This window comes from Triticum aestivum, chromosome 5D, assembly GCF_018294505.1.
Source record: "Triticum aestivum cultivar Chinese Spring chromosome 5D, IWGSC CS RefSeq v2.1, whole genome shotgun sequence".
NCBI lineage: Eukaryota > Viridiplantae > Streptophyta > Magnoliopsida > Poales > Poaceae > Triticum > Triticum aestivum.
The window spans coordinates 132072911-132217089 of NC_057808.1; positions in this window are offsets into that span (position 1 = coordinate 132072911).

Below are 144179 nucleotides of genomic sequence, written 5' to 3' on the forward strand. Positions count from 1 at the left end.
CTTGAGCAAGAGTAGTTGCGTCAAGATGATGCCACGCTCCTTGAGGATGATCATCTCTGGGCTGTTGTACGCGCTGCATGTTACCAGCAAGCTTTGCGCTGCTACCACAACCGCAGAGTTCATGCCTGGAGCCTTGAGGAAGGCAACCTTGTTCTTCGGTGAGTTTAGTCCACTAAGAATTCAAACAAGTTGACGTTGAAGTGGGAAGTACCTTACCGGGTGATACGAGTCACTAGGCATGGAGTGGTCCGCCTCGAGACCGAAGATGGCACTCAAGTGCACAACTCATGGAATATTAAGCATCTTCCCAAGTTTTTTCCATAAGGCGCGGGTTGCCGGGCCGCCCGGCAACCACCATTTGTACAAGTTTGCTGGCAAAGCATGTAATCCTTTGTACAAAGCTAGGTGCAGACCCTGTGCATAGTGAAATAAAGCAAAGTATTTCACAACTCTGGTCGATTCACATATTTAATTATATGTGTATTCCTGTGATGTTGTGATATGCTTGCGTTGTATGGATGATTAACGAACCGTCAAGGCTCCATATCATTATTTTCTCTTCTTTCTTCTTCTCAATGAATAGAAGGTTGCCTCGCGTGCAAGTTTTGCCGAGAGGAGTGATGGTATGGGCACCAACAAGTGACATTCAAGTTAATATTCTACGACAAGAAGTACACCACTGAAGAGCTAAGTTGAAAAACTTTCAAACAAGATTCTTTGTTACAGAGCTATTCTCCCTTGAACATTTTTGGCTTTTGTATGGAAAACCTGCATGCAAAGGAACCTTGTCATAATCAGATTGCGCTCTTGTCTTGTCTCGAGTACGCTCGGAAAGATTAGTAGATGCAGTGTGACCACCAAGTTACCTTGCCGATAGTGGCACTTCCAGCAGGCTGCAAAGGACCTGAACCTCAAGCGCTCGCGACAAGTGTGCGCACTGGCAAGTTTACAAACAGCATAGGGAACACTTCATGCAAAAACAGAAATGGACAAGGGCAAACAACACACATTCATAAAAAAAATAAACAGTGGATATTTAGTCAAAAGTACCCGACAACATTTTGCTTGCATCCCCGCAAGAGGTTACATTGGGCGTGATACAAGAACAAAAGAAAAGAACCTAGATAGGGCGCGACTCGTCTTCAAGATTCAACTAGAGTACCATTTGTACTTAGTCAGAATCACCACCCTCGCTCTTGATGCTAGGGGAGCTATCATCATCGTCACTCTCGCTGGAGGAGTCAAAGTCACTGTTGCTCGAGCTTTCAACGCAACACTCCATACGGTAGCCGGAAGCCCCGAAGAACTTCATAGGAAGCATGGCGGATTCGTCAAACCTGAATTGGGGGAGATGCCCCGAACCCAGGCCACGGGAACAGGCGAATGACTTCCACCCCTGTGTCAAATACATGGCGCCGGCGGGGGAGAACTCGACCACCACCCAGGCGGGGCCATTGCAGCAGCCGTCCACCTGTATCCACAGGCCTAATGGCATGTTGTCCTCCATTACCCTTGCAAAGGGATTTGGAAGCCGCAGCCAGCTGCGTGGCTGACGGCGTAGCGCCACAACAAACTCATGCGCCATCTCCCCTGCGTGGACTTCCACCCGGGGTGAAAGAAGAGGTGTGCCGCCATGGCCGCCCCGGCTCGGAGCGCCTCACCTTCCGCGGCCCCGAGACACTGTGACACCCCTGACTCGATCGTGCATTGATCATACGCGCAAATGTGCATGATCAAGATCAGAGACTCATGAGAAGTTATCACAACACAACTGTAGACACAAATAGAAGTCATACAAGCTTTATATTACAAGCCAGGGGCCTCGAGGGCTCGAATACAAATGAGTCAGTTGAAGCAACAAATACGTCTAAGGCTCAACTCTTGTAAAACTCATATTCATCGATATCAAGCAAGCAGGAAGTAGGGTATTACCTCCATAGAGAGGGCCCGAACCTGGGTAAAGATTTTGTCCCCCGTCTCCTGTTACCATTGACCTTAGACGTACAGTTCGGAACCCCCTACCCGAGATCCTCCTGTTTTGACACTGATATTGGTGCTTTCATTGAGTGTTCCACTGTGACGTCGAAAGATAGGATCGATGGCTCGCCTTGTTCTCCAGGACAATGTCACCTCCGGAGGAGCACTGTCCCCAGGCCAAACCTCTGACTGGGCGGCTTTATCATGACCACCCGTTCGGCCGTTGAGCCGACGATGACTTCTCGGATCATCGAAAATCCCCTCCATGTTGACTCCAAACACTCCAAGCAGATGCATCCGGCGGAGTTGTCGTGTTTAAATGAGCTCCTAGATCGCATCGCCACCCTAGGTGTCACCACAAACTATGATCGGATTGGGCTTAAACCTGACCAGAGAGACATTAAAACTCCACCGATCACCCATCAGATAGCGGTAGTAGAGGAGCAAGACGACAACACTTCCTCTGTACTGATGACGAACTATGTCCGGATCTCCGAGCTTGAAGAGCCGGACACCTGCCTGCCAAAAAACATATCTTGTCCTCCGAGCATAGAATCGGACGACAAACCTAAAAAATCAGTTGATATCCCGAAGCCTGAACTATTAAGTTCGGAAGTTCTTCTGACCCCAGATCCCAAGTTGGGTCAGGATTCACATCCACCCACCCACCCAGATATAATCGCTCTCATGGGCATACGACAGTAGTCTCAGGAAATGGTCCATCACTTCTGGGCCAGATTCCTCCTTGTCAAAGACAACATTAAAGATTGCCGCGACGGAGGCGCGATCTCAGTGTTCCGCAACAATTGCACGGATGAAGGAATTCTCAACGCCATCAACCGCCATCGCGCAGACTTGGCAACCGTTGTACACAAGTACTGCGCAATGGAAAGCACCTGGGAAACTCAGGCAGCCCACTGGGAACCACCGGTTTCCACCCAACCCCTCGTTCAGGTGAAAAGGACGCACCCTCGTGGCACGCCCGGCCCAATAGTAAAGAAATATCATCCTGTTATGGGGCATGGAACCGTTCTGGAGGGATGGTTCGATGGGCCATGCAAAATACACGCAACACCGGATACCATATCAACCCACAGCCTTAGAGCATGTTGGATACTCCGGCAAGTGTCCAAGAGCGGTGAGGATATCCTCACCAAAAACACCCCAGAGCAACACCACCAGAAGACGACGACCTCAGAATATTGACGATCTTCGAGTCCTTTGCTTCAAACAACAAGCAAAAAAGGGCACTCCGCGACCTTGCCAAAGTCTGCCAAATCGCAGCAATAAACCCTTGGAATGACACAACTATAACCTTCAATGCCAGTGACGAACCAAAATTCAGGACAGTCCAGGCACCAGCCGCCTTGGTCCTCAGTCTGATCGTGGACGGCTTTCGGCTCACCAAGGTTCTCATGGACGACGGTAGCGGACTAAACCTCATTTACAAGGATACGCTCAGTAAAATGGAAATAGACAGGAGCCGCATCGAGCAAAGTAGCACGACCTTCCGAGGAATTATTCCCATTCGGGAGGCGCGATGCGCGGGAAAATCACGCTCGACGTGGTATTCGGCACACTAGAGAACTATCGGTCCGAAGAAGTAACCTTCCAAGTTGCCCCTTTCAATAGTGGATATCACGCCCTATTGGGGCGAGATGCGTTTACACGCTTCCAAGCTATACCTCACTACGGGTATATGAAGCTCAAGATGCCTGGATCCAACGGCATAATCACTCTCGCCAGTGATCCAGACATATCACTCCGCGCCGAAAATAAAACCGCATCCCTGGCCCTTGAGGCATTATCTGAAGCCCTCGTAGCCAAAGAATTAACCGCACTATGCTCCACGGTGGACAGGGACGATGTAATCCTGGACAAACGCCCCAAATCCACCTCCTTCAAACCAGCAAAAGAAATAGTCAAATTCCAAGTCCATCCTACGGACCCCAAGAAGACAGCATCCATAGGGGCGCAACTAGACCCAACGGTCGATGCCGCACTACGAGAGTTCCTACGCGAGAACTGGGATATATTCGCCTGGCACCCTTCTGATATGCCAGGAATCCTACGCAGGCTGGCCGAACACAGCCTCAATATATTGAAGGGATATAAATCGGTCAAGCAAACACTGCGGCGCTTTTCCGAACCCAAACGTCAAGCTATGGGGATGAGCTAGCCAAGCTAATTGAGGCCGGATTCATTTGAGAAATAAAACATCCGGACTGGCTAGCAAACCTGGTGATGGTGCCATAGAAGGATAAATCCTCGCGCCTGTGTGTCGATTTCAAAGACCTCAATAAGGCCTGCCCTAAGGATCCCTTCCCCCTCCCCCGCATCGACCAGATCATTGATGCTACCGCAGGACATGACTCACTGTGTTTCCTTGACGCATATTACGGATACCATCAAATCAAAATGAAGGAGTCCGATCAAGCCGCAACGGCATTCATTAACCCATATGGGCCATTCTGCTTCAACACCATGCCCTTCGGGCTCAAAAACGCCGGGGCAACCTACCAACGCATGATTCAAACATGCGTGGAGAAACAGATCAGCAAGACAGTTGAAGCATACGTGGATGACGTCGTCATCAAAACTAGGCACGTTGAGTCACTAATAGACGATTTACGTCTCACATTCGACAACCTCCGTGCATACGACATCAAGCTCAATCCGGAAAAGTGTGTTTTCGGCGTCCCCGCTAGAAAACTGCTGGGCTTCATCGTTTCCAATAAAGGAATTGAAGCAAATCCAGCCAAAATCCGAGCTTTGTCACAATTGGCTACGCCAATTGACCATAAACAGGTCCAAAAACTTGCCGGAGGCATGACAGCTTTAGCCGCTTTAGCTCCAGATTGGGAGAAAAGGCATTGCCACTCTATCGCCTTCTCCGACGCACCGATCACTTCAAATGGACGGATGCGGCAATGGCCGGACTGGAAGAAATAAAAGCCCTTCTAGCGAGCAACCCAATCCTGGCCGTGCCGAACATCGGCGAACCCATGTTATTATACATATCGGCAACACACCAGGTGGTGAGCGTCGTGCTCATCGTTGAGCGAGAGCAGGACGGACACAAATTCCTGCTTCAGAAGCCGGTATACTACGTATCCACTATCCTCACACCATGCAAATCCCGGTACCGTCATTATCAAAATATAGCATACGCGGTCTTCATGGCATCCCGGAAGCTACGACACTACTTCCAGGAGTGTTCGATCACGGTGGCTTCCGAAGTACCACTCATTGACATAATAAACAACCGCGATGCTACGGGCCGGATTGCCAAATGGGCCATTGAGCTCCTTCCATTCGACATAACATACAAACCGCGTCGAGCCATTAAATCCCAAGTACTGGCGGACTTCGTCGCCGAATGGATAGAGGCCGAACTCCCTAAAGAGAACGACACATACTCCAACTGGGTTATGTATTTTGATGGTTCCAAAATCCTGGCAGGGTTAGGAGCGGGCATCGTTTTAACGTCCCCCACTGGCGACGTTGTCCAGTACGTACTCCAAATATTATACACAGACTCCAATAATGCAGGCAAATACGAGGCCTTATTGCATGGTCTTCGAATGGCTGTCTCCATGGGCATACAACGCCTGGAAGTGCGCGGGGACTCAAACCTTGCAATATCTCAAATTAAAGGAGATTTCGACGCCAAAGATCCAAAGATGGAAGCTTACCACAACGCCGTCCTCAAAATGTCAGCTCGATTCGAGGGGCTCGAGTTCCATCATGTGGCTCGAGAAAGTAATCAAGCGGCGGATGTCCTTGCTCGCATCGGCGCCAAGCGCGACCCCGTACCACCTAATATCTTTCTGGAGAGGCTTTTTAAACCTTCCGTGGTGTGGCAAGGGAAGAGCGGCAACATTAGCCCAGATCCGATCACATCCCCAGATTCCGAACTCACTGACACCATCGGGGGCTCAGCCACCGAAATAACACCGTCGGCCCATCTCATCATGGCAGTCACTGCCCCATGGACCGAACCCTTCTTGGCCTACCTTAATAGGCGAGAACTCCCCGAGGATCAGAATGAGGCTCACCGCATTGTCCGGCGTTCGAAAGCCTACAAGGCTCACGACGGAGAACTCTACAAGAAAAGCGCTACCGGAGTACTTCAAAGATGTATCCCTGAGGAAGAAGGGCGGCAGCTTTTGGCTGAAATTCATGCCGGTTTCGGTGGTCACCACGCCGCGGCTCGGGCCCTCGTAAGCAAGGCCTTCCGTATAGGTTTCTATTGGCCAATGGTCCGAGGAGATGCACAGGACCTTGTCCAACGTTGCATCGGATGTCAGCTTTTCGCTAACCAAAGCCATATGCCACCCACTGGCCTACAAACGATCCCCGTCACTTGGCCTTTCGTGTTCTGGGGGCTCGATATGGTCGGACCCCTTAAAGGAGGAAGCCATAAGAAAAAGTATCTGCTGGTCATGGTGGATGAATTCACTAAGTGGATAGAGGCCAAACCAGTTAAAACGGCCTAGGCCGGGCCAGTGATAGAATTCATATCCGGCGTTGTGCACTATTATGGTGTTCCACACAGCATCATCACCGATAACGGCTCCAATTTCACAGCCAATGAGGTGAAAACCTGGTGTGCTAATCTGGGCATTAAGCTCGATTGCGCCTCTGTCTATCACCCGCAAACAAACGGTCAAGTCAAACGGGACAATGGTCTTATTATGAGCGGCATTAAACCCAGACTAGTGCGGTCTTTGAAAGAATCAGACAAGCACTAGGTTGAGGAGCTCGACTCCGTACTTTGGGGGCTGCGGACCACGCCCAACCGCACTACTGGATATACACCTTTTTTCATGGCGTACGGTGCGGAGGCGGTGTAACCCTGCGATATTATTCATGACTCACCTCGAGTGTGCATGTACGAAGAGAGAGAGGCCAAGCTTGATCGGCAGGACAGCCTAGATGCCCTGGAGGAGGTGCGCGATGTTGCAAAAGCTTGTTCCGCATTTTATCAACAACAGGCCCACAAATATCAAAGCAGAGAAGTATGGGCCAAGACTTATAATGTTGGCGAACTCGTTCTACTCTTGCCAGATAAGAAAAAGGACAAACTCAAGCCCAAATGGGAGGGTCCCGTCATCATTGACGAAGTTCTCACTGGAGGAGCGTACCGCCTGCGTGATGCATCAGACAATTGCCTAGAGCCGAACCCCTGGAACGTGGCCAGACTCCGAAGATTCTATGCCTAGCACCGAACTATTTGTTCGTCTCCTTCTCCCTGTTGTTTCCATTATTTTTTCCTCTCTCTTCGTCTTTTCCTTTTTTTCTAGCCTTAAAGCTTTCGCACGGCTAAACCGTGCACCTGTGACGTACACATCCTCGAACATGTACGTCCCCTATACCTGGGGGCTTCCCGGACAGAAGCTTATTATTGTTATTTTCCGAGCATCAAGCTCATCACATATGCGTTTTTCCATATGTACCTTTTTCGCCATTATATGCATCGATATGACTTAAGTTTTGGCCAAGCTGGGTTGCCTGGCTCTTGTGCTTATGCCCTACGTTCCTGTTAGTTCGGCTAGGGCATAAAGGGAGCACCTCTGCGGTTGCTACTGCCGGGTCATCCGGATGTGTACCTCAGACTGGGTGAAGCTGAAAGCTAGCGTTCTTAAGGGAATATTCGGTCGGTGGATTAAAGATGTTTTGCATTCACTCCATTGTGAACCCCCAGATGTTACGTATACTGCGATTTTTTCCAATCACAGTTCGGACATGCGTTTTATCGCATGCACACCCAGGGAAAGGAACCCTTAACGGAACTATTCTCTCTAGAAGATGTTTCTTACAATCTTAATGTAATATAACATAACTAGTTGGATACAACTTGTCTGTTCAAGCAACTATGACACCTACGCCTGGTTTCCACGCATACCCCGGTCTATTTTACCGCTCAGGTATTCGGAAACACTCCGTACCTTCGGGTCCAGAGACTCAAGCGAAAAGGTCTGCCATGACAATCGTTTTACAATTCAGCTAGAGTTACATATGTCAAGGAAAGTACATAGTCACTTGGACTCAAAAATTTCCTCCTTTATACCGTCCAGCAGGCTGTCTAACTTACAATCCTGCTGGGAATACTTGGCGGCTACTTCTACTTGGTCATATACTAAATTAACGAGAACTTCTTTCCCATCTGACCCTAGAGGTCTGACCCGGGCCATATGATTCGGATCAAGCTTGGTATACCATGTTTTCACCATGGCCCAGGCTTCTCGTGCACCTTCCCGGCAGGCCGATATCTTCCACAATCGAAAGCACCGCCGCGCTCCCTTGAATAGCTGTATAAGCTCCTCCATCTTTCCCGAAGGGGAGGCGGATGGCCACAAGGCCTTGGCAACACTTCGCATCGCCTGCCGAGCTTGCTCGTGCATTTGCGACAGCTCTTGTAGCAGATCACCCGAGAATCCGGACATCTCCTGTTCGGGACGACTGGTCAGCATACCTGCAGACATAACTCTGTGAGTCCCCTTTATCCCCGAATTACTCGAAGGTAAGTTTGACCACATACTAAATATGCCGCCTCGCAGCCTTTTATTTTCCTTCACGGAGTCAGCCAGCTGGGCCCACACATCTTTCAGTTCTTTGCCCAGCTGGGTGTTGGAATCCTGGAGCTTGTTTTTCTCCTCCCTGGCTCGGGTCAGCACACGTTCGCCCACGGCGACTAGCCTTTTGGACTCCTTCTCTCCCGCTTGAGCGGCTTTGAGTTGCTCCTCCAGTTGATCTGACGATCCTGTCATGAGATAAGCAACAGTACTAACATAGCTGGCATATAATTATCATTCCTCGATGGAGGGGACTATTACCAGGTGACTCCTTCTTGGATTTCTCCAGTTCGGCGGTTACAGCAGTTAGCTGTGTCCGACACCTTCCTAGCTCTTGAGACAACAGGTTGTTCTTCTCCGTAAGCATCTGGTTGTACAATGATCCTTAAATCAGTTGTATCAACCGATTCAAGTCTCGGGGGTTACTGGTATATGATTATCATATTGGGACAATGTAAACTTACCTGCACATCTTTTAAATGTTGATTTGTGGCTCTGGTAAGCACATCTCGAGCAGCTCGGATGTATGCATCAGCCGAGCTGAAGGCATTAAATGCCTCTTCTGAAAAGTTGGGGTCTCGCAAAACGGCCCTCCGGCGCCGATGATTCATGGCGCTCTCTGCATCCGAGTTCGTGACAGATACATCATCCGAATCCTCTGCCGAGGGATAATCCAGCCTCTCCCCCGTATCAGCCCCTGTCTTTGCAGCAGGATCTGGATCCTGGCTGTTGGGAGTATGACCGGCCGGACCCCCGGACATAGTCCAGTGAACTCTTTTCGTGATATAGGACAAACGAAAAAGTCACAGTTGGATGTGACTGCCAAGTGGCATATTTAAAAATCCATACCTCTTCGATGAAGGCTCGGCCGTGCCTTTGTTCGCCTTCCTCTTTGAAGGCTTGACTGGCGTGGGGGGCGCTCTCTTTGGAGTTGCCTCTTGGGTAGCATGGTGCGCTGAACGCCTCTCCTTTTGAGCACGAGACAGTGCGGTGGGTGAGGCAGAGCAATGGAACTCTTTCGGAGGAGATGTCTCCTGATTACTTACGTGTGAAGCAGGGAGAAGACCGGGATAATCAGCGGTGATGGCCACTTCCATGCCGTCATAGCTCGCCTAGTAAAACACCCCGTCCTCGAGCACCACGAATATAACCGGATCCTCTTCAAACCGGGGTCAAGGTCCCGATTGTGGCCCTCTGGCTGTGGGGCAGGGCTGTGAAGCCCCTCGGAGATCTTTCGCCAGTGCTGTCATAAATGGACGGATTAATATTCATTGAAAGTGGCTCAGGGAGTGGAGTGAGTAGAGCAGAGGGGTTGGGACTTACCCAACTAGGAGGATTGTACATGGAAAATCCATCTCTGCATTTGATATGAAGAAATTCCACTTCCTCCCCTTTGAACAGTTCGGCCAATATTTTGGCCAGAGCGGCGGGGGTGTCCGGACCCTTCCGACCGCAGCGGGAGGCGTCATCCTCCCCATTGTAGTGCCACATGCGAAGCCCTCTGTATTGGAGTGGCTGAACCCCCCACACTATGGAAGTCGCCATTACCTCGGCAATTGATAATCCGGACTGGGCGAGCGTTTTTATATTGCTCATGAGTTGACGAACTTCTGCACTATCTTCCTCTTCGAGGCTCCGAGGGCGCCAGCTATGGCGTTTCTTCAGAGGCACTCTCGTAAACTCGGGAAGACCCCTCCGAACTGGGTCAGGAAGTGCGACGTCCTCGATATAGAACCATTCGGAAGGTCATTCTTCGGATGCTTTCTTTGGTGTGCCGGACAGGTATCCGGTCTCGGCGATGCGCCATACCTCGGCTCCGCACACTTCAACTATGGATCCCTCGTGGTAACGCAGGACGAGACAGAATAGGTTTCTCCACAATTCAAAATGGGCCTCACTGTCGGTGTCAAAACCGACGGATCTCGGGTAGGGGGTCCTGAACTGTGCGTCTAAGGCGGATGGTAACAGGAGGCGGGGGATACAATGTTTACCCAGGTTCGGGCCCTCTCGATGGAGGTAATACCCTACTTCCTGCTTGATTGATCTTGATGATATGAGTATTACAAGAGTTGATCTACCACGAGATCGTAGAGGCTAAACCCTAGAAGCTAGCCTATGATTATGATTGTTGTTGGTCCTATGGATTAAACCTCCGGTTTATATATACACCGGAGGGGGCTAGAGTTACACAGAGTCAGTTACAAGGGAGGAGATCTACATATCCGAATTGCCAAGCTTGCCTTCCACGCAAAGGAGAGTCCCACCCGGACACGGGACGAAGTCTTCAATCTTGTATCTTCATCGTCCAACACTCCGGCCAAAGGATATAGTCCGGCTGTCCGAGGACCCCCTAATCCAGGACTCCCTCAGTAGCCCCTGAACCAGGCTTCAATGATGATGAGTCCGGCGTGCAGATTGTCTTCGACATTGCGAGGCGGGTTCTTCCTCCGAATACTCCATAGAAGATTTTGAACACAAGAATCGTGTCCGGATCTGCAAAAAAAATTCCACGTACCACCGTAGAGAGTATAATATCCCACAAATCTAATCTGCTGACACATTTCATAGCGTGACATCACGCCATGGCCCGGTCATTATTCAAACCGTTTTTCTCAACCAGCTACTGCACATATTGCGAGGCTGTTTTCTTGGCATGTCTTGTCGAAGCAGAGATCGTGTCCCCTTATCACGGGATTCTCATCAATACGGGTGTGGGTAACCCAACCGTGCCATCAATTACGGCGCTTGGGGAATAAGCGAGTTTACCAGGCAAGTGGGGAGGCGCAGAATCCCTGCTGTCTTTATAAAGGGATAAGGACTCCCTTTCGTCCCCACGCTTTCTTCCTCCCGATCCATTCCCCTTCGCTCGACCTCCAGTGCCCAAGCGTTCATCTTCTCCGCCCACAAAGGCCTTCCGAAAATGTCCGGATCCGGAGCAGGAGGCAAGTGGATGGCCTCTACCATCCGGGAGAAGGATATCAAAAAGCTTCGGGAGGCCGGGTACCTGGCCAAGAAAATCAGCCACCGTCTCCCGACGGCGGGATAGATCGTCCCTACTCCGGAACCCCAAGAGAGGGTTGTATTCCTCCCTCACTTTGTCCGCGGGCTAGGGTTTCCCCTCCACCCGTTCGTTCCCGGCATCATGTATTATTATGGGATCGATCTTCACGATCTGTCTCGCAATTCCTTCCTCAACATCTCGACATTGATCATCGTGTGCGAGTCTTTTCTCCGCATCTCGCCACATTTCGGCTTATGGCTGAAGATTTTTAATGTGAAGCCCAAGGTAGTGGGCGGCGAGCACGCCGAGTGCGGGGGTGCTATGGTGAGCAAGATGCCCAACGTCACGTGGCCAACAGGCACCTTTAATGATTCCATCAAGGAGTGGCAACAGCAATGGTTTTATATCACCGAGCCGCGCGGCACGGAATGGGCCGCTACTCCCGAGTTTCGATCTGGAGCCCCCCTGCGGCTTACATCCTGGGTCAAGAAGGGCCTGAACTGGTCTTCGTCCGACGAACTGTCGGTGCTCCAGACGCGCGTTAAAGATATGGAAGACAAGAACATCGAACTTGTCAATGTAGTCTAGGTGATATTAGTTCGCCGGATCCTGCCTTGTCAACACTGGACTTGTAATCTATGGGAATTCGATCCGGCCAAGCACCAAACCCTGCGAGAGCTCTTTGGCTCCTCACACAAAGACATCTGGAAGGTGCTTTTCAAGTCCGGCAAATCATGGCCGGACTCAGCCGAGGACCGCGGGTACCAACTGTCCCGCCCTGCAAGCTTGGTAAGTTATCATACATTTTATCCGCATAACCCAAAGGAAATGCTTAATGTGTTTTCCACAACTCTCCTAGGGAAGGACGAAGAAGGCGGAGTGGATCCACTGTCCAGCCCCGCTGCCCGAAGAACCGGCCGTCCCACTTCTGACGAAGATGCTGGTCCCGGTGCCTTACAAGGTGCCGAAGAAGACGGCCGAGAAGGAGGCCAAAAAGACCCGTGGCGGCCTTCGTCGCCGCGGCACTTCGGACACAATATCCGAAGGCTCCAATGCCTGTTCCGCCTCCGGAGAGGACGACGAGGAGGAAGAAGATGAATCCCCCGCGGGGGGGAGAATGAAAAGGACGGCCTCCACAGACTTGGAGGCCGAGTCGCCTAAAAGGGGAAAAGCTCCTCTTCCGGAAGAGTCCACTACCGCTGCCGACAGCGGCCCGGCGTGGGATTCCAGGGCCCAGCCCCTGGTGAACTCGTGAGTATATAAAGTCTGAATACGTTTATGCGTCCAGACTCATCATGGCATAATATTTTAACTTGAGCCATATTTTTTGTAGTCCGGCGAGGTCCCGTACCGAACAATCCTCATCAGAGGACTCGCTGAGCTCGGATGCTATGGAGAGCGGGATGCCCCCGAAGGCCCCTTCCCCCAAACAGGTGAATAACACCGAGGCTTCGTCCCAGAAGGTCCCCGACCAAGGGGGGAGGAAAAGACCATCTGGAATTCGGCTCCTAGCAGGATGTAATTCCGGAGACCAATACAACTCCAAGGTCAAGCAGGCGACCTCCTTCAGCTGGAGGGGGCATACCTGTTCCACCGGCAACCTCTGTCCAACCAGAGGTGTCGGATGCTTTGTTGGCGGCGCTGACGAGCGCCTCCATCGTCGATGAACACCATGCCATTATGGGTGCGGTGGGAGAAGATTCAGTCTGCTGAGAGTGGACTGAATGAAGCCTGTATCAGCCTTATAAAAGGTTTTGAGGTATGTTTTATGAGGGTTCGAAGAGTGCCATTGTATGGATAGTAGCCCCTGATGCACTGTTCGGTGAAGGAAAGAACCGGACAGAGGATCAAATTTATGTTCGCAGGAAGACTCACTTGATGACATGTATCTCTCTTTTTATAAGCAGGCGTCTGTAGCGGCTGCTGCCTGTCATACTGCGGAGGTCTCCGGACAGAATCAAAGTCTGGAGCGGTCCAAAGAGGAACTTGGCCAGTTGAAAATGCAGTTGGAAGATAAGCAAGGTAGGCGCAAGCCTTGTTCGCGTTTGGTGCGAACGAATTTCCAGGATGATAAAATATGTTACCTGATTTTCTCTAGGGACAGTGACCGAAGTCGAGGCTCTTAAGAAGGCTGTGGCCGAGGCCGAGGAAAAGGCAGCCGCAGAGCAGGCTCTTCGTGAGAAGCATGAGGCCAGGGTTATTGAAGCTGAGCAGAAGCTTCAAGAGGCCGTTAAGAAATGCGAGACCTTGGAGCAGAGTTTAACGGAGAAAGAATCTGAACTCACCAAGGCTCATCAGGCCAAGCGTGATGCCCAGGGGGAAACCCAAGGTGCCCTGCAGGAGATCCAAGAGGTGAGGAAGATCACAGCGGGTAAGGCTCTTTTCCATGTAAATCAAGTATTTCAGGAGAAAATCATGTTTCTAATTTTGAGTTCGGATTTCTCCAGGGGTGTTTGCGGAACTGCCCCGCAGCATATCGGACGCCGCCCAATTCTACCAAGCCGAAGAAAGAAACACTGCGGATAAGCTCTTCTCATCGCAGTATTTGGCACCGAATTATTCGGTGCCCTTTGTCGATCAACTGAAATAGCTGATTGAACTGCATAAGGCGGTGGAACTAGCCATGAAGGATTTCATTATCCGGCTATGGCCCGCCGAGCCGATCCCAACCAGCTGCTTCGGGCTCGTGAAGCGGCTTGTGAGTGCCTGCCCTCAACTTGACGTCATCAAGCGGTCGGTCTGCATAGAGGGTGCGCAAATGGCCTTCGCCCGCGCAAAGTTGCACTGGGGGAAGATGGATGTTGAAAAGCTGATGTCTAAAGGACCGCCAGAGGGGAAGGAGCACCGCAAGCCCGAATTATATTATAAGAGTGTCCTGAAAGGATCCTACCTTGCAGCGGAGCTATGCGCCAAGGACATTATATTTCCATGAATGCAAATCATGTTGTCCTTTGTAATGTTTGAACAAGGTCATTTATATTATTTATTGCCGGTTATATAAAAGTTTACCCTCCTGCGTGGCCATTTTATATATTAATCCTGAGAGTTGGCCAGTCGTCGGCTTCTGCCCCCACGTAAGAAGTACGAGGGTGTTCGGGATAAACCTGATCACTCTTTATCCCAGTTTTGGGTCCTTCGAAGGAGGTGTTCAGCACAACGAACCAGGCAATCGGACTATAGGGCTTTATCACTCTCACTTAGCCATAGGAGCTTTAGGAAGGTGGGCGTAGCCCCAGGTGTTCGGAAGACCGCACGAGGGGCTCTATAAGCACCTGATCGGAAGAAAAACTGATCCATCACACGCTGCATAGGTTATTGCATTATGCGGGAGAAATCCTTAAAGATTTTACAACCTCTCGAACAGCTAACCAGCTCTCGCCGTATTATGACAGTCAGTTTTCGGCTTTCTCTACTGAGGTGCTCGTCCAGAAGAACCGGGACACAATCGCAGTAGTTCTCCCAGTGCTACCTTAGCCGATATAGCGGAACGTAAGGTACCAAAACATGGGAGCCGGGCAAACCAAACTATTGACCCTAGACATGATTCAGAGCTGATGCATATAATGCTATAGGTTCGGGGTGCCGAACTTCCGTGACGGTGTACGGACTTTATTGCCGTACTATGGGTAATGATGCCCTGGCATGTTTTAAGGCAAAACGTGGTGTACGGATGCCACTTGACAAAAAGAATTTTAATAAGAAATAACAGTAGACAAGCGCCATATAAATTCGCATGTTGTATTTGAATAGTATGTCGATGCGTATGAGTACAGGTAATGTGATAAAAAAAGAAATATGACTGTGGAACCTACTGAGACCAGGGGGGAAGAAGTTGTGTGTGGATCCGGAGTATAGTCGGATGGTCATCGCGGGGAATATCTATGGATTCCCTTGCGCGTTCGAGCTGCCTCCATATCGCCCATCCTGGTCGGCGCAAAGGTGAACCTGCAAAGGAAATGTAAGAAATGTTTGTGTGCCGGAGAGCGGTTGAGCCGCTATGTGCGTCCTGTCCTGGCCTTCGCCGGAGTGTTTAATTGAGCTCTGGACAAGCCGGGTTATCCTGCCGGGAAGTAGTTCGGAGTCCTTTGGCGGTGCCCGGGAGCCTGGCCGTTGACTTGAGGTTCGGCTGCAAGGTGCTGCTCGTTGCTTCTGTTGTTAAGGCAGCGGTGTACTCGTTGGCGCCGAAGGAAAGTTCGGCCTTGCCCTTTACCATGATGACGCCGCGTGGACCGGGCATCTTGAGCTTATGGTAGGCGTAATGTGGCACCGCGTTGAATCGAGTGAACGCGGTTCGTCCGAGCAGTGCCTGATAATCACTGCGGAAAGGGACGATTTCGAAGATTAACTCTTCGGTACGGTAATTGTTTGGTGATCCGAAGACTACCTCAAGGGCGATGGAGCCTATACAGCTGGCTTCCACACCTGGTATAATGCCTCTGAAAGTGGCTTTAGTGGGTTTGATCACCAAATGATCGGTACCCATCTTGCGCACTGTGTCCTGGTAAAGCAGGTTTAGACTACTGCCTCCGTCTATAAGGACTCATGTGAGGTGGAACCCGTCAATTATTGGGACGAGGACTAGTGCGGCTGGATTGCCTTGATTTGCGTTGACCGGACGATCCGTGCGGTTGAAGGTGACCGGCCCTAGTTTATATTGTGGGACGACTAGTTCCGTTAAGTCGGCATCCCTAAGGGTGCGCATCCGGTCCAGGTTGGGAATGTGGGTGTTGTTTACCACGTTCACCGTTTGGATTTGCGGGGGAAATTTCTTTTGCCCTCCTGTACTTGGTGATCTCGGCTCTTCGTCGCCATCATCGCTTTGGGACCCCCCATCTTTGTTTTTGGCGCCTGCCCTGCCGGCTTGTTTGAAGACCCAGCATTCTCTGTTGGTATGGGTGGCTGGCGTTCCTGGGGTGCCATGAATTTGGCATTGGCGGTCGAGTATGCGGTCCAGACTAGACGGACCCGAATTGTTATTTTTGAGTGGTCCTTTCCGCTGACCAGACTTAGAGCCACTAAATCCGGCATTAACTGCTGTATCTTCGGCGTTTTCACCATATTTGCGGCGCTTGTGTTTTTTGCGTCGGGGTTTGCCGTTGCTATCTCTGGCTTCTGATGTGCCATGTTTGCTTGCTGTGTTGTTGCTACGGGCCAACCAGCTATCTTCGCCCGCGCAAAAGCGGGCCATGAGTGTCGTGAGGGCTGCCATGGATTTTGGCTTCTCTTGGCCGAGATGTCGGGCGAGCCACTCGTCACGAATGTTGTGTTTAAAGGCCGCTAGGGCTTCGGCATCCGGATAGTCGAAAATTTGGTTCTTTTTGGTTAGGAACCGAGTCCAGAATTTCTTGGTTGACTCTCCGGGCTATTGTGTTATGTGACTTAAATCGTCAGCATCCGGTGGCCGCACATAAGTGCCCTGGAAGTTGTCCAGGAATGCGTCTGCCAGGTTCTCCCAACTTCCAATGGAGTTTGCCGGCAAGCTATTCAGCCAATGCCGAGCCGGCCCTTTGAGTTTTAGCGGGAGGTACTTGATGGCGTGTAGATCATCTCCGCGGGCCATGTGAATGTGGAGGAAGAAATCCTCTATCCATACCGAGGGGTCCGTAGTGCTGTCATATGATTCAATGTTCACGGGTTTAAAACCCTCTGGGAACTCATGATCAATTACTTCATCAGTGAAGCATAGGAGGTGTGCGACGCCTCTGTGCCGGGCTATATCATGACGCAGTTCATACGAGTCTTGTCTGTTGTGTTCGGCCCAGCCGGATTTGCATTTAGTATATCCAGCATGATGGTTGTCATGACGCGTTGAGGCGCGTCCCCGTGATCCGTAGATCGATCTTGCATGTCCTGCTTTGTTTTCCAATACGTCTCGCAGGTCCTGCGTGTTACCCCGGGCCTTGGTATTTTTATTTGACTGGCGGCGGGGTGTGGGCTGGACTTTGGCCTGATATGCCGCTTTGTCTTGGCCATGAGGTGGCCGGTCACCCGCATCATACGTTGGAAGCATAGGCTTTAATGCTTCCTCCTCGAGTTGGGGTAGCAACCTGCGCTTTGGGTAACTTTTGGTTGGGTGCTCGAGTTCGTATTCCTCGGCTGCTAGGACCTCAGTCCATCTATCCGCTAGCAGATCCTGATCAACAATAAGCTGTTGTTGTTTTTTCTTCAGGCTTTTTGCTGTGGCTATAAGCCGGCGCTAAAAGCGCTCCTGTTCAACGGGATCCTCAGGCACGATAAATTCTTCGTCGCCGAGGCTCACCTCATCTTCGGAGAGAGGCATGTAATTGTCATCCTCTGATTCTCCATCTGCTACCTTTTCCTTAGGGCTAGCTTGCCCGTCCTCCTGCTCGAAGCCTAGCTGGAGGGGATTGTCTTCGTCTTCAGCATTATTTGCAGCGTTATTGTCTCTTGTGCCGGTATCGCTGCTTTTGCTATGGCGGGGCTTGGAGCGGCGCCGCTGATGCCGGTGCTTGGGTTGCTTCTCGGAGGGATTATCCTCCGTTGCCTTATCGCCATCGCCTTGTTTGGGGGTGTCCACCATGTATATATCATATGATGAGGTGGCAGTCCAGCGCCCTGTCGGCAGTGGTTCCTGTTCGTCTCCTGCATCGTCGTCCGTACCGTCAATGTCTTCGGAGCCGAAATAGAGCATGTCGGTTAAGTCGTCAACAGTGGCTATTAAGTGGGTCGTGGGTGGGGAACGAATTTCTTCATTGTCCGCTTCCCACTCCAGCCGGACATAGTTCGGCCAAGGGTCTCCTGACAAGGAGAGAGACCTTAATGAATTTAGCACGTCGCCCAGGTGTGAGTGCTGAAAGATATCCGCGGAGGAAAACTCCATGATCGGTGCCCAATTAGATTCGATAGGCACGGACGCAGGCAGTTCAGAGCCCGCCGCCGGGGACGAATCCAAGTATCCGGCAGCACAGGTCTCATAGGGGGTAAAGTCAGCCTTCGGCTCTATCGCCGCTGAGTGTGCGGCCTCCGTGGAAAGTGGTTGCTACCATATTGTTTGTAGTGATTACATCATAATCCTCATCTTCAAAGCGGGCACATAGAGATGTGGGTAGAGGAAGTCTCAAAAAGCGAAGGCCGAGCTGTAGGTCACGTGACCTGCACCGAAAAGGTGGCTGACTGGGCCGCCTGAGCTTTCTCTTTGTTTAGAATTGAGTGGCGGGGTCTATCCACCCTTCCTCAGACAGCACGATCTGCTCCGGATTGAGGGCCGGAGTAGCCGCAGGTGTGATCTCCCGAACACTGTCCGATGGCAGAGCTAAGTCATGCTCGTCGTGACTGTGCGGTGCACCTGACATGGGCTCGAATCCATCGAAGATCAAGTCTGCGCGGATGTCGGCAGTATAGTTCAAGCTTCCTGTAACGCCCCGGGTCCGATGCGCCAGGTGTCTGCCAGTTATTCGCTGCCGTTGCCATGACTTTTGCTTGCGTGTTGCATTTTGTCATGTCATCATGTGCTTTGCATTTGCATACGTGTTCGTCTCATGCATCCGAGCATTTTCCCAGTTGTCCGTTTTGCAATCCGGCACTCCTATGTCACCCGGTGCCCCTTTTGTCTCTTTTCGCATGCGGGTTTTAAACGTTCTCGGAATGGGTCGGTATTTGCCGAGTGGCCTTGGTATAGCACTGTCAGTCCGCCCGTCAAATTTCGTTGCATTCGGAGTCCGTTTGATAGCCCAACCGTTGAACTCATAGCGGTATCGTTGACGGTTCCCTCGTCAGACGTTTCGGTCTCCGTAACCGTCGCCGGGTCTCTCCCTCTCCTCTCCCACAGTCCAAGTCCAGTCCTCTAGACCCAACCTACCCCTCTTCGCGTCCGGAACCGTTCGATTGCGATCGGAGAGCTCCGAAACCCCTCCTAACCCTAATCCTAACCCCCCCTTTCTCTATATATACACCCTCACATGCCATTTTTGGCCTCTACCAACCTCCCCCTCGTTTTCCGCGCCTCCAGCCGCCTCCCTCCTCGAAATCCGGCGCCGGCCACCTCCCCGCCGCCAAGTGGCGCGCCCCCACTGGCCTCCTCCGCCACAGCCAGCGCCCCGGGCCAATGGGAGCCGGCCACTTCGCCTCCCCCGCAGCCTCCCAGCCGCGCCGAGCCCGTCGGGGCCCGGATCTGGCCCGCCCCGGCCGAACCGGGCCCGAAGGAGCCCGCCGCCGTGCCCCGCAACCCTGGCGCCTCCCGTGCCCCGCGCCATGGAGCCGCCGCTGCTAGCCTCCTCCGCCGCCGCCGTGCTCGTCCGTCGTGCCGGCGTTCTTCCTCGTCGGCCGGAGCCCCGTCGGATCCCAGGTCACCGCCCCCCCCGCCATTCTCCTCTTTCCTCCCCGTCGCACCCTCTCCCTCTCACCCGCGGCCAGGCCGCCGCCGTTTTCTCGCAGGAACCCCGGCGGGAGCCCCTCGTCACCGGGAACCGTGTCCCCGACGGCAGCCGTTCGCCGGATCCGGCGACCCCGCCCCGGATCTGCATCCGCCGCCGCCTCCCGCACCGATTCCCGGCCCCCCTTCGGCCCCGCCTCGACCCGCGCTCGCCGGAACGGCGCCGGGATCCACCGCCGCCGGAGCGCCTTCGTCGTCCGTGTGCGTGCGGGCACACGCAGTCGCCGCGTGGGCCATGTGGGCCCCGCAAGCCGCATCAGCCCCGGCCCGTGTCGCCTCTCCTCCGGCCCAACCGCCTCCTCTGCACCAACTGGCCCAAGTGGCCCAAGGTGAGCGAGCCCGCCTAAATCCCGCCCGTGCGTAGAATAGCTAAGTCGCGCTCACCTGTTTTTTTCCTGAGTTTGGCTGTCCTTAAATGCTTGCATTATGATGCCATTATCTCTGCATTATAACTTTGTGCATGCATGTCCGTTTTGTGCGTGTAATATGTCAAATTGTTCGTCTCGTGATGCTCTACATTTTATTCAATTGCACCATGTTCATTAGAGGTCATCTTGATGCCCAAATCTCTGTTGGAAGAGGGCTAGTTGCTGTTATTCTCTGGTTCTTATCAGAACTTGGTGATTTGTCATTTTTGTATCATTTAATCTGTGCATCTTTTGGGCATGAGCTCTACATGTGTTTTGAAGTATGCCATGCCATTTTTCCAGTGGTGTAGTCCATGTATTTTTGTGATCTCTGTGGTGACTAGCACAAGCATGCAAAGTAGGTCCCGTAATGTTTCTGATTTCAGGGACTTAGTGATTTCTCTAAGTCCTTGTCTGCTGTAATTTTGTTGCCATGTAAACTTGATGCTACAGAGATATCCATGCATATTTTGGAGATGTTCAGTAAGGATGTTTTGTAGCTATAGTTGTAATGGATCCGTTCCTGCAATTGTTTGCAATTTTAGAGTGCCATAGCATGACTCAATCTTGCTCTACTTTTGCTATAATATATATCTGGCAGATTCTTAACATGATATGCATTTTCGCCAAGCTTATTGTAGTTGATCCATACATGCTATGCTATTGTTCTTGCCATGGATAGCTTCATAAACATGCCATCTTGCTGTAGGTATGCTTGGTTTGTCATGCATTGCTCTGTAGTGAGTGCATCAAGCTCACAAAGAGGCCTTCATATTATTATTTCTGCCATGCTCTGTTTTCTGGTAAGTCTGAAACCTGATAACGAAACTTGCTATGTTTACATGCTTGCCATCATATCTTCTGGCCCTTTTTGGCTTAAGATCAGTAAGGGGCTTTTGCCATATGCTTTGAGTAGATTCATGCCATGCCATTGTTTGCTATGTTAAGTTCTTGTAGCATGTTGATTTCGTGCTCTGAACATTGCTACCTGATGGTATTTCTGTCATGTCCAGTAATTCTGCTAAGTCTGTGAATCTGTTATTATTTGCTATCTTGCCATGTCCTTTTGAGCATGTTCTAGTGATTCCTGGAGATAGCTCAGTGTTCATGTTTTGTCATGCTTTACCTGTACATCATGTCCATGCCTTTTGTTTTCATGTTGAGTTGATGTAGCATATTGTTTTGGTGCTTGCATTATGCCTAGTTGCTGTTTTGGACAGATTGTTGCTATGTATTGTTTGGAGTGTATGTGTTGCACCGTTGCTCCGTTTCGAGCATGCCCTATATGAAACTTGCTTAGTTTTGCATGTAGTTTCATATTATCATGTTGCATCCTTGTTTTGAGGTGTTTGCTTGATGTTTGTATGCATTTTGCATCAATGCCATGTTTAACTTGTTTTGCTCATATCTTTTAGACCGTAGCTCCGAATCTAATGAACTTTATATGTAACTTGACTAGAATTTCGTGTAGATCATCATGGTGCTCTTTAACTTGCTGTTTAACAACTTGAACATAAGGTTTAATCAGTTCTGGACCAATTTCGAAATATGCATATAAGGACTTACCGGAATTGGTATATGTTGATCCCGGCCTCATTTAAACTTGCCTTGATGTGTTGTTCTCGTATGCATCATCTCTTGTCATGAGTAGCTTCGTTTAGCCTTGTCATGCATCATTCTTGGTTGAGCATCATGTCTTGTTCATGTGTGGTGTGTTTACCTTGTTGTGTGCTTCTTCTCGATAGTTCCCGTGTCGTTGCGATCGTGAGGATTCGTTCGTCTTCGTGGCTTCATCTTCTTCATGGATTCGTTCTTCTTCCTAGCGGGATTTCAGGCAAGATGACCGTCACCTTGGATCTCATTACTATCATTGCTATGCTAGTTGCTTCGTTCTATCGCTTTGCTGCGCTACCTATTCATTTGCTCCTCAAGCCTCCCAAATTGCCATGAACCTCTAACCTTTGTCACCCTTCCTAGCAAACCGTTGTTTGGCTATGTTACCGCTTTGCTCAGCCCCTCTTATAGCGTTGCTAGTTGCAGGTGAAGATGAAGATTGCTCCAGGTTGGATTATGTTTATGTTGGGATATCACAATATCTCTTATATTATTAATGCATCTATATATTTGGTAAAGGGTGGAAGGCTCGGCCTTATGCCTGGTGTTTTGTTCCACTCTCGCCGCCCTAGTTACTGATATACCGGTGTTATGTTCCCGGATTTTGCGTTCCTTACACGGTTGGGTGATTTATGGGACCCCCTTGGCAGTTCGCCTTGAATAAAACTCTTCCAGCAAGGCCCAACCTTGGTTTTACCATTTGCTCAGCCTATTTCTTTTCCCTTGGGAGTCGCGCTCTCGAGGGTCATCTTTATTTACCCCCCGGGCCAGTGCTCCTCCGAGTGTTGGTCCAACCTGTCAGTCGCCGGTGGCCACCAGGGGCAACTCTGGGCTGGCCTATCGGAAGCTTGGACAATCCGGTGTGCCCTGAGAACGAGATATGTGCAGCTCCTATCAGGATTTGTCGGCACATTCGGGCGGCTTTGCTGGTTTTGTTTTACCATTGTCGAAATGTCTTGTAACCGGGATTCCGAGACTGATCGGGTCTTCCCGGGAGAAGGAATATCCTTCGTTGACCGTGAGAGCTTATCATGGGCTAAGTTGGGACACCCCTGCAGGGTATTATCTTTCGAAAGCCGTGCCCGCGGTTATGTGGCAGATGGGAATTTGTTAATATCCGGTTGTAGAGAACTTGACACTTGACCTTAATTAAAACGCATCAACCGCGTGTGTAGCCGTGATGGTCTCTTCTCGGCGGAGTCCGGGAAGTGAACACGGTTTCTGTGTTATGTTTGACGTAAGTAGGAGTTCAGGATCATTTCTTGATCATTGCTAGTTTCACGACCGTTCCTTTGCTTCTCTTCTCGCTCTTATTTGCGTAAGTTAGCCACCATACATGCTTAGTCGCTGCTGCAACCTCACCACCTTTACCCCTTCCTTTCCCATTAAGCTTTGCTAGTCTTGATACCCATGGTAATGGGATTGCTGAGTCCTCGTGGCTCACAGATTACTACACCACCAGTTGCAGGTACAGGTTTTGCGATGATCATGACGCGAGAGCGATGTTTCTTGTTTGGAGTTCTTCTTCTGCTTCTTCTTCGATCAGGGGATAGGTTCCAGGTCGGCAGCCTGGGCTAGCAGGGTGGATGTCGTTTGAGTTTCTGTTTATGTTTCATCCGTAGTCGGATGTTGAGCTTATGTATGATGTATTGATGTATTCTTGCGGCATTGGTATGCCTTGTATGTATCCCCAAATATTATGTAATGTTGATGTAATGATATCCACCTTGCAAAAGCGTCTTCAAGATGCGCTTCTATCCTTGGTGGGACCTTCGTGTTCCTTTAGGATAGGGTCGCATTTGGGCGTGACAAGTTGGTATCAGAGCCTCGACCGACCATAGGAGCCCCCCTTGTTTGATCGTGTAGTTTGGCCGTTGTTGAGTCTAGAAGAAAACTTTTTCTGAGTCTAGTTATATCGGAGAGTAGGAATTCTTTTTACTCCTCTGCCCCTTCGTCGCTCTGGTGAGAAATCTTGACGTAAGTGTTTTGAACTATTCCTCTTCCCCTTCAAATTTTTCTTCAGGATCACGTGGTTAGTTTTTGTTCGTTGTCCTTCCTCTTTTCAATCCGGTGCATTTCTCTTCGAGTGTTTTCGGTCCTCTTCATCTTTTGCGAGATCAGTCCTCAGTTATTTCTCTTCCGATGTCGTTTTCCCCATACGAAGTCGTCCTTGTTTTTCCCACCCGCCCTCCCTTCTTCTTCTTGGAACCGGAGTCTGTAATCGAGTATCCATTCTACTCGTGCGAAATCTTTGCATTCTCTCCTCAATTATTTCAACCGATGCTTTTCCCTTCAAAGCTATTCGTCGATTTTCCCTTCCAAGTTGCCGTTGTTTTTCCCGCCCTCCCACCCCTTTTATTCCCGGAGTCTGAGTCTCTTTCGAGCAGCAATTTCATTCGTGCGGAGCATCTTCAGTCTTCCGTCAGTTATTTCAACCGGTGAATTCTTGTCAAGTTCATCTTTGATTCGTCTTGTTTTCTTCTCCGGCGGTTTCAGTTCCTATTTTCGATAGTAACCATATTTTTTTCCTCGGCTCAAATGTTTCCCGTTGCTCGTTCTCCTCTCGTCATTTTATCGTTCCGGAGTGATGAAGACATCTCAGGAGATTCGTCTGTGTTCGATTTAATTCGAGGTTGTCACCTCATTCAAATATTTCAATTGTTCCGGTGCATCATCTATCGGGTCAACAATCCTTTCTCAACGGTGACTTCTCTTCAGTGGGCCCTAACCCACAGGTTTTTCCCAGGATCTTACCTGACTCTTCTAATTTTCCCGGAGCTATTCTCAAATTCTTGTCGAAGTTTGACGTAAGTATGACGAAGTAGATTTTTTCTCAAATCTTGTCCGTTCTCCCGGAGATTCGCGGTGCTAGCTCGATGTTAGCCTATCCAACTGTTTCTAGCCGTGCTTTTTTTTCCGTCTCAGTTATCCGGAGGTCATCTTTTCGAAATATTTCGTCGTTCTAAGTTTTCTAATCCATTCTCCGACCATTCTATATTCGTGCCCTTCGCTCGTCTCCATATTCTTCCGGTGTTTCGTTCAAATATGCTCCAATCAGCTCGCGATCTTTCCTTTCAATTGCATCTTGATTCCCCTCATGTATATTTGTACTTTTCCTATTTTCCCGGTGAGTCATTCTCCTTCGCCAGTCAGTTTTGAATTCTAACGGTGGTTCGTTCAAGATTCTTTCTGTGGTTATCATATCAATTAATTCGTTCCTTCCAATCATACCGGTGGTTCACGAAGATTTTCTCAAGTTTTGGCGCTATATCCCCCCTAATCTTCCCAACGCGAATAAGTGGTATGCAAATCCATTGCTTCTCATCGATTTAATCGGTGGAGGATAAGCATAACGTAATCCTTATTCTTCTTTCTTCATGTGTATTAATCTTTTCTTTTCGGAGATTGATCATCTCAGCACATTCTCGGTTCAAAGTGTTATCATCTTGTCTTCCGGAGTTCTAAGTTTCCTCGGCCATCATCGTCGGTACCTCCTTCTAAATCATCGCAAGACTCAGAGCTTATGATATTCTTCCGTCTATTTTATTTTGTCATTCTTTTGTTACCGGAGTTCTTCATGGTGGTTCTTCATAATTTAATTCATTCTTTAAGAGTTCATCAAGATTTTGTTGCCGGAATTCAAGTATCTTTTCTTATCGTGTCTCGAAGTGCAAATAATTCTTTGGTTTCTTTTGAAGTGGAGTTTTGCATTTCTTCGTTCTTCTCAGCTATCCAGTCATTTCCGTTTGTGGCCGGTTACACCTTATGTTCTTGAGATGTTACCTATAAGTCCACAACAAGCTTATTCTCTTCTTGTCGAAATTCCCAACTACTCCGTTAAATCCTTTCTTCTAAGGTTGCTTTCTATTTCATTCATGACACAAGTGTCATTTTCTTCTCCGTTCTTTTCATTCAACTCTTTCAATTCTTTCCGGAGGTCTGTATCGCGTCTTCATCAAGTATCATTTCATCTTCTCTAGTTCATGTTCGATCCTCTCCTTGTTCAGCCGGAGTGCTGCCTAAATCCTTTCAGTCTTATTCGTTTCTTATCTTGTCTAACCGGAGTGGTTTCAGAGTCTATCTGATTCCGTGAGCATTCGATTCTCGTCATTCTCGTCGTTCTTTTCTTCTTGAGTGCTCTCGATTTTTTGATTTCCTCTTGCATTCTTATTCCTTTTTATGTCTTCTACCAACCGGAGTGGTTTCGAATTCAGGCTTATCCCTTGAGCTTTTGCTTCTTGTCCAACTCAACATTCCTCTTTTCTTCTCGAGTATTTTTTTGACTTTGTTCATCCTCTCTCTTTTGTTCTTATTTAACCTCATCCATTTTTCCCTTCCGTCTCGGTCCTAAGATCTCGGGACGAGATCTCTTGTTAGTGGAGGAGTGTTGTAACGCCCCGGGTCCGATGCGCCAGGTGTCTGCCAGTTATTCGCTGCCGTTGCCATGTCTTTTGCTTGCGTGTTGCATTTTGTCATGTCATCATGTGCTTTGCATTTGCATACGTGTTCGTCTCATGCATCCGAGCATTTTCCCAGTTGTCCGTTTTGCAATCCGGCACTCCTATGTCACCCGGTGCCCCTTTTGTCTCTTTTCGCGTGCGGGTTTTAAACGTTCTCAGAATGGGTCGGTATTTGCCGAGCGGCCTTGGTATAGCACTGTCAGTCCGCCCGTCAAATTTCGTTGCATTCGGAGTCCGTTTGATAGCCCAACCGTTGAACTCATAGCGGTATCGTTGACGGTTCCCTCGTCAGACCTTTCGGTCTCCGTAACCGTCGCCGGGTCTCTCCCTCTCCTCTCCCACAGTCCAAGTCCAGTCCTCTAGACCCAACCTACCCCTCTTCGCGTCCGGAACAGTTCGATTGCGATCGAAGAGCTCCGAAACCCCTCCTAACCCTAATCCTAACCCCCCTTTCTCTATATATACACCCTCACATGCCATTTTTGGCCTCTACCAACCTCTCCCTCGTTTTCCGCGCCTCCAGCCGCCTCCCTCCTCGAAATCCGGCGCCGGCCACCTCCCCGCCGCCAAGTGGCGCGCCCCCACTGGCCTCCTCTGCCACAGCCAGCGCCCCGGGCCAACGGGAGCCGGCCACGTCGCCTCCCCCGCAGCCTCCCAGCCGCGTCGAGCCCGTCGGGGCCCTGATCTGGCCCGCCCCGGCCGAACCGGGCCCGAAGGAGCCCGCCGCCGTGCCCCGCAACCCTGGCGCCTCCCGTGCCCCGCGCCACGGAGCCGCCGCCGCTAGCCTCCTCCGCCGCCGCCGTGCTCGTCCGCCGTGCCGGCGTTCTTCCTCGTCGGCCGGAGCCCCGTCGGATCCCAGGTCACCGCCCCCCCGCCATCTGCTCTTTCCTCCCCGTCGCACCCTCTCCCTCTCACCCGCGGCCAGGCCGCCGCCGTATCTCGCAGGAACCCCGGCGGGAGCCCCTCGTCACCGGGAACCGCATCCCCGACTGTCGGGGATATACCCCGCGGTATGACCCAGCCGGAAGTATGACCCGGCCGGACTTGGTGCTTCACCGTGACCCGCCAGAGGACTGGCGACTCACAGGTCTGACGGCTCACTATCAGACGACTCACGGGTCTGGCGGCTCACTGTCAGACGACTCACGAGCCTGACGACTCCCGGATGACCCCAACGGCGGGTCAGATAGAAGACTAGGCCCAAGGCCCAGATGGTCGGCTCATCAGATGGTGGGCCGGCTTAAGAAGAAAGGGATGACGAATATTTCCTTTACAAGGAAGCAAGACCCGGACTTGTAATTAACTTGTAAGAGAAGATAGACTAGTCCTAGTCCTACTAGGACTCCACATGTAACCCGCCCCTCTAACTTATATAACGAGGGGCAGGGCTCCCCAAAGAGGGACAAGACAAGAAACAATCTCTAGGGCAAAACACCGAGAGCCGGTTCCCGGCGACTCTCCCGTGATCATAATGAGACCTAGCCTCAAACAGCATGTAGGGTTATTACCGGATGATGTTTCCCGGGGCCCGAAGCTGTCTAAATCCTCGTCTTGTGTTGCGTCTCTCGATTCCGCTCAACCCCTCTCAAGCTACCACATAGATGCGTTGTCCTCGCGACTAAGTCCTAACACTAAGGACATCTGCCGTGTCAATTCCACGACAGTTGGCGCCCACCGTGGGGCTGTCGCACGGTGGTGTTGAGTTCTTGGAGGGATCTCTTCTAGGGTTCGAGAAGCTCGTAAAATTCCGGATGAAAAAGAGCCGGCGCAGAAGGATCTACATCGGCTACGAGTTCACCAGTTGATTAAAAAGTTTGGTGCCCCTGCATGGATGCAGTCGACTCGAAAAAAAATACCATATGACCTATATATAGAAGGGGAGACGATCTGCTCAACTCAGGAAAATTCAATTCTCCGCAATTTGCAATCCGAGGAAGACAAAACAGGGCAACACTGCGTTCAGCTTCGTGGGTTCACACGACCGGCTACTACAGCCCCATGATAAAGTCAGCTCGTGGTGGAGAGATCAAACATCAGTCAAAGATTACAATTATCCAAGTCTGTACATGAAGACAATAAAAAAAGAGGAGCATTGATCTTGCAACGCTAAGGTGGACAAAATTGATCAGGGTCACATCTGACTAAAAGCTGCCGCAGCTTTTGATGAACTTCCAGATGTATTAAGGAAAATACTATTGAAGAAAAAGAGTTGGTAGTTGTTTCAGACCAAGGCAGACTCGGACGGGTGTAACAGCTCAATCAAAGATGAATACTACTCTGATTCAAATATGGATCTAAGGAAAAAGCCAGGAGTCAATTGCTAGTGTGCTACGTGGAAGCTAAATCCGAGTGGCCAGGGATCATCATGTGAGGCGTGCTAGTCATATAAGGAGTATGTATCCGTACATATTGTAAAAAAACAGAGGAAAGGAAGCGATCTGTCAGATGAGTTGTAGTCACCTGTTTCTCTGGTCCGAGCCGGTCGCTGCCACTTAGAGCCACCACCCGGTGGAGTCTCTGCTACAAGCCGGGTCACGGGCCTCCTTCGCCTAGTTTCCGCCTTGAGATGCCCTGCGCGGTCGCTCCTGATGTTTCTTCTGCCGAGACTCATCTCCGCTTTGCCAAGGCGCCCTTGCTGGTGATGTCTTGTCTCGCCAGTGCAAAACAAAAGCAGCACTATGCATTATCCAGCGTCAGCATCCGTGTTCATCCAGCAAATAATACCAGGTGTTATTTTTCCAATGTATTTTATCAGTACATGTTAATTCATCCGACAACGGTTACTCTGGCCTGTAATATTTTTATGCAGGACGGCTATTAAAAGAAAAAGGGGGTGGTATTATGCCGCGGAGGCATGTTTGGTTGTGCCGCGCAGCTTCACGGACACGCGTATCGCGGTCCAGTTTACATCAACGCGCCGGCCGACTCGCCCGTCTGCACCACCTTACAACGCCACGGACGACTCACGCGTTCGCCCTCGCCGCCGGTTCATGCGTCCGCGCCGGTTTACAACGCGGAGGACAACTTGCTCGTCCGCACCGGCTTACAACGCCGCGGCCGGCTCATCTATCTGCTCCCGCGGCCGACTCGTCTGTCTGCGCGGCTTACAATGCTGCGGCCGACTCACGCGTCCGCTATGTCCTTTAAATGTCGCGTATCGTTTATGCAGGGCAATGGTTCACTGCAAGAGCGATGGCCGTGTCATGTTGCTCGACGAACACGCGTGCCAGCCGCCGCCTCTGCGGCCCAATTTACATCAACACATCGGCTGACTTGCCGGTTCACGCGTCCGCACCAGTTTACAATGCGGAGGACAATTTGCTTGTCTGCACCGGTTTACAAAGCCTCAGCCGACTCATTTGTCTATATCTGTGGCTGACTCGCTCGTGATTGGTTTTAACCTCGCCGCGGTGATCATCAACTCCGCGGTGCATAACTACTGGCCTGACGTATCAGGGTATGGAGCAAGCGATGGCAACGTTCTGCACCGGGGTTTCGTCCGTGTCATACTGCCCGGAGAATGAACGTGTGCAAGGTCACCATCCTCTGTGGCCCCGTTTACATTAACTCGCCCGTCCGCGCCGGCTTACAGCGCCGCGGCCGACTCGTCTGTTGCCCGGGCGAATCAGGACATTTGTTTACTACGTCAAAACAAACATGGTTGACTCGCTCGCGCCGGTTTACAGCGCCGCAGCCGGTCTATTGCGGCCTGGTCTACATCGACACACCAGGACTGCATCTGTCTGCATGAGCGAATTATTGAATATGAGCAAGTCACTACTTGGGAAGCCCGGTTTTCTTCCAACAGCTTGGAGGAAAATTGTCATGTGTTATCAGCCGCCGTCGGCACTAGACGGCTCAATGGGCAGGCGCACAAGTCGCCGCCACTACAGTTTGGTTAACTTCAAAACATCCAGTTGGAAGGAACCATTGGCCGAGTTGCTGACACGGCTCATACGGGATAATTTATAACCCGCCGCAGTCACTTCAACCTTCTGTGGATTCACATCGCGCTATCAGCACCAAGGATATACACCTTATGCTATGGTCAATATGGAGAATCTCAAAGCCAACTCCTCGAGTCGTCTTGAGACTCGGAGGCTACAATGATATGACTCGGCAGCATTGGTCGGTTTCAATGCATTCAAGAAATCCGGGTCATTGGAGGGGAAAATAACCCGGTCCCGGAGGCTACCGCCATATTGGTAAAAGGTCTAAAGGCCGTCAGAAAATTTCCAGCTTAAAAAGAAGGATCCCGGTTTAGATCTGGCTCAAGAGACTTGACATCTCCCACAAAGCACTGAAGCTCTTAAATATCCGGTTTAACCAAAAGGAGTCTTTACAAAGCACAACTCAAGCATAGGTACCTTGCTTTAATGACCATTGGGAGCTGATCGTATTCGAATTTAGCTTAACCCTTTTGGTGTGACCCTGATCGTATTCGAATCAGAGTCGTTAAATATTCTCAGGATCACTAGGGGGCTTCCTGTTCAAACATAGGTCGTATTCGAACCAAAGAGAACATAGCTGTCGATACCCTTTTGATCGGCACACTGCCAAGCTCATTGGGGAGTTTCTTGGTCATATTTGAACCATAGCTCAACCCCCTTTGGGAACCGACGTGGATCGTATTCGAATCAGCGTCGTTAAACAACTCTCAAGGTCATTTGGGGGCTTCCTGTTCAAACATAGGTCGTATTCGAACCAAAGAGAACATAGCTGTCGTTACCCTCTTGATCGGCAACGCCAAAGCCACTGGGGGCTATATGATCGTATTCGAATCTTAGCTTAACCCCTTTGGGACGGTTTTCTGATCGTATTCGAATCAGAAGCCTCAAAATTTTTGAAGTCTCTTTTTGCAAACAGTTTTTGGGTTTTATTTGAAGCTCTTTTGATCATATACAAAGTGTATATGAGTGGTTGCTATTTAACCCGGTTTGACTTTGGATGATAAGTCGCCATCATATGACAATCATAAACATTTGGAAGTCTTGATTTCTAAAGATTGGGTTATCACCCTTACTGCACAGGTCATGTAAACCGGTAGTACAAATTCAATATCACAGTGGTTATATGTGAGATATTATGACCCGCCCTGCGGTAAACCGCCAAGGGATCTTGTGATCTACTTGTGTGCAGGATAAGACTACATTTGGGTGGTTACCGCCCTGGCTTTTAACGTTAAGTCGCCAGGGCATATGTTGTTTAAACTTTATGCAGGATTTACAGGGCTATGACTTACATAAATGATTAAGTTCAAGCCCATCATCAAAGATTGAAATTGGTGTCTCAAAAGGGTTATCAATTCTTGATTTTCTCAAAGGCTATAAGCCGCCGGGTTATAAAAGTTCCGGCTTACAATGGAGGCGTATTAAATTGCCATCGGCCAAGAGCCGCCGAGTATTTCAGCTCCGGACTTACTTATCAACGGATGAGGTATTCAAAGTCGCTTTGGCGCACTGGCTATTATTTTATCAATGGATATGATTTATTATACAATGGAAGGAATAGTCCCGAGTCGCTGCAGGCTTACGACCCGGCACTTGGGGGCTACATTATTTACATTGAGATCACATCAAATATGCAAGTCCCATGTTACTGCCAGCATATACCATGGCACTTGGGGGCTAATGCAAAGTCATTTTTGCTCAACTTATTGAAGACCCGACTCATCACATTCTAAATGAGCCGGCCCTTAGGGGCTACCAATTGCTCCTGTCAAAAATTCAAGGTACACAAGCCTTAATCCATTATATTGAAAGATCCACTATTCAGTTGGTAGAGTACAAAGCTCTTAACCTTGTGGACGTGGGTCCAAGCCCCATGGTGGAGATTACATCATATACTGTTATTATCAATGAATCATATACAAAGTCCCAGCTCAGTAATATCTTACTGACCCGGCCCTTGGGGGCTACACGTTGCTGGTCAAGTTTACATGATAATATTTACAAAATCCCTGCTCATTATTGCATAATGACCCAGCCCTTGGGGGCTACGCTGGTTGAAGTTTATATGAGCATAAGGCAATTACAAGTCCCAGGTTGCTGCAAGCATGACAACCCGACACTTGGGGGCTACATAATATGGAGTATTCAGTTTTTACTAGTGACTGAGATGAACAATATGGATTTCTTCAAAGTGGCAGCATTTATATTGAAGCAAGTCTTAAGCCATCACTTTGTTCTACTCAAGACTTGGGGGCTACAGGTATTATATTATTATCGAAGAAATATTTTCAAATTCTTTGTTTTGAGCAAACCAGATTGACCCGGTGTCACCAATCATTATGACCCTGTGTCTACAACCCGGCGTCATCAATAATCATGAACCGGCGTTGGCAACAATCATGACCCGGAATTATCAGCTTTTATAACCCGACAATGGTGGTAATCATAAACCGGCAAGTTTTACATCTTTAAGCCGGCTGGATATCAGAGAAAATGTCAAGGACTTAAGGATGATCAGGTGCCGGCTTACAGGAATATTTAACCCGGAGCACAACCTGTCAAATTTGTTCTTGTGTTTATATTGCAAATTAGTTTAACATGGATGAATCCAAATTAAACTGGGGGGCTAATGTCGGGGATATACCCCGCGGTATGACCCAGCCGGAAGTATGACCCGGCCGGACTTGGCGCTTCACCGTGACCCGCCAGAGGACTGGCGACTCACGGGTCTGACGGCTCACTGTCAGACGACTCACGGGTCTGGCGGCTCACTGTCAGACGACTCACGAGCCTGACGACTCCCGGATGACCCCAACGGCGGGTCAGATAGAAGACTAGGCCCAAGGCCCAGATGGTCGGCTCATCAGATGGTGGGCCGGCTTAAGAAGAAAGGGATGACGAATATTTCCTTTACAAGGAAGCAAGACCCGGACTTGTAATTAACTTGTAAGAGAAGATAGACTAGTCCTAGTCCTACTAGGACTCCACATGTAACCCGCCCCTATAACTTATATAAGGAGGGGCAGGGCTCCCCAAAGAGGGACAAGACAAGAAACAATCTCTAGGGCAAAACACCGAGAGCCGGTTCCCGGCGACTCTCCCGTGATCATAATGAGACCTAGCCTCAAACAGCATGTAGGGTTGTTACCGGATGATGTTTCCCGGGGCCCGAAGCTGTCTAAATCCTCGTCTTGTGTTGCGTCTCTCGATTCCGCTCAACCCCTCTCAAGCTACCACATAGATGCGTTGTCCTCGCGACTAAGTCCTAACACTAAGGACATCTGCCGTGTCAATTCCACGACACCGACGGCAGCCGTTCGCCGGATCCGGCGACCCCGCCCCGGATCTGCATCCGCCGCCGCCTCCCGCACCGATTCCCGGCCCCCCTTCGGCCCCGCCTCGACCCGCGCTCGCCGGAACGGCGCCGGGATCCACCGCCGCCGGGGCGCCCTTCGTTGTCCGTGTGCGTGCGGGCACACGCGGTCGCCGCGTGGGCCATGTGGGCCCCGCAAGCCGCATCAGCCCCGGCCCGTGTCGCCTCTCCTCCGGCCCAACCGCCTCCTCTGCACCAACTGGCCCAAGTGGCCCAAGGTGAGCGAGCCCGCCTAAATCCCGCCCGTGCGTAGAATAGCTAAGTCGCGCTCACCTGTTTTTTTCCTGAGTTTGGCCAAGTCCTTAAATGCTTGCATTATGATGCCATGTTCTCTGCATTATAACTTTGTGCATGCATGTCCGTTTTGTGCGTGTAATATGTAAAATTGTTCGCCTCGTGATGCTCTACATTTTATTCAATTGCACCATGTTCATTAGAGGTCATCTTGATGCCCAAATCTCTGTTGGAAGAGGGCTAGTTGCTGTTATTCTCTGGTTCTTATCAGAACTTGGTGATTTGTCATTTTTGTATCATTTAATCTTTGCATCTTTTGGGCATGAGCTCTACATGTGTTTTGAAGTATGCCATGCCATTTTTCCAGTGGTGTAGTCTATGTATTTTTGTGATCTCTGTGTTGACTAGCACAAGCATGCAAAGTAGGTCCCGTAATGTTTCTGATTTCAGGGACTTAGTGATTTCTCTAAGTCCTTGTCTGCTGTAATTTTGTTGCCATGTAAACTTGATGCTACAGAGATATGCATGCATATTTTGGAGATGTTCAGTAAGGATGTTTTGTAGCTATAGTTGTAATTGATCCATTCCTGCAATTGTTTTGAATTTTAGAGTGCGATAGCATGACTCAATCTTGCTCTACTTTTGCTATAATATATTTCTGGCAGATTCTTATCATGATATGCATTTTTGCCAAGCTTATTGTAGTTGATCCATACATGCTATGTAATTGTTCCTGCCATGGATAGCTTCATAAACATGCCATGTTGCTGTAGGTAGGCGTGGTTTGTCATGCATTGCTCTGTAGTGAGTGCATCAAGCTCACAAAGAGGCCTTCATATTATTATTTCTGCCATGCTCTGTTTTCTGGTAAGTCTGAAACCTGATAACGAAACTTGCTATGTTTACATGCTTGCCATCATATCTTCTGGCCCTTTTTGGCTTAAGATCAGTAAGGGACTTTTGCCATATGCTTTGAGTAGATTCATGCCATGCCTTTGATTGCTATGTTAAGTTCTTGTAGCATGTTGATTTCGTGCTCTGAACATTGCTACCTGATGGTATTTCTGTCATGTCCAGTAATTCTGCATAGTCTGTGAATCTGTTATTTTTTGCTATCTTGCCATGTCCTTTTGAGCATGTTCTAGTGATTCCTGGAGATAGCTCAGTGTTCATGTTTTGTCATGCTTTACCTGTACATCATGTCCATGCCTTTTTTTTCATGTTGAGTTGCTGTAGCATATTGTTTTGGTGCTTGCATTATGCCTAGTTGCTGTTTTGGACAGATTGTTGCTATGTATTGTTTGGAGTGTATGTGTTGCACCGTTGCTCCGTTTCGAGCATACCCTATATGAAACTTGCTTAGTTTTGCATGTAGTTTCATATTATCATATTGCATCCTTGTTTTGAGGTGTTTGCTTGATGTTTGTATGCATTTTGCATCAATGCCATGTTTAACTTGTTTTGCTCATATCTTTTAGACCGTAGCTCCGAATCTAATGAACTTTATATGTAACTTGACTAGAATTTCGTGTAGATCATCATGGTGCTCTTTAACTTGCTGTTTAACAACTTGAACATAAGGTTTAATCAGTTCTGGACCAATTTCGAAATATGCATATGAGGACTTACCGGAATTGGTATATGTTGATCCCGGCCTCATTTAAACTTGCCTTGATGTGTTGTTCTCGTATGCATCATCTCTTGTCATGAGTAGCTTCGTTTAGCCTTGTCATGCATCATTCTTGGTTGAGCATCATGTCTTGTTCATGTGTGGTGTGTTTACCTTGTTGTGTGCTTCTTCTCGATAGTTCCCGTGTCGTTGCGATCGTGAGGATTCGTTCGTCTTCGTGGCTTCATCTTCTTCATGGATTCGTTCTTCTTCCTAGCGGGATTTCAGGAAAGATGACCGCCACCTTGGATCTCATTACTATCATTGCTATGCTAGTTGCTTCGTTCTATCGCTTTGCTGCGCTACCTATTCATTTGCTCCTCAAGCCTCCCAAATTGCCATGAACCTCTAACCTTTGTCACCCTTCCTAGCAAACCGTTGTTTGGCTATGTTACTGCTTTGCTCAGCCCCTCTTATAGCGTTGCTAGTTGCAGGTGAAGATGAAGATTGCTCCAGGTTGGATTATGTTTATGTTGGGATATCACAATATCTCTCATATTATTAATGCATCTATATATTTGGTAAAGGGTGGAAGGCTCGGCCTTATGCCTGGTGTTTTGTTCCACTCTCGCCGCCCTAGTTACTGATATACCGGTGTTATGTTCCCGGATTTTGCGTTCCTTACACGGTTGGGTGATTTATGGGACCCCCTTGGCAGTTCGCCTTGAATAAAACTCTTCCAGCAAGGCCCAACCTTGGTTTTACCTTTTGCTCAGCCTATTTCTTTTCCCTTGGGAGTCGCGCTCTCGAGGGTCATCTTTATTTACCCCCCCGGGCCAGTGCTCCTCCGAGTGTTGGTCCAACCTGTCAGTCGCCGGTGGCCACCAGGGGCAACTCTGGGCTGGCCTATCGGAAGCTTGGACAATCCGGTGTGCCCTGAGAACGAGATATGTGCAGCTCCTATCAGGATTTGTCGGCACATTCGGGCGGCTTTGCTGGTTTTGTTTTACCATTGTCGAAATGTCTTGTAACCGGGATTCCGAGACTGATCGGGTCTTCCCGGGAGAAGGAATATCCTTCGTTGACCGTGAGAGCTTATCATGGGCTAAGTTGGGACACCCCTGCAGGGTATTATCTTTCGAAAGCTGTGCCCACGGTTATGTGGCAGATGGGAATTTGTCAATATCCGGTTGTAGAGAACTTGACACTTGACCTTAATTAAAACGCATCAACCGCGTGTGTAGCCGTGATGGTCTCTTCTCGGCGGAGTCCGGGAAGTGCACACGGTTTCTGTGTTATGTTTGACGTAAGTAGGAGTTCAGGATCATTTCTTGATCATTGCTAGTTTCACAACCGTTCCTTTGCTTCTCTTCTCGCTCTTATTTGCGTAAGTTAGCCACCATACATGCTTAGTCGCTGCTGCAACCTCACCACCTTTACCCCTTCCTTTCCCTTTAAGCTTTGCTAGTCTTGATACCCATGGTAACAGGATTGCTGAGTCCTCGTGGCTCACAGATTACTACACCACCAGTTGCAGGTTCAGGTTATGCGATGATCATGACGCGAGAGCGATGTTCACTTGTTTTGGAGTTCTTCTTCTGCTTCTTCTTCGATCAGGGGATAGGTTCCAGGCCGGCAGCCTGGGCTAGCAGGGTGGATGTCGTTTGAGTTTCTGTTTATGTTTCATCCGTAGTCGGATGATGATCTCTTGTATGATGTATTGATGTATTCTTGCGGCATTGGTATGCCTTGTATGTATCCCCAAATATTATGTAATGTTGATGTAATGATATCCACCTTGCAAAAGCGTCTTCAAGATGCGCTTCTATCCTTGGTGGGACCTTCGTGTTCCTTTAGGATAGGGTCGCATCTTGGGCGTGACACTTCCAGACCTCACCTGATGGCCAGGGGCGTAGCTTTCGATCTGCTCCAGATGGCCAAGCGAGTTGGCCCGCAGTACGAAGCCGCCGAATACGAAGATCTGTTCGAGGAGGAAAGCCTCACCCTGGATCGCATCGTTGCTGATGATCGAAGGAGCCATCAAGCCTTACGGTGACGGCACAGTGGAACTCTCAATGAAAGCACCAATGTCGGTGTCGAAACCGGCGGATCTCGGGTAGGTGGTCCCAAACTATGCGTCTAAGGCGGATGGTAACAGGAGGCAATGGACACGATGTTTACCCAGGTTCGGGCCCTCCCGATGGAGGTAATACCCTACTTCCTGCTTGATTGATCTTGATGATATGAGTATTACAAGAGTTGATCTACCACGAGATCATAGAGGCTAAACCTTGGAAGCTAGCCTATGGTATGATTGTTGTTGTCCTACGGACTAAGCCCTCCGGTTTATATAGACATCGGAGGGGGCTAGGGTTACACAGAGTCGGTTACAAGGGAGGAGATCTACATATCCCTATTGCCAAGCTTGCCTTCCACGCCAAGGAGAGTCCCATCCGGACACGGGACGAAGTCTTCAATCTTGTATCTTCATAGTCCAACAGTCCGGCTGTCCGAGGACCCCCTAATCCAGGACTCCCTCACCCTCCCTCTTCCTCTCGCGGCCGGCAACGCCTCCATGAGCTCTTGGGAACGAGGGGCACACTGTCGAGCAGAGACCCTCGTCGCACCATCGGAGTGCCAGCGCGCCCTCTCGCCATAGCAAAGGGAAGGAAGGAGTCAAGGTGGAAGGAGATGAATGTTGAAGGATTGAGGGGTGGCATCCCCTCCCCTTCTTATAAAGGGGCAGGGCCGGGGCTCGGCTGCCCCACTTAACCAATCCGGCCGCCAAGGACGCAGGGAATCGGGACCGACCCGCTGCTCCAATCAGCGGCGACCCAGTTTCCCGCCTCTACCATTAAGGTATTACCCGCTGCTCAAAACTGGCGGATCTCGGGTAGGGGGTCCCGAACTGTGCGTCTAAGGAGGATGGTAATAGGAGGCGGGGGACACAATGTTTACCCAGGTTCGGGCCCTCTCGATGGAGGTAATACCTTACTTCCTGCTTGATTGATCTGGATGATATGAGTATTACAAGAGTTGATCTACTACGAGATCGTAGAGGCTAAACCCTAGAAGCTAGCCTATGATTATGATTGTTGTTGGTCCTACAGACTAAACCCTCCAGTTTATATAGACACCAAGGGGGCTAGGGTTACATAGAGTCGGTTACAAGGGAGGAGATCTACATATCCGAATTGCCAAGCTTGCCTTCCACGCAAAGGAGAGTCCTACCCGAACACGGGACAAAGTCTTCAATCTTGTATCTTCATAGTCCAACAGTCCGGCCAAAGGATATAGTCCGGCTGTCCGAGGACCCCCTAATCCAGGACTCCCTCACTCACAACCCAAGAATAGCTCGCAAAGAGCGACGTAACCCGCGATATGCAGGCTGGAGGCGGGAGTGAAGTTGTGCAGTTGGAGGCCATAATGCTACAGAAGCCCTCGGAGGAACGGATGAATTGGAAATCCGACACCTCTTAGCAAATAGGGGACGAAGCACACTCGTTCCCCCCTAGATGGATTGGGGAAGTTATCCGCTTGGGCCCCATCATTGAAGGAGGTCAATCCTGCCCGAACAGGGACCTGTTCTGCGGGGGAAGAAATCCCTGTGTTTGCAGCTTCACCGGCTGACCATGGGATACCAAACATCTCTCCCACTCTCCATTTTCTGGGCCGCAGGGGCGGGAGGAGGAGCTGGGAGCGCTAGCCATGTTGGAGTGGTCTTTTCTAGCAAGCTCTGAGGATTTCTTCCGCGTGGTGCTGGATGAATCTGAGGTCCAATTTCTTTAAATAGACACTCCTCCCTACATGGCCGGGGTGTTATGTGTAAAAATACCCTGACCTCTCGCATTCGCTCGACGCGTGGAAGCTGAAGTTGTTGATACACAGAAGCCGAGGGGTACGACATTAAATGGAAAGCCGAATACATCACTTTGAAATCATCGGAGGACGAACCCGCCTTGCAATGCCGAAGACTATCTGCGCGCCGAACACCTCGTCATTGAAGTTTGGTTCGCGGGCTACTGAGGGAGTCCTGGACTAAGGGGTCCTTGGGCGTCCGGCCTGTGAGCCATGGGCCGGACTGATGGGTTGTGAAGGTATGAAGATCGAAGACTCTACCCGTGTCCGGATGGGACTCTCCTTGGCGTGGAAGGCGGATGGTAACAAGAGGTGGGGGACATAATGTTTACCCAGGTTCGGGCCCTCTCGATGGAGGTAATACCCTACTTCATGCTTGATTGATCTTGATGATATGAGTATTACAAGAGTTGATCTACCACGAGATCATAGAGGCTAAACCCTAGAAGCTAGGCTATGATTATGATTGTTGTTGTCCTACGGACTAACCCCTCCGGTTTATATAGACACCGGAGGGGGCTAGGGTTACAAAGAGTCGGTTACAAGGGAGGAGATCTACAGATCCGAATTGCCAAGCTTGCCTTCCACGCCAAGGAGAGTCCCACCCGGACACGGGACGAAGTCTTCAATCTTATATGTTTATAGTACAACAGTCCGGCCAAAGGATATAGTCCGGCTGTCCGAGGACCCCCTAATCCAGGACTCCCTCAGTAGCCCCCAAACCAGGCTTCAATGGTGATGAGTCCGGCGCGCAAATTGTCTTCGGCATTGCAAGGCGGATTCTTCACCAAATTCTGGGTACCTGTCGAGTAGTGTCCGGCTTCCCATGAATGTTGCACTCCTTGGCTTCTGCACCTAATAATGGCTATCCTCCACGTGTCAAGCGAATGCGAGAAGTCGGGGCATTTTTACACTTGCCACCCTAACCATGTAAGTAAATCGTCTATTTAAAGAGGTGGGGATCCTCAGATCCAGATCACACCATCCTCCCACAGCGTGTATCCATCAGAGCGCGCACGGAAAAGTCCATCCCATCATGGCCGGCCATCGTAGCTCCTCCTCTTACTCCCTAGCCCTAAGCCAGGCAATTGGAAGAAGTGTTCCGTCCCTCACAGCCAATTAGTAGAGCTACAGACCCAGGGATTCTTCCCTCCAGAGTATATGGTCCCCGTTCGAGCCGGACTCGCCACCTACAACGGCGGGGAGCAAGCGGAGAGATTTCCCAACCCATCCATGGGGGAGCGGGTATGCCTTGTCCCTTACTTATTAAGGGGGCTCGGATTTCCAATCCATCCGTTCCTCCACGGGCTCCTGGAGTTCTACGGCCTCCAGCTGCATAACTTTACTCCCGCCTCCATATTACACATCGATGGCTACGTCGCCCTTTGCAAGCTGTTTTGGGCTGCCTCATACCCCGTACACAGGAGGGGTCAATATATCAAGTGGGCGGAGCCGAGATATGGCGCATCGCCGGGACCGGATACCTTTCCGGCACTCCGAAGAAAACCTCCGAAGACTGGCCTTCGGAGTGGTTTTATATGGAGGACGTCTCCCTTCCGGAACCTATTCGGATGGGCCTTCCTGAGTTCGACAACGCTCCCTTCAAGAAACGCTGCAGTTGGCGCCCTCGGAGCCCCCAGGAGTAAGATAACGGAGAATTCCTTTACCTGATGGGCCGGATAAAGACGCTGGCCAAATCAGGATTGACAATAATCGAGGTTATGTCAATATGTATAATGCAGGGGGTGCAGCCACTTAAATATCAGGGACAACCCATGTGGCACTTCAATGGAGAAGACGATGCCACCCGCTGCGGTCGTAAGGGACCGGACTCAGTCGCTGCTCTAGCAAAAATTCTGTCCGATTTGTACAAAGGAGAGGAAAAGGAGTTCATCCGCATTAAGCCACGGGATGGATTCTCCATGTACAACCCCCCAAGCTGGGTGAGCTGCTACTTTTTACTCCAAGCCTTCCCGCATTCTTCGTCATAAGTATTTACCTTGCCATTTCATAGCAGGAACTGCGAAAAGCTGTGAGGGAGGTCCACAGCCCGCCTCCACAACCAGAGGACCCTGACCGGGCCCTCGACCCCGGACTCGAAGAAGATCCGGACACATTTGTGGAGCTTATTGACAGGACATTCTATCAATTAAGCTGCGACGGTGCCATGGTGGCCATCATAGCCGATTATCCTGGACTACTCCCTGCATCGCATGTAAGTAAAACTGGAGTCCCAACTTCCGAGAAGGATCCCTTTTTCTGCACTTCACCTACCGCACACATATGGTGTCTTACAGGGAAGGCCCTCGGGACGCCATGCCGAACCCGCAGTGACTCACCAACAAGGGGCACCGAAGCCGGGTAGGCTTAAAAGGAAGGCGGTCATGACTGAGACGCCGTCGCAGAGGTATGAAAAAGAACCCCGCTCCATGGTTGTCGTCTTTTATAATATAATAATGCCCATGTTTCCTAGTAGGAAAAACGCTCGCCGGACTATATCCGGAGAGGTTGCCGGCCACGCCTCAACCAGTCGGGCTCCAGAGCCGGACTTAGAGGCGGATGCTAACATGGGGCCAACACAGGATGTTCCTCCTACAGAGGATGCGGATAGGCTGTCCGCTATGAATTCCGGAGTGGAGAGCGCCATGAATCATAGGCGTCGTCAGGCCGTACTCCGCGATGCTTGTTTCTCCCAAGAGGCGTTAGATGCCTTCAACTCAGGAGATGCGTACATCCGAGCTGCTGAAAATGGTCTTGCTAGAGCCACGGACCAGTATGTAAAGGATATACGGGTAAGAAAATCTAATAATTATGTATATCAGTAGCCCTTGAGACTTGAAATAGTTGGCACAACTGATTTAAGGATCATTGTTTGCATAGGTTCTTACGGAGAAGAATACCCAGTTGTCTCAAGAGCTAGAGGAGTGTAAAGCCCAGCTTCAGGCCGCAGTTGCCGCAGTGAAGGAGTCCAAGAAGGGCCCATCTGGTAACACTTGTTTCTATTGCAAAGAATGACATGTACCAGGTAGTATGCGGCATGCATGCAAATCTAACAATAGATTCTGCAGATGACCCCGGAGTGAATCCGGAGGTCGTGCGAGGCGATGAGCAACATGCTCAACGACAGCTAAAGGCTGGCGAGCGCGTGCTTACACGGGTTAGGCGGGAGAAAAACAATCTCCAAGACGCCAATACCCGGCTTGGCGTTGAACTGAAAGATGTTCGAGCCCAGCTTGCTGACTCCTTAAAGGAGAATAACAGGCTTCGACGCGGCATTTTCAGTAAGTGCTTGAAAAAACTTTTAAAGAGTTCGGCAAAGAAACCGTTTAACAGAGTTATATCTGTAGGTATGCTGACGGGTCGTCCCGCGGAGGCGATGCCTGGGTCTGCGGGTGATCTTCTGCCAGAGCTCCTACAACTGCACGAACAAGTGCGGCAGGTGACGCAGGGCATTGCCCAAGCCTTGTGGCCATCCGCCTCCCTGCCAGGAGGCATGGAGGAGCTCGTAGAGATGCTCAGGGGAGCGTGGCGGCGCTTTCGGTTATGGAAGATATCAGCCTGCCGACAAGGTGCAAGGGAAGCCTGGGCCATGGTGAAGACACGATATACCAAGGCTGACCAGAACCACATGGCCGATGTAACACAACGGATGTAACTTTCCATATTTGTAACTCCAACTCTTGCCATTTTCGGCTATGTGTTATGATATTCCCTCCGTGGTCGGGTTTTGTTTTCGTTTTGCTTTTTGTTCATGTCATGCATCTCATATCATGCCATCCTGTGCATCTCATTTGCATACGTGTTCATCTCATGCGTCCGAGCATTTTCCCCGTTGTCCGTTTTGCAATCCGGCAATCCCACACGCACCGGCGCACCCCTCTTGTTTTCTTTCCGTGAGCGGGTGTTGAACGTTCTCGGAATGGACCGAGTCTTGCCAAGTGGCCTTGGTATACCACCGGTAGACCACCTGTCAAGTTTCATGCCATTTGGAGGTCGTTTGACGCTCCAACGGTTAACCGGGCAACCGCAAAGTCGTTTTGTGTGTTGCAGCAAAACCCCCCTCCAAACAGCCCAAAACCCCTCTAAGTCTCCTCCATGCTCTAGGTCGTTCGATCACGATCGTGTGGGCGAAAACCGCACTCCATTTGGAGTCTCCTAGCTCCCTCTACCTATAAAACACCCCCTTCCGAAATCTTCGCAGATCAAACCCTAGCAAATCACCCCACGCACCGGAGCACCCGCCGCCGCGCCCAGCCACTCACCGCCAGCCACGTCAGCAGCGCCGCCACCCACCGCCCGCGGCCCGGTGAGCCCGAGGAGGGCCCGCCCGAGCCCGGACGCCGCCCGACCGCGCCCCACGCGCCTCCCGGCCCAGCTCCACCGCCCGCGCGGGATCCCCGCCGCCGCTGCCGTTCCGGCCGCCCGCCGCCTCGCCGGACCAGCACCGACGCGGGTCTGCGCCCGCCTACGCCCGGCGCCGTCCTCGCCGCCGTCCACTCCCCCGCCACCGGCGCCTCCTCCCTCTTCCCCGAGCTCCTCCCTCTCCGGCGCCTCGCCGCCCTCCCCGCGACGAACTCCGGAGAGCTCAAGCTCGAGCCCGAGCCAGATCCCAATCCAGTAAACTAGGGTTGACATTCCTCCTCCCTTGATTTGTACCTAGTCCTAGATATTTCACAATTTATGGCTCTGCTCATTGCATCATAACTCTCTGCATATAGCTCCATTTCGTGTGTGTAATATATCGAAATGTTTGCCTAGAGATGATCTTCATTTTGTTCCATTATGCCATGTTCTTTTCAGTCCATCTTGATGCCTAAATCTCTGGTGCAAGAGTGCTATATGCTGTTAACTGCTGTTACTTATCAGAACTTGAGGATTTGTTATTTTTGTTGCATTTGATGTGTGCATCTTATGGGCATGAGTTCTACATGTGTTTTGATGTATGCGATGCCATCTTTATAGAAGTGTATGTCATGTATTTTTGTGATCTGTGTGGTGACTAGCACAAGCATGCAAACTAGGCTTCGTGATGTTTCTGTTTTCACGGACTTAGTAATTTCACTGTCTTTTTCTGCTGTTATTTTGTTGCCATGTATCCATGTGTCTACAGAGAGATCCATGCTCCTTTTGGTGATGTTCAGTAAGGATGTTTTGTAGATATAGTTGTGCTCTATCGATCCATGCCCCTGTTTGCAATTATGGAGTGCCCTAGCATGACTCAAACTTGCTCTACTTTTGCTATAAAATATTTCTGCCAGAATGTTAACATGATATTCAATTTTGCCAAGGTTCTCGTAGTTGATCCATTCATGCTATGTATTTGCTCTTGCCGTGGATAGCTTCATAAACATGCCATCTTGCTGCATATATGCTTTTTTTTGTCATGCATTGCTTTGTGGTGAGTTAATCAAGCTCACAAAGTTGCCTTCATAATACTGTTTCTGCCATGCTCTGTTTTCTGCCAAGTCTGAAACCTGTTAACGAAACTTGCTATGTTTACATGGTTGCCATCATATCTCCTGCTCATGGTCAGTAAGGGATTTTTGTTCTATGCATTTAGCAGATTCCTGTCATGCCTTGTTTTGCTATGTTAAGTTCCCGTAGCATGTTGATTGCTTGCTCTGAACATTGCTACCTGATGCTGTTTCAGCCATGTCCAGTAATTTTACTAAGTCTGTGAACCTGATATCTTTTGCACTTTTTCCATGCTTGTTTGAACCTGTTGTGGTGTGTTCTAGCCATAGCTCAGCGTTCATATTTTGTCAAGCATCTCCTGTAGATTACTGCCGTATGTTTTGTTACTATGTTGGGGTGCTGTAGCATTGTTACTTGTTGCATTCTAAGTGCTATCATGCTGTTAATCGCAGAATCGTGTCATTCTTGTTTTGCTTGCCATTTCCAAACCGTGCATCCGTTTCCGGTGATCTTTATATCGATTTAGACCGAAATCATCTCATCTTTCCAGTGGCATACTTGGTTTGCCAAGTTACTGCCTTGTTCATCATTTTTCTTTGGGAGCACGCATATGCATCGCATACCACATCTCGCATATCATACATGTTTTGCATCATGTTGCTTGTGCATTTCCCGTGATTGATTGTGGTTCCATTGCTGTTGTTCTTATTTTGGGTAGAGCCGGGAGACGAGTTCGTGAACGAGGAACCTGTTGAGTACGCTTACGAGGATCAAGCGTCGACAACTCTGAGAACCTTGCAGGCAAGATGACCATACCCTCGAAATCACTTCTATCTTTGCTTTGCTAGTTGTTCGTTCTATTGTTATGCTGCGCTACCTACCACTTGATATATCATGCCTCCCATATTGCCATGTCAAGCCTCTAACCATCCTTTCCTAGTAAACCGTTGTTTGGCTAAGTTACCGCTTTTGCTCAGCCTTCTTATAGCGTTGCTAGTTGCAGGTGAAGTTGAAGTTGGTTCCATGTTGGAACATCGATATTTTTGGAATATCACAATATCTCTTATTTAATTAATGCGTCTATATATTTGGTAAAGGGTGGAAGGCTCGGCCTTATGCCTGGTGTTTTGTTCCACTCTTGCCGCCCTAGTTTCCGTCATACCGGTATTATGTTCCTTGAGTTTGCATTCCTTACGCGGTTGGGTGATTTATGGGACCCTGTCGGGTGGTTGGTGCGACATATGCCAAGGGATGGCTTATCATTGTGGGAGCCAATAAAACGTCGCCGGTGCCTAGAAACGGGATGAGGCGAAGACATGCACGCCGGCGAATCTTACCCAGGTTCGGGGCTCTCCGAGGAGATAACACGCCTAGTCCTGCTCTGCGGGGTCTCCGCATGATCACTAGATCGATAAAGGGTAGCTACAATCGCTCCTAGAGCTGTTGGGATCAAGGGAGAACAAGAACAAGGCTAGCTCTTGCTTCTCTCTATCTATGTGTGTGTGTGTGCTATGCTTGGAAGCCAAACAGGCAGAGGTCCGAACCCTTTGCATGGGTGCTCCGGGGGGTTTATATAGGCCTAGCCCGGGGGGTACAATGGTAATCCGACTGGGACCTGGCCCCAGCCGCCAGTGTCTACGCCTGCCGGCTTCTCCGCCGGCTGCTGGGTCCCGCCGGCTGCCGGCTCCTCGGTCGACAGGCCGGCCCCACTGCCTGGGTCTTGTCGGCGGCTGCTTACTGTAGCCGCGCCTCTGATGATGAGGGCTTTGTCGAGGTAAGCGTGGCTACAGTGATCCGCATCGGGGGCTATCACTGTAGCCTCACCTCGTCTTGTCTCCTTAATGGGGCTCCTGCTTCGAGGAAGGGAGTCGCCGGCTTCTGGAGGCCGGCTATGCTCCTGGCCGACTAGGAAAAGCCGGGCCGCCTTCACGCCTCTCTCTGGCTGAAGGGGCCCGCAGTCCTTGGGCCGTACAGGAGTGGGTCGTGGATGACGTCGTAGCTGGCGTGGCTACAGTGCCGGCCGCACGGGGGACATCCCCCCGTACGGCCTCCTGTAGCCATGCCCGCCTCGGGCTTAGGGGTCGTGGGCCGCACTGTGGCCATGCCCCGTCATGTCGTCGTTATGTAGGAGTGGTTGTGGTCTTGGCCGGCTTCTAGGAGTCGGCGTCCTTCTTGGCCGGCTTCTTGGAGTCGGTGAGGCTGGGTCGCCTTCCAGGAGTCGGCTTTAGTGGTAGCCGGCCGGGGAAGGCGGCCCAAATGCTTGGAGTGCTTGAAGGCCCAAAGGCCTGATAAATTTTCTGAAGAGCCAGGGGTAGTCGGTTAGGCTACCCGTGGCCAATTACTCCGACAGTAGTCCCCGAAGCTGATTGGGCTTCGAGGTGGAGTGGGGTTCGAGAAGCTCGATCAGCTTCCTATCGTGACAAGCCGGCAGCTAGGAGCCGGCCTTGGTGCAGGCGCGCCGCCCTTAGTCGAATTCTTCTGGAGTCGGGGGGCGGGAACCCGCAGGCTCGTGCACCGGGCCGCGGGCCGGCCTCGGGCCGTTGGCGTGCCACGTGGCCGGAAAGCCTGCCAGCCCACGCGCGTGACGGGACATCGCCGCAGGGAGGGGGCCCGCCACGTCCGCGCCCCGGCCCAGGCGCGGATCCTTTGTATCCCGAAACCGCCCGCACGATCCGTGCGGCAGTTTCGGCTCGCACTTATGCGTAATAAACGCGAGGCGTGGGGGAGTGGGCGCAGTTAATCCCACGTCTCCCCCCACGTCCGGCCTCTTCGGCCGCGTGAGGCTATAAGTAGGGGGAGGTGGAGGGCGGCAGACCCTCGCACGCTGCTCCTACTTCCTTCGTCTTCTCGCCTTGCTTGTTCTTGCAATAGCGCCTCGCCGCCGCGCTCTTCCTTCGCACGCTCCTCCGCCGCCGTGCTAGCTTCCGCTATGCCTCCCCACGTTGAGCAGCTTGGCAGGGATTGGGATGGCTCCATCGTCCACAACGACCACATCGACTTCCTCCGCGACACCCGGCGTCTGCCCAGCAAGGACAAAGTGGAGGTCCGCCTCGCGCCGAAGAAGGAGGTCAGGCCGGCGCCGCAGGAGGGCGAGCGGGTGGTCTTCCGCTCGCACTTCCTGCGCGGCTTCGGTCTGCCAGTGAGCGCTTTCTTCCGCTCCTGGCTGGACTTCTATCAACTCCAGCCGCATCACCTCACCCCCAACGCGGAGGTGCTGCTGTCGGCCTTCGTCACCCTATGCGAGGGCTATCTCGGCGTCCTCCCCACCCTCGAGCTCTGGGGGGAGTTCTTCCAGTCGAAGCTGGGCACGCGTGTGAGGGGCGTGCCGGCTCAGACCGGCGCCTTCATCGCGTCGCGGAGATCAGGCGCCGACAACCCCTTCCCCGTCATCACGCTGATCGAATCGGTGAAGAAGTGGCAGAAGTCGTACTTCTACGTGCGGAACATCGCTCCCCGAGGCGACTACCTCAACCTGCCGGCTTACGTAGCCGGCCCGCCGGCGGGGAGGCTGCCCCAGTGGTCCTTCTGGGCGGTAACGCTGTCGCCGGGAGGAAACGCCGCCATCGCCAGCCTGCGGGTGATGGTCCAGTCGGAGGGCCTGACGGGGCCCGACCTTCTGGCCGCGTTCGTCACGCGCCGGGTCCTCCCGCTCCAGAGCCGGCCTCATCTGATCTGTCAGATGAGCGGCCAGCTCGATCCGAGCCGGATGTGCACCAAGGAGATGCCGCAGGCCGACGCGGCCGACATGGTGAACTACCTCGCCAACTGCCAGCTTCCCGACGACTGGCAATTCGGCAAGGAGCCATACAGCCGCGCTAATCCTCCGCCTACGGTACGCTCCCTTTCTCTTTTTCTCTTTCTCTCTCTCAGCTTTGTCGCCGAGTTCCTTCGGGCCGACTCTAACTCCGTTGGCTCGCTCTTTTTGACAGAGTCCTCTGCTTCGACCGGCCGGCGGGGCGGACGTGGAGCGCCGTTTCGTCCCCGACCGGACCGAGCACGACCAGGAGGACCCCGACCTGGGGGCAGTCCATATGGAGGACGCCACCGAGCCGGCTGGCGGTGAAGCAGGCGGCGCCGGGCTCTCTGCTACCATTGAGGACTGGCCGGACGAGGACGAACCGAAGCCGTCCCGCATCGCCAGCTGGCGTCCGGACGCGGCGCGGGCTCCTCCGGCGCGCAGCCTGCTCGGGGTAGAGGCCAGAAACGTCGCGCCACCAAGGGCATGTTCGGTAGCCGGACGAAGAAGCCCAGGGGTGGGGCGGCGGCCACCAGGCGGGAAGAGGCGGCCGCGAAGGCGGCTCACTTCCGCAAAGTGGTGAAGCAGCCGCAGGCTGTGTCAGTGAAAGCTTTCTCTCTTTCTGTGTATTCTCCTTCTTTCTTTTCTTTGGTGGTTTTCTGAACCTTTGTCTTCTTTTTCAATGATCAGAGCTCCACTGTCGCTCGAGCGGGCGGCTGCCGGCTCCATTGTCGAGTCGCCAGGGGGCTCTGGGAGCACCACCCGCCGCGTAGATCCCTGTGCCGCCCTCCTGGAGGCGACGGAAAGGAACGCGCGGGAGGTGCGGGAGGAGCAGGAAGCACGGGAGGCAGAGGCACGGAGGGCAGCCGCCGCCCAGGCAGCTCGGGAGGAGGAGGCGGCGAAGGCGCTTGCCGAGGTCGCAACCAAGGCCCAGGCAGAGGCCGAGGCCGAAGCGGCGGCAGGGGAGGCCTTGATGGTCACCCCTCTGCGTACCATGGCGCCCGGGGGCGCGGATCCCTCGCCAGGGGGAGCCAGCGGTTCCTAGCCGGATCTGGGAGGGAGCGGCGACGACGTCATCTTCTTGAGGGAGGCGCCGGGGCCGACTCTCCGACTGGGGCGGCCCAAGGCGTCCAGACTGAGCCTGCGCCCGCACAGTCGGCGGAAGACGAGCCGGCCGCGGGAGCTGAGGTGGCGGTCCGGGTTCTGCCACGCCGGCGCGCAGGGAAGGCCGCGTCGGAGCCGCAGAAAGCGGCGTCGTAGCCACGGCCGGTCGTGGGCTCCAGCTCGTCGGCCCGAGACGCGGAGGCGGCCAGCGCTACCTTAGGGTGGACGCCAGGCGGAGGGACAGCCGTGGTGAACATCGCTGCACAAGACGTCCGGACCCGGCTTCAGGGCCAAGCCGCGGCGCTGAGGCAGTTCATCGACGAATTCCTCGCCACGCGGGCTGCCATCCGGGTTAGTATTCTCATCTTCTTCTTGATTTCTCTCGTGGGGGCGCGTCAGTGCACCCACTGGGTGTAGTCCCCGAGATTCGGGCCGACTGCTGAGCAGTCGGCTCGGATCTTCCTTGATGATTTCTCATCATTGCTTTTGTTCTCACGTCGGTCTTCTGTCCATCTTGCAGGACTATCACAACCTCCGAGCGGCCGCCTTCAACTCCCAGGCTCGGGAGCTGACGCAGAAGACCGCCGACCTCACTGAAAGCCGAGGTATGTGACTTGATCTTTATCTCATGTGGGGGCGCGTCAGCGCACCCACTGGGTGTAGTCCCCGAGATTCGGGCTGACTGCTGAGCAGTCGGCTCGGATCTTCCTTGATGATTTCTCATCGTTCTTCTTGTTCTTCTATCTCTGCAGCGGCTAACGCCAGTCTGAGGGCACAGCTGGGGGAGTCCCAGACTGCTCTTCGTGCCAAGGACGCGGAGCTCGCCGCCTTGGTGCAGGAGCGCGACCGCCTGGTCAAGAAGCTGGCCGACCAGGAGGAAAGCCACAAGGCTGCGCTGAAGGCTGCGCAGGATCGCGAAGCCACCCTCCAGGCCGAGTTCGAGACGGAGGCGGCCGGCTGGGACGAGGCCAGGAAGACTCTGGTCTCCGGCTATGGCCAGATTGAGGATCTGGTTGACGGTAAGTCATCTACCCCTTTGTCTTTTCTTGCCATCTGCCATTTCGACTTGCTTTTCTGATTTGGGGTTCTTCTTTTCTTTCCTTCTTCGCATAGAGTACTTCCCCGGCTATTCCACTGCCGCCAACTAGGCCATCGAAGCTCGTCGCCAGGCGAAGAGGCAAGCCAGCTTCGAGATCTCGCCGACCGCCGGTCGCTCGCTAGAGGAGCAGCTCCTGGCGATCCAGGCTCGTATCCAGCCGGCTCACAGGCTGCTCCGCCGGCTTCAGTGTGCCGGGTCGTAGGTCTTGGCCGCCCTCTGGCCCGGCCAAGTGATCCCGCGCACTCCCAGTCGGACCGCCGACTGGCTGGAGGTGGCCGTCGGCCGCTTTGAGGCTTGGAAGGCGTCAGCGGCTCGCTCCGGAGCCGAGCGGGCACTGGAGTTCGTCAAGGCCTGGTACCCAGGCCTGAATCTGGATCAGCTGGCTACCTGGCGGCAGCAAGCCGACGCGGAGCTGGAGCCGGCGTGGCCGGCCATCATTCGGCGGGCTTCGGCGATCGCCGAGTATACCGACACCAACGTCTTTGCCCCCGAGGTGGACGACAATGGAGTCGCCCAGCCGGAAGATTGGTTCGGGCTGGACCCGGCGCATGGCGAGGACTCGGCGGAGGAGATCGACTCCAGCGACGAGGACGAGGAGGAGGAGGATGAGGAAGGTGAAGACGCCGAGCCGGCTGGTGGAGAAGCCGGCCAGCCTGACCGCGCCTCCAGCACTATGTCACGTGCGAGTGCGTCTCCTGCCGCGGGAGGTGGTCAGGCCGGGACCAACTAGGCGGCTACTCCTTCAGCCGGCGAGCTGCCTTCACCGATCAGCTCGGCCTCCAAGTCACACCTTAGTCTTCGTTCTTTTGTTTTCCTGTCTTGTTGCTTTTGAACAATGTTTGGTTAAGTCTGCACAATTCCACCCACTGGGTGTATTGAAACTCAAGTCTGTTGCCAGCCTTTAGGCGGCTTTATGTATATAAGTTATGCAATCGGCTTTTCCTTGTACTTTCGCTTTTTGTCCTTCTGCTTTTTTCCTTTGCCGCCCTCCCTTGGTTGCCGCCTCCCTAGTCAACAGTTGCTCTGCAATCTGTAGCCGGGGAGTGCCTGGCCGATTGGGGAGGGGGAAGTACTTTTAGCTCTGCTGGACTTAAGCTAAGTTTTTTAGGAAGCCTGCCAGCCGGCTGCAGTGACAGTCGGCAGGCGTATGTCGAAGCCGTCTCTTTGCTATATAGGTTAGTTGTTCCTTAGCCATTTTTCGTGTGGGCGTCTTTTCTGTCTTTCCTCTTGCTAGTCGGACAGTCAGTTCTTTGAGCTGCGACTTTCAACAAGGGAGGACTTGGGAGCCGGCACACTACTTTGCTGACTTCGGGAACAACCTAGAATATAGCTCAAGGCGGCCAGTCCCCGGGCCGACTAGTCGGACCCGGTGCCGGACAAGAGTCCCATGTTTGCGTCCTTGGCGTCCCAGTCGCCAGATGATTGCTGGACCACTAAGTCCGAGTCGCCGTAGCACAGGATCCGGCGTATGCCGAGTTCTTTGGCTAGCCGGAGCCCATGTACGAGCGCCTCGTACTTGGCCACGTTGTTGGAGGCGGCGAAGTGGATCTACAGCGTGTACTTGAGCTTGTCGCCTTTGGGAGAGGTGAGGACGATGCCGGCTCCCAAGCCGGTGCGCATCTTGGACCCGTCAAAGTGCATCCGCCAATGGGTGGAGTCGGGAGCCGGCGGTAAGTACTGGGTCTCGGCCCAGTCGACGAGGAAGTCGGCCAATGCTTACGAGTTGATGGCGGTGCGGGGTTGATAGAATATCGTGTAGGGCGCCAAGGCAATGGCCCATTTGGCCACCCGGCCGGATGCATCCCGACTGCCTATGATCTCGGCGAGCGGGACAGTGCACACGACCGTGATGGGGTGCTCTTGGAAGTAGGGCTTCAATTTCTTGGCAGCGAAGTACACCCCATAGCACATCTTGTGGTAGTGCGGGTAGTTTTGCTTTGAGCTGGACAGTACTTCGCTGAGATAGTAGACCGGCCTCTGGACCAGCTGGGCTCGGCCTTCCTCCGGGCGCTGGACCACAACAACAGTGCTGACGACTCGGCTTGTCACGGCGATGTAGAGGAGCATGGGCTCCTTCTCAGTCGGCGCGGCCAGGACAGGCGGAGTGGTCAACATTTTCTTCAACTCATGGAAGGCTTGGTCGGCTTGATCATTCCACTCAAAGTGAGTGGACTTCTTCATGAGTCGGTACAGGGGGAGGGCCTTCTCTCCTAGTCGGCTGATAAAACGGTTCAGGGAGGCTAAGCAGCCAGTGAACTTCTGCACATCTCGCAGCTTGGTGGGAATCTCCATCCTCTCGATGGCTTTGATCTTGACAGGGTTGCACTCAATGCCGCGTTCGGAGACCAGGAAGCCTAGCAGCTGGCCGGCTGGCACTCCGAACACGCACTTCTCGGGGTTGAGCTTGATCTGGAATCGGCGCAAGTTGGCGAATGTTTCCTTCAGGTCTTCCAGCAAGGTACCGCGCTTCTCTGTCTTCACCACAATGTCGTCTACGTAGACGTGGGCATTTCTGCCGAGTTGTTTCAAGAGACATTTCTGCATGCAACGCTGAAAAGTGGCACCGGCGTTTCTCAAGCCGAATGTCATTGTCAGGTAGCAGAAAGCTCCAAAGGGTGTGATGAAGGCAGTCTTCAGGCGGTCAGCCGGGTCCAACTTGATCTGATGATACCCTGAGTATGCATCCAAAAAACACAACAGCTCGCATCCGGCTGTGGAGTCTATCACTTGGTCAATCCGTGGCAAAGCAAACGGATCCTTTGGGCAGGCCTTGTTCAAACTTGTGTAGTCTATACACATGCGCCACTTGTTATTCTTCTTCAAAACCAGAACTGGATTGGCAAGCCATTCTGGAAAGAACACTTCCATGATGAAGCCGGCTGCAAGGAGCCGGGCTATCTCTTCTCCCACGATTCTTCGCTTCTCTTCTGATAGTCGGCGGAGGGGTTGCCTGACCGGCTTCGCATCAGCTCGGACATGTAACTTGTGCTCGGCGAAATCCTTCGGGACACCCGGCATGTCCTTTGGGGACCATGCAAAGATGTCTCGATTCTCACGGAGGAAGTCGGCGAGCTCGCCTTCCTATTTACTGTCCAAGTTCGCCCCAATCACGGCGAACCTCTCCGGGTGCTCTGGGTCTAGAGGTATCTTCTTTGTCTCTTTCGCAGGCTGGAAGGAGCCCTGCGCATCACAGTCCTTGGGGTTGGGGGACAAGGCCGGCTGCTTGCCGGCCATGGCCACAACCCGCTCCAACATCTTCTTCTCTTCGGCCACCACGAGGGACTCGGCCAGCCGGCTGCTGGCCATGGCACACTCGATGGACTTCTTGTAGTCGCCGGCTACCGTGATGATCCCCTTCGAGCTCGGCATCTTCATCTTCAGGTAGGCATAGTGGGGCACAGCCATGAACTTGGCCAAAGCAGGTCGGCCAAGTAGTGCATGATAGGGGCTCTCCAGATCCACCACCTCGAACCATATCGCTTCCCGGCGAAAGTGATCTTTGTCTCCGAAGAGAACATCCATTTTGATCTTGCCGATTGGAGAGCAAGATAGGCCGGGTACGATACCATGGAAGACAGTGCGGCTCGGCATGAGCTGCTTTGCTTTGATGTTCAGCTTGTCCATGGTGTCGCGGTACAGTATGTTGATACTGCTTCCGCCGTCTATCAGGACGCGGGAAAATCTGGCAGCTCGCCTCTCCGTCGCGAGGGTGACGTCTAGGACCATAGCATAGGAGCCAGGCGAGGGCATCACCTCTGGGTGGTCGGCCTGGCTCCAGCTGATGGGCTTTTCCGACCAGTGCATGAACTCGGCGGTGCTAGAGGCGACTGCGTTTACTTCTTGGTGTTGCCGGCGTCGGCTGCGCTTGTCGTCGACTTGACTTGTGAAGACGACGTAGGCGTCGTGCGCTTCGGGGAACTCGTCTTGGATGGCGCCGACTGCAGGCCGGGCCGCCGGCTGCTGGGGAGCTGGAGGCGGCGGGCCGGGAGGCGGAGGCGGCACCATCCCTTCGCCCTTGGTGATGCGGGTGAGCCAGTGGCATTTTCGTGTTGTATGGTTGGACGGCTTCGCGCCGCTGTGGAACTTGCAGGGAGCATCGAGTGCTTGCTCGTAGGAGAAGGACGGCTGCCAGGGCGGCCGGCCTCCCTTCTTCTTGGGAGCGGGCCGCTCCTCGGGCTGCTCGTCTTCAACTGTGGCCACCTGCCGACTGGAGGAAGTCGGCATGGGGCCCTTGCGCTTGTGGTCGTTCTGGTAGGGGCGCCGGTTTGGGTCGCCAGCCGGCGTCTTGGGAGCCGGAGCAACTACCTTCCCCGAGGCGTCCACTCGGAGCTCGGTCTTCATGGAGGAGTCGGCAGTGGCGTACTTGTCGGCGGTGATCAGCAACTCATCGAGGGTAGCCGGCTCGTCGCAGAGGAGTCGGTGCTTGAGGAGGGTGCCCTCTCGGCACCCGGCAGTGAAGTACTCGATGGCCTGGACCTCGTGCACTCCCTCGCAGGAGTTGCGGAGCTCGGCCCATCGCGTGAGGTAGTCGCGGGTCGACTCGTTGGGCCCTTGGACGCAGAGGGAGAGCTGGCGAGGCTTGGGAGGCCGCTTGTAGGTGCTGGTGAAGTTGCGGACGAAAACCTCGGTGAAGTCCAGCCAGCTGTTGATGCTGTATGGCTTGAGGCTGTTGAGCCACGTGCGCGCCGTCCCTTGCAGCATCAAGGGGACGTACTTCACGGCGACGCGCCGATTGCCGTTGGCGATGCTGACGGCTGTGGAGTAGTCGATGAGCCAATCTTCCGGCTTCACCGAGCCGTTGTACTTGGGTGTGTCTCTGGGGAGCGAGAACCCTTTGGGGAAGGGCTCGTCGCGGATGCGGGGGCCAAAGCATGGCGGGCCGACATCGTCTTCTTCTTCTAACGCCAAGGACCGAGCAAGGCGGTCGATCCTGTGGCGGGCGTCACTCTCGCCGACTCCTTCTCGGCGGCCGAGTCGGTCGCCAAGAGTCGGATGCGTGATGGGCGGCGGAGTGAGGCGTCTTTCTCTTCGAGGCGGGGGAGGCGGCAGGTTTCCTTGGTGTTCGACCGCCCGAGGGCGGCCATCCGCGTCGCGCTCGATAGTGATGCGAGTCCGGCTGCGGCTGGCAGCCGGCTCCTTGTCTTTCCTCTGGCGCGTGCCGCTCGCAGTCGGCGAGCGGGACGTCGCGGCGTGCTCCCGGCGCGGGGGATGGCTATCAGCTCGGGCGCCGGCTTCGTGCCGTTCTGCAGCCGCGTCGATCAGCTGCTGGATCCGTCTTGTCATGTAGGGGAGCTCATCGGCTCCCAGCCCATTGAGCTCCTCTGCAGCCGCCTGAGCGGCTCGCAGATTCTCGAGCGGGGTGGCGTAGACGGGGCGATCTGCGCCCAGCATGCTGGCAACGGCTGCGCCGCGCTTCTGGACGAAGCCGGCTCGGCTCGGGCCGCTAGGCGGCGGCGTCCCGAAGGCAGCGCGGTCGACTTCGCGTTGGTGGGCCTCAGCGAGGCGTCTCATCGAGGCTATCTTCTTGCTCTCCGTGATGAGGGCAAGACGGCGTGCCTCCAAGGTCTCGGCGTCGGCGTCGGCTGGAATGGGGATGGAGAGGTCGTGCATCGCTGCTTGCTGAGCGTCGCGGGCGCTCCCGCCCGAGTTGGAGACGTGGCTGATGACCAGCACTTCGGTGACAGCGCTGCTGCCGCTGTCAGCTCGAGGGAGTGGGTCGTCGAAGACCACCACGTCGGAGGGGTAGGCGTCGAGCGACGCGGTGTCGGAGTCGATGAGCATCGGGTCGGTGGAGCCGACAGACTCCATGTCCGCAGCAGGCTCGCTGGAGACGTGAAGTTGGTCGAGGAGGCTGACGAGGCGGCTCTTGGGGTAACCGGTGCCTGCGTCGGACGCAGGCTTGTCGGAGGTGCGAGTCTCGCCGAGCAGATCGGCGAGGTGGCTCGCTGCGCAGGCGTCGTCGACGCTTGCAGCGCGTCGGGGCAAACGCCATCGGGCGCAGCAGGCTGGCTGCGCTCGCGGGGAAGGAAGAGGGTTCCCGTCCAGAACAGGTCTCCGGACAACGGTGCACCTGGCCCCACGGTGGGCGCCAAATGTCGGGTGGTTGGTGCGACATATGCCAAGGGATGGCTTATCATTGTGGGAGCCAATAAAACGTCGCCGGTGCCTGGAAACGGGATGAGGCGAAGACATGCACGCCGGCGAATCTTACCCAGGTTCGGGGCTCTCCGAGGAGATAACACCCCTAGTCCTGCTCTGCGGGGTCTCCGCATGATCACTAGATCGATAAAGAGTAGCTACAATCGCTCCTAGAGCTGTTGGGATCAAGGGAGAAGAAGAACAAGGCTAGCTCTTGCTTCTCTCTATCTATGGTGTGTGTGTGTGTGCTATGCTTGGAAGCCAAACATGCAGAGGTCCGAACCCTTTGCATGGGTGCTCCGGGGGGTTTATATAGGCCTACCCCCGGGGGTACAATGGTAATCCGACTGGGACCTGGCCCCAGCCGCCAGTGTCTACGCCTACCAGCTTCTCCGCCGGCTGCTGGGTCCCGCCGGCTGCTGGGTCCCGCCGGCTGCCGGCTCCTCGGTCGACAGGCCGGCCCCACTGCCTGGGTCTTGTCGGCGGCTGCTTACTGTAGCCGCGCCTCTGATGATGAGGGCTTTGTCGAGGTAAGCGTGGCTACAGTGATCCGCATCGGGGGCTATCACTGTAGCCTCACCTCGTCTTGTCTCCTTAATGGGGCTCCTGCTTCGAGGAAGGGAGTCGCCGGCTTCTGGTGGCCGGCTATGCTCCTGGCCGACTAGAAAAAGCCGGGCCGCCTTCACGCCTCTCTCTGGCTGAAGGGGTCCGCAGTCCTTGGGCCGTACAGGAGTGGGTCGTGGATGACGTCGTAGCTGGCGTGGCTACAGTGTCCGGCCGCACGGGGGACATCCCCCCTGTACGGCCTCCTGTAGCCATGCCCGCCTCGGGCTTAGGGGGTCATGGGCCGCACTGTGGCCACACCCCGTCATGTCGCCGTTATGTAGGAGTGGTTGTGGTCTTGGCCGGCTTCTAGGAGTCGGCGTCCTTCTTGGCCGGCTTCTTGGAGTCGGTGAGGCTGGGTCGCCTTCCGGGAGCCGGCTTTAGCGGAAGCCGGCCGGGGAAGGCGGCCCAAACGCTTGGAGTGCTTGAAGGCCCAAAGGCCTGATAAATTTTCTAAAGAGCCATGGGTAGTCGGTGAGGCTACCCGTGGCCAATTACTCCGACAGACCCCCTTGACAGTTCGCCTTGAATAAAACTCCTCCAGCAAGGCCCAACCTTGGTTTTACCATTTGCCACCTAAGCCTTTTCCCTTGGGTTTTCGCGAGCCCGAGGGTCATCTTTATTTTAACCCCCGGGCCAGTGCTCCTCCGAGTGTTGGTCCAAACTAGAGCACCGTGCGGGACCGTCCCTTGGCAACTTGGGTTACGTTGGTACCTGTACGCTTAGCTTATCTGGTGTGCCCTGAGAACGAGATATGTGCAGCTCCTATCGGGATTTGTCGGCACAGCGGGTGGTCTTGCTGGTCTTGTTTTACCATTGTCGAAATGTCTTGTAAACCGGGATTCCGAGACTGATCAGGTCTTCCTGGGAGAAGGTTTATCCTTCATTGACCGTGAGAGCTTATAATGGGCTAAGTTGGGACACCCCTGCAGGGTATTATCTTTCGAAAGCCTTGCCCGCGGTTATGAAGCAGATGGGAATTTGTTAATGTCCGGTTGTAGAGAACTTGTCACTTGACTTAATTAAAATACATCAACGTGTGTGTAGCCGTGATGGTCTCTTCTCGGCGGAGTCCGGGAAGTGAACACGGTTTGAGTTATGCATGAACGTAAGTAGTTTCAGGATCACTTCTTGATCATCTCTAGCTTCGCGACCGTTGCGTTGCTTCTCTTCTCGCTCTCATTTGTGTATGTTAGCCACCATATATGCTTAGTGCTTGCTGCAGCTCCACCTCATTACACCATCCTTTCCTATAAGCTTAAATAGTCCTGATCTCGCGGGTGTGAGATTGCTGAGTCCTCGTGACTCACAGATTCTACCAAAACAGTTGCAGGTGCCGACGATGCCAGTGCAGATGACGCAACCGAGCTCAAGTGGGAGTTCGACGAGGAACGTGGTCATTACTATGTTTCTTTTCCTGATGATCAGTAGTGGAGCCCAGTTGGGACGATCGGGGATCTAGTATTTGGGGTTATCTTATTTTCATTTGGATTTGACCGTAGTCGGTCTATGTGTGGATTTTGGATGATGTATGAATTAATTTATGTATTGTGTGAAGTGGCGATTGTAAGCCAACTCTCGTTATCCCATTCTTGTTTATTACATGGGATTGTGTGAAGATAACCCTTCTTGCGACAATACCACAATGCGGTTATGCCTCTAAGTCGTGCCTCGACACGTGGGAGATATAGCCACATCGTGGGCGTTACAGCCGAGGTCGGACCTATGGGGCATGATGGGAAAGAGATCCCCGTCAGTTTGGTGTATGACCAAGTTAAATTAGCGGCAAAGTATTCCCAACAGAATTGTAAGCTAGACAGCCTGTTGGATGGTATAGAAGAAGAATTTAGTTAGTCTAAGTGACTGTGTACTTCAAGTGACATGTATTGTCCCTAACCGGGTTGTAAATCATTTGTCATGGCGGACCTTTTCGCTTCGACCTCTGGACCCGACAGTCCGGAGTGTATCCGAATACCCGCTCAGTTATGTAAAAACTGGAGTACGCGTGAAAACCAGGCGTAGGGGTCATAAGTGCTTGAACAGACAAGTACCCAACTAGCTATGTTATATTACATGGATAGTAAGAAACATCTTCCAGGGAGAATAGTTCCATTAAGGGTTCCTTTCCCTGGGTACGCATGCATTAATGTGCATGTCCGAACTGCGAAAAGAGACGCAGGATATAAACATCTGGGGGCATGTATTACAATAAATAAAAGTCATCTTTTGTTCACCGACCGAATATTCCCTAAAGAACGCTAGCTTTCGGCTTCACCCAGTCTGAGGTACACATTCGGCTGACCCGGCAGTAATAATCGCAGAGGTGCTCCCCTTATGCCCTAGCCGAATTAACAGGAATGTAGGGCATAAACACAAGAGCCAGGCAACCCAGCTTGGCCAAAACTTAAGTCATATCGATGCATATAGTGGCGAAGAAAAGGTATATGTGGAAAAGTAACACATGTGCGGAGGGCATAGAGCCCGAAACATAGCTATATTAAGCTTCTGTATAAGAAGCCCCCAGGTATAATGAGCACGCCTAGCGCGTCAAGATTGTGTAGTCAAGACACATTTTAGCCTTTTAAGGCCTTGAAGAAAAAGGTAAGAAAGAAAGAAAAGACAGAATGCGGAGCGGGCTTTTGCCACGTCATGCTCCTCCTGCAGGGCGTCCAGACTGTCGTGCCGATCAAGCTCGGCTTCTTTCTCTTCGTACATGCGCACTCGAGGTGAGTCATGAATTATGTCGCAGGGCAATACCGCCTCTGCGCCGTACACCATAAAGAACGGTGTGTATCCGGTAGTGCGATTCGGCATGGTCCACAGCCCCCATAGTACGGAGTCGAGCTCCTCTACCCAGTGCGTATCGGATTCCTTCAAGGATCGCACTAATCTGGGTTTAATGCCGCTCATGATAAGACCATTTGCTCACTCGACTTGACCGTTAGTTTGCGGGTGATAGACAGAAGCATAATCGAGCTTAATGCCCATGTTGCTGCACCAAAGTTTTACCTCGTCGGCTGTAAAGTTCGAGCCATTATCGGTGATGATGCTGTGGGGAACGCCATAACGGTGTACAACCCCGGATATGAAGTCTATCACTGGTCCGGATTCGGACATTTTAACTGGTTTGGCTTCTATCCATTGGGTGAATTTATCCACCATGACCAATAGGTATTTTTTCTTATGGCTTCCCCCTTTAAGGGGTCCGACCATATCAAGCCCCCAGACCACAAAGGGCCAAGTGATAGGGATTGTTTGGAGAGCGGTAGGTGGCATATGGCTTTGGTTTGCAAAAAGTTGGCAACCGACGCAACGTTGAACGAGGTCCTGTGCGCCTGCTCGGGCAGTCGGCCAGTAGAAACCTGTACGGAAGGCCTTGCTTACAAGGGCCCGAGCTGCGGCGTGGTGGCCGCTAAGTGCAACATGAATTTCTGCCAAAAGTTGCCGCCCTACCTCTTCGGAGATGCACCTTTGAAGGACTCCGGTAGCGCTTTTCTTATAAAGCTCTCCCTCGTGGACCTTGTAGGCTTTAGACCGCCGCACAATGCAACGTGCCTCGTTTGGGTCATCAGGTAGTTCCTGCCTAGTTAGGTAGGCCAAAAAGGTTCTGCCCACGGGGCGATGACAGCCATGATCACGTGGGCGGAAGGTGTTATTTCGGTGGCAGAGCCTCCGATTACGTCAGAGTGTTCGGTATCTGGTGTTGTGGCCAAGTCTGTACTTTTGTTCCGGTCTCTCCTTCCCATACCACGGATGGCTTAAACAGTTTTTTCAAGAAGATATTGGGTGGGACAGGGTCGCGCTTAGCGCCGATGCGGGCGAGGATATCCGCCGCTTGATTGTTTTCTCGGACCACATGGTGGAATTCAAGCCCCTCGAACCGAGCTGACATTTTGAGGACGGCGTTGTGGTAAGCCGCCATTTTTGGGTCCTTGGCGTCAAAGTCTCCATTTATTTGAGATATTGTGAGGTTCGAATCCCCACGCACCTCTAGGCGTTGAATGCCGATGGAGACTGCTATCCGGAGACCATGCAACAGGGCCTCATATTCTGCTGCATTGTTGGAGTCTGTGTATAATATTTGGAGTACGTATTGGACGGTATCTCCAGTGGGGGATGTCAGGACGACGCCTGCCCCCAGACCAGCCAGCATCTTTGAACCGGCAAAGTGCATGATCCAATTGGAGTACGCGCCGTACTCTTTAGGGAGTTCGGCTTCCGTCAATTCGGCGACGAAATCGGCCAGTACTTGTGACTTAATGGCTCGCCGTGGTTTATATGTTATGTCGAACGGGAGGAGCTCGATAGCCCATTTAGCAATCCGGCCCGTGGCATCGCGGTTATTTATTATGACGTTGAGTGGTACTTCTGAGGCCACCATAATTGAACACTCTTGAAAGTAGTGTCGTAATTTCTGGGATGCCATGAAGACCGCATATGCTATCTTTTGATTATGTGGGTACCGTGATTTGCATGGAGTGAGGACAGTGGATACATAGTATACCGGCTTTTGAAGCGGGAACTTATGTCCGTCCGTCTCTCGTTCGACGACGAGCACCGCGCTTACAACTTGATGTGTTGCCGCAATATATAACAGCATTGGTTCACCGACATTTGGCATGGCCAAGATTGGGTTGGTGGCCAAAACGGCTTTTATTTCTTCCAATCTGGCTGTGGCCGCATCCGTCCACTCGAAGTGTTCAGTGCGTCGAAGAAGGTGATAAAGGGGTAGTGCCTTTTCTCCTAATCGGGAGATAAAGCGGCTTAAGGCAGCCACGCATCCAGTTAATTTTTGGATTTGCTTGAGTTCTGTTGGGATAGCCAACTGTGACAGAGCTCGGATTTTAGCTGGATTTGCTTTAATTCCTCTACTGGAGACGATGAAGCCCAAGAGCTTTCCGGCGGGTACGCCGAAAACGCATTTTTCCGGATTGAGCTTGATGTCATATGTTCGGAGATTGTCGAACGTGAGCCTCAAGTCGTCTATTAAGGATTCGACATGTCTGGTTTTGATGACCACGTCGTCTATGTATGCCTCCACTGTTTTGCCAATTTGTGTTTCCAAGCATGTCTGAATCATGCGTTCATAGGTTACACCGGCGTTTTTGAGCCCGAAAGGCATGGTGTTAAAACAGAAGGGGCCGTACGGAGTGATAAAGGCCGTTGCGGCTTGATCGGACTCCGCCATCTTAATTTGATGGTATCCGGAGTATGCGTCGAGGAAACACAATGAGTCATGTCTTGCGGTAGCGTCGATAATTTGATCGATGCGGGGGAGGGGGAAGGGATCCTTGGGGCAAGCCTTGTTAAGGTCCTTGAAATCGACACATAGGCGCCAGGATTTGTCCTTCTTTGGTACCATCACCAGGTTTGCTACCAGTCCGGATGTTTTATTTCTCTAATGAATCTGGCCTCAAGTAACTTGGCTAGCTCCTCTCCCATGGCTTGTCGCTTAGGCTCAGAGAAACGCCGAAGAGTCTGCTTGACCGGCTTGAACCCCTTTAGAATGTTAAGGCTATGCTCGGCTAGCCTGCATGGGATTCCTGGCATGTCTGAAGGATGCCAGGCGAAGATGTCCCAATTCTCGCGCAAGAACTCCCGTAGTGCGGCGTCTACTGTGGGGTTTAACTATGCCCCGATGGATGCTATTTTTCTAGGGTCCGTTGGGTGGACTTGGAATTTGACTATTTCATCCGCTGGTTTAAAACAGGTGGACTTGGGTCTTTTTTGTCGAGTATCACGTCATCCCTGTCCACTGTGGAGCGAAGTGCGGTTAGTTCTTCGGCCGCAAGGGCTTCGGATAACGCCTCGAGGGCTAGTGTGGCGGTTTTATTTTCGGCGCAGAGTGCTATGTCCGGATCACTAGCTAGAGTGATGATTCCATTGGGCCCGGGCATTTTGAGCTTCATGTACCCGTAATGGGGTATAGCTTGGAAGATCGTGAATGCCTCCCGCCCTAGAAGGGCGTGGTATCCGCTATTGAACGGGGCCACTTGGAATGTGATTTCTTCGGACCTATAATTCTTCGGCGTGCCGAATACCACATCTAGTGTGATTTTTCCCGCACATCGTGCCTCCCGACTAGGGATGATTCCTCTGAAGGTCGTGCTGCTTTGCTCAATGCGGCTTTTGTCTATTTCCATTTTTTGAAGAGTCTCCTCATGGATGAGGTTTAATCCGCTGCCGCCGTCCATGAGCACTTTAGTAAGCCGGAAGCCGTTCACAATTGGACTAAGGACCAAGGTGGCTGGTGCTCGGGCTGTTCGGAATTTAGGTTCGTCACTGGCATTGAAAGTGATAGCCATATCGCTCCATGGATTTATTGCTGCCACGTGGCAGACTTCGGCAAGGCTGCGGAGTGCTCGCTTACGCCTATTATTTGAGGCGAAGGTCTCGAAGACTGTCAATACTGTATTGTTATTTTCCCCGGGATGGTGCTCTGTTGCATTGTTGATGAGGATATCCTCGCCGCTCTTGGCCACCTGCCAGAGTACCCAACATACTCTAAGGCTATGTGTTGGCATGGTATCCGCTGTACTGTGAATTTTGCATGGCCCATTGAGCCATCCCTCCAATACGGTTCCACGCCCTGTAGTGGGCTTTTGTTTCTTTGTAATTGGATCGGGTGACTTATGAGAGTACACCCTTTTAGCTCGGACGAGGGGTTTAGTGAGAGCCGGAGGATCCCAGAAGTCTGTTTGGGTTTTCCAGGCGCTTTCCATCGCACAGTACTTCTGTACTATGGCCGCCAAGTCAGCGAAGTGTGCTATGTCAAGGCGACTTATGGCGTTGAGGATTCCCTTGTCCGTGCAATTTTTGCAAAAGAATGAAATTGCGTCTTCCTCGCGACAGTCCTTAACCTTGCTCATTACAAGGAGGAATTTGGCCCAGTAGTGATGTACTGTCTCTTGGGGCTCTTGTCTAATGTGGGAAAGATCACTTATATCTAGGTGGGTGGGTAGATTTAGGTCCGAACCCTGACCTGATCTGAGACCCAGGGGCGGAGGAGTTTCCAAGCTTGGCAGTTCGGGCTCCGGGATGTTGCCCAATAGGTCTGGCCCGCTGTCTTATTCTAGGTTCAAAGCTTGGGCCATGTCCTCCCGTAGGCGGGTATCCGGCTCGGAGAGCTTGGGAATCCGGACATAGTTTGTCCTCAAGATAGAGGAAGAATCGCTGCGTTGCTCCTCCACCACCGCTATCTGATGGGTGACCGGCGAAGAGTTAATCTCCCTTTGGTCGGGTTTATGCCCGATCCGATCATAGTCCGTAGCGACTCCCAAGGCGGCGATGCGATCCAAGAGCTCCTTCAAGGAAGAGAGCTCCATTGGATCCATCTACTCGGCGAATTTTCGATGACCCGAGAAGTCATCGTTGGCGCAAGGGCCGAGCGGGCGGTCATGACGAAGCCGCCTAGTCAGACAGTTTGGCCTATAGCCAGGGCTCTCCCAGAGCTGATGTTGTCCTTGACAACGAGACAAGCCATCAGGCCTTATGATGACGGCACAGTGGAACTCTCAATGAAAGCACCAATGTCGGTGTCAAAACCGACGGATCTCAGGTGGGGGGTCCCGAACTGTGCGTCTAAGGCGGATGGAAACAGGAGGCGGGGGACACAATTTTTACCCAGGTTCGGGCCCTCTCGATGGAGGTAATACCCTACTTCCTGCTTGATTGATCTTGATGATACAAGTATTCCAAGAGTTGATCTACCACGAGATCGTAGAGGCTAAACCCTAGAAGCTAGCCTATGATTATGATTGTTGTTGTCCTACGGACTAACCCCTCCGGGTTATATAGACACCAGAGGGGGCTAGGGTTACACAGAGTCGGTTACAAGGGAGGAGATCTACAGATCCGAATTGCCAAGCTTACCTTCCACGCCAAGGAGAGTCCCACCCGGACACGGGACGAAGTCTTTAATCTTGTATCTTTATAGTCCAACAATCTTGTATCTTTATAGTCCGGCAGTCCGGCTAAAGGATATAGAAATCTTGGGGCACTCTTTGAAGTTATTTGTGTTGGATTGAATATTATGAATCTGAATTTGCTTTGGTGTTATTTTAGTACGAACTTTTGGTTAGATCGATCGGAAAGAATAGCTTCGTGTTATTTTAGTACGAACACTAGGATAGATTGATCGGAAAGAATAGCTTTGAGGTGGTTTCGTACCCTACAAACAATTCTGTCTTGTGTTCTCTGCTAGATAGGAACTTTGGAGTGATTATTCGTTGCATGACGAGGGACGGTTATATGATCCAATTATATTAGCACTGTTCAGAGATTCCACTAGCGAAAGTACGGACCCTAGGCCTCATTTTCAAGCATGGCAATACCGTTTTTGTGCCCGTGTACTATTTGCTGCCTTGCTATTTTTATTTATTCAGATTATAAAAATATATTTCTACCATCCATATTACACTTTTATCACCATGTCTTCGCCGAACTAGTGCACCTATACAATTTGCCATTGTATTGGGTGTGTTGGGGACACAAGAGATTTCTTGTATTTGGTTGCTGGGTCGTTTGAGAGAGACCATCTTCATCCTACACCTCTCACAGATTGATAAACCTTAGGTCATCCTCTTGAGGGAAAATTGCTATTGTCCTACAAAACTCTGCGCTTGGAGGCCCAACACGTGTCTACAAGAAGAAAGTTGCGTAGTAGACATCATGGCATGATGGAGCGATGAGGAGAGGTCGGTGAGCATGCATGCATTGGCGTTCAGTGCGATGGTGTGTTGGACACGGGCGGATATGTCAAGCGAGAGAGCGAGGGGGATGAAAGGGAGTCTAGGGGTTGGGGCGTCGAGAGGGGAGCCATCGGAGACCTAGTCGGTGCCCGGGAGCCAATAGATGGCCGCCTCGTGGCCATCGGCGCCGTGGATGGGCGTGCTGCAGCCAGCGCGTGAGATGATCAGGGGAGGAAGGGGACAGGGAGGCCAGATGGGCTGGGCCGGCACTGTGGTGCGGCTGGGCCGTGGCATAGTGCCACCTTTCTATTTTTGTTTTTCTATTTTCTTTATCTCATCATTGTTCTCTATTTATTTCTGCTATGAATTCAATTTTGAAAATGTGCCACTGGTCAAAACAAATACTATGTATTATATAGTATTGCCACAAAAAGTTTGGGGGCAAGATGATTCCATTTGACTTTTACTTAAATAGGAATGATTTAAATGCTGTTGTTTTGGGTAATGTTTTGGATGCTAGGGTCAATTTGGGTATTTTAGTAATGTTGTTTTCGTAAACACAAATGACTATGGAATATTTGACAAAATATGAACTATTTAGTTTTGCAGTTTGAAAAAGTAATTTATTTGACTTTATTTTAAATTTGAATTTTTCTTTGATTTTTATCAAGTGGCAATTTGGCTTAGTTAAATTTGGTGGCATAGCACCATTCATGTTAGTTCACTGTAGCATGACACTAGGGGTGTTACATACACGACCCTACCATGAGAGCTAGAGCCAGCCCCCACAGCCATAACCAAAATGAGCGTCTGGCTTAGGGGAGAAGCCCTCGAGGCGACGACAAATGATCGGGCTCGGCCCCTACCTCTCGCCATCACGACAGTTGTTTTTCGGGAGAAGTAGCGGCAGGAGGAAGATGAAGGCAGAAGGCGACAGTGGCTGATAGATTGGAATGGGAAGAGGTGAATGAGCAGTGCTCTCTGTGGCCTCCTCTTTATGGGGAAGGTGCGGGGGTGTGCTATTTACTGTTTGAAGTGACCGCGCATTGTCAGGCGCACTACTCCAGCGACCGCCCCTCTTCGCCAGTCCCGCGCCTCATATGTAATACGCATGGAGGGAGGCGCAGTAAAAGAGAAGATTATGAGAAATGGTGGCAGTTATTTTCTGCCACGCGTGCCTCTGCATTGTTTGGGCCTAGCTCGGCGACACCTCGCATGTGTGTGTGGCCTAGCCCGGCGACACCTCGCATGTGTGTGTGGCCCAGCCCCGGGGGTTCCTGTCGGTGTATTAAGAATTGGGTCTTTAATGCCCCAAACTTATGCACAGGCAATGGTAGCCTTCCGGACAGCAAGGCTTGCCAGAGGATAATTAAAGCCAAACTCAAGACCAGATCACTAGAATGCAAAGAAGAACTCCAAAGACAGAAATCGGAAATGCTGAAGATACAACTTGGGGACCCGGCAAGATCCTTTCCGGGGAGAGCTAGCGAAGCCCACCAAGTTCCAAGCCTAGCAAGCTCCGATCCCAGCAAGAATCCCACTGCCTTGCCACTGCTCCACCTCATCGATCAGGTTGTCACTTGTCGATTAGGTGTCAAGCAGGCAGGTAGTTAGGTGAGTCATGTCTGGGCATGTGGCACCCCAGCTCAGAGCAGCCGGTTTACCATGCATTGCCAGCCCAGAGACCATGTCTTCTGGCAACACACAACATCTTGGTATAGAAAACAACCGCTTTATTGATGCTAGCGGAACAGAGTTTATATTACAACAGCTGTCGAGGCCAAGCGGCACACCCGGTGCGACTGAACAATATGTACATTATTTAGTGAACATAAAGGGGCCTTGATCAGAACAACTACGCGGCAGCGGAATAACGTCGTAGCGGAAGCTCCATATCACCAGGACACCGATGTGGACATGATCTAGACTCGAGTAGCGCTCCTCTCCAACGAGACTTTCCTTAAATCTGGCATGACACGCCAGGTCAGTACATTGAATGTACTTGCAAGCTCACAACAGGCATAATCATAATGGCAAACAATATCATGATACTTAACCAATTAATAATAATGCAACACTATATGTCCAACGTGCTGTGATCATGCTCGAACGTCCCTCGGGACAACATACCAACAGTGATCATTCTCGGATCACAAACAAACCACCAATGTGGTCTTAACAAGAGTAACTCGTGATCCTTACGACGATCACAACCACGACCAAAATTTGGTCCCGAACATCGCGATGGCCCTTCCGCCATCATCAACAGTGCCAAGTTCATAGCTTAGTGTGCAAATTTTATTAAACGTTGACTCATGGTGGGACCTACTACGACGTGTCCGTGACCGTGGACTCGGCTATCGATAGATTATACACTCTGCAGAGGTAGCACACTGTACCCACACCACGGAACCCATGGCCTCGCACTCCCATTCGGGTGGACCAACGGCATTCCAATGAAACCCTTCCATTGCCATGACACTCTCCCGGCCACTCCGACCCAATCCCCAACGGGCTAGTCCTGGGTGGCCCCGTGTCTACCAAAGACACACCGACCACCGTCGTGGCCAAAACGATCCCACTCGGAGACCCGGTACCATAATCTCAACAACAGGCACACAAGGCTATGCCTGCTTACCGGGCCAGGGTAAGCACGACATAACCTTCCCTAGTTGGAGGCACTGACCAGAGGCAATGTCAATGGACCGAATCAAGGCCTTCCCACAAAGGAAAATGTGGTTGCACTGGGAAAAACTCGATTCAGCGGCAACATGACCCGGTCAACGATATATTCAAGTTAAGTTATATTCAGGTTCAACTTAAAATGAAAATGACCGGTGTCATAGCATGCCATGAAATGCAAAACTACACATGCATCACTCAATAACGAAAATGACCGATGTCATCCATATTCACACTAAGCATAAACATCAACAACTCATATTACTTTGCTGGTTAGGATAACTCACATATTAACCAAAATATTTTGCAACAAGTTTAATTATTTTCTTGTGCAAGAAAATAACTTCGATTAATTTCTCACATGCATAGCAAAGATTATACCACCAACAAATCCTAATTTCTTTACCCACCAAGTTAGGTTCAAACATTCTGTAAGTCAACTAAAATGACTAATCAAGTACTTAACAGAATATGTTCTAGCAAATTTTTACCATTTTATTTATGTAAGAAAATAACTTTAAGTAATTACTAACATGCATAACAAAATTATTTTTATCATCACCACAAATAGACCTTTGCTTTACTTCACCAACTAACCTAGTTTCAACATACTGTAAATCAAGAATAATAACTAACAAACACTTAACTGAATATAAATAACACAATAGTTATTTAAATGCATGGATTAATCATTTCATTCAAGTAAGAAAATCATAAATATTGAAATGACACCATGAAAATGTTGTTGTGGCTTGCCTTAGTGCAGATGAGGTTCACAAGCCTTCTAGTGATCCTCAAGACAAGCCTCACCCTCTGAAAATAATTTTAAACACAAAAAGAAAACATTAAGAACTCTTCTGAAAATCACCAGAAATTCTAAACAACTCAGAAAAATCTCATCTTTGGTGAGCTGTTAGATTTCTTTGCAAAGAACAGAATGCAAAAAGAATCAATTCATTTGGACTTATGGTTGAAGCGGAGACGCCCACGTCCAATCAACCGCCACGCGTCGACCAAGGCCGCAGGCTATTGGGGCCCGCGGCGTTCCGCGGTTGACCTTTGGCTTCGCCTCGAAGCCAAGCCCAAGCGCGCCTTGGGCCCGGGGGCTACTGTCGGCGTTCTGGGAACGGGGGTCCCCAGACTTGCCTGCCTACGGCCCATGACGAGGCTCTGCGAGCGGGCCCGTACGGCCCATCTTCACCAACAAGCTCTCAAGACCCTCGCGAGGGGCCAAGCCTCGCGCGGCGGACGACACAAGACCTCCTCGGGAGCGGCCTCACCAGGTTGGCTCGCGAGGGGTGGAGAGATCAAGGCAAGGCAATCCTCGCGAGGTTCTCGTGACGTGAGCCATGACGATCGAGGCCAGGCGGGCGCCAGCACGCACAGTGTCCTTGTTTCCTCTTTGGTGCTAAGGAGGCAAGCGCAGGCGCGGAGTACCGAGGCGTCAAGCAAAGGTTTCCATATCAGTGCAACGAGACCAAGACCAGCAGGACGGCAGGACGGAGGTCACCATGGAGCCCAAGGCGGCGTCACCACCAGAGCCTTTTGCAGGCGAAGACTGCTTTTGTCAGGATAAGCTGTACTAGCTGACCCCTTTCAAATTGGCCATTGTTGGCTCCCTTCCTGCTCAATATTTGGGGAGAGGACCAGGGCCACTATAAATAGGACTAGCCACTGTAGTAGGAGGCATCTCGTCTTAAGTAACCCTCACCCACACAAGTTCACCAAGCACAAGAACACCTTGCCTCAGGAGGCTGTTCTTCCCCTTGTACTGTTCATCCTCGGCCCAAGAGGCAATCCACCACCACCACACTGGAGTAGGGTATTACACCGCAACGGCGGCCCGAAGCAGTATAAATCTTGTGTCCTTTGTGTTGCGAGCTAGTCCTTGAGATCTTAGCAAACCTAGGGCGTGGATCAGTAGGAGGAGATCTTTGTGCGCACCCAAGTGTTCGAACCTTGAGGGTTTTGCCGGAACCCGTGATCCGACAGCCGTATTTTGTCAACACCGAGGTGTAGTTTGGCGGGAAAGATTTCGAGCTGTGGGTCAGAAAGGATCTCCCGAGTTGTATTTGAGTGCAGGGCACCTCGGTCATGAGGATGTCCCACTTCCTTAAAGAAAAACATACAAATAGCTAAAAAAGTGCCATAAGCTCGAAAAGCCAAAAAACTTTTGTAAAAGCTTGACGTCTGAACTAAATCAAGTCATTTGGTGCCAATCTGAAAATTGGTCTTAATATTTTCGTGCTTCTGTCGTGCATTAATATGACACAACCGATCTCCAGACTTCAAGCGGGTCAGCCTACGGCTGCAACCTCCTATCCCGAAGGCGCAGTACTGCTTGTTAAGCCTGTTTAGCAAACTAAACTTGAGCGGCTTTGAGAGAGAAACTAGGCTCCCCGGCTATTGACCACACACTCGCATCGAAAAAGGAGTGATAGAAAAATACTTTGCAACGACTAAGAAAAAACGTTTATTACAGAATGGCTCATATACATTTAAGAGCCCCCAGTTGACTTGGGCAAAAGAAGCGTTTTTAACAAATAACATTTTTAATAAACTAAGTTTTTAACAACCAGATTTTTTGTTTAACACAAATATAATGCTTGGTTGAACTGAAAAAATTTAACAATTAAAAAGTTCGAGCATGAAAACAACTTAGCTAGTGAATGTGCTCGGCCTTGATGACGAGGTCTGGGCTTGTGACGGGATGAAGATGTAGTCCCCAGCCTGGCCGAGGTCCCAGCCCCCAAGATCGAGGTGGCCGAGTGAAGAGTTCGGATTGATGAAGTGACCGCACAATCCGGTAGATGTGTCGAAGTGAAGCCCACGGTCCAGCCGAGGAGACAAAGCAGGTGGCGGCATTATGCCGAAGTGACCGCATGACGCAGCCGAAGTCTACTACAGGTCGGAAATCCCCTAGGCGATGGTGATTATGACAGTACGACGCGGCTACCATCTGAGGCAGTTTGTATGGTAGACCGAGTCACTGATGCAGTGGTCATAGGATTTCGGATGAAGCCAGTTAGGCAAAAAGCTTCTGGATTAAAACTGACCAGGCCATTGCAATAATCTAGTGACAACGGGCCAAATTGTAACCAGTCGCAGAAAAATCTACACAGAAAAATCACGCAAACATCAAAAATATATTCGGTATGAAAATATATGCAATACGGGTTGTTAGAAAAAATACCACATGATGTTCAATAGGGTAGCACAAGGGAGATGTCGACATAGACGGGTCGACGTCGGTGAGGCCTGATGACCGCGCGCCGGTGCCAGATGTCGTGACCGCAGTTTTCCTTCATACCGATTTGTACGTGCAAAACTAGTTGCACTTTTGTCAATCATACCTTGAAAACAGACTTGCAAATTAGTAGTACTAATATGTAGTGCAAAACTAGCACACATTTAATGAGAAGTGGTAGTCCACCCACGGTAGCGTAAACACTGGATTTAAAGAAGAGGAAAGAGGAGAAAAAAGGGGTCTCCCTGATGTCTCAGGCATGGAGCAACATTGATCAAGATGACTTGATCTCCACATGATGTAGCAGCCATATTGCAATTAAAAACTGCTGCAAACCAGCATTCATTAGTTGTATGGATGAGCAGCTGAAGTATTTAAACAAAAAGTATGAAAAAGGCAGAAGATTAGCCCTGTGTATGCATGATCTGAGCCAGGCCATTCTCGGCTCCTCATGGTTTGCTTGGGGGCTTGGGAACTTGTGTGTGTGATGCCAACACTCAGCCGACCTGTCTGAGACGCGTATTGTTGTGGTCTGTACATCGTTGTTACGTGGTTATCGGCCATGCTAATTTTTATGCTTGGCCACAGCCGGTGCAAAAAGGTTCACAATCTGATCTTATATCAAAATCGATCTCGGACGAACCTGCTAAATAAAACAGCGAACCAAGAACAATAAGTTTCAAAGAATTTGATCTGTGTGGAACAAATCTAGCTGAAAAAAATATTTATGCGAAATAAATTACTAAAATCGATGTGGCCTGGCGCGAGGCTATTGTTGACGTGGGGCGTCGGCGTGACGAGGTGGCAAAATCCGAATTCGCAGGGCCGCCCAATTTACAGAAGCAATGCGCGCGGGGCAGCGACGGAATATTAGATCGCCTTGAATTGGCGGCAGTGACGTAGACCGGATTGCAGACCTGGGTCTTCAAGTGTGGAAATCTTAAAAGAATTATTAAGCAAAATCATCCATCAGGGGCCACGTATACGTACTAGTAGTACTAGTATCAGACCACCTCAGATTTGACAGCCTACACACGGGTTAGTATATATAGCAAAGCTAAAGCAAACTAGTTGTAGTGCGTGAGCGGATCATGCAAGACTAATCATTAATGACAAGTACCGCCCAGCCCGCCTACACTAATCCAAGTGGCCAAGAGTTCTGGGCGATCTCCTCGGCTGTGACAAATCTTCCTGTGTTGTTGCCTATCAGAATTTTTGTCACCCAGCCCGCCTACACTAATCCAAGTGGGCAAGAGTTCTGGGCGATCTCCTCGGCTGCGACAAATCTTCCAACTCTGGGCTGCTACTCGTCAGAGCATGCTTTTCCAGGGCCTTCCATGGCGCGCGGAAGTGGCCGGCACAGAGTCCGAGAAATTTCTTTAAGGTCGCACCACCACCGCTGCTCGGAATTTCTTGATCTTGGGATGACCGCGGAGAAATTTGCACGACGTGATAGGAGCGATTTTGTAGAGAGATAATTTGCGCGGAATAAATCTAACTAAAAAATATCACCTGATCATTGATCTAGATTCCCATCGAACCTCGGCGACTCCCAGCAGGCTCTCAATGAAAGCACCAATGTCGGTGTGAAATCCGGCATATCTCGTAGTAGGGGTCCTAAGCGAGGCGTCTTGGAGCGATGGTAACATGGACACAGGTTTTACCCAGGTTCGGGCCCTCTTGATGGAGGTAAAACCCTACGTCCTGCTTCTGATTATATTCATATGAGGGATAGTACAGAGTACATGTGTCTACCACGAGATTGTTCTGATGAATATAAGTTCATCTATTGACTAGCCTGGCGTCGGTTTATATAATGCACGGCCTAGGTTTTTAGAGGAGTCCTCATCTTGGGCGCCAAGTCTTGTGGAATCCCCCTTGTATGCGGCATGGGCTGCCCGAAGTGGCCCATAAATGAACCGCCATGGGGGTCCTCGGCCCGATCCAGCTGGTCGGGAGACGACGTGGTGAGTAGCCCCTAGTCCAGGACACCGTCAAGAGGGCCCGAACCTGGGTAAATATCGTGTCCCCCGTCCCTTGTTCCCCATTGATCCAAGATCCACAGTTCGGGGCCCTCTACCCGAGATCCGGAGGTTTTGACTCTGACAAACACCGGGGTGCTCATGATTTATATTTATGCGGTGAAGGCGGAGTCATGCCATGCTAACAAGATAAAATGAGTAGGGATAACATTCGTAAGGATTGTATATTTTGAAAAAGTAATGATTATGTTTCTTATATTCATGGATATTATTATGTTGATATCGTTACTACATCATTTCTCAATATTTCTACCCTAAAGAGATTACATGATACACATGTTAGGTAGCATTCAACATCAAAAATTAAGTTTTTATCATTTACCTACTCGAGGAGGAGGAGGAATTAAGCTTGGGGATGTTGATACATCTCCAACATATCTATAATTTTTTATTGTTTCATGCTATTATATTATCAATCTTCGATGCTCTACATGCATTTTTATGCTATTTTATATCATTTTTTGGGACTAACCTATTAACCCAGTGCCCAGTGCTAGTTCTAGTTTTTTTTTGCTTGTTTTTGGCTTTTTAGAAAATTAGTACCAAACAAAGTCGAAACACGATGAAACTTTATGGTGATTTTTCTCAACCAGAAGGGGCCCTAGAAGGTTTGGGAGGAGGACAGAAGACTTACGGGAGAGCCACGAGCTCACAGGGCGCGCTCTGGGGGTGGGGCCATGCCCCCTAAGCTCATGACTCCCATGCAACTCCTTTTGACCTAATTCCACCTCTATAAATTCCCAAATATTCCCAAACCAACAGAGAGCCACCCGAAACACTTTTTTCGCTGATGCAAGCTTCTGTTCTTCCGTGATCCCATCTAGAGGCCTCTTCTGGTACTCTGTCGGAGGCGGGATCTATCACGGAAGGCTTCTACATCATCCTAGCCGGCTTTCGATGATGTGCGAATAGTTCACCACAGACCTATGGGTCCATAGCTAATAGCTAGATGACTTCTTCTCTCTCTTTGATCTTCAATACAATGTTCTCCTCGATCTTCTTGGAGTCCTATCCGATGTAATCTTCTTTTGCAGTGTGTCTGTTGGGATCCGATGAATTATGGGTTTATGATCATATTCTTCATTGAAAGTAATTGATTATTTTCTGAACTTTATTATGCATGATTGTTATCGCTTTGTATTTCTCTTCGATCGATCCATTTGGTTTGGCCAACTAGATTGATTTATCTTCAGTGGGGGAGGTGCTTTGTAATGAGTTCAATCTTGCGCTGTCCTCACCTCGAGACAGAAGGGGTAGCAAGGCACATATTTGTATTGTTGCCGTCAAGGATAAAATGGTTTATTCATATTGCTTGAGTTTAATTTGTCTACATCGTGTCATCATACTTCATGCATTACTACATTTGTTATGAACTTAATCCGTAGAGAGGCAAGCATAGAAGCGCTCTCAAAGTGGAACAATAGTAGTAGATGCAGAATCGTTTCGGTCTACTTTTCATGGACGTGATGCCTATATACATGATCATTGCCATGAATAATATCATAACTATGCGCCTTTCTATTAATTGACCAATAGTAATTTGTCTACCCTCCGTATGCTATTGTTTCTGAGAGAAGCATCTAGTGAAAACTATGGCCCCGGGTCTAATTTAATCATATTACTAAAACAAAAAATACCTTGCTGCATTTTTTATCTTTTTATTTTGTTTTACAATTTATCTATCTACATATACAAGATTTGATCGTTCCAAAGTAACGAGTTCAAGGGGATTGACAACCCTCTTCCCCATGTTGGGTGCAAGTATTTGCTTTTGTGTGTAGGTGATGTTCACTAGGGTTTGTGTGATTCTCCTATTGGTTCGATAACCTTGGCTCTCACTAAGGGAAATACTTATCAGTTACTACATTGCTTGACCCTTCCTCTTCGGGGAAAATCCCGACGCAACTCACAGGTAGCAGACATCTACAGTCGACATGTCTATTGGGCCACTTCTGCATGATGCTTTCAGCACTTCGAGTTGGTCTGCCATAATATGCAGGAAATGTTGGGAGCTATGTGGCCTTTGAGAGACTAGACTGATAGTAACAGTAGTACACCTTCAGGTGAATAGAGCGGGCATGTAGATCCATAGGATTTCAAATAGTAGCGGCAATACAACCCCATATTTTCTAGCCAGTTCCACTCTCCCGATTTATTTATGATGCTTATGGTTTCTCCCTTTTATATACACTATGATCTACCTAGACGCTTTGTGTTGTACTAGCAGCTCTTGGTCCTTCAAGCTAAACTGCATGCCACTGTTATTTCCAAAGCTTACATTTAATTGGCTAGCTAATGTTACTACATGAGTTTTGAAATGCATGTGCGCCACATATAGAGACATGAGCGGATGCTATTTCTCTATGCGCTCTTGTCATCATGGTTTGGCAATAAACTTTGTATACAATATATTTTGAACCTATCATCTGCCAACTATCATACTTCTTGAACTCCCAACAGGGAGCCTATTTTTTGAGTTGTTGTGCCAGATTACATTAATGTACGCACCAAATTACAGCATACATGATCTCTCTCATCAGAATTACAGTGGTAGCACACAAGGGTTTACCGGGAGCCCCTATTATATTAGAATATCATACGCATTGCAAAGATAATCTCACTACTATTTATATTTTTATGCATCTCAGATATTGAACACAATCACAATGAATATGAGAATTCGCGCATCAGAAGAATATTGTGGAACAGTGCAATGGCTAACAAACTTGGCGTCAAAATATTGAGTGCCATTCTGGATGCAATGAAACCCACACCCTCCCCACCTACAGATTTGTGTTCAAAATATGATCTGATGACCCACAAGTATAGGGGATCTATCATAGTCCTTTTGATAAGTAAGAGTGTCGAACCCAACGAGGAGCAGAAGGAAATGACAAGCGGTTTTCAGTAAGGTATTCTCTGCAGGCACTGAAATTATCAGTAACAGATAATTTTGTGAATAGGTAATTTGTAACGGGTAACAAGTAACAAAATTAAATAAAGTGTAGCAAGGTGGCCCAATCCTTTTTGTAGCAAACGACAAGCCTGGACAAACTCTTATATGAAGGAAAATGCTCCCGACGACACATGGGAATTATCGTCAAGCTAGTTTTCATCACGCTCATATGATTTGCGTTCGTTACTTTGATAATTTGATGTGTGGGTGGACCGGTGCTTGGGTGCTGCCCTTCCTTGGACAAGCATCCCACTTATGATTAACCCCTATTGCAAGCATCTGCAACTACAAAAGAAGTATTAAGGTAAACCTAACCATAGCATGAAACATATGGATCCAAATCAGCCCCTTACGAAGCAACGCATAAACTAGGGTTTAAGCTTCTGTCACTCTAGCAACCCATCATCTACTTATTACTTCCCAATGCCTTCCTCTAGGCCCAAATAATGATGAAGTGTCATGTAATCGACGTTCACATAACACCACTAGAGGAGAGACAACATACATCTCATCAAAATATCGAACGAATACCAAATTCACATGACTACTTATAGCAAGACTTCTCCCATGTCCTCAGGAACAAACGTAACTACTCACAAATCATATTTATGTTCATAATCAGAGGGGTATTAATATGCATAAAGGATCTGAAAATATGATCTTCCACCGAATAAACCAACTAGCATCAACTACAAGGAGTAATCAACACTATTAGCAACCCATAGGTACCAATCTGAGGTTTTGGGACAAAGATTGGATACAAGAGATGAACTAGGGTTTGAGAGGAGATGGTGCTGGTGAAGATGTTGATGGAGATTGACCCCCTCCCGCTAAGAGGATCGATGGTGATGACGATGGTGATGATTTCCCCCTCCCGGAGGGATGTTTCCCCAGCAGAACAGCTTCGCCGGAGCCCTAGATTGGTTCCGCCAAGGTTACCCTCGTGGCGGTGATGTTTCGTCCCGAAAGCTTCCCTCTGATTTTTTCCAGGGCAAAAGACTTCATATAGCAGAAGATGGGCACCGGAGGCCTGCCAGGGGGCTCATGAGGCAGGGGGCACGCCCCCCACCCTCGTGGATGGTGGGTGGCCCCCCTCTGGTTGATTCTTTCGCCAATATTTTTTATTAATTCCAAAAACTGCCTCCGTGAAGTTTCAGGACTTTTGGAGCTATGCAGAATAGGTCTCTAATATTTGCTCCTTTTCCAGCCCAGATTTCCAACTGCCGGCATTCTCCCTCTTCATGTAGACCTTGTAAAAAAGGAGAGAATAGGCATAAGTATTGTGACATAATGTGTAATAACAACCCATAATGCAATAAATATCGATATAAAAGAATGGTGCAAAATGGACGTATCATGATCCTAATGACTATTCTGAGCACGAGGAGTCAAAGGCATATGGACTATCCTGGTCACCCAATAAGGTGCCTATTCTAATTTGGCAAAGTTTTATTGGTTGCACGTATCTTGCATTTCTTCTACTGTGTTACACCGTCATATGCTTAGTTTACTCATCATATATGTGAAGATACCATGCCCATCCATTATCAATACATATTCCATCTATCATCATACCATGTTTTTCCATTCAAATGTTGTTCTTGTGTATCAGACATCCAAAAGTAAGAGGGTGATTGCAAAACCTGAAGGAGTACAAATAAAGTCTCTGAAAAAGCTGGTGGTACCGGAGAAATTAGATAGCACCCCACTTATATTGGCGATAGAACCAGTGCCACAAAACCTAGGCCCAACTCAGTAGACTGTACCCATACTCCACTGGCCATACCACTAGCCCCACCACACAAGACCCGCACTCGACCAAAAGGTATGCCAATTTCAGTTGCCATAGCACTAGTCGTACCACAAAAAAATCCCACTCCAGCAAAAAGTACACCAAATCCATAGGCCAAAGACCTATTCCAATTGCAGAGAGCCCAATTCCCGTAGGTTGGAACCCCATTCCAGTTATTCCCAATTTAAAAGACAATGCTTTCAATGCTTTTAGGAACCACATGTGTATCTTCCCATCATGGGAAGATCATATAGTGAAGACAAACACCATTTTCACATCTTACTGCCCCACTTACGTGTAAGTGCAATTTTTCATGGTGATTATTGTCTTGTTTTCTGCTGATTGAGCACGTCAGTGATCTACATTACATTATTTGTAGGCGAGGGTCAATCTAGATAGTCATGGCAAGCAAAGCTTGCTTGCGCTTTCCAAGGACACATTGCAGTAGTATCGGCGTTACCTGAGGAAAACACACTTTGATGGCAAGTTTCTAAATGAAATTTCGGTGAAGTCTCTTGTGCTAAATTTACAAGACATGCATTGAATGGAAAAACCTTGTTATGAAGTGGTCCCGTCCCCAGGATGAGGTATTGGCTATGATATCACATGAAAATTTGAGCTCCTACATTTATGCATGTGCCTTACCCATCTCTTTTGTAGGAAAACTACTCGAAAAAGAATAACGTTTGAAATGGACGATGGGATATCGCAACTATGTTGCTCGTTGCTTTTCTCTTGTTAGTACATGTTGTCCGTTATCGTTGTACTTACATTCATACCTGGTTGAATATGTGACATCAGTGTGCACGATAGCTTGCTGATCCACTGTTCCCTCAAAATTATGAGATCTATATTAATGCTTACGTTGATGTAGAATAAACCCAATGCTTATGAAGAAGTTTAGCTCTGCATTGTTCTTGTAAGTACTTGTTGTCCTTTATCACTGTACTTATATTGACAGCTAGTTGTTCATGTACCATCATTATGCAGCTTATTTTCCCTTGCCCGCCATTTCTGCACATCATATCTATATTTACTTACCAAAATGTTGAATAAAACCAATGCTACTGAAGAAGTTTAGCTCTACATTGCTCTTGTCGGTACTTTTTGCCTCTATGTTGTACTTACATTTATAGCTGGTTGGTTATGTAGCATCACTCTGCATCTTAACTTAAATAATCTCCATTTGTTGCTATATTATCACATCTATATTTACTCTTAACAAAATGTAGAATAAAGGCAATGCTTATGAAGAAGACTCTGTGGTAAACTTCTTGATTGCCACCCCATCAACATGGACAAGGGCTTTATAGAGCCGGTCTTCACTACTAACGAAAGTTTGTCCTTCTCGGGCCTTCAAACTTTGTTGTGTATACTTGGATAGCCATGACTTCAACTGTTGTTTATTTTTGTCATTGCATCAAATTGAAGAAGTTCGTAAACATAAGTCCGCCCTTATAAATTTTAGTTTTTAGTTGTACAACCAAGTTCCTTATCCATACCATGTAAATTAAACTAAACATAGCAAATGGAATTCTTTAACATTGCATGTATGCTTGTGTTCTTGATCTATAATCCAGTGGTGTGGTGAAACTACCAACTCCAGCACAATGGCATATCTTGTTATGACTTAACTATGAACAATTTCAATTATGTTAATGTTATTTAAATCATATCTCTTTATTTACCAATCTAAAATGGGATAAATTGGCAGTACACTGACCATTGATGCTTATACATTCTTTAGCACTGCATGTATGCTTGTGTTCTTGATCTGTAATCCAGTGTGGTAAAGCTTGCCACTCATGCACAATGCCATTTCCTGCCATGTCTTAACTATGAACAATGTCATATTATGTTAATGCTATTTTAAACCGTATCTCTTTATTTGCCATTAAGAAATTGGATGAATTGACAATATTGATGCTTATACGTGCAAAACCTGTTATATGTTTGCTTGTTTCTCTTCCAGAGTGATATCTTTGATAGTGAGACGAACCCATTGCTTGTCCCTCTAACATATATTGTAGAGAAGAAGGCAACACATCTTGGGGATAGCGATACAACCCCAAAGTCATGTTTTGATGTAGTGTTGAAGTTACTCGCTAAAACGGTGACACAAGCTCGATGATGTCGCCGCCTGAATTTGTTCGACTTCTTCAGTCTCAACTTCAAGCAGAAAGACATGCTTTAGCTCAACTCCTATTGGAACTCCAATATCTATGGAAGATCAACCAGAAGTACATGACATCCATTGATGCTACACAGCTAGAGTTGGAGGATATAAGCATCAAACAAGCACAGTCTCATCAGCTTCAGTTGCTTGCACTGCAACTCCCAGACAAGGCTAACCTTTCTTGAACTGTGTTGAAGTGTTGTCGGTTCTGTATATTACTTTGTCAGCATGTTTATTTGCACTGGTGGCGACCTTTGATGCCCAGTATATGTAATATGTTGTATGGTTGCCCTTTATTATCACTGGTGGCGAAATTTGATGCCTAGTGGATGTAATATGCCGTAATTTGTTTATCGTATAGTCTAGGTTTATTTTTAGTCATGATGATGTAATTTATTTACTGTATATGCTGTCGTCACTCTATGAAAAGGCCATAAGCTTCGACGGAGGCCAACAGGCCAAAACGTTAGTATGTACAAAAATATTACAGTACTCAAACGGGCCGGCCCGCAACTCCCTATATATGGGCCGAAACATGGGCCCACAATAATCTTGGGCCATTAGCAGGCCTAAACATAAACTGGACCACTAGTAGTTTCGGGCCTTTAACACGCTAAGTAAACTGCGGGCCTTAGTTGGGCCAGAAAATACCACGGGCTTTTAAAAGGCTGAAAAGTAGATTGGGCCTGAATTGTCCCGAACAATTCACGGGCTGACAGCAGGCCAAAATATACCTCGGCCCATGATTGGCCCAATTACATGACGGACCATTAACAGGCCAAAATTTATCTTGGGCCTTGGTTGGCCCAATCACATTATGGGCTGTAAGCAGGCCGGATGCGAAGCGGGCCATAATTAGGCCCAACTATATCATGGGCCTTTAATAGGCCGATAGTCAGCTTGGGCTAAAATTTATCCACGGAGACAACGGGACGTTAAGAGGCCGAAAGTCACTTCGAACCAGAAATAGGCCCAGATGTAGCATGGGTTGTTAAATGGTCGAAATTGAAACCGGGCCGACAACAACCCATATGCACCAAGGGCCGGTAACAAGCCGAAACAAATATCAGTCCAAACTGCTAAACAGGCCTTTATCATGCCGAAATAAAAAAAAGGCCCTCAATGGGACAAAAGCGTAGTGGCATGTTAATGGGCCGGGTCTGATATGGCCTGTAATTTGGCCCAAAACATGGTAGGTTGTTAACTGGCCGGATCTGATATGGGTTGTAAATTTGTAACAGCCCCAAAATTGGGTTCACAATTTTTGTGTTGTTATTCTTTTCCTGGCAACCATTTTTCAAATTTCCTCCTGAGTTTGCTGGATGACTCTGAGAATTCTTGTCATTTCCAACCTTTCAAAACCTTGCTCATGTCTTTTTCAGTGGGCAAGACCTCATTTGCATCATCTCAAGCCCTTTCAAACCCTAATTCCAATTTTTTGGAATTTGAATGTGGCCTTTGTGCTTACAAAGGAGTCATCACTATCCTTGATCTTTTGATCATCCCAATTGTTCCCAGAGACCCTTCTACCTTTCTTAACCCTGGCTATGCAAAAATATTGCTAAGTCCCATGCAATAATTCCAAATTGTGATTTATTCCTTTCTTGCCTTTGTGAGGAATAAAAATCCAAAGACATAGCTAGCCATCTCCTAAATTCATGAGAATTGGCGGAGTTGATATTTATGCCTAATCCAAGCTCTGGCAAAAATATTGGCCATAATTAAATAAGGAAAATTGCCTCTTCTTATTTAATGCCAATATTTCATTTCTGCCATTTTCTAAAGGAACTCCTATTTTTATAGCAGAGAAAATTCCCACATAAAATGTGGAGCTTGTCCTTGCTATATATTCACTAGTTCCATCCTAATCTTACGATTCTACAGTTCAAAATTGGGCACATGATCCAATGCAAGTTTCTGCCTTCTTTGAAATTTTGCAAAGGAAGTGATTTATTCCCAATTCCATTTGAGCTGCAATTTGACAGGGTGATTAACATTGATAAATCACCTCTGGATACAAAAACCAGCTCAATCCATCTCTCCAGTCCTCCTTGGCAATTTTATCAAGTTTCTATTCAGATTGCTTGTCTGTGAAGGAAGTACCCTCATAGATGATCAAAATGAGCTGAAACTTTTCCAGCAGTCTCTAATGATCATATCACCACCCTCCACCAAAATTCAGCTCATTTCATTGAACTATGTGAGCATAGGAGCAATTCTTTGTTTCTGTCCAAATTTTCAGTTTGTGAAGCAAGTGTATTTTATCTTGCTCCATTATGTCTAAAAATATTCCCAAGCCTTCTCCTATCAATATAACCCACCTTCACAAGAGTTTGGCTCACTTCATGTGGCCAATAGTTTTCTAGAATATTCCCAATTTTCCGGACAGCAGAGATGCTTGTGAAACAAGTGCCAATTTGGCATGTCCATTTGGTATGATCTTTTTGCAGCATCTACATATGACCAAATCATCAAGCTTTGCCAAGTTTTATCTCAATACAACACTCCTAGTGAGTGCTCCTTTATCATTTGGTTTCTGGACCGTAGTCCTTGCTACCCTAAGCCTCCCAGACATCAAGTTTGCCTGTTAACCTCTCTGGTTTAATCTCTAGAGCGTGGCCAAGTTTGCAACAGCAAACTTGTGAGGCTTTGTTCTCTCTGATCCCTGTCCCTATGCTTGTCTCATTGCCATGGTTTTAATGAGCCTTGGAAGGAATCCACTTCTGACAAGGTTTGGAATGAAGTAGATGGCTAGAGCGCGTGTTGTCGGTGGTGACCACGGGCAATGCCGGCCAAAATGGTGGTCTCGCCACTATTGGCAACAGCAGAGCCACTCTGGCCGGTTTTGGCTTGTCCCCGAGTGTCAAATAGCTCGCCCTCGACGTCCTCTTCCCTCTGGACCGCTTGCCCTCTTCGTTTTCTTTTCCGACGAGCCGTGCCAACGACCAAACAGTGTGCACCCGTGTGCATCGTCGCCTTCCTCGCCCATGTCCTCTTCCTCCTCTCATCCGCGAGCGTTGCTCGACTCCGTGAGCTCCTGTGTGCTGTCCGCATCCCCCTCGTCGCCTTCCCACCACTTCCTGTGACCCTTAGCCGCGCATGATCGTCGCTGGAGCGCGGACGCGTAGCCGCACGCGTGCCATCTCGCCCCCTTCCTTCTCGAATCTTCCCCGCGCCTATTTAAGCGTGCCCCTGCCTCTCCCTCATCCCCGCAGCTCTCTAGTAGCCTCCCAGAGCTCAAAGCCCCTCTCCATCCCCTCCCCATCGCCATGGCTGCTGCCTCAGTCTTCTCTGATTCCGGCGACCAGGCGCCCCCCTCGCCGTTCCTCCACCACCGCTGCAACCCACAGAGCCAAGCAAGTCTCCCCGTAGCCTCGGCCCCTCCTCTTCCCCACTGTAGCGTTGTGTCCACCGGCGGCCGAACCCCTCTCCGCCGCTGGCCCTGCTACTCTCTCTCTGGCGCTCCTCGGCGGCAGCAACCACCTCCACTGGATGCGCCTCTCCCTCTCGATCACCTGGATAGGCCGCACGCCTCGTATGGTGGCCGGAGTCGTCGGCGCTCGCCGTCGGGGCGATCTCCTCCCTCGGCCACGCTCGCTCCCGCGCGGGAGGAAGAAGAAGACCAGGCCAGGAGGGCCCCACCCCACGCGGCCCCACCTGGCACTGACCGAAGGGCCTGGCCCAGCGCCACGTCGGATAAGTGGCGGCGCCCCCCGCCGCAAAGCCGTTTTCCCGCACTGAAGACGTATTCCCCTTGAGTCCGTTTCCCAGGTCAGAAAGCGCATTCGTTTGTTCCTCTAGATAATAATACTTTTTCACTTCTCTGAAGGCGTATTCTCAAAAGGGCGCTTTCTCTTTTTCAGCTCAGCTGGCCGAAGTGCTTATTTTGTGAACATTCACTGTTTAAGCCACTTTTCTGCCTAAAAGTGAACGGTTGTATCTTTTCAACCACAACTCCGATTAAGGTGATTCCAACGGTCACCTTCTCTGTTCGTCGAGCTCTTTTCGATGGGATCATTTTCTTGATGTTTGCACATTCTGAAAATACCCATTTTGCCCTTGCTCTAATTCAGCCCCTCTGAGAGAACCGTTCTCCGGCAAATTTTTCCGCGAGTTAACCACACTCATCCCCGGAGTATTCCTCGACCCCTAGGCAAGCCAACCTCTTATCATGAGCCCCGAACTTGCATGTTGTCTTTGCTTGCACCTCGTGTGTGTGTTTAGTTGCACTAGTTTCTTGCCTGTTCCGTCTGTTGTTATTTCAGTCGTGCTATATGTTTTTGTTATGTGCCATGCATGCTTGTATTCTCATGTATTAAGTTGACATGCTAGCTGGATGTTGTTACTAATAATATCATGCCTCTGTCTAGTTTAATGTTAGTAGTATCGATGTTATGATGATTCTGTTGCACGAGTGTAATTACTAGTACTTGGTATTTCCATGTTTCACATGTTATTACTGTTCACTTGAAAAGCTTGATGTTGTTACTGCACCTGTATGTTGCATGTTAGTTGTTGCATTCATGTTAAAAATATTTGCATGATGATTGATGATGGAGAAGTTAATAATATGACCTAATAACAAACCTCCTCCGTCATCACTGGGATGTCATAGTGCCACCAAATCGGGCTTTTTCCAGTGCAGCCACATTTGCCTTGGTATGGGAAGGCCCTAGCGGGTCAATTGTCATGCCTCTCGCCGGTGCCTCCAAAGAGGGAAGGTTATGGGCACGCGCTACCCTGATCAGGTAGGCGGACATAAACCTTATGAACCTGAGTTGCTTTGCGCGCTTTGTCCCCGTTTGGGACCGTTTTGTTTGTCATGACGGTGGTAGTTTTGCCTTTGGTAGGCTGGGTCACCCAGGACTAAGCCCAGAGGGGTGTTGGTCGGAGTGGCCGGGAGAGTGTCATGGCAGTAGATCGGTTTTCTCGGAACGCCGTTGGTCCACCCAAATGGGAGTGCGAGGCCATGGGTTCTGTGGTGTGGGTAAAGTGCGCTACCTCTGCAGAGTGTGTGTGTTAAATCTATCGATATTCGCGTCCTCGGTCATGGGCACAAGTTCGTAGTAGGTCACACTATCAGGTCTTTGTCGAAATGGAGGATAAACCTGAAATAACTAACTTGATGAATAATGTGTAACAAATAATGTGGTGACTTGGAGTATGAGACAGTCGTGAGTAATCATGATGATGTGTTGATATGATCACGAGACGAGGTCTCGGTGAGTGTTGAACCAAGTGTGGTTCCGTTTGTGATCCATGAGTGATCACTATTTGGTCACAAGGTAACCTGGTTGAACCGAGTATGGTTCTGTTTGTGGTTCGTCTTGATCACCGTTCGGTTGCGAGGCAACCTGTTGGTAAGAGAGTCCGAGTGACTCGGTGCACAAGTTTTGTTGCATTGCATGAGTAATATGTTTGCATTTCAAGAACCATGGTAGAACAAGAGATGGTTGCATAAAGGTAACATGTTATGTCTGCATTGGAAATGACTGGTAGTTTAATTTTCAGCATAGTTTGATGATGCCATGCCATGTGTTGATTGCACTTATGCCATGTTTAGATTACGTCATGTTATGATTCAAATGCTATGCTATGCTATGTTTTGTCGTTTCCATGTTAGAAGTAAGTTTGATATGCCATGATATTGCCATGATGTTGTTCATGTTTATTTTGATCCATGTCTCTAGTTAATATCACGCCATGCTTAGTTTCTGCTATGAGATAGGTTGTTGCAGGCGCTTGGTTCTTACTTTGTCATCTGTTTGTTTGGATGCTATGTACTTGGTTGTCTTGCAAGTACATTCAGTGTACTGACCTGGCGTGTCATGCCAGTTTTGTAGTTCGTGCCCAAGTTGTTCGCTTGTTCCGTCGTGTAGGGCCGTAATCTTGCCAGTCCTATGAGTTGTGGAGCCCAGCCAGAGTCGATATGCTGCCAAACCAAGACTTCCGTTGTCATGTAAATAGACTTCCGCCGCCATTTAAATAGCCTTAGGGTTATGCCAGATAATTGTATTCATCAATGATGTAATCATATACACATGTATTTGATGAATATTATTGTACCTGGAACGTTGTATCATGGACCTGTCGTGCGTTAGGTGTTATCCTAGGATGACGTGCGAAGGCCCCCTGCTCCATGCATATCGGGGTGCCACAAAATTGGCCCAAAACATGGCAGGCTGTTAATGGGTCAGACCTGATATGGGCGTAATTTGGCCCAAAACATGACAAGCTATTAACGTGTCGGCCCATTAGTATCTGACAACATCTTGTGGGCCTTTGCTGGGCCAGCCCTTTGGACCTAAATGGGCCATTGTTGGGCCATTCCATGCATCGACGTTTCATTGGAAACTATTGTCCGTTGGACGGTTGACATCTGTGCAACACCGAGCAGACACGTGGTACCTTTGGCGAATGAGAATTTTACACGTGGAAAGTCGTTATTGGTCCTGGCTGTTTTTTTACGAGCATTGGTCCTGGCTGTTAACGGGTGGGGTCCAAACCTGCACCTGATAGCTTACTGGAGACCCGTTATGGTGGATGCCACATGTCGTTTACCCTTGCCGAAAACACTTCCATGACGCGCTGTTTATCATCATGGAAGTGGACACTTCCATGATGATAATTTGAGTCACAGGTATAGCTATCGTGATTCTGTCATAAAATGTCAAGGATATACATGCATGATAGAAAATGTGACCTACTATGACAACACATATCATCACGGAAGTGTTTTTTTTCTTGTGTACGTTAGGAACAAAGCAAGTTTCTCATAGACAAAAGCAATTCCACAATAGTGATCGCTTAAAAACACCAACCAAGGCATACCATGTAAAGTAGCTAGATCATTGTCTGCGTTAGTCACCCGCTCAACTACCTACGTAGAGTTGAGCGTAAGCCTATGCCTTACACTTAATGAGAAAATAAATAATGATTCTGGTTGTAAGAATTAAAAAATTAGAGAAGGACTTGCATCAACGCAGCTGGCCATTAGGCAATGGAGAAGGCCATATGATCGATGTTAACACAAGGGATCACCATGCAACTAGGATGCATACAGAGCTTTGAATATATGAAAGCTCTCCTATGGACTAAGTGGGGATGCATCCAACTTGCTTGCTCATGAAGACCTCAAGCTTTTGAGGAAGCTTGTCATTGAAATATACAAGCCAAATTCTATAATGTAGGTTCCCCAAATATATGGAATTTACAGCTCATTAACCTTTCTACCTTATAATGCATGAAGTGGTACTACTTTGAAGCACTTTGTGTATACTAAAAAGGATAATGGTGTTTCTCCTTCTTTCATCATTGTTTTTTTTCTCTTTCATTTTTTATTTTTTGTGGCACCTCTGTGGTGCATCTTGCATTTGGTCTCTCTCTCTCTCTATGTGTGTGTGTGTCGTTTTTTGGTAGGAGCAACACCTTACAATGATGAACATGACACACTCCAACTGAATGTAATCATAACTCAAACTCAATACACGAGAGCTTCTATATAAATGGCTCTTGCAGTGCACTAGGATGTGCAATGACCTAGTGTGGCATAGACATAAAAAATGGAAAAGACATAAAAATATCATGTCAGCCATACTAAGCAAGGCAAATGACAATAAAAACATGTCTCCTGTCATGTAATATAATATGATGGTAGTGCATAACGATATACTCGGAATGGCTACGAAAATCCCATGATAGGAATGTATTGTTACTAAGAGGCTAGCAATAAAATATGAAATGGAAGTTCAAAGGTTTCAAATTCACATTAATCATAAAGAACTCAAACACTACACAAGGAAATACTCATTAAGATGGTCACACATGAAATACCTACATATGTTATGGGTGTTTTTAGTATGTGATGATCTTAGATGATTGATGAAGCAATATTGGTGGGGAGTGGACAAAGGTAGAAGAAAGAAGGGATGGCTTGCATGTGACAACAAGATTCGCCCAAAAATTATCGAAGGTATGGGGTTTCATGATATGAGATCATTTAATCAGGCCCTTTAATGGTGAACGTAGCATGGAAAACATTTTTTCCCTACGAAACACCCAAGATCTATTCTATGGAGATGCTAGAAACGAGAGGGGAGTGTTTCTACATACCCTTGTAGACTGAAAGCGTTAACGATCTAGAGGTAGTGGTTGGCATAGTCATACTCGCATCGCGGTCCAATCCGATCGAAGCATCGCACGAGCGGTGATACGTGCGTCTCCAACGTATCTATAATTTTTATTGTTCCATGCTATTGTATTATCCATCTTGGATGTTTTATATGCATTTATATGCTATTTTATATCATTTTTTGGGGCTAACCTATTAACCTGGTGCCAAGTGCCAGTTGATGTTTTTTCCTTGTTTTTGCCTTTACAGAAAATCAATACCAAACGGAGTCCGAACGGAATAAAACTTTACAATTATTTTTCTTGGACAACAAGACACCCACGAAGCTTTGGGAGGAGGCTAGAAGACCCACGAGGGGGCCACAAGCCCTGGGGGCACGGCCCAGGGGGGCTCACGTGGCTAGAGACTGCGTCGGTATTTCCCCAAAGAGGAAGGGATGATGTAGCACAACTACGATAAGTATTTCCCTCAATTGTGAAACCCAGGTATCAATCCAATAGGAGAACCAAGCAACACTATGTAAACGGTACATGCACACAAAGAACAAATACTTGCAACCCTACGCGTAAGAGGGGTTGTCAATCCCTCCTCGGGAAAAAGATTGATTGCTTTGTATAAGTTTGGGTAAATAGATCTGAATAAAACGAAAATAAAATAAGTAAAGAAAAAGTGCAGCAATGTATTTTTGGGTTTTTGGAAAAATAGATCTGAAAACAAAAGCGGCAAAAAATAGATCGGAAAGCAAATATGATAAAAGATAGACCCGGGGCCATAGATTACACTAGTGGCTTCTCTCGACAAAATAGCATACGGTGGGTAAACAAATTACTATTGGGCGATTGATAGAAGAAAAATAATTACAATGATATCCAGACAATGATCATGAATATAGGCATCACGTGATTCTGCATCTACTACTATTACTCCACACATCGACCGCTATCCAACATGCATCTAGTGTATTATGTTCATGGAGAAACGGAGTAATGCAATAAGAACGATGACATGATGTAGACAAGATCTATTCATGTAGGAATAGACCCCATCTTGTTATCCTTAATAGCAACAATACATGTGTGCCTCGCTACCCCTTCTGTCATCGGGTGAAGACACCGCAAGATCAGACTCATCACAAAACACCTCTTCCCATTGCAAGAAAAATCAATCTAGTTAGCCTAACTAAACCAAAGATTTGGAGAAGAAATATGAGGCTATAAATAATCATGCATATAAGAGATAAAAGAAGACTCAAATAACTTTCATGGATATAAATCTGATCATAAACTCGAACTTCATCGGATCCCAATGAACACACCGGAAAAAGTCATTTCATCAAATAGATCTCCAAGAGACCATTGTATTGAGAATCAAAAAGAGAGAAGAAGCCATCTAGCTACTGCCTACGGACCCGTAGGTCTATGGTGAACTACTCATGCATCATCGGAGGAGCACCAATGAGGATGAGGAACCCCTCCGTGATCGTGTTCCCCTCCGGCAGAGTGCCGGAATAGGGCTCTAGATTGGATCACGTGGTTCTGGAACTTGCGGTGGCGGGAATTGTGTTTGGTCGACTCCCCTTGGGTTTCTAGAATATTTTGGTATTTATAGAGCTGAGAGGCGGTGGAGGAGACCCCAGTGGGCCCCACAACCCATCAGTCCGCGCCAGGGGCATCTGGCGCGTTCTGGTGTCTTGTGGGCCCCACAGGCCTCCCCCTGGTGCTTCCTTGGCTCCCAAGTTGTCTTCTGGTCCAAAGAAAATATCTAAAAAGTTTCGCTGCGTTTGGACTCCGTTTGGTAGGGATATTCTGCGAAGTAAAAAACAAGCAAAAAAACAGCAACTGGCACTGGGCACTATGTCAATAGGTTAGTCCCAAAAAATTATATAAAGTTGCTATAAAATGATTGTAAAACATCCAAGAGTGATAATATAACAACATGGAACAAGCAAAAATTATAGATACGTTGGAGACGTATCAGCATCCCCAAGCTTAATTCATGCTCGTCCTCGAGTAGGTAAATGATAAAAACAGAATTTTTGATGTGGAATGATGCCTAACATGTTCATCACATATTCTTTTCTTTTGTAGCATGGACATTTGGAATTTTAGATGGTTCAAAGCAATATTATATATTTGACATGAAGACTTCAATACTCAAGCATATCAACAAGCAACCATGCCTTTCAAAATATCAACACTAAAGAAAGTTATCCCTGGATCACCATGCTCAATCATTGTTTCATTCATGAAACACACTCGAATATTAGCTACATCCAATTCTCAAGTATGATCATAGTGCTCCCTAGTTGATGCTTTATAAGAGAAGATGGAGACTCAAAATATAAAATATAAAATTGTATAAAAGTAAATAGAAAACTCCAGCCATGTTGTCTCAACATAGCCGGTCCCAAGCCCGGGTAAAGGAGGAGGGTTGTGATAGGCTTGGCGAGCCAACGTAAAAACTCAGCCACTCTTATGGAGGTGAAACCCAAAAGATTTTCGTTGGGGCGTAACCCTGTCAGCAACGCGCCACATAGGAACCCGGGTATGGTGGAAAATGGGCAAGCATCGGCCCGTCACCCCTTGCTGGCGCACCGTATCTTGATCCGGATACGGTGGCAAGTGAGCGAGGATTGGGTCGTCGCATCCTTAGTGGCGTGCTACATCGGCGCCCGGATGTAGTGCAAAATGAGCAAGGGTCTTCGCATTTGACTCGACGAGTGCGAAGGGTAAGGAAGATAGCCGAGCCTAGGAGGATTCGCTTACGTAGCTGGAACATAGGATCTCTGACAAGGAAGCTGCGGGAGCTAGTTGATGCAGCGGTGAGGAGAGGTGTTGATATCCTTTGCGTTCAAGAATTCAAATGGAGGGGACAGAAGGCGAAGGAGGTGGAGGATACCGGCTTCAAGCTGTGGTACACAGGGACGCTTACAAACAGGAATGGTGTAGGCATATTGATCAACAAGAGCCTCAAGTATGGAGAGGTAGACGTCAAGAGACATGGGGACCGGATTATCCTGGTCAAGCTGGTAGTTGGGGACTTAGTTCTCAATGTTATCAGCGCGTATGCCCCACAAGTAGGCCACAATGAGAACACCACGAGGGAGTTCTGGGAAGGCCTAGAAGACATGGTTAGGAGTGTACCAATTGGCGAGAAACTCTTCATAGGAGGAGACCTCAATGGCCACGTGGGTACATCTAAAATAGGTTTTCAAGGCGCGCATGGGGGCTTTGGCTATGGCATCAGTAATCAAGAAGGAGAAGATGTCTTAAGCTTTGCTCTAGCCTATGACATGATTATAGCCAACACCCTCTTTATAAAGAGAGAATCACATCTGGTGACTTTAATAGTGGCCAACACTTTAGCCAAATTGATTTCATCCTCTTGAGAAGAGAAGATAGGTGTGCGTGCCTCGACTGTAAGGTGATACCTGGAGAGAGTGTTGTACCTTAGCATAAGCTGGTGGTTGCTGACTTCCGCTTTTGGATTCGTGTCCAGCGAGATAAGTGTGCCAAAGTCACTAGAACGGAGTGGTGGAAGCTCAAGGGGGAGGTAGCTCAGGCCTTCAAGGAGAGGGTTATGAAGGAGGGCCCTTGGGAGGAAGGAGGGGATGCGGACAATGTGTGGATGAAGATGGCCACTTGCATTCGTAAGGTGGCCTCGGAGGAGTTTGGAGTGTCCAGGGGAAGGAGAAGCAAAGATAAGGATACCTGGTGGTGGAATGATGATGTCCAGATGGCGATTAAAGAGAAGAAAGATTGCTTCAGACGTCTATACGTGGATAAGAGTGCAGACAACATAGAGAAGTACAAGATGACGAAGAAGGCCGCAAAGCGAGCTGTCAATGAAGCAAGGGATCGGGCATATGAGGACCTCTACCAACGGTTAGGCATGAAGGAAGGTGAAAGGGACATCTATAAGATGGCCAAGATCTGAGAGAGGAAGACGAGGGATATTGGCCAAGTCAAATGCATCAAGGATGGAGCGGACCAACTCTTGGTGAAGGACGAGGAGATTAAGCATAGATGGCGGGAGTACTTCGACAAGTTGTTCAATGGGGAGAATGAGAGTTCCACCATTGAACTGGACGACTCCTTTGATGAGACCAGCATGCGTTTTGTGCAGCGAATCCAGGAGTCTGGGGTCAAGGAGGCTTTAAAAAGGATGAAAGGAGGCAAGGCAATGGGCCCTGATTGTATCCCCATTGAGGTGTGGAAAGGCCTCAGGGGCATAGTGATAGAATGGCTAACCAAGCTTTTCAACCTCATTTTTCAGGCAAACAAGATGCCATAAGAATGGGGACGGAGTATATTAGTACCAATCTTCAAGAACAAAGGGGATGTCTAGAGTTGTACTAATTATCATGGAATTAAGCTGACGAGCCATACAATGAAGTTATGGGAGAGAGTCATTGAGCACCGCTTAAGAAGAATGACAAGCGTGACCAAAAATCAGTCTGGTTTCATGCCTGGGAGGTCGACCATGGAAGCCATTTTCTTGGTATGACAACTTATGGAGAGATACAGGGAGCAAAAGAAGGACTTGCATATGGCGTTCGTTGACTTGGAGAAGGACTATGATAAGATACCGCGGAATGTCATGTGGTGGGCCTTGGAGAAACACAAAGTCCCAGCAAAGTACATTACCCTCATCAAGGACATGTACAATAAAGTTGTGACAAGTGTCCGAACAAGTGATGTCGACACTGATGACTTCCCGATTAAGATAGGACTGCATCAGGGTCAGCTTTGAGCCCTTATCTTTTTGCCTTGGTGATGGATGAGGTCACAAGGGATATAGAGGGAGATATCCCATGGTGTATGCTCTTTGCAGATGATGTGGTGCTAGTTGACAATAGTCGGACGGGGGTAAATAGGAAGTTAGAGTTATGGGGACAAACCTTGGAATCGAAAGGGTTTAGGCTTAGTAGAACTGAAACCGAATACATGATGTGCGGTTTTGGTACTACTAGGTGTGAGGAGGAGGAGGTTAGCCTTGATGGGCAGGTGGTACCTCAGAAGGACACCTTTCGATATTTGGGGTTGATGTCGTGGGAGGATGGGGGTATTGATGAAGATATGAACCACCGAATCAAAGCCGGATGGATGAAGTGGCGCCAAGCTTCTGGTATTCTCAGTGACAAGAGAGTGCCACAAAAGCTAAAAGGCAAGTCCTACAAGACGACGGTTCAACCCGCAATGTTGTATGGCGCTGAGTGTTGGTCGACTAAAAGGCGACATGTTCAACATTTAGATGTGGCGGAGATGCGTATGTTGAGATCGATGTGTGGCCACACGAGGAAGGATCGAGTCTGGAATGATGATATATGAGATAGAGTTGTGGTAGACCCAATTGAAGAGAAGCTTGGCCAACATCGTCTGAGATGGTTTGGGCATATTCAGCGCAGGCGTCCAGAAGCTCTAGTGCATATATAGCGGACGGCTAAAGCGTGCGGAGAATGTCAAGAGACGTCGGGGTAGACCGAATTTGACATGGGAAGAGTCTGTTAAGAGAGACCTGAAGGATTGGAGTATCACCAAAGAACTAGCTATGGATAGGGGTGCGTGGAAGCTTGCTATCCAGGTGCCAGAACCATGAGTTGGTCGCGAGATCTTATGGGTTTCACCTGTAGCCTACCCCAACTTGTTTGGGACTAAAGGCTTTGTTGTTGTTGTATGCTTGTTGTTGCATAAAATTCAATAGAAAGGCCCTTCGCAAAGGGAAGAATAGATTTGTAGAGGTGCCAGAGCTCAAAGCTTAAATTGAGAGATAAAAAATTTGGGAGACATACTTTTCCCGTCAACGAGAACGACCGAGTAGTTCCGAATACTTTCCATGCTAGATACATCATAGGCGGTTCCCAGACATAAAATAAAGTTCGTTCCTTTCTCCACCATTCTTTCACAATCCATGGCTAGCCGAATTCACGGGTGCCTTCCATACCAACACTTTCCAAGGAATTTATTATTTGACAACATAAAGTAAATTTCTTTTTCATTTCGGGACTGGGCATCACTATTACCGTTGCACTCTCGTGCAATGACAAGTGAATAAACACTCATCTTTAGAATAACACATCTAGCATGGAAAATTATTGGCCACCCACTGCCGCTTCATGAGCGGTACGGGCACACAAAAAGGAAATTCATTTTGAAAATTAGAGATGGCACATACAAATTTACTTGGAATGGCATGGAAATACCACATATAGATAGGTATGGTGGACTCATATAGCAAATCTGGGTTTAAGGATTTTGGACGCACAAGTAGTATTCCCACTTAGTACAAATGGAGGCTAGCAAATAGATTGAGAAGCAACCAACCAAGAAACAAAAATTCACATAAACGAGCATTGAGCATAACTAACACCAAATAATGCACCACAAGTAGGATGTAATTTCATTGCATAACTATTGACTTTCGTGCTTGCATAGGGAATCACAAATCTTAACACCTATATTCTTACTAAAGCATAATTACTCACCAACATGACTCACATATTACTCATCATGTCTCAAAACTATTACAAAGAATCAAGTTTATTTTGTCCAATGATCTTCATGAAAGTTTTTATTATATACCTCTTGAATATCTATCACTTTGGGACTAATTTAATATGTTGCAATTGCTTTTGACAAGCTCAAACAAATTTAAGTGAAGAACATGAGCATAAAAAATTTCATCTCTCAAAATAATTTAAGTGAAGCATGAGAGAATTTCTTCAAAAATTTACTAACTCTCAAATAAATCTAAGTGAAGCATGAGAGCATTTATTCAAAAATATTAAAGCACCCCGTGCTCAAAAAGATATAAGTGAAGCACTAGAGCAATTCCATAGCTCAAAAAATTTAAGTGAAGCACAAAGAGAATTTCTAACAAATCATAGCATAATTTTGGCTCTCTCAAATAGGTGTATCCAGCAAGGATACTTGTGACAAAAAAAGCAAAACAAGAAAAGATTCATATAATACAAGACGCTCCAAGCAAAACTCATGATATGTGATGAATAAAAATATAGCTCCAAGTAAAATTGCCGATGCTTGTTAGAAGAAAGAGGGGATGCCTTCCGGGGCATCCCCAAGCTAAGTTGCTTGGTTCTCCTTGAATATTATCTTGGGGTGCCATGGGCATCCCCAATGTTAGGCTCTTTTCACTCCTTATTCCTTCATCCATTGTGATCTCATCAAAACTTGAAAACTTCAATCACACAAAACTTAACAAAACCTTCATGGGATCCGTTGGTATAAGAAAACCAATCTTTACTTTAAGTATTGTTGAAAACCCATTCAAATTTTTTTATTGCATTATACCTATTGTATTCTAACTTTACCATGGCTTATACCCTTTAGTACAGACCATAGATTCATCCAAATAAGCACACAATACAAACAAAACAGAATCTATCAAAAACAGAACAGTCTGTAAAAACGTGAATTGTTCTCATACTTCTGTAACTCCAAAAATTCTGAAAAGGACAACGTAGGCAATTTGTATATCATCTTGTGTAAAAAATTCATAAGTTTTCATCGCTTCTGTGAATTTTAACAATTCTGTTACTAGACGCAAAAGTTTCTACTTTTCAACAAGATCAAATCAACTATCACCCAACATGATCCCAAAGGCTTTACTTGGCACAAAAACTAATTAAAACATAAAAACACAATCATAACAGTAGCATAATTGTGCAAACACTCAAGAACAGAAAGAAAAAGGCAAAAATAAATTTTATTCATTGGGTTGCCTCCCAACAAGCGCTATCGTTTTATGCCCCTAGCTTGGCGTAATGCATAGATTCAAGTATTGTCATTTTTGGTTTTCGCCCCATAGGTTTTCCTCATGATTGATTCATATGGTGTCTTAATTCTTGTTCTAGGGAAGTGTTCCATACCCTTAGTGGAAATTGGAATTTAATATTGCCTTCTTTCATATCAATCATGACACCTATAGCTCATAAAAACGGTCTGCCAAGCACTGGTGCGCGTCGGTCCTAAACAAACGGATTTTAACCCCTTTCCGCGATGGCATTTGGAACCGTCACCAAGTGAGTGTGTGCGATAGGGTGTCCTTCACACATGACCCAGAAATCGTTGGGGATAGGCCCTCCTGGGACCCAGGCTGGGGCAGTGTGCGATCGGGCGAGGCATCGAAACCGAATCATTTCCGTAGGTATGTACATCCCACACGGTAATCCGAGAAAATCATTTCCGTAGGTATGTACATCCCACACGGTAATCCGAGAAAATCATTTCCGTAGGTATGTACATCCCACACGATGAATCCCAGAAAAACATTTTCGTTCGTATGTATATCACACACAGTCAATTCAAGGAATATGTTTCCGTTGTTATGTACATCCCACACAGTCAATCCAGGGAAAATGTTTCCGTTTGGATGTACATCCCAAACGGCTTTATGTATACGCTCGTGTGTGAAAGGTGTAACTATCACACACGCTCTCCCTTGGTTAACTGTTCGCTTTCATTGACTACATCACACATGATTTGATGTAGAAAACTGTGTGGCATTGGGATATACATCACAAGCGCGTTTACTGCCAAAACCATTTGCAAAGTTCCATGACCGTATGTTCTCTTTTTATTTTTGCCTGTAATTTATTATTCTAATTGGAAATTTTGAAATAAGAATGATGTATACTACACAACCTTCTTCTTGTGGATGTTGTTGGGCCTCCAAGTGCAGAGGTTTGTAGGACAGTAGCAAATTTCCCTCAGGTGGATGACCTAAGGTTTATCAATCCGTGGGAGGCATAGGTTGAAGATGGTCTCTCTCAAACAACCCTGCAACCAAATAACAAAGAGTCTCTTGTGTCCCCAACACACCCAATACAATGGTAAATTGTATAGGTGCACTAGTTCGAGGAAGAGATGGTGATACAAGTGCAATATGGATGGTAGATATAGGTTTTTGTAATCTGAAATTATAAAAACAGCAAGGTAACTAATGATAAAAGTGAGCACAAACCGTATTGCAATGCTAGGAAACAAGGCCTAGGGTTCATACTTTCACTAGTGCAAGTTCTCTCAACAATAATAACATAATTGGATCATATAACTATCCCTCAACATGCAACAAAGAGTCACTCCAAAGTCACTAATAGCGAAGAACAAACGAAGAGATTATTGTAGGGTATGAAACCACTCAAAGTTATCCTTTCTGATCGATCTATTCAAGAGTCCGTAGTAAAATAACACGAAGCTATTCTTTCCGTTCGATCTATCCTAGAGTTCATACTAGAATAACACCTTAAGACACAAATCAACCAAAACCCTAATGTCACCTAGATACTCCAATGTCACCACAAGTATCTGCGGGTTTGATTATACGATATGCATCACACAATCTCAGATTCATCTATTTAACCAACACAACAACTTCAAAGAGTGCCCCAAAGTTTATACCGGAGAGTCAAGACGAAAACGTGTGCCAACCCCTATGCATAAGGGCACAAGGTCACTGAACCCGCAAGTTGATCACCAAAACATACATCAAGTAGATCACGTGAATATCCCATTGTCACCACAGATAAGCACATGCAAGACATACATCAAGCGTTCTCAAATCCTTAAAGACTCAATCCGATAATATAACTTCAAAGGGAAAACTCAATCCATTACAAGAGATAGAGGGGAGAAACATCATAAGATCCAACTATAATAGCAAAGCTCACGATACATCAAGATCGTGCCGAATCAAGAACACGAGAGAGAGAGAGAGAGAGAGAGATCAAACACATAGCTACTGGTACATACCCTCAGCCCCGAGGGTGAACTACTCACTCCTCGTCATGGAGAGCGCCGGGATGATGAAGATGGCCACCGGTGAGGGATCCCCCCTCCGACAGGGTGCCAGAACAGGGTCCCGATTGGTTTTTGGTGGCTACAGAGGCTTGTGGCGGCGGAACTCCCGATCTAGCTTATGTTTTGGAAGTTTGGGTATATACAAGAGGTGTTGGCGTCGGGAACAAGTCATGGGGGTCTCCGAGGCGGCCACGAGGTAGGGGGCGCGCCCAGGGGGTAGAGCGCGCCCCCACCCTCGTGGGTGCCTCGGGGCTCTTCTCGCCCATCTCCGACACTACGCGGGCTTCTTCTGGTCCAAAAATAATCTCCGTGAAATTTCAGGTCAATTGGACTCCGTTTGGTTTCCTTTTCTGTGATACTCAAAAACAAGGAAAAAAAACAGAAACTGGCACTGGGCTCTGGGTTAAAAGGTTAGTCCCAAAAATCATATAAAATAGCATATAAATGCATATAAAACATCCTAGATGGATAATATAATAGCATGGAACAATCAAAAATTATAGATACGTTGGAGACGGATCAAGCATCCCCAAGCTTAATTCCTGCTCGTCCTCGAGTAGGTAAATGATAAAGACAGAGTTTTTGATGTGGAATGCTACCTAACATAATTATCAATGTAATCGTGTTTATTGTGGCATGAATATTCAGATCCTTAAGATTCAAGACAAAAGTTTAATATTGACATAAAAATAATAATACTTCAAGCATACTAACCAAGCAATTATGTCTTCTCAAAATAACATTGCCAAAGAAAGCTCATCCCCACAAAATCATATAGTTTGGCCATGATTCATTTTTGTCACACAAAATGTTCTCATCATGCACAACCCCGATGACAAGCCAAGCAATTATTTCATACTTTAGTATTCTCAAACTTTTTCAACTTTCATGCAATACATGAGTGCGAGCCATGGACATAGCACTATGGGTGAAATAGAATATGATGATGGAGGTTGTGTGGAGAAGGCAAAAAAGGAGAAAGTCTCACATTGACGCGGCTAATCAATGGGCTATGGAGATGCCCATCAATCGATGTCAATGCGAGGAGTAGGGATTGCCATGCAACGGATGCACTAGAGCTATAAATGTATGAAAGCTCAACAAAAGAAACTAAGTGGGTGTGCATCCAACTTGGTTGCTCACGAAGACCTAGGGCATTTGAGGAAGCCCATTGTTGGAATATACAAGCCAAGTTCTATAATGAAAAATTCCCACTAGTATATGAAAGTGACAATATAAGAAACTCTCTATCATGAAGATCAAGGTGCTACTTTGAAGCACAAGTGTGGAAAAAGGATAGTAGCATTGTCCCTTCTGGGCCTTTCTGTTTATTTGTCCTTTCTCTTTTTTTCCCTATTTTTATTTGGCCTTTTTTTGCCTTCCCTTTTTTTCCTTTTTTTTTGGGACAATGCTCTAATAGTGATGATCATCACACTTCTATTTATTTACAACTCAAGGATTACAAGTCGATACTAGAACAAAGTATGACTCTATATGAGTGCCTCCGGCGGTGTACCGGGATGGGCAATGAAACAAGAGTGACATGTATGAAAAATTATGCATGGTGGCCTTGCCACAAATACGATGTCAACTACATGATCATGCAAGGAAATATGACAATGATGAAGCGTGTCATAATAAACGGAACGGTGGAAAGTTGCATGGCAATATATCTCGGAATGGCTATGGAAATGCCATAATAGGTAGGTATGGTGGCTGTTTTGAGGAAGATATAGGGATGCTTATGTGTGATAGAGCATATCATATCACGGGGTTTGGATGCACCGGCGAAGTTTGCACCAACTCTCGAGGTGAGAAAGGGCAATGCACGGTAGCGAAGAGTCTAGCAATGATGGAAGGGTGAGAGTGCGTATAATCCATGGACTCAACATTAGTCATAAAGAACTCACATACTTATGGCAAAAAATCTACAAGTCATCAAAACCAAGCACTACGCGCATGCTCCTAGGGGGATAGATTGGTAGGAAATGACCATCGCTCGTCCCCGACCGCCACTCATAAGTAAGGCAATCGAAGAAACACATCATGCTTCAAATTTATCACATAACGGTTACCATACGTGCATGGTACGGGACTTACAAACCTCAACACAAGTATTTCTCAATTTCACAATTACTCAACTAGCACGACTCTAATATCACCATCTTCATATCTCAAAACAATCATCAAGTATCAAACTTCTCATAGTATTCAATGCACTCTATATGAAAGTTTTTATTATACCCATCTTGAATGCCTATCATATTAGGACTAAATTTATAACCAAAGAAAATTACCATGCTGTTCTAAAATACTCTCAAAATGATATAAGTGAAGCACGAGAGATCAACAATTTCTTCAAAATAAAACTACCGCCATGCTCTAAGAAGATATAAGTGAAGCACTAGAGCAAATGACAAAGTACTCCAAAAGATATAAGTGAAGATCAATGAGTAGTTCAATAATTATGTAACTATGTGAAGACTCTCTATCATTTAAGAATTTCAGATCTTGGTATTTTATTCAAACATCAAGCAAAAGAAAATAAAATAAAATGACTCTCCAAGGAAAACACATATCATGTGGTGAATAAAAATATAGCTCCAAGTAAAGTTACCGATGAACAAAGATGAAAGAGGGGATGCCATCCGGGGCATCCCCAAGCTTAGGCTCTTGCCACTCCTTATTCCATAGTCCATCGAATCTTTACCCAAAACTTGAAAAGTTCACAACACAAAACTCAACAGAAAACTCGTAAGCTCCGTTAGTATAAGAAAATAAAACCACCACTTAGGTACTGTTGTGAACTCATTCTAAATTCATATTGGTGTAATATCTACTGTATTCCAACTTCTCTATGGTTCATACCCTCCGATAGTACTCATAGATTCATCAAAATAAGCAAACAACACACAGAAAACAGAATCTGTCAAAAACAGAACAGTCTGTAGTAATCTGATTTGTTCGAATACTTCTGGACCTCCAAAAATTCTGAAAAACTAGGACAACCTGGATAATTCGTATATTGATCTTATGCAGAAAGAATTAGCATTTTATCACGTTCTGGTGAATTTTAACAATTATTTTCGTGAGCACAAAGTTTCTGTCTTTTTCAGTAAGATCAAACAACTATCACCCAAGAAGATCCTATTGGTTCTACTTGGCACAAGCACTAATTAAAACATAAAACCACATCTAACCAGAGGCTAGATGAATTATTTATTACTAAACAGGAGCAAAAAGCGTAGAACAAAAATAAAATTGGGTTGCCTCCCAACAAGCGCTAACGCCCCTAGCTAGGCATGACGATGACAATGATGCTCGCATAAAAGATAAGAATTGAAACATAACAGGAGAATCATGAAGCATATGACTTGCACATTTAAGCCTAACCCACTTCCTATGCATAGGGATTTTGTGAGCAAACAATTTATGGGAACAAGAATCAACTAGCATAGGAAGGCAAAACAAGCATAACTTCAAGATTTTCAATACATAGAGAGGAAACTTGATATTATTGCAATTCCTACAAGCATATATTCCTCCCTCATAATAATTTTCAGTAGCATCATGAATGAATTCAAAAATATAACCACCACATAAAGCATTCTTTTCATGATCCCCAAGCATATAAATTTTATTACTCTCCACATAAGCAATTTTCTTCTCATTCTGAATAGTGAGAGTATAATAAGAAACTTGAATACTATAAATTGTTTCCACATTGAAAGAATAAAGTTCAGAAAAAGGGTAATCATGATCATGACAAGTTATATAAATATAATCATCACTACTTTTTATAGCATAAGTATCATCACAATAATTATCATAAGTAGCAACTTTGTTCTCATGATAATCGATTGAAACCTCTTCCAAGATAGTGGAATCATTACTAAATAAAGGCATGACCTCTCCAAATCTACTTTTATAATTATCACAATAAGATTCAACACCCTCCAAAATAGTGGGATCATTACTTCCTAAAGTTGACACTCTTCCAAACCCAGTTTCATCAATATAATCATCATAAGTAGGAGGCATGCTATCATCATAATAAATTTGCATATCAAAACTTGGGAGGCTAGAAATATCATCTTCATTAAACATAGCATCCCCAAGCTTGGTACAAACATTAATTGCAGCAAAAAAATTATCAAACATGTCATTCTCGTCACACATAGCATCCCCAAGCTTGGGCCTTGTCATATCATAAGCATAATCACTCTCATCATTAATAGTATGGATAGCACCAATATTATAGCAACTATTATCATCACAATGAGTAGTAGGAGCAATATCATTTGAGAGGGATACCTTTTTACCTTTGCTTCTCTGTCTTTTCTTTTTCTTCTTCACATCATGTGTGGGTTTAATCCTATTTTTGGAGCTCCTTATTAATGAGATTGGTTGAATAGAAAGCTCCTCCTCGTTACCTGATTCATTGTAAGAAAGAATAGGAGGATATTGGGAAATCTCTTCCCTTTCATTAGTATTCTCTTCATCTTCTATTTGTTTTATTGTCTTTATGTAATTGGCAATATAAGGATTTTCAATGCAATTCACCGCACAATACATATAAATTTCATCTAGATCAAAATCAAGAACATTATCAAGGACAAATTCTGGCATATCCTTAGTTATACGTTTCATTTCTTCATAACCCACAAGCAAACTAAGTTCATTATGATGCGCAAGGGAAATCAAGTCATCACAATTTTTGGACACGATACGATCATGAAACAATTTGCATTGGATAGTTAAATGACCATGTTCATTGCAAAGTTCACAAGGATGGCTACAAAAAATTTGAATTTTTAGCAAAAACATCTAGCCTTTCTTGCAACCATTTAGTTTCTAAATACTTATGCCTCTTGCAAAATCTATCTTCCCTATTTGGTGTGTACTTGCAAACTCTATGCACTCCACAAAAATTGACATGCTTATATGACATATTTTTCATCATGACTAGTGAAATCATCATTAGTACTATGGATATTCAAAGAGTTTGTACTAACAATATTGCAATCATGCTCATCATTCAAAGATTTAGTTCCAAACATTTAATGCATTCTTCTTCTAGTACTTGAGCACAATTTTCCTTCCCATCATTTTCACGGAAGACATTAAAAAGGTGAAGCATATGAGGCAACCTTAATTCCATTTTTTAGTTTTCTTTTATAGACTAAACTAGTGATAAGACAAGAAACTAAAAGATTCGATTGCAAGATCTAAAGATATACCTTCAAGCACTCACCTCCCCGGCAACGACGCCAGAAATTGCTTGATGTCTACTACACAACCTTCTTCTTGTAGACGTTGTTGGGCCTCCAAGTGCAGAGGTTTGTAGGACAGTAGCAAATTTCCCTCAAGTGGATGACCTAAGGTTTATCAATCCGTGGGAGGCGTAGGTTGAAGATGGTCTCTCTCAAACAACCCTGCAACCAAATAACAAAGAGTCTCTTGTGTCCCCAACACACCCAATAGAATGGTAAATTGGAAAGGTGCACTAGTTCGGCGAAGAGATGGTTATACAAGTGCAATATGGATGGTAGATATAGGTTTTTGTAATCTGAAATTATAAAAACAGCACGGTAACTAATGATAAAAGTGAGCAAAAACAGTATTGCAATGCTAGGAAACAAGGCCTAGGGTTCATACTTTCACTAGTGCAAGTTCTCTCAACAATAATAACATAATTGGATCATATAACTATCCCTCAACATGCAACAAAGAGTCACTCCAAAGTCACTAATAGCGGAGAACAAACAAAGAGATTATTGCAGGGTACAAAACCACCTCAAAGTTATCCTTTCTGATCGATCTATTCAAGAGTTCGTAGTAAAATAACACGAAGCTATTCTTTCCGTTCGACCTATCCTAGAGTTCATACTAGAATAACACCTTAAGACACAAATCAACCAAAACCCTAATGTCACCTAGATACTCCATGTCACCACAAGTATCCGCGGGTATGATTATACGATATGCATCACACAATCTCAGATTCATCTATTCAACCAACACAAAGAACTTCAAAGAGTTCCCCAAAGTTTCTACTGAAGATTCAAGACGAAAACGTGTGCCAACCCCTATGCATAAGTTCACAAGTTCATTGAACCCGCAAGTTGATCACCAAAACATACATCAAGTAGATCACGTCAATATCCCATTGTCACCACAGATAAGACATGCAAGACATACATCAAGTGTTCTCAAATCCTTAAAGACTCAATCCGATAAGATAACTTCAAAGGGAAAATCAATCCATTACAAGAGATAGAGGGGGAGAAACATCATAAGATCCAACTATAATAGCGAAGCTCGCGATACATCAAGATCGTGCCAAATCAAGAACACGAGAGAGAGAGAGAGAGATCAAACACATAGCTACTGGTACATACCCTCAGCCCTGAGGGTGAACTACTCCCTCCTCGTCATGGAGAGCGCCGGGATGATGAAGATGGCCACCGGTGAGGGATCCCCCCTCCGGCAGGGTGCCAGAACAGGGTCCCGATTGGTTTTTGGTGGCTACAGAGGCTTGCGGTGGTGGAACTCCCGATCTTGGTTATGTTCTGGAAGTTTGGGTATATATAAGAGGTGTTGGCGTCGGGAACAAGTCAAGGGGGTCTCCGAGGCGGCCACGAGGTAGGGGGCGCGCCCAGGGGGTAGGGTGCACCCCCACCCTCGTGGGTGCCTCGGGGCTCTTCTGGCCCATCTCCGATACTCCGCGGGCTTCTTCTGGTCCAAAAATAATCTCCGTGAAATTTCAGGTCAATTGGACTCCGTTTGGTATTCCTTTTCTACGATACTCTAAAACAAGGAAAAAAATAGAAACTCGCACTGAGCTCTGGGTTAACAGGTTAGTCCCAAAAATCATATAAAATAGCCTATAAATGCATATAAAACATCCTAGATGGATATTACAATAGCATGGAACAATCAAAAATTATAGATACGTTGGAGACGTATCAACGAAACGTGCAATTCAAATTCTCAGCACAATGATTCAACAACGAATCCATAAATAAAACTGCCAGTACAATATGTTCAGTAATTACAGGATTAGGCAGCAATTAACTATGATGAACCACAGTATTAAAAAGCGGTAAAGGTGAAGTGACAAGTGTAAATCATTTTGACTGTCGACGGTGTTGAAGAAGCGGAATGCCCATAATGTGCCTTCCTGCATGCCATAGGCACGAACTACTTTTGTCCAACCCCTTGTGACGATCTCCCGCCCATCCTTCACCGCCTTCAGGAAGACTTCTACAGCATTATCATGGTAGCATGAATTATATACTTTAACCTTAGTTGCCTCCACTCCGTTCATGTAGTTTGCAAGGTAATCATCGGTAAATAGCTTCGGAAACCAGTGAAAAGAGAAAAATATCAGATACTGAGGTCTAATAGAGTAACTTGTTGTGGGCAGGGGGAAAAGGCAACACATTACTTACCATCCTAAAGTTCACTATTGTCTTTGACAAAGTGTAAATAAAGAGCTTAATTCTAATCACCCGTTTCTTTTGCCTAACAATCTTTCTTAGTTTCCTCACTAGATGCTTGTTCATGAATATCTAATTGCCCCATACGCAAAAGGGATCGAAGCATGGATCAGTACCCCTCATATATGTACCTACAAGCAACTAGTAAATGTTAGAAGCTAAACTGAGATTGCACAAATGATGTAAAATACAACTACCTATGTACCTAAGTGTAAGTATTTTTTTAGATTTCAATATGAACTACATACGAATGTATATAGAATTGTAGATATAGTTTAGATTAGAATCTAGATTCACTCATTTTGCTCCTTATGTAGTCTACCGTGATAATTCCACGACAGTTGGTGCCCACCGTGGGGCTAGCGCACGGTGGATTTGAGTTCTTGAAGGGCAGTTTCGAAGGGCTCAAGGGATACGCTGTGGGCCGGATGACCAAGAGTCGTCGCGGCAAGCTCTACATCGACGACGCAGGCTGGGGCCCCGACGCCGGCTCAATTGAGTACGAGTACCGGGTCCCCTTCGGCGGAATTCATGTCTTCATCGGCCGGATCGGCGCGCCAGGCCCTGAGCTGGACATCTGCACCGACATCATCGAGACGGCTCAGCGTGCGAGACCCGCCCAGGTTCCACCCGCTATGAAGCGTGCCTTCATGGGATGCGTCCACGGAGGGGAATTTCCTGAAGGATCTGTGTCTGGCGGTGAGATGGCCATGTATTCTGACGGTGAGTCATCCATGGGTGAGACGGATTCGTTGTATCAACTACAAGACGGTGGGCTTGGGGGCTGTTCCGATGGCAGCAGTATTCCGGACCCCTTTGAGCCGCCGAGCAAAGTAGGGATCTTCATGGCGGGCACGCAACCCGGTCAAAACTCTACAGCTGTGGCAGCAATAACCTCCGGGTCAGCGGCAGCCGGGGCAGGAGGCCCAGTGCGCCCGCCGGCTCAGGTGCTGATAGATCTCACGGATAGGCTGACAACCCTATTAACCGTCGTAGTTAATCCGGCGGATCAAGCTGAGCATGATACAGAGGTGGCACGGTTACGTGAGGAGATAGCACAAGCCAAGGAAAACCTAGTAGCTGAGGACACCAGACTGGCCACAGAGCGGGCAACTTTGGATGCTCGAGCTCAGCAGCTTCGATCAGAAGCGTTCCAGCTTACGATGGATTTAAATGCATCAAATGAGGTCATGAGGAGAAGGCACCAGAAGTCCCAATCCCGTCTGCCTTTGATTTATGATCCTAGAAACCTCTTCCGCACACCCGGTGCAGGCCCCAGTAATCCGCCAGAGGTAAACCCAGCTACGACGCCCGGAGCTGGGACGCCGGTTCAACCACGGGTGATGGAACCTCCTCGAGTGAACACTGCTCCACCTCAATATGTACCAACACCACCGGGTCATTATTCTAACCCGTTGGAGAACATGATCACTGCGGCGGCACGATTGGCGGCTCTCCCGGTGGAGGGCGACTCTCCGACGGCGATCGAAACATGAAGGGTCAGAGAACTTCTTTAGACGGCTCCGGTACAGCAGGAGGCATACTCTTATAGTCGAGACAGGATTCATTTGACCCCTCACCCAAGCCGGATCCCGAGTTATAGCAGGCGTATGGATTCAGCGGTAGTTTCAAGCAACGCCCGGCGCCGTGACCAGCCGTGCGGGCGAGACCCGGCGCGTGATGGGGCTCCTAACTTGGTTGATCAGGACAGGATACGCCAAGAGGCTGAGCGGGTGGCTCAGCAGGCGATTGAGCAGGCGGCTTAGCGGGCGGCTTACGAGTCTTTTCCATTTTATCCGACGACTTCTATTGAGGCAGGTGTGACCACGAGAACGGGAGGTGTCCCTTGCTTAGTACTAGCACTGTGTAATGAGCGTTTGCCCAAGGATTTTAAGGGGCCTCGAAAGGTGCCCAATTACACGGCCGACTTACAGCCCGGGGCATGGATTGAAAGCTATGAGATGGCCATGGAATTGTTGGAGGTCAGTGACGCGCCAATGGCCAAGTACTTCACAATGATGCTGGATGGAACGGCCAGCACTTGGTTAAAGGGACTGCCACCTAATTCCATTTGTTCCTGGGCCGAGTTAAAGGCCCGGTTTATTCAGAACTTCAAAGACACATGCAAGCAGCCCATGTCGATTGTGGAATTGACTAATTGCAAGCAAGAGGAAGGTGAGTCCACGACCCATTGGGTGCGCCGGGTGAAGGCCATAATACATTCATCTGATAAGATGGATGCCGGCTCTGCGGTCTTAATGTTGGAGAAAAATTGCCGTTTTGAACCTCTAAAGCAGAAGCTGGGGCGGTCAAACGCGATTGTAATGACATGGGCCAGCTGATGGCGGCTCTAGTCAAATATGCCGACTCTGATAGTACCAAGGATCCCGCGTCTGATGAAGAGAAGACAGGGAAGGGAAAGAAGAACGGCAACGCTAAAGGTCCTCAGCATAACCCGGCGAATCAAGGAGGCAATAATAAACATAAGGCTGACGGTAGCTCGGAGTTTGTGGCTAATGCGCAGGGCAACAATCAACGACGTAAGGGGAGGCCACCCCTCGGTCTGGCGGGTCAGGTCCCACCCTTGAGCAGTTGCTAAATGAGCCCTGTCCAAGACACGGTACCCGGGAGAAGCCGGCCACGCGCCTATGGAAGGACTGTACGATCATGAGGGCTTTCAAGAATTCTAGCATGTTCGACGGCAGTCATGGACCCGGCGGCAGTTCAGGCGGCGGCGGTTTTCATGGCCCGGGTGGCAGTTCAAATTCCAACTTTCTGGGCCCTCAAGGTAACCAAGGTGGTTATAATCAGCACTCTGGCCAAGGAGGTCAGCAGCAATCCGGGTATCAGAGTAACCCAAAGCAGCTGAATGGTGGGCAGTATCATGTGTTTACCACCAGTTTATGCAAAAGGGACCAGAAACTTCATAAGAGGGTTGTGAACGTTGTTGAACCGGCGGTTCCTCGTTATCTGAGATGGTCTGAGCAGCCTATTTTGTGGAGTAGGGAGGATCACCCTCCCCGGGTTGACAATCCGGGTCACTTGGCCTTAGTGGTGGCACCTCAAGTTGGTGGATACAAATTCACAAAAGTGCTCATGGATGGAGGCAGCAGCATCAACATCCTCTATTATGAGACCTTTCGTCGCATGGGATTGACTGATAAAAATCTCAAGACGTCCAACACTGTTTTTCATGGAGTAGTGCCCAGTAAGTCGGCGTACCCAGTGGGTAAGATTGAGCTGGAAGTAGCCTTTGGGGATGAGCATGATTCCAGGGCTGAGAAGTTAACTTTTGAGGTGGTCAAAATCTGGAGCCCATATCACGCACTATTTGGACGGCCGGCTTATGCAAAGTTCATGGCACGGCCGTGTTATGTTTACCTGCAGCTCAAGATGCCAGGTCACAAGGGCACCATCACAGTGCATGGGAGTCGGAAGATAGCCTTGGAATGCGAGGAAGGCAATGCTGCTTATGCTGAATCTGTTTGTGCAACAGAGGAGTTGAAGTTCTACAAGGACAATGTTGACCCGGCGGACATGACGTCTTTGAAGAAGCCAACCACGGAACACGAGCCGGTGATGAAATTTAAGTCGGCCGATGACACCAAGCTTGTTGATTTTGTTCCAGGCGACTCATCTAAGCAGTTCAGTATCAGTGCCAATCTGGATCCCAAATAGGAAAGCGCGCTCATCGAGTTCATCCGTGAGAACCGGGACATCTTTGCATGGAAACCTTCTGACATGCTGGGTGTACCGAGAGAACTTGCTGAGCACACTCTTAATATTAATCCAAAATTTAAGCCGGTCAGGCAGTTTCTTCGGCGGTTTAATGAGGAGAGGCGTAAAGCTATTGGTGAGGAGGTGGCCCGGCTCTTGGCGGCCGGGTTTATTGTTGAAGTTTTTCACCCAGAGTGGTTGGCTAACCCGGTGCTTGTACTAAAAAGAACGGCACCTGGCGTATGTGTGTGGATTACACGGACTTAAACAAGGCTTGTCCGGCTGATCCTTTCGCTCTCCCTCGTATTGATCAAATCATTGATGCTACGGCGGGTTGTGAGTGTTTGAGATTTTTCGATGCTTATTCTGGTTATCATCAGATCAAGATGGCAGTTAAGGACCAGGAGAAGACGGCTTTCATTACTCCGTTTGGAGCCTTCTACTATGTATCTATGCCTTTTGGGCTTAAAAGTGCCCACGCGACTTATCAGCGATGTGTGCAGAACTGTCTCCACAATCAGATTGGGCGCAATGTTCATGCTTATGTGGATGACATTGTGGTGAAGTCCAGAGAGAAGGAGACCTTCATAGATGATCTGAAGGAAACCTTTGATAATCTCCGGGTCTATAAGATGATGCTTAACCCGGCCAAGTGCGTTTTTGGAGTGCCAGCTGGGAAGTTTTTGGGTTTTCTGGTTTCTAACAGAGGCATTGAGGCTAACCCGAAGAAGATCAAGGCAATCACCTCTTTGGCTAAGCCGACGTGTATCAATGGTGTTCAGCATCTGGCGGGTCGTATTGCTGCCTTAAGCCGATTCATAAGCCGGTTAGGTGAGAAGGCCATACCACTGTATCAGATGATGAAGAAGACGGACGACTTTGTCTGGAGTGATGATGCTAATGCTGCCTTTGAAGATTTGAAGAGACAGTTATCTGAGCCGCCGGTTCTTGCTGCTCCCATTGATAAGGAGCCCTTATTACTATATGTGGCTGCTAACACACGTGCTGTCAGTGTTGCCATTGTGGTGGAGCGCAAGGAAGCTGGCAAGGAACATCCGGTTCAACAGCCGGTTTACTACATCAGTGAGGTGCTTATTGAGTCCAAGCAAAGATATCCAGATTGGCGGAAACTTGTTTATGGGGTGTTCATGGCAAGCCGGAAGCTTAAGCAATACTTCCAAGGTCACCCCATTACTGTGGTCAGTTCTGCTCCTTTGGGAGATATCATTCAAAATAGAGAAGCCACAGGACGAGTCACCAAGTGGGCCATTGAACTTGGGCCTCATGGCTTAAAGTATGTGCCACGCATTGCTATTAAGTCCCAAGCACTGGTGGACTTCATCAACGATTGGACGGAGCTGCAGATGCCTGAAGAAAAGCCGGACAACACATATTGGACTATTCATTTTGATGGGTCCAGGCAATTGGAAGGCTCGGGGGCTGGAGTTGTCTTAGCTTCGCCTCGAGGTGACAAATTTTGTTATGTACTCCAGTTGATGTTTCCCTGTACTAACAATGCAGCTGAGTATGAGGCCTTGCTCCATGGTCTTCGGATGGCTAAGGAGATGAACTTAAGCCGGGTAAGGTGCTTTGGCGATTCAGATTTGGTGGCTCAACAAGTATCAGGAAAGTGGGATTCCAAGGATCCTCTCATGGAGGCTTATCGCCGTGAAGTTGATGTCATTGCTAGACACTTGAAGGGTTACCAGGTGGAACACATTGGTCGCAGAAAGAACGAGGCAGCCAATGCTTTAAGCCGGCTGGGGTCTCAGCGTAAGCCGGTGCCACCTAACACTTTTTTGGATGTTCTGCATAACCCTTCTGTCAAATTGCCTACAGAGGAAGACTTGGTTGTTCCTGACCCGGAAGCACAATTGGTGGCGGCTCTTCACGTCATCCCAGATTGGACAGTGCCATATTTGGCTTACATGACCCGGGGCGAGTTGCCTGAGGATGAAACCTTGGCTAGGCAGATAACCCGGCGATCTAAGTCAATGACGATTGCCAATGGGGAGTTAAATCATCGCAGTGTCACTGGGGCGTTTCAACGTTGTGTCTCTCCTGAGGAGGGTCAAGAAATTCTTCGTGAGATTCATGAAGGAGATTGTGGCCATCATGCCGATTCAAAATCCCTTGTGGCCAAGGCTTTTCGTCATGGATTTTATTGGCTGACGGCTCATGCTGACGCGGAAGATCTGGTCAGTAAATGTGACGGTTGTTAGAAATTCTCACGACGGGCTCACGTACCGGCTCAAGAATTGAGGATGATTCCAATTACTTGGCCGTTTGCAGTCTGGGGACTTGACATGGTTGGGCCTTTCAAAAGGTCCAAAGATAAAAAGACCCACCTCTTGGTGGTGGTTAACAAATTCACAAAATGGGTTGAGGCAGAGCCAGTCAGTAAGTGTGATGCAGCCACGGCGGTTCAATTCATGAAAAAGGTGATCTTTCGCTTTGGTTTTCCACACAGCATCATAACTGACAATGGTACTAATCTGTCCAAGGGTGCCATGGAGGAGTTCTGCCAACATGAGCATATCCGTCTTGATGTTTCATCAGTAGCTCACCCCCAATCCAATGGGCAAGCTGAAAGAGCCAATCAGGAAATCTTGAAAGGCATCAGGCCCCGGCTTATGGTTCCTTTGCAGTGGACGCCGAGTTGTTGGGTAGAAGAGTTACCTTCTATGATATGGAGCATCAAAACTACCCACAATAGGTCTACCGGTTACACGCCTTTCTTCATGGTTTATGGTGCAAAGGCGGTTCTACCTAGTGACATCCGTCATGACTCGCCCCGCGTGGCGGCTTACGTTGAAGCTAATAACGAACAAGCCCGACAGGATGCCCTTGACCTGTTAGATGAAAAGCGTGACTTGGCAGCAGCCCGCTCGGCGATTTACCAACAGGACCTGCGCTGTTATCACAGTCGTTGGGTTAAGTCCAGAACCTTTCAAGAAGGTGACTTGGTGCTCCGGCTCATCCAGGATCAGTCTGATGCGCACAAGCTATCCCCACCTTGGGAAGGACCCTTTGTGGTCAGCAAGAACTTGAACAACGGGTCATACTACCTTATCGATGTTCGAGAGCATAAAGACTCACGTAAGTCGGAGGAGGAGACCCGCCAGCCGTGGAATATTGCTCATCTTCAGCCTTACTACACTTGAGCCACCGGCTCTCATGATGTACATATTTTGACGATGTATATATTATGATAAGTAATAAAGCAGGACCTCTATCCTTTTCGTCCTTAATGATCATATGTCTTTATTATTCTAATTCTAAAATGACCAATTGGGGGCTGCTCGTATTCGAATCTAGCTTAACCCTCTCGGTCCGGCTCATGATCGTATTCGAATCTAGCCGTTAAACCTCATGATCACTAGGGGGCTTCCTGTTCAAACATAGGTCGTATTCGAACCAAAGAAAACACAGCTGTCGGTACCATTTTGATTGGCACACTGCCAAACCCACTAGGGGGCTTCTTGATCGTATTCGAATCATAGCTCAACCCCTTTGGGTCCGACATTGATCGTATTCGAATCGGCGTTGTTAAAAAAACTATCAAGGTCATTTGGGGGCTTCCTGTTCAAACATAGGTCGTATTCGAACCAAAGAGAACATAGATGTCGGTACCCTCTTGATCGGCGCAACGCCAAAGCCACTGGGGGCTACATGATCGTATTCGAATCCTATCTTATCCCCTTTGGAACGGTTTAATGATCGTATTCGAATCAGAAGCCTCAAAATTTTGTCTAAAGTTTTTGCAAACAATCTTTTGAGTTTGTCTTGAGACTTTTTTATCATATTTGAAGCGTATAATGAGTGGCTTCTATTTAACCCGGCTTGACCTTGGTCAATAAGTCGCCAGCGTATAACAGTCATCATATGTGTGGAAGTGCCGGCTTCTACAAGATTGGGTTATCACCCTTACTGTTCGAATCACATAAACCGGCAGTACAAATCAAAGGATCACAGGTATGATACTATAGTTGTGTTTCAAAGCTATAATTCATAACAGGCTTATCTATGACTCTTTTTCATGTTCCGGGTTTCATGTAAGATATATGACCCGCCCTGCGGTAAGCTGCCAAGGGTCTTGTGATTTATTTCCATATGCAGGACAGCTTAAAAACTTTCTTAAGCATAAGGAAAATAGATGCTAAGTATAATACGGTTGAATATAAGATGGCGGCTTAACAGTGTTGAGCACCAAACACGTGCACGATGGCACGAGAAAATGTATTTCTTCCCTATTACATGACTCCCCGAGTCCAAATGATTAACATTGTTTTTTCAGCAAAACACAAATATGAGCCGCCCGACGGATCAATTGTTTTGTTGGCCTGAAGCTTCCGGATCACCCCTTTCCGTTCCTCCATCTTGTTCCCTGTCCTGGAAGGTTGATGATGACTAGTCAATGCCACTCAAAGCTTCAAATTCAGCTTCATCATCAATTAATCCGGCCGGGTCAACTTCAGGGGCGAAGGTATGCTTACGAATTGGAGGGATCAGGCTGATCACTTCATAATGTGGCGTTGGAATTCTCTGGTTTTCTGCATCATAACCCGGTTGGTACTTGGTATGATCCGTGTCATTACCAATCAAGGTGGCCACAGGGTGTATTTCCTTCACACAAGCGGTGAAGTCCTTCTGTTCAAATGATGTGTCGTCCTCCTTCCGGCTTGGGTATCCAATGGCGATGTCGGCCGGGTCTAACTCCGGTAGCCACGCCATGGCCCGGCTTAATGCAGCTACGGCTCCAGCTCTCGCAGAAGATCGCCTTAATTCATTGAACCGCTGGGGTAGCACAGCAAGCCGTTTTAGTACATCTGCCAGGAGTGTGGGGACTTCATTTAACAGGGCAACAACTACGGCCAAGGCACGCTGAGATCTGGTGTACAGTTGTTCCACGAGTGTGTAAACCGCCTTCAACTTCACTAGCATGTTCTGGTTAAGGTTGGAGCTCCTGGGCCCTGTATAGCAATATCAGGTGAGTTAATTACAAATTCATATGATCCTACAAACGTTCAATACTTAACATTGGCAGGGCGACTTACCAAAGATTGCGGAGACCATCTGAGATACACTGTGTTTTAAGCCGGCTAATTCAGTGGTTACCTCTTCAAGAGCTTTTTCCGCTGCTTCGGCTCGTTGGGTTAAGGCAATTTTTTCGTCAGCCCAGGCCTTCTTTTCAACTTCAAATTCGGATTTCAGCCTCTATTGTTCAGATATACTGAATAAAAATTTGGAATTAGCCTTCTGAGTTTCAGTTTCTTGGGCCTCCAGGCGGCTCTTCCGTTCAGACAGTTCTGATTGAAGTTGAGCAGTCGTGGCCTGCACAAATGCCGGGTCAAAAATCAAGCACTTTGCAAGTCTTTTGCAAGCAACAACACTTGGCACTTGGGGGCTATTGTCTAATGAAGGTTTTATCTAACTAGCGATTTATGAGACTAAGTCCCAAGCACTTTGCAAGCAAGAATACTTGGCACTTGGGGGCTAATGCATATTGATGTTCAATCTACACAAGGATTATATTCTGCATAAGCATGGGAAAGACCGGCTCATTCATATTGATTAAACCGGCCCTTGGGGACCGCGGAGTAAGTCGGATTTCTTCCATATTTTAATTCAAATAGGTTACTAATATTGCTAAGTTTGTTTCTAAGTCTACAGCGTATTCATCATAAGCAATAGACTTGGGGACTGGCACAGTAAGGATAAATGAATACGGAGAAAAGGTTGTACCTCAAACTTCTGATGCATTTGCTTCACCATGTCAATTTCGATGTAACGACTGCTGTGCACTTGGCTCATATAGCCATAAAAGAGTTCTCCAATACTCATGTGAGTATAATCGGCAACATGAAGTTTAACCCTACGGCGTTCCAGAAGTTCCTCTTTGGCAGAACACTTGGCCAGCACGGTTGTCCTCCCCGGCTCAATAAAGCCGGTCTTGGTGATTTCGACATCATGGTCTTGAGGATCATCCGTCCTGGCCGGGCAAGGGACTTCCGAGTTTTCAGAACCATCGACGGCTTGCTTGGCAGGCGGGTCAGCAGTGGGCATTGGTATATCATGGGCTGGCTCAGGCGGCGGCTCATGAGTGGAGGCTTCAGGTGCGGCCGTTCCAAGTTCCGGTTCATTTAAGATCGGTTCTTCGGCCGACTTGTTCTTCTTCGCCCTTTTGCTGGGCTTTGCTTGTCCGCTGCATAAGATCAAAAGGTTCGTGCAAATACAACGAAATGAAATAAACACAGGATAAGCAGGCTATCATTACCCTGGAGAGGTTTTAAAAGCCGGCAAATTGGACTGCATTGACTCGCCGGGGGAAGGTGAAGTTTCCTGATAATTTGAGTCAGAAGAATTGATTGGTTGACGACTGAGACCCGCCAAAGGATAACAAGGATTTAAATCAGAGATGACCTCGTTCCGGCGCTTCCTTGGTACATTGGGTAAGCCGGAGGAGAGTTCCGCATCGTTACTGGTCTGGGTCACCCTCCGGCTCTCATGAATCTGTCGCTTCAAAAGAAGTTGAGGATCGTGATAAGCTAAGGGATGTGAAAATCTTACTTTCCGGGTTACTCTTCAGATTTTCTGTCTTGGCAAAGGCTCGGAGTCGGAGGAAATGATAGTTACCTCTTCAGCTTTTCCACGACTGGTTCCCGTATCTTCCTGCTGATAATCAGTGTCAATAAGATGGTTAAAAAAGGAGCCAAGAGATTCAAGGGTTACCTCTGACTCAGAAGACTCTTCTAGCCGAAGTAAGTCAGAGGCGGTGGCTTTCTTGCCCTTCTTCTTTGCAGCCTCTTTTCTGGCTTGGCCTTCCTGGCCTTTTTTGCAGCTTCATGATCATATTTGACTTTCTAGAATTTGTCGCCAACCTTTGAAAAACAGTGAGAATCTGAGTAAAAGACAAAATCCTAAGGGTGAAAGTAAGATCACTCAAGTTTGGCGGCTTACCGCCGGAGCCGGGTTAGCTTTGCAAAAAGGATTTAAGCAAAACTTGTTGCAGTCTGCTAGGCTCTCGTTCAAGAGCGACTTTGTTGTATCATCAATGACATCTTCAGGTAAATCAACGGAACTGTGCCGCAGAGAATCATTTTGCTCGCCTGAATAGGTACACATCAAACCGGAATGGCGGCTTAATGGAATGATCCGCCAAGCAACCCAGACCCGGACCAAATCGATACCACTCAAACCATTCCCCAGAAGAGCCCTGATCTTGGCCAGAGTGGGGGCGAGCGTCTTGCGTTCGGCGGCTGTTATTTTATCCGGAAGTGGATGGTCAGATTCCAGACGCAGAGCACGAAAGCCGGGCAGAGGATTTTCTTCAGCCGGAGAAGTGTCTTGACAATAGAACCATGTCTAATTCCAGTCTTTGGGATGACTCGGCTGGTTGGCATAAGGAAAAATTGCGTCTCTCCGACGTTGGATTGAAACACCACCAAGTTCCAAGCTTTGGCCGTTGGCACATTCATTCGAGCGGTTCAAGTAAAATAGCTCTCTGAAGAGTAACATGTTGGGTTCTTCTCCACGATATACTTCACTGAACACTTCAAAATTGCAAATATTAGACACAGAATTGGGTCCGATGTCTTGAGGACGGAGGTCAAAGAAGTGCAGGACGTCTCTGAAGAATTTTGAGTCGGGTGGTGAAAAACCCCGGTTCATGTGATCCGTGAAAATAATAACTTCCCCCTCTTTGGGCTGAGGAATTTCTTCCTCTGGATTAGGAGCATGATAAGACATGACCTCCTTCTTCGGCAGATAGCCGGTCTTTACAAAGTCATCCAGCGTACCGTCTGTGACGATGGATTTAACCCAGTTGCATGTAGTGGGTGCTTTTGGTGCCATTATGATGAAAGCCTAAGACAGAGTAAAAATTCCCGGTTCAATAAGCCGGAGAGAAATCTTTCAATGCGTATTCAAGATGGCAGCTTATAAAGGGGCCTAATGGTATATGGCTAATTATGTTAGATTATTTAAACCACCATGAGCAGTTAAGTTATTTGAGCCGCCATGTGTGGTGGATGTTATCTATTGAGCATTACAGCTTAAGTCAGTGATTAGAGCAGCCATGGCTAGGTGGATCTATCAAAACACAGACGTTGAGTAAGTGTCACAAAAATAGGTTTCATAGATTGCAATCACTATTTTGGTTCAACGGATGCTCAGAAAAGGAAAATATTCTAGACCTAAAAAACCAGTACAGAGGAGTTCGTCAGTTCTAAAGAGGCCTTTGTACAAGAAAAGGGGATCTACTAGCATCTAAAATGGATGCAAAACAGATACCGCATGAGTTTCATACTTCTTTTAGATCAAAAGAGGCTGCGGTGGAGAAAGTACGAAGAATCCGTGATGAACAGCAAAGAACACAGAAGAACTCGCAAACCCTAATGTGGATCTAAGGTGCGGAAAAGCAAAGACTTACGGACACAGATCTACTGCGGAGGGTCGTCGCCGTTCTCTGGACAAGCTCAGGTCGATGCAGCGGCCAGGGTCGAGGAAGATGAAGTGTGATGCAGCGGCGGCGGAGCTCGAGCAGCAGTAGGGTTGCAAGAGGAAGAAGACGATGGAAAGGGGGAGAATGAAGAAAGACTAGTCGTACCTATTTACAAGGGAAAGACTGATAAAGTGGGCGCGAAAAATGAGGAGGCCAAAAAATATGGGCATCCAGCTTGTCAGGACGCCTCGATTCTCGAGATGGTTATTAAAGATAAGGATCCGTTGAGATATATTGGATAAAGTATGAATTAATGATAGATGACGTCATGGTGGGTTATTGCAAGTCCAGAAGATGACATCATGGCGGGTTAAAAATTGCCGTGCAATAAAGAGCAGAAGATTTTTTTCTAAATGTTGAAGATTGACATGAACCAGTTCAAATCAATCAGGGGCCTAATGTTGGGGATATAACTATTAGTATGACCCGCCCGGGAGGGGCCGGGTTATACTTATGACGACTCATGAATCCCAAGACGACTCCTGGAGATGGCGGGTTAGCTAAGGGCCCAAGGCCCAAAGGGTGACTTAAGGCCCGTAGAGATAAACCGCCATATATGTGTAACTTGTATTATAAGGCAGGAATAGAGAGAAATCGAGCCGGACACTGTTTATGAGCCGGCCAGGACTCTTTGAGCCGTTGGGTGTCAACCTCTGTATATAAAGGGACGACCCGGCGGCGGTTCAGGGCAAGTAACATCAAATCGAGAGCTAGGTCAAGCGGATTCGCTCCCTGGTTATCGAGACATAAGCAATCCCACTCAAAACTGGATCGTAGGCTTTTACCTTCACCGTAAGGGGCCGAACCAGTATAAACCCTATGTCCTTTGTCCCGATTAACCCCTTCTTGCTTCCTAGTTGCGATGGCTCCACGACTAAGTCCTTTCGCTAGGACATCTGCCGTGACAATTCCACGACACAATTGGCAGAGTTAAACATCACAGCGTAGGTGCTGCCAGAGCAGATAATGGTCCAGTTGTCTATAAGAAGGTAGGGAAAATAGCTCAGATGTGTTAGGCATGTTTACTACAACATCCTTAATACATCGACAGTACAAAACATAGCCATTAATTGCAGCTGGTATTGGTAAGATTGAACTGGTGGGTACATACTTGGTAAGTCCTGAGAGGTAGTTGCTGGGGCACTTCATCTTGGCCAGAGCCCGTCCAAAGTAAGCGGCGGCGGAGGCGAGCTATTCCTCCGGGTCGAAGCGTGGATCAGTGCCACTGACATGTGCACCTACAGGCAACCAGTAAATGGTAAAAGTTAAACTGCAATTGCACAAATGATGTGAAATGCTGTAAGACATGGGATGCAGCTAACCTTGATGGCAAACAACAGCATCGCCATTATGACCCTGCGTAAGTACACGAACAAGCATATTAAGTACAACAGGGTTAGCATCCACCAAAAATAGCAAATGGGGCAGCATCTCTAGTATATCTTCATTGCGGAGAGTAGCATGGTAGAAAATGGACAGATTAAAAAATGGATACAATTGTTAATTGCAACAGGCTTAACAACATCCTAAGTCATGTTTTGTAAGTTTGTAGCCATTGAAATGAAACTGTTTAAAAATGGATTCAACTGTTAATTGCAATAGGCTTAATAGACATTGAAACCGCTACTGATAAAAATGCAATTGGCATAGTTAAACATCACAAGGCAGATGTTGCCAGAGCAGAGAATGGCCCAGATGTCTATAAAAATGTAGGGAAAGTAGCAAAAATGTGTTAGGCATGTTTACTAGAACATGCTTAATACATCGACCGTACAGAACATAGCCATTAATTGCAACTGGTATTGGTAAGATTGAAGTGGTGAGTACATACTTGGTAAGTCCCAAGAGGTAGTTGCTGGGGCACTTCATCTTGGCCAGAGCTCGCCCAAAGTCAGCGACGACGGAGGCGAGCTGTTCCTCCGGGTCGAACCGTGGATCAGTGCCACTGACATGTGTACCTACAGGCAACCAGTAAATGGGTAGAAGTTAAACTGCAATTGCACAAATTATGTGAAATACTGTAAGACATGGGATGCAGCTCACCTCGACGGCAAACAAAAGCATCGGCCGTTATGACCCTGCGTAAGTACATGGACAGACATGTTAAGTGCAAGAGGGTTAGCATCCACTAAAAATAGCAAATGGGCAGCATCTCTAGTGATATCCTGAGTCATGTATTGTAAGTTTGTTGCTGGTATTGGTGAAATTGAGCTGGACACGTAATATTTGAACATCACACAATGTGTAGTACTGAAATAAACAAGGCACAAACATGCTTAATACATCAACCGTACAAATCATAGCCGTTGCAAGTGGTATTGGTAAGATTTAGCTGGTCAGATCTTACCTGTTAAGTCCTGGGGGGTAGTCGCTGGGGGACTTCATCTGGGCCAGATCCTGCACCATGTCGGCGGCGGCGGCGGAGGCGAGGTGTTCCTCCGCGTCAACACGCACAATTGCTTTCCATGAAAATTTATGAACTTGGGTAACAACATTTGAGTAACATATATATAGTGGTTACACTATTCGACAAAAGGAGGATCTTCGTAACACGGTTTTGACAACCATATGGTCCATATCTACATACTTAACATAGTAACAACTATCACATTTTAAGAGGCTAAGGGCCAACAACCATATGGTCCATATCTACATACTTAACATATATAGTAATATCTAGCACATTTTAAGAGGCTGAGGGCCAACAACCACAACTATCCACTGGAAGCAGGTTGATCACGATGACTCGACATCTCGTCAATGAAAAGGAAGAGACCTCATATGCCTTGGTAGAGCAGGAGTAGAACAGTGTCTCCAATTTTCCAATATGGATGCATTGCCACGAGAAGCGAGAACTTGTTAATTTGAATGGTTCCATTTTTGCGGGAAATGCAGTACCTTGCAATCACTTTGGCGTTATTAGCAAGCACAAGTGTAATTCGACCACGCTGGGAAATCGATCCAGGAACTGCTACATGGGGCAATTTCTGTTGACATGTAGAATAAAAAACAATTGTAACATATCGTTGAAGATATATATAGTTTATGAGCATCAACATTAAAATAAGACTTTTTACCAGCGCTTTGTGCACACAATTGGTCTTGTTCCATGTGTGCACCATAGGTCTAATTAACCCCATCCAAAATCTAGCGTTCATACGCTGTGCTATCTCCGTCAGATTATCAACAAAGTTTATGACATGCTTCAAGTCCTTCTAGTGAAATTTGGTACGCTTAGTAACCTACAGATCGTTCACTATGCATGCAACATATCTTGCTTAAAAGGTGGAAAGGTATTATTTATTCAGAACATGGCAGAAGAATATATAGTGCGCATAAATTGGTAAACATAATTTGTTACTACCTAGGAACAGAATCAGAATATGATATCACAATTGGTTGCTTAAATAGTGATCAATTGGTTGCTTAAATAGTAATATGACAGCATGGAGAAAGTTGAAAGGACACTAACCTCGATCAGACTTTGATCGGTTGATGATGTTAGGGAAGTAAACATCCATGTTAATTAGACCAGGCTGTGGTGGACGCACTAGAATTTTATTGCGAGCTTTCAATTCATAACACTTAGACATTTTTCTCCAAAGGTCCACATTAAAATAGGAGTGACCATCCTTATCAAGTTTTACACTAACCATCATTGTAAATCCATGATGCGTTGTAATTATGACATCCTGGGAGTCATCAACAAAGTAAAGCCCAAGATTTCCTTCTACTCCTGTTCTTGCAAAGCAAGGGATGTACTGATTGAAATGAAAATTAAGATCGTAAATTAGATATATTGAAATAACAGAGCAAGCTGCAAATATGGGAATAACTGATAGAACAGATCAATATATAGATGAAAGCAAAGTACAAAAATATAGAATTAAAAATAGATAATGTACCAAAGATTTGATGCAAATACATAGATAATGTAGCAACAGACGGTATATATTCACAAATTTAGGCCATGCCGACCGTGGTAGGTTGAGATTGAACATACCGAGCGCTCCCTGAAGTCATCCGGAATGGTGAGATATGTAGGGTAACGCAGCAGTAAACAAAAAATTTCCGACCTACGCACCAGCCCAGGACCACTATGGAGACTGCATACAAGGTTTGATCTTTTCGTTACCAACTCGTAGCGCAGCGGAAGTAGAGTCGATGGCGATCGGTGGTGCAGATCCCCGCAGCTAGGATTTACAACCTCCCAACCGCGAGGATGTACTCCCTCATCTTCCCAATGTACAGCCCTTCGGGAGGCGGTCGGACAGTCCCGCGGACGGTGTCGCGGACAGCCCTTCGGTAGGCACTCTAAAAACTCGAAAGGTCACTCGGACAGCCCTTCGGGAGGACTCACAGAAATCGGACCGTCACTTGGACAGCCCTTCGGGAGGCACTCTCAAAACAGCCCCTCGGGCATAAAGATCAAAACTACGACCTCTCTACGGGGTTGCACACATACGGTGTCATCTATCCGGCAGGGCTTCGCCGTCCAGAACAAGTTCCTACCGGAACCCTCACAGCCTTTCGGCTCTACGAAACTATTTCGCTGGGAGGGAGAGAGAGAGAGCCAGATCATGCATGGCATTTGTATGAGAGCAAGAGTGTCCCTTTAGGCAGCCCCCTCCACCCCTATTTATAGGCCAAGCCCAAGGGTGGCTTCTCCAAGAAGCCAAGGGGAATACCAAAAGGCCCTTAAGATGGCTTCTCCAAGAAGCCAAGCAAAAAAGCACTTTCACTATTCATGACGACATTTTTCAGCGTCTGTTCGAACTGAAAATATTTATGTGGGCTCAGAACATTTCCAGTACCCACTAAAATAATTTTCAACGCGTTCCGAAACAATTTCGGTTTAGTGATTTTCATCTGCGCAAAGCAAACAAGAATGCATTTTCACTATTCATGAAGACAATTTTTCGCGTCCATTAAATCCGAAAATATTTCTATTGGTCTTAGAATAATTCTAGTACCCACTAAAATGATTTTGGATTCGTTCAGAAACAATTTCAGATTAGTGAATTTCATCCGCGAAAAGCAACCAAACCGGTACCGGCAGCTCCGGAACATTTCCATTGTCTTCGAAACTTTTTCGGCAAATTTCTCTTAGACTCCCTGTCTAGTATTCAGCAGATAGATGACCCTTAAGCGTGTGACCCTATAGGTTTGCTGAAGCATAGACATGACCGGAACACTTTCCCATCAATGATCAACATCGGAGCCGTGGACACCCATATTGACCCCTATACCCACACGAATGAATATTCGAGTGAACCTCCAGTTGTCGTGTGCTATTCCTGTTGCTTCACGATATGTTACAAAGACCCCAGGTCAGATTTACTTGCATCCCCGTGGATCAACAACTTGTCAACTATGCTAGTTACCTTGTTAATGGTTTTGTTCTCTTTTCTCGTTTCCGTGTTCCCGCATCCCTGTGATCAAATCACACTGTGTCTGGCCAGACGATGATGGATACCGTAACACCGAGAGGGCCCGAGAATATCTCTCCCTCGTCGGAGGAGCAAATTCCAATCTTGAGCTATCAAGTTACTTGACATACTTTCCCATGAACCCATAAGCCGCCGTAATAGCCATCCAGTTACGAATGACGTTTAACAAACCCCCAAAGTTCATGAATCAAGCATAAGGAAACTCGATACTCTCATGGTCTAAGGAATTATGCAAACATTAACTATCTCTATGTTATGTACCATTAAAATGTGACTAATGAATCTCATAGCATAACATCAATCCGGGTCGATTCAACACAAATGTTCTCTTAACATTGTGCCCTCAAGGTTGCTGGCATAGACATGCCCATGATCAGGAAAACAGAACCATCATGCAACACTTGAGCCAGTCTTAGAGGCCAGACTAGGAATACATTTTACCATTTATTATTTCACACGTGCATATGAGTCTTCCTCCGAGCCTCGTGTTATTGCAGACTCGAGAACCATAGCAGTTATAGCATGGAACATAAACTTAATTATGAAGATGGAGATAAATAATAGCATTTATTATTGCCTCTAGGGCATATCTCCTACAGACTCCCACTGGAACTAGAGTCAATAATCTAGTTAATACTAATGCACTTTACACCTATGGCATAACGGTGTAAAAAATGCTTCGCATGTGGTATAGCTTGATGTCCAATGGGTCTGACAACTTCAGCTCCGCGTGTATCTCTGCATATCCTCGCGTTTTCACGCTTTCACAAAATTCATATTTGTGCGGACTTGGCTTTACATATATGTGAATCTGTGGTCGAAACCTGATTCCTCAGACTGAGTTATGGAGCAACTATATGCAATAGTGTCCCATTGACCAAAGCCTTCTTGGAACCATACTAAGTTCATTAATGAACTATATGATCCAACATCTTGTTTGTTGCTTCTAAAGCGTCAACATACTTAGCCTTTGTTATAGAATTCGCCACAGTATCTTGTTTGGAACAATTTCAAACTAACTGTGCTACCATATTGTGTGTTACACAAAACCCTCAATTTAAATCGAAAATCGCATGGAGAAATGATGAAGACTGTATCGATGTAACATTTTACAACGAACTCTTCATGATCTCCGCTTGCGAGAAAACATGTCATCAGTGCTACTCTAGCACTCAATGACCCTTTTTCACTGTTGTCCCATGATCAGTACTTTTCATGACTTTGGTATCTATACTCGCAACAGCTTGGGAGTATTGGACAGATCTGGTTGTTTTACATATCATGGAATACATGATTAATCCAAACACAGGAGTGTGTGGAATCTCCATCATGTATTTTGCTCATCAGTGTTTTGGGACACCGAGTCTTGCAAAAACTCTTTCCATGTGACTTCGGCAAGAATCACTCCTTGTCGTTCTTAGTGCTAAATGGTTTTAGTATATTGTCAATATGTATTTTTGCTCAGCCCCATTAGGTAAATCTATCTCCATAGTCTATTATGCCTAATATCAAGGCTATTTAGCCCAAGCAATTCATCGAAAAACTATTTTCAAATGAAGTCCTAACTCGTGTCAAGAAATTTATTTCCAATTAACAATGTGTCAAGCACACAAGGTTTTCAGAAATATTATTATGCTCCCACTTACTTTCTTGAAACCACAAGCATCTTTGTTACCCATTGATGAAGTCAAAACCCTTTGACCATTCCATCAAAAACGAAGATTCCAACTCCATTTTGCTCTCTTCTGTCCATTGCTGGAACTCTGAAGCTAGCATACTAACCAGCATCCTCCGGACCGACAAAATACTTTGGATTGTATCACATACAAGTCCTAGGTTGTATTTCCATTTCATGGAAATTCTTTTGTCATCCATGTTTCATATCTCATGTTTGAAATATGTATTAATTGCTAGTTTAACCCGAACCGACTTTAAGCATTGCTAAAGTGAGACAATCTCATTTTGCAACAAGTCGAGCTTAATGGATAAAACATTTTTCTCCATATTAGTTTATAGTCCCATTACAATCCGTTAGACTCCAAGTCTTTCGGAGGGTTTATCAAGATTTAAATCTTGAATTATTTATGGAAGCTATCTCGGATTATATTGGCATTTAGCCAATTCTGGAGTCAGGGCCCATCAACGCTTCCTTGTGTATCGTAGGTATACTGTTGTCTAACAATAATATCTCGTTTGCGCACCTGAGAGGTTTGCACGAAGTTTGCCTATGTTGTTCAGCTGCAAGTTCGATCAAAGTCCATACATCTCATGTAGAGGCTTCCGTATCAGTCACAGTAGGAAACTCTGGAATCACTTCCAAGGTTCATTTCCTTTGACCTAATGACGAAGATACTTGTTATCTCGTCGAGTTGCATTGTCCTCCCACTCACCCTTTTGCAAGAACTATTTTCTTTAAAAGCATACCGTTTTCTGGAAAAATCCTTTGCCTCGGTATAGTGGTGGGGGAATACCCAATGACTTGGGATAACTTACAAAGTAGCACTTGTCTGGTTTGGATAGGTTTTTAACCTTTTAGACAAGCCCAATATTCCAAATGTTAAGAAAAGATATAACATGGTTGGGTGTACCATACCATGCCGTCATTACAATACACCTGATGGAGCTCTTTTCAGTGTAAAAGCCGCAGTCTCTAAAGCATTACTCTTTAAAAGTGATAATGGCAAAGTTATTTATGTCATCTTTGATCTTACCATGTCATAAATGTTTTGATTACATCTTCATAGACATTCCACTCATAGTGGTGGTCCGGGAGGTGTAAGTTATGAAACTTTTTTCACAACTCATTAGACATTCGCTAAAGTTGTAACTCAAATATTCATTTCTGCAATCAAATTGCAGAAACATAATTTTCTTGTTACAATAACTTCTACTTAATTTTTGAAAACCTTTTGAATGATTTCAAAAGATCCAGACTTATGTCTCATCAAGCAAATATCCATATATTTACTTGAGTCATTTCTGAAGATAGATAAATCCACTACTTGCAACAAAATTTATTGAACTACACACATCAAAATGTATGATCACCAATAAGTTTGTTGCTCGTTCCTTATGGCCTGTGAATGGTATTTCAGTCATTTCACTTTTCAGAGGAAAGTTGCAAGTGTCAGATGATTCAAAATCAAACGACTTCAAAATCCATCATAATGGAATTTTTCCATGCGGGTTTCTCCAATGTGACCAAATGCAGTGCCACACATGTGTGGTATTCTCATAGTCTTGCTACATTCAGCATCAATATTCATAACATACATCCCATCTTGGATGGAAGCATGGCCCTTCATGTTATTCATAATACTGAACAACAATTGTTCTTTTATGAACAACCCTCTTGCAATAAACATTGTGCAATGGGCTAGAGTGTAAGAAACTCTAAAATGAATTATGAAAGTAAACACAGAGGGAATATATTAATATCATTATTCATAACATACATCTCATTCATAATGAAAGTATGGCCCTTATGTTTATTCATAATATTGAACATCAAAAGTTCTCTTATGAACAACCTTCTTGCAAGGTACCTTATGCAAAGGGCTAGAGTGTGTAAAGCTCTAAAATGAATTATGAAAGAAAATACATAGGTAATACACCGATGGAAGGTATAGTAACTTTCACTATCTTTTGAACACGTATTAAAACCTCATTCCTGGCTAGCCTTTTGAGGCCATAGTAGCTCTTACATCGATTCGCAACAGAATGCAATCGAGCGGGTATCTTTGTGATTAACTCACAATACCCAAAGATTAGTGATTAACATGTTTAACCATAATTCCCAAGAACTATATCTTTGACCAGCCTTCTATATATTAAAAACTTGTATGACATTCATACATGAGCTGGATATTCCAGTCTTCTTTCTTTCTGCCTTTATACTTCTAATAGTTTAACTTTTAGTATTTCTCCTACTCTCAGAAGAAGCACCCAACTTAAGAGTGGTGTTTAGCCCTGTACATCCTAGGGGTGTAAGGCATACTAACACCCTTTGGACACTTCCTTTCTCTTTAAGTTGTTGTTTTATTCACCTTTCATCATAAGACAGGCGTTCTTCTGGATGCCTCTCTTATCAGTCTAATGCATAGTAAACAGTTTACTAATAATTTGCAAACAAACATTGCTTTGGATATTTCATATCTTTCAGCCTTTGTTTGTATCTGAAAATTAATTTTCAGTTCCATGAATATCACATAACTATCCCAAACTTTCTAAGTTTGAGTTTCATGGAAGCAAACATATTGCACTTGACCGCAACGGAATTCTAGCTTTTGCATCAAAGGACGAGAGTCTCATCATCCATTGCATTTAGCGGGAGTATACGGAAAGCATGCGATAGGACAAAGTCCTTCTCGGCACTTTTGAGGACAATCCTCACATTACGTTACCAATCATAAAGTTTTAACCAGATATTTAACAACTATTCAATTTTAACAGGGAAGGTGGAAACGCGAGCCATTATTCTACAACTATTTTGCACTGAGAATAAAACAAGTTAATTCTACAGTGCGCTCCCACTCAAATCAATATCTCTCAAAATTGATTATGAGTGATACAAGACCCACATTTCGATTCAACGCCATTGATGTGGACATCACTAATGACGAGAATTTCAATTGGTAGGCAAACTTGCCGATCACATCTCCATGTGACTCTTGTTCATCTTTTGATGGCTGTGTTCCAAGCTCAAGACGATCCTGCCTGAACGTCAAAGACAACCAAGTGATCTTGCTGCGAGGTCTCACCTCACCCGCCTCATTCCTCTCGATTCGTTCATACACTGCCGCGACCCGACCTCAAACTGTCAAGTCTCTGTGCTTCAATGTCATCCCTGGATCGATAATGCTGACACACACAGTACTCGAAGGATTTATAACAGAGTAGCAATCACACACTTATTACATCGAATGTCTCCAAAGAGAACTTAATACAATAAATATGGCTTAAGGCCATCTAACACGATAATAGTGGAAGACTTGGAAGATAAAGTGAGTCCATCAACTCCAACGGCATAGCTGAGTGCATGACAACGACCTATCGCACCTTTACTCGTCGTCTGGAAAGTCTGCAACATAATACGTTGCAGCCCGAAAACGGGTCAGCACATGGAATATGCTGGCAATATAACACAGTAGAGCAATGAACAGATAAATACTATCACTATATGCATATATGGCTGGTGGAGGCTCTATGGTTATATGTTTTTGCGAAAAGCCAATTTTTCCCTACAACAAAGGAATAAGTTTTATTTAACTATCATGGTAGTTGAAACATCATTGAGAAGGTACCTCCAACTCAATCCCAACTAAAAGTAATTATCAACCCAACAAATTAAGTTAGAGTGATGAGATACAATAGGATAATCCAAGTACTAGATACTCAAGATGTCCATAACTGGGACACGGCTAACCATGATTAGTTTGTACACTCTGCAGAGGTTTGCGCACTTCTCCCCACAAGACTCGATCGCCTCCATTGGATTTCTCGCACTATATGGTGTTTGAGAAACGGATGACCGAGACACAGTCTTTCAGAAGCATTAACTCTTTACTCCGGGTGGACAGTTACACCTACTTCCCTCTACATCTGCTAGCCCACCACTGAAAGAGGTCACACAACATACTCAACTATGCCAGAGCCCATATTGGGTTGTGGCTGCACACAAAAGTTTCTAGCATGAAATATCTCACGATCCCTTTGAGCCTGGGTGGCGGACCGTAGGAGGATCACACGGTATATCCCCGGGATCTCCTAGGACAACACTGGATTCCCCAGGTGCCCAAACAAGCAATCCACCCAGATGTGTATTAAATTTGCCACCTTAAGTTGAACCATTAATTAACAAGCTCACGTCTGTCATGGATACAAACCCAATCCACGTCTACGAGCATGGCATAGCATTATAAGCATAACGTAGAAGTAACTCCCAGGGTTTGATAATAAGACATGTAATAGGTTCTACCTCATCATCTACTTCCCAATAACCACAAGTTAATCACATCCTAATCATGCAATGTTTGAGGATTGTAACTAATGCATAAAAACTGGGTATGAAAGAGTATGATCAATGTGTTACTTGCCTTGCTGACGATCCGCAAAACCTAGGGACTCGTAGTACCACGCTTCGCACTCCAGGAATTCTATCGCAAACAAACAATAACATACATAAGCAATCAAGCAAAGATGCATGGGTAAAACTCAAATAAGAAGATCTAACGAGAAAGTCCAACTTAAGATCTCCGGTTTGCAAAAAGAATCAAATCGAACGGAGCAATGAAACTCAAACTGCAAAAGAAACAAGATCCGATTACTAATCTAGACCAAAGTCAAATTTTACGGTACCAAAATCTTGTTCTAGTTGGTTAAACATAAAGAGGGCTCCGAGACGAAGATCTAGGCGCTTGAATCACCTGATTCTGAGAAATGAGCGAAAAGATAAACTAAAACGAAAATCGGGTCAGAAATCACGATCGGAAATAATCGCGAAAAACCCTGGAAAAAGAAATACTGACGAACAGGCTAACGAATGAATGTTCGCTGTCTGTGAGTAACGGGTGAACGGCATTCGTTTAAACGAATGAACGGACGAACGTCCGCAAAATAAATAAACTGGTGAGAAAACTGATCTAATGAACTAAACCGGAAAAAATAAAAAAACCGTGGTTAACCGAAGAAACCGACCGGTCAACTGTCAATGGCGGCGGCTTGGCGGCGTCAGGCGGCGGCGACGGGCGGCGGTCGGCGGCGACGGGCGGCGCGGTGGCGGCAGGCGCGGCAGCGGGGGCGGCGGCGGCAGGCGCGGCAGCGGCGGCGGCGGCTAGGGTTAGGGCGCGAGGCGCGGCGGCTTGGGCCTCGGGGTCGCGGGCCTCGGCTTAAAAAGCCGCCCGGGCGCAGTGTCCAGGTCGGAGAAGTCATATTATCTCCTCTCATATATATATTTTGATAGGAAATATTTTCGGAGAGAAAAATCATTAAAACCAAAATGATCCTTGTTTCGATATTAGATAAAATTCAAATATGAAAATCGTGAAATCCCCAACTCTCTCCGAGGGTCCTTGAGTTGCTTAGGATTTCGAGGATCGCAAACGGAAATGCAATAAAATATGATATGCATGAATGACCTATGTATAACATTCCAAATTGAAAATTTGGGATGTTACAAACCTACCCCCCTTAAGATGAATCTCGCCCTCGAGATTCGGGTTTGGCTAGAAAATAGGTGCGGGTGGTCTTTGCATAGATCATCCTCTCGTTCCCAGGTGGCTTCATCCTCCGTATGGTGGCTCCACTAAACTTTGCAAAATTTGATAACCTTGCTGTGAGTAACCCGGCTGGCAAACTCTAGAATCTTGACAGGCTTCTCCTCATATGTCAAGTCACTATCCAACTGAATTGCTTCCAGGGGCACTGTATCTCTCAGAGGAATATCAGCCATCTCTGCATGGAACTTCTTTAACTGGGAAACGTGAAACACATCATGTATTCCTGACAGTCCTTCGGGTAACTCCAACTTGTAGGCAACCTCTCCCATACGTTCCAAAACACGGTACGGTCCCACAAATCTCGAGGCTAACTTTCCCTTAACTCCAAAACGCTTAACTCCTCGAAGAGGTGACACTCGCAGATATGCTCGGTCTCCGATTTCATAGACAACCTCCTTGCGTTTTGAATCTGCATAACTCTTCTGTCGGGACTGAGCTACCTTCAGTCTATCTCGAATCAGCTTAACCTTCTCTTCAGACTCCTTAATCAAATCTGGTCCAAACAACTGGCGGTCTCCAACTTCATCCCACATCAACGGTGTTCGGCATCTTCTTCCATACAGGGCTTCAAAAGGTGCCATCTTCAAACTGGCCTGGTATCTGTTGTTGTATGAGAACTCCGCGTAGGGAAAGTTGTCATCCCAACTAGATCTGTAATCTAGCGCACATGCTCTCAACATGTCCTCCAGAATCTGATTGACTCTCTCAGTCTGTCCATCTGTCTGTACTGCACTCCAGTCTGGTACCCAAGGTCTGGTGCATCTGATGCCAAAATTTTGAAGTAAACTGTGTTCCTCTATCTGATACGATGGTCCTCGGAACTCCGTGCAGACATACCATCCTGGTCATGTATATCTTGGCCAACTTCGCACTTGTGTAGGTGGTTTTCACTGGGATAAAGTGGGCTACTTTGGTCAAGCGATCCACTACAACCCAGATAGAATCATATCCCGATCGGGTCCTGGGTAATCCGGTGATAAAATCCATGCCAAGCTTATCCCACTTCCATTCGGGTATCGGCATAGACTGCAGTAATCCTGCTAGCTTCTGATGTTCTGCCTTCACTCTCTGACATACATCACATACAGCTACATATTCGGCAATATCCTTCTTCATACCAGTCCACTAGAAATGCTCCTTCAAATCCAAATATATCTTAGTGTTTCCGAGGTGTATCGAGTATGGCGAGTCATGAGCTTCTTGAAGTATCAGCTTCCTGATCTCTGCATTATTGGGCACATATATACGGTCCTCGAACCACAAGGTGTCGTGCTCATCCTCACGAAAACCTTTGGCTTTCCCTTCACTCATCTTCTCCTTTATCTCAGCAATCTCCTTGTCATCCTTCTGCGCTTCTTGAATCTTTCCCAACAATTTAGACTGAACTTCCATTGTTGCAACAAAACCTCTAGGACCAATCTCCAAAGATAGCTCCTTGAGATCCTCGGCTAACTCTTTTGGCATCCCTCCGCTTACGAGGGTGTTAACATAACTCTTACGGCTCAAAGCATCTGCTACGACATTGGCCTTTCCTGGATGATAATGCAACTTCATATCATAATCCTTTATGAGCTCCAATCATCTCCTCTGCTTGAGGTTAAGCTCCTTTTGTGTGAAGATGTACTTCAAACTCTTGTGGTCCGTGTACACATCGCCACGGTTTCCAATGAGAAAGTGTCTCCAGGTCTTGAGCGCATGCACCACAGCGGCTAACTCCAAATCATGCATGGCATAATTCAACTCATGCGGTTTAAGTTGTCGTGAGGCATAGGAAACAACTCTCCTGTCTTGCATAAGTACTCCTCCAAGTCCTAAATGAGAGGCGTCGCAATACACTTGGAAATCCTTGCATATATCCGGCAGAATCAGCACTGGGGCTGTAGTCAAACATTTCTTCAACTCCTGGAAACTTGCTTCACATTCATCAGTCCAATGGAACTTAGTGTCCTTCTTCAACAGTGTCGTCGTAGGCTTCGCAATCTTAGAAAAATTCTCAATGAATCTCCGATAGTATCCCGTGAGCCCAAGAAAATTGCGGATCTCTCCAACTGAGGTGGGTGCCAACCACTCAGTGACTGACTAAACCTTGGTGGGATCCACTGCTATACCTTCTCCTGATATAACATGTCCAAGAAATCCCACTTCCTTCAACCAAAACTCACATTTGCTGAACTTGGCATATAACTGATGTTCCCTGAGCTTCTCGAGAACTAAACGCAAATGCTCCTTATGTTCCTCCTCATTCTTCGAGTATACCAAGATATCATCTATAAACACCACGACAAATTTATCAAGAACTCCATGAACACCTTGTTCATCATACTCATGAAATAGGCAGGGGCGTTAGTCAGTCCAAATGACATAACCGTATACTCATATAGCTCGTACCTTGTGGTGAAGGCTGTCTTAGGTATATCCTTTTCCCTAATCTTCAGCTAGTGATATCCTGATCGTCGATCGATCTTCAAAAACACCTTAGCTCCTTGCAGCTGGTCAAACAAATCATTGATCATCGGCAGTGGGTACTTGTTCTTGATTGTTACTTCATTCAACGCAAGATAATCAACAACCATCCTTAAGGATCCATCCTTCTTCTCAACCAAGAGCACTGGGGCTCCCCATGGTGATGAACTTCTTCGAATGTAACCTTTCTCCAATAACTCCTTAATCTTCTTCTTAATCTCCTCCAGATCGTTTGCGGGCATCCGGTATGGTCTCTTAGATATTGGTCCGGTGCCTGGCAACAGCTCTATCAAAAACTCGATGTCTCGATCTGGCGGCATGCCTGGTAACTCCTCCGGAAATACATCCGGGTAATCCTTTACTACCGGCACTTCCTCCTGAACAACTCCCGTGAGAGAATTTACTTGAGTCCTCCTTGGCCCATGCCTGGATACATACTTGATCCTTTTTCCCTCCGAGGTGGTGAGTAAAATTGACTTACTCGCACAATCGATGTTTCTCCATACATCGATAGCCAATCCATTCCTAGTATCACATCCAAACCTTGTGACTACAAAATTATCAGGTCTGAGTTGAAAACATGGCTTCCAATGGTCAGTGGCATCTGATAACATCCTTGTCTTGCCATATATTCCGCTCCTGGCAAACTTACTAACATAGGTGTCCTAAGTACCTTAGTGGGCAACTTATACTTATCCACGAATCCCCTTGATATGTATGAATGCAATGCACCCGTATCGAAAAGAACAATTGCAGTAAAAGACTTAACCAAGAACTTACCGATAACTGCATCAGGCTGCTCCTCAACTTCCTCCACGTTCACGTGGTTCACTTGTCCCATGTTGAAAGGGTTGGGCTTCTTCCCAGCGCTTCCATTGCCATTGCCGTTCTTCAATTCCGGACAATCGTTGGCGTAGTGCCCAGTCTTCCCGCACTTGAAACAAGTAATGTGACTTTGATCCTTCTTGGCGGGTGTGGCTGGGTTAGAGCGGTTCTGATTGCTGCCTGCTCCATTCCTGTTTCCACTCTTGGAGCCATTGTGGCTGTGAGAACTCCCTCCATTGTGGGTGTGGCCTCCATGGTTATGGACAAGTCCTCCCGAGTTCGGGGTGAAACGAGGCTTCTGCTGAGCTCCAGAATGGTACTTTCCTTGTCCATACTTCCTCTTGCGGCTCTCAATCTGCTGCTGCTTCCCTTCAATCATAAGAGCCTTGTCTACCAACTCCTGGTAGTTGTTGAATGTTGCCACCATCAACTACATGCTCATCTCATCATTCAGCCCTTCCATAAACTTCTCCTGCTTTGCGGTATCTGTGGCCACATCATCAGGGGCATAACGAGATAGCTTACTAAACTCATCTACGTACTGAGCCACAGTACGATTTCCCTGGCGTAAGTTGCGAAACTCGCGCTTCTTCATGCTCATAGCTCCAGTTGAGACATGGGCTATGCGGAACGCTTGCTGAAACTGATCCCAAGTGACATTGGCTATGGGAAAAGTGGTTGTGTAATTCTCCCACCATGAGGCTGCTGGTCCATCCAACTGATGTGCGGCAAAATGCACCTTCTCTGCATCTGTGCAACCTGCGGTGGTCAACTCCCTTCCAATCCTGCGTAACCAGTCATCCGCAACTATGGGCTCGGTGCTACTGGAAAACACCGGCGGCTGCAACCTCAGAAAACGGGCTAAGTTGTCAACTGGAGGAGGGTTGTTGTTGTTGTTGTTGTTGTTGTTGCCTTGGTTCTGGACTAATATCTGCATCAAGGCATTCTGCTGCTGGATCAACTGGGTGATCTCCGGTGGGAAGACAAATCGGGTGTCACGTCTCGGAGGCATCTGATGGGTTTAGAGGGAAGAGAGTAGAATAGAAATTAGGTATAGTGAGAAAACACTACCCATATGCACATGAGACACACAATCATATCACTCAATCAAACAAGCAAGGGCATACAATCGATCTAACTATCGTTACAGTGCTCGGACTATACTATTTACATGGGGGAAATACTACTGATCATATGGTGGTCTACTAGATATATTGATCGGTGGAAGATTCCATGATATCCGCTCTAGCTTCGTCTTCATAATCATCATCACTATCTTCAGGGTCGAAGTCGGTGTCGTCGATGATGATGTAGTCTACGGAACAAATCTCCTTGGGTTCATCGTCTTCTCCTCCTGACACGGGATCTCCCATGAAAACTCCTAGCTTCCTTGTCAGGTCGTCATTCTTCTCCACGAGTATGATGATTTCCTCCTCATAATCGTCGCGTGTAGCCTTGAGTTCCTCTTCTAGCTCGGTGATCCTTGTCATCACCTTCTTCAAATCTATCATGCCTGCGCACATCTGGTTCTCTTGGCTTCGAATGTGCTGGTTTAGCTCCTGGATGAATGCTGCAATGGACCTGTCCCTGCTGGTGCTGACTATCTCCCATTGCTCATCTCGGCGCCCACATATCTGGTAAATAGTATCCTTGAGATCCTTGTGGTAAACTTCGCCGATGCGTCCCATGGCGATGTGGGCTGCCATGCTCTTGCCTAGACTCCAGGTGAGTGCATCAACGGAAAACTCTATGGGCTTAGTGACTGGTGTGAATGTCCTTCCTGGAATTTGAACTTGAATCATCCAGCGCTCCTCTTCTGGTAATGTGGCGTTGTAGGTCCCAGTGAAGCTTGGTATTCCAATGTTCAGGTATCTAGTGACTTCCTTCAAGTGTCGTCCAAAGGGGGTGTCTTCATCCGGTTGTGCAAACTTGTTCCTCGAATCTGCCATCCTAAAGAGTAGAAAATGGAGAGAGTCAGAAATGAGTAGAGAAGAGTGACCTATGGCTTTTCTTAGTGGTCGTGTCCTACATTCAGCGTGTGCTCTGATACCATCTTGTAGCGACCCGACCTCAAACGGTCAAGTCTTTGTGCTTCAGTGTCATCCCTGGATCGGTAATGCTGACACACATAGTACTCGAAGGATTTATAAGAGAGTAGCAATCACACACTTATTACATCAAATGTCTCCAAAGAGAACTTATTACAATAAATATGGCTTAAGGCCATCTAACACGATAACAGCGGAAGACTTGGAAGATAAAGTGAGTCCATCAACTCCAACAGCATAGCTGAGTGCATGACAACGACCTATCACACCTTTACTCGTCGTCTGGAAAGTCTGCAACATAATACGTTGCAGCCCGAAAATGGGTCAGCCCATGGAATATGCTGGCAATATAACACAGTAGAGCAATGAACAGATAAATACTATCACTATATGCATATATGGCTGGTGGAGGCTCTATGGTTATATGTTTTTGTGAAAAGCCAATTTTTTCCTACAACAAAGGAATAAGTTTTATTTAACTATCAGGGTAGTTGAAACATCATTGAGAAGGTACCTCCAACTCAATCCCAATTAAAAGTAATTATCAACCCAACAAATTAAGTTAGAGTGATGAGATACAATAGGATAATCCAACTACTAGATACTCAAGATGTCCATAACCGGGACACAGCTAACCATGATTAGTTTGTGCACTCTGCAGAGGTTTGCGCACTTTTCCCCACAAGACTCGATCGCCTCCATTGGATTTCTCGCACTACGTGGTGTTTGAGAAACGGATGACCGAGACACAGTCTTTCAGAAGCATTAACTCTTTACTCCGGGTGGACAGTTACACCTACTTCCCTCTACATCTGCTAATCCACCACTGAAAGAGGTCACACAACATACTCAACTATGCCAGAGCCCATATTGGCTTGTGGCTGCACACAGAAGTTTCTAGCATGAAATATCTCACGAGCCCTTTGAGCCTGGGTGGCGGACCGTAGGAGGATCACACGGTATCTCCTCGGGATCTCCTAGGACAACACTGGATTCCCCAGGTGCCCAAACAAGCAATCCACCCAGATGTGTATTAAAGTTGCCACCTTAAGTTGAACCATTAATTAACAAGCTCAAATCTGTCATGGATACACTCAAACCCAATCCACATCTATGAGCATGGCATAGAATTATAAGCATAACGTAGAAGTAACTCCCAGGGTTTGATAATAAAACAGGTAATAGGTTCTACCTCGTCATCTACTTCCCAATACCCACAAGTTAATCGCATCCTAATCATGCGATGTTTGAGGATTGTAACTAATGCATAAAAACTGGGTATGAAAGAGTATGATCAATGTGTTACTTGCCTTGCTGACGATCCGCAAAACCTAGGGACTCGTAGTAGCATGCTTCGCACTCCAGGAATTCTATCGCAAACAAACAATAACATACATAAGCAATCAAGAAAAGATGCATGGGTAAAACTCAAATAAGAAGATCTAACCAGAAAGCTCAACTTAAGAACTCCGGTTTGCAAAGAGAATCAAATCAAACGGAATAACAAAACTAAAACTGCGAGAGAAACAAGATCTGATTACTAATCTGGACTAAAGTCAAATTTTACAGTACCAAAATCTTGTTCAAGTTGGTTAAACAGAAAGAGGGCTTCGAGATGAAGATCTAGGCGCTTGAATCGCCTGATTCCGATAAACGAGCGAAAAGATAAACAATAATGAAAATCGGGTCAGAAATCACGGTCGGAAATAATCGCGAAAAAACCCTGGAAAAAGAAAAATGACGAATAGGCTAACGAACGAACGTTCGCTGTCTGTGACTAACGGGTGAACGGCGTTCGTTTAAATGAAGGAACGAACAAATGTCCGCAAAATAAATAAACCGACGGGAAAACCGATCTAATGAACTAAACCGGAAAAAATAAAAAAAATATGTGGTTAACTGAAGAAACCGACCGGTCAACGGTCAAAGGCGGCGGCTCGGGGGGATCCGGCGGCGTAGGGTGGCGGTCGGCAGCGACGGGCGGCGGTCGGCGGCGATGGGTGGCGCGGCGGGGCGGCGGCGGGCGCGGGCAGCGGCGGCGGCGGCGTGGCGCGGGCGGCCGCGGCGCGGGCTGGTGGCGGCTAGGGTTAGGGCGCGGGGCGCGGCGGCTTGGGCCTCGGGATCGTGGTCCTCCGCTTAAAAAGCCGCTCGGGCGCAGTGTCCAGGTCGGACACGGCCCGGTAAGTCGGTTCACTTTTTCAAAAATAATAATTCCGCGCACAAAAACAAAGAAAAGAAATACTAAACGGACTCCAAAAATCCCGAAATAAATTTTTCCCTTCCTCTAAAAATATGCCGGACAAGGTCAACATTTATTTGGGCCTATAATGCAATTTTGAAAAACATGTATTTTCCTAATTCAAATAAAATTGCAATAAAATCCGAATAAAAATCAAATATTTGATTTTAATATTTTTCCTCCAATATTTCATTTATTTTGGAGAAGTCATATTATCTCCTCTCATATATATTTTTTGATAGGAAATATTTTCGGAGAGAAAAATCATTAAAACCAAAATGATCCTTGTTTTGATATTTGATAAAATTCAAATATGAAAATCGTGAAATCCCCAACTCTCTCGGAGGGTCCTTGAGTTGCTTAGGATTTCGAGGATCGCAAACGAAAATGCAATAAAATATGATATGCATGAATGACCTATGTATAACATTCCAAATTGAAAATTTGGGATGTTACATACACATGTGGACATGGCGCACCCCGAAAAGATACGAATTACAGAGGGTGCTACACTTGGGTGAACACTAACTACTTTGATATTTTGAAGTGAGAGATCACCCTAATAAAAAGCGACTACCGCGCAATCAAGAAGGGTGCATCAAGAGGGATAAATATCTCAGGCAATTCATAATAGCATGATATGGTATAGCCCCTTCTGACGGAGAAGTCTTTCATTTCTTCGTCTTAGGCATTCGCGTCGGTGTTCACCTTCGCGAAGATTGCCACCACCTTGTCGATGCACCAGATAATATTGCTATCTCCATAGCGTATAAAATTAATACATTACTTAAGGTTGACACGCGGGTCATTAAAGTGCAATCATATGGCTCCAGTCATCATGTCGAATCATGACACGCAGGTCATGTTAATTACATTATATAGTCATCTCGTACATAATCAAATTATTATGAGCACTGTTATACCACATCACATGCACATGCAGACCCTCCTGCAAAACCAAGTTAGACGCCTCTAATCGGTTCATGCAAAAACTTGTTATTAGTGGCTTCTAAGGTTTCGAAACAAACCGAAGCTACCAACGTCCATCATCAAGTATGATAATTCAAGTCGCTAGATTACCTTTGCGGGGTGTATGAAACACGAGATAATAAAATCTTGAGCCCCATACTGAACTTCGTCATACGCATGACCCCCGTGCAGATCATATCTGCATTGCCCTTTCATCTGCGAAACATCCATCTTTCTTTAACTATGGTGGAACCCAAAGAACTGTTAGCACTTCGTTGATCTGTCAAACAGCATACTCAGGAGCAGCATGAAAGGATCATGGATTGCCAGAATTTTGTGAGATTCCACCATGCCGTCAAGATCAGGATTATGCAAATTCAAGGGAAGCAATAGGCACATCAGGTAACAGATTTCATCTGCTACCCGCACAAATAATTTTTAGTAATAGAACTCATCTACTACCTTGTTATATTGTGCAACACCCATACATCTCTATGTATTCTAGATCGCAACCTGCATCTACACATAGCATGGCTCATGATGCCACTGTAGGGTAACGCAGCAGAAAACAAAAAATTTCTGACCTATGCACCAGCCCAGGACCACTATGGAGACTGCATACAAGGTATGATCTTTTCGTTACAGACTCGTAGCGCAGCGGAAGTAGAGTCGATGACGATCGGCGGTGCAGATCCCCGCAGCTAGGATTTACAACCTCCCAACCGCGAGGATTTACTCCCTCATCTGCCCAACGTACAGCCCTCCGGGAGACGATCGGACAGTCCCGCCGACAGTGTCGCGGACAGCCCTTCAGTAGGCACTCTAAAAACTCGGAAGGTCACTCGGACAGCCCTTCGGGAGGACTCACAGAACTCAGACTGTCACTTGGACAGCCCTTCGGGAGGCACTTTCAAAACAGCCCCTCGGGCGTAAAGATCGAAACTACGACCTCTCTACGGGGTTGCACACATACGGTGTCATCTATCCGGCAGGGCTTCGTCATCCAGAACTAGTTCGTGCCGGAACCTAGACAGCCTTTCGGCTCTATGAAACTATTTCGCTAGGAGGGAGAGAGAGAGCCTGATCATGCATGGCATTTGTATGAGAGCAAGAGTGTCCCTTTAGGCAGCCCCCTCCACACCTATTTATAGGCCAAGCCCAAGGGTGGCTTCTCCAAGAAGCCAAGGGGAATACCAAAAGGCCCTCAAGGTGGCTTGTCCAAGAAGCCAAGCAAACAACACTTTCACTACTCATGACGACATTTTTCAGCGTCCGTTCAAACTGAAAATATTTATGTGGGCTCAGAACATTTCCAGTACGCACTAAAAAAATTCAACGCATTCTGAAACAATTTTAGTTTAGTGATTTTCATCTGCGCAAAGCAAACAAGAATTTGTTTTCGCTATTCATGAAGACAATTTTTTGCGTCCATTAAATCCAAAAATATTTCTATGGGTCTTAGAGTAATTCTAGTACCCACTAAAATGATTTTGGATTCGTTCTGAAACAATTTCAGATTAGTGAATTTCATCTGCGAAAGGCAACCAAACCGGTACCGGCAGCTCCGGAACATTTGCATTGTCTCCGAAACTTTTTCGGCAAATTTCTCTCAGACTCCCTGCCTAGTATTCAGAAGATAGATGACCCTTAAGCGTGTGACCCTATAGGTTCGGTGAAGCATAGACATGACCGGAACACTTTCCGATCAATGATCAACATCGGAGCCGTGGACACCCATATTGGCCCCTATACCCAAACGAACGAATATTCGAGTGAACCTCCAGTTGCCGTGTGCTATTCATGTTGCTTCGCGATATGTTACAAAGATTCGAGGTGAGATTTACTTGCATCCCCGTGGATCAACAACTTGTCCACTATGCTAGTTACCTTGTTACTGGTTTTGTTCTCTTTTCTCGTTTCCGTGTTCCCGCATCCCTGTGATCAAATCACACTGTGTCTAGCCAGACGATGATGGATATCGTAACACCGAGAGGGCCGAGAATATCTCTCCATCGTCACAGGAGCAAATCCCAATCTTGAGCTATCAAGTTACTTGACATACTTTCCAGTGAACCCGTAACCGCCGTAATAGCCATCCAGTTACGAATGACGTTTAACAAACCCCAAAGTTCATGAATCAAGCATAAAGAAACTCAATACTCTCATGCTCTAGGGAATTATGCAAACATTAACTATCTATATGTTATGTACCATTAAATTGTGACGAGTGAATCTCATAGCATAACATCAATCCGGGTCGATTCAACACAAATGTTCTCTTAACATTGTGCCCTCAAGGTTGCTGGCATGGACATGCCCATGATCAGGAAAACAGAACCATCATGCAACACTTGAGCAAGTCTTAGAGGCCAGACTAGGAATACATTTTACCATTTATTATACCACACGTGCATATGAGTCTTCCTCCAAGCCTCGTGTTATTGCAGACTCGAGAACCATAGCAGTTATAGCATGGAACTTAAACTTAATTATGAACATGGAGATAAATAATAGCATTTATTATTGCCTCTAGGGCATATCTCCTATAAGATAGAACTTCGTTTCTGACTGGCCGCGACCACATGTGCTCGCACTATGGACACATGAATGGACACCCATGAATCTGCCAGAAAATGATTCCACGGCGATTTCCGCCGGTTGATTAACAGTGACGGACGGACTGCAATAAGAGATGAGTGAATATTTCGCTAAGTTGATTACCTTCTCCATGAGAAAAATCCCCAGCCCAATCCCGCAGAAAACCCAAGTTGACCAGAGTCTAGAATGTCGATGTAGATAGGCGGCGGAAAGCGGTAGGGGCAAAATCCCGTGCCGTTTGGAGCACAACCTACGCCCGCCGACAACAGCCGTTGAGCTTAGGGTGGCCGCCGTGATAGAAGTTGATGAGGTGCAGAGTTGCGAAGGACTCCGCGGTGAATGGGTGGGGACAAAGTGGGTGAGGGTTTTCTATTTTCCTTTTGCATGTGTGAGTGAACACACACGGTTCGCAAAGGCGACGAAGATGAATCGTGTGCGATAGTAAATCACCGAGATTGAATGGGAATCCAAATTTCCTTTGTCCTTCATCCATGAGTTTTTTTCTACGATGAACATAAACCCTGCTAATCACCGTGTTCAAATTTGGCACTTTTACGGGTTCATTTACAATATTTAGGGGATTATGTGCATTTTATAGGCATTAATGCACATAATTAAAATTCAAACAATTGGTGCTTCAAAAGGTGCACAAGAACGGTCTAGAAAAACCATACTCGTGGTATTTAGTAATTCTCAAGCCTTTTACCAGGAATGGGCAGAGATTTCAAGGGAATGTGTGGCAATAGTCAACCACAAACATGTCATTTACTGGGTTATCAACTATAGAACAATGAAATATGTGCTTGAAAAACATGACGCCTGGCATGCTGCCATGGTATGGCCTCACCGTGCCCTAGTTAAAAGCTGAGAAGGTTTGATTTATGTCGTCATGCACGCCCTTCGTAAATCGAACCATTACCGAGGAAGTTCAATGCTTCCAAGAGGGAAATCACCAAGATTGAAGGGGAATCCAAATTTCCGTCCTAGTTTGTCATTCAGTTTTTTCCAACAACCAACATACCGCCTCAAATGCAACGTGTTCAAATTTGACATTTTTTCGGCTCATTTACCATATTTAGGGGATTATGTGCATTTTCTAGGCATTAATTATGCACATAATTCAAATTCGAACAATCGGTGCATGAAAAGGTGCACAAGAACGGTATGGAAAACCATGCTCGTGCTATTTAGTACATTCTCATGCCTTTTACAAGGAATGGGCAGATATTTCAAGGAAATGTGTGGCAATAGTCAACCATAAACGTGTCGTTTACTGGGTTAACAACTACACAAAAATGAAATACATGCTTGGAAAACATGACGCCTGGTGTGGTGCCATGGTATGGCCTCACTGTGCCCTGGTAAAAATTTGAGAATATTTTCCTTATGCCGTCATGCACGCCTTTCATAAATCAAACCATCACCGAGGAAGTTTCATGGTTTCGAGGGGGAAATCACCAAGATTGAAGGGGGGATCCAAATTTCCTTTGTCCTTTGTCCATGAGT